At 40.0% G+C, this 140,920-nt stretch overlaps 4 protein-coding genes across 14 annotated transcripts; 3 read left to right on the top strand and 1 right to left on the bottom strand.

Annotated features, from left to right (window-relative positions):
* Positions 1-25,889: 25,889 nt before the first annotated feature.
* NIPA1 (NIPA magnesium transporter 1) lies at positions 25,890-40,893 on the top strand. 2 transcript variants are annotated; one of them, XM_051806928.1, is made up of 6 exons: positions 25,890-26,182; positions 29,286-29,333; positions 30,012-30,107; positions 33,202-33,292; positions 34,542-34,702; positions 35,803-40,893. In XM_051806928.1, the coding sequence occupies exons 1-6, from the start codon at positions 26,023-26,025 to the stop codon at positions 36,312-36,314; spliced, it is 1,068 nt and encodes a 355-aa protein (XP_051662888.1). In that variant the 5' UTR covers positions 25,890-26,022; the 3' UTR covers positions 36,315-40,893. The 2 variants fall into 2 exon arrangements, with proteins under 2 accessions (XP_051662888.1, XP_051662889.1); XM_051806929.1 differs by lacking the exon at positions 30,012-30,107 and having other exon boundaries at positions 25,919-26,182.
* Positions 40,894-44,715: 3,822 nt separating this feature from the next.
* NIPA2 (NIPA magnesium transporter 2) lies at positions 44,716-57,600 on the top strand. 9 transcript variants are annotated; one of them, XM_051806922.1, is made up of 8 exons: positions 44,721-44,737; positions 48,100-48,156; positions 51,890-51,950; positions 52,313-52,535; positions 54,190-54,246; positions 55,015-55,105; positions 55,641-55,801; positions 56,647-57,600. In XM_051806922.1, exons 4-8 carry the CDS (start codon positions 52,397-52,399, stop codon positions 57,282-57,284), a joined length of 1,086 nt encoding a protein of 361 aa, XP_051662882.1. In that variant the 5' UTR covers positions 44,721-44,737; positions 48,100-48,156; positions 51,890-51,950; positions 52,313-52,396; the 3' UTR covers positions 57,285-57,600. The 9 variants fall into 9 exon arrangements, with proteins under 9 accessions (XP_051662887.1, XP_051662882.1, XP_051662878.1 ...); XM_051806918.1 differs by lacking the exon at positions 44,721-44,737 and adding an exon at positions 44,845-45,097; XM_051806919.1 differs by lacking the exon at positions 44,721-44,737 and adding an exon at positions 45,203-45,283.
* A 2,784-nt stretch (positions 57,601-60,384) lies between these two features.
* On the bottom strand, positions 60,385-134,345 carry CYFIP1 (cytoplasmic FMR1 interacting protein 1). 2 transcript variants are annotated; one of them, XM_051806900.1, is made up of 31 exons: positions 134,179-134,345; positions 117,237-117,360; positions 116,607-116,696; positions 115,238-115,315; positions 114,158-114,259; positions 112,476-112,657; positions 111,270-111,366; positions 111,002-111,130; positions 109,678-109,782; positions 109,413-109,504; positions 108,043-108,160; positions 107,230-107,352; positions 104,604-104,729; positions 104,149-104,315; positions 103,058-103,205; positions 101,519-101,666; positions 99,685-99,841; positions 99,030-99,126; positions 98,610-98,686; positions 98,408-98,516; positions 97,712-97,831; positions 94,800-94,999; positions 87,974-88,061; positions 76,482-76,625; positions 74,951-75,041; positions 67,484-67,614; positions 65,123-65,195; positions 63,871-63,965; positions 62,507-62,745; positions 61,474-61,621; positions 60,385-61,003 (listed from the first exon to the last, which is right to left on the bottom strand). In XM_051806900.1, the coding sequence occupies exons 2-31, from the start codon at positions 117,351-117,353 to the stop codon at positions 60,839-60,841; spliced, it is 3,756 nt and encodes a 1,251-aa protein (XP_051662860.1). In that variant the 5' UTR covers positions 117,354-117,360; positions 134,179-134,345; the 3' UTR covers positions 60,385-60,838. The 2 variants fall into 2 exon arrangements, with proteins under 2 accessions (XP_051662860.1, XP_051662859.1); XM_051806899.1 differs by lacking the exon at positions 101,519-101,666 and adding an exon at positions 101,065-101,218.
* Positions 78,542-85,197, top strand: LOC127479671 (fibronectin type III domain-containing protein 9-like). The gene is made up of 2 exons (XM_051806930.1): positions 78,542-79,084; positions 81,359-85,197. Exon 2 carries the CDS (start codon positions 81,489-81,491, stop codon positions 82,158-82,160), a length of 672 nt encoding a protein of 223 aa, XP_051662890.1. The 5' UTR covers positions 78,542-79,084; positions 81,359-81,488; the 3' UTR covers positions 82,161-85,197.
* Positions 134,346-140,920: the final 6,575 nt, after the last annotated feature.

Below are 140,920 nucleotides of genomic sequence, written 5' to 3'. Positions count from 1 at the left end.
AAACAAGAATGTTGCATTTTTTTGATAAGTTAGTATGCAAAGCATAGGTCAAAATGGAAGTGATTCACCAAAATGAGAAAAAGCATTAAATTCATTAGATCTTAAAAATAAAAAATTCTCATGCCCTTTAGTTAGGGTAGGTGGATGCAGTAGGAGGAAACTTTACTAGATAGAGATGAGAACAGTATCCTTCAGCTAAGAATCAGAGCATAAGAAAAATCTCGTAATATATAAGAAGGAAGCATGATGCTAATTTTAATTCTTTCAAATTAAAACCTACTGAGTATTGAGTTTCTCCTAAAGCCTGAAAGGTGGCCAAAACCACTTTGGCTTTTTTACATTGCTTACTATATAGGGAAACCCTTTATGAATGTTGGTAGGAGCTTTTATTCATTTAAGCAGGAAAGGAAGCAGTACTTCTATAAAGGATTTGTTAACCTAGAGCCATATGGTATCCTTTCATACAAAAATGCTTCATGGGGAAAAAAACCCAAACTTACTTTAAAACTAAAAAAAAATTAGAACACGTTGAGCTTATGCCATGGTTTGTCCTGGCTGCAGGGTGTTGGGAGGGGCATTAGCAGCGGAATAGAAAGGTCAAGGGCAGGTTGATGAAAGCACAAGCCCAGGAAAAATGGCCCGGGTGGGGGGAGGAGGAAAGGGAATCAAGACAAATTGGTAGGTCTGTCATTTAATATTTTAAATGAATACTAGCCCAAAATATTATCAGGCTACTTGTCTAAATGAATCAGGCAACTGTTCACAGCTCCCTTTCCACAGAGGTGCAAAAACTGTTGTGGAGAATCCCTGCTGGGTTTCTCCAACGTGCCCATTTATAAAGGGATTTTTTTGCAGCTCTTCTGTCTTGCCAACTCCAACCCTATTTAATACAATTTCAAGAACTGTTTTATCATCAAGGGAGAATCGTGTGGTATTTCAGACATGATGATGTGTATTGCGCTCTTAAAGTTTGAGGAGGGGACACCAACAACATTAGTGATCTAAAATTAATGAGTTCAAACAGGAAGGAAAACAATTTACTGGGACAATGTGTGCTTTGGCTTGCTCCAGCACTAGATCTTCTTTTGATTTCGTGTTGTGTTGGCTGCAAGCAAAATAAACTGTTGCAACCAACAGCATTCACACCTGTTATCTTTTCCGCTTTCAGTACAAGAGTACTAACACCACTAAACACTGCAGAGGACTTGGACCCATCTTCTAATGCTTTCTTCAGAGCCATAGTTTTGCATCACCTCTCAATCAGATCACAGATGTGTCTCTATCCACATCATTTCAACATGCCAGTTATCATCATTTTTGAAAAATCAGACCTTCGGTATCCTTTTCACCATATTCATATTCTTTTGAAGAAAATCGGAGCCTGGGAAATTGCTGCTATTAATCTTCTCTTCCGTATGAATTTCAAATTACTGCTTTATTTGCAGACAGTGTAGAAGATTTTAACAAACATTTATGAAACCTTTGCTATAAGATTGACTCAGTACTCCTCTGTGATAGAAAGCTGTAATGTCTGTGCTATGATGGTAGGACTCCAGCTTTGTCACTAAGTTCAGGGTTCTTCTACAGGTTCCCCGCCTCTCACACAATGACCCGTAGTAATTGTGTGCACTTTTGGCTCTATATACACATGCATGTCAAAGCACCAAATACATATCTTCATTCCACCACCTGGAGAGTGATTTCTGCTTCTACTTCTTTTCCAGATGGACTCTAACTTTCAACATCATACATTTGAGACAATTATGATTTTTAGTTTTTAGTCTTTGTCACTCATATAATCAACCCTCTTAATTACTGATGGCATTTTAAGTTCTTTCCAGATGCTTGATTTTTCTCTTTTCTCTTTGATACTATTATTTATTAACATAGCCTCAAGAGAACCTGAGAAAATCAAAACTGGCTTTGAAGGTCATATACTACATTTGAAAGCAGAGCCAAAAGGTAAATCTAGTTTTACAGCCTGTCACACTTATAATGAAATAGTTCTGAGTCTGCCATTAATGATGTTTTATTGTTATATTAATGAACAATACTTTATAGGTAAAAGGATCCCTTTACTGTTACGAGTTACTCAAATTGTAAACAGCTTCCTTCCTGTTTTGAGGACAAACAGCTGAAATCCCATTTGAAATGTGCAGTTGTATTTACTTCTTGTCTGAGAAATACAATTGCAGATACAAAGTTTGATGTAGAGTAAATCAGATATAACTGATTGACAGTGGTATAAACTAGATGTAACTGGAGGTGTGTCACCAGGATTATATATATAAAATACAAAAATATCAGATATAATCCTCTAGAAACATACTATTTTTATTATAATCAGTGATCTTCAATTCTTCTCCCACTTATACTGTAGTAAAATATGGGTAGGATTGATTTTAGCTAGTATTATTCACTCGAAGTTAGTTATTTGGATTACTTCTAGTGTCAGTGACAAGGGATAGACACAAATGCAACTAGTTCTACCCCAAAGCAGGATGGAGGAATTGCACTCAGAAGTACATTGACCTCTCTACTGATTATACAAAAAAGAAAGACAGTGAAGTGAATTCTAAAGCAAGATAATAAGGCTGAAAAAATGGACACACACAGATGGTGCTGAGAGTAAAATCTTGTCTTGGCTCCTTCAATGATCTTTAAAAAAAATATGCAATACCTTTTTTTTTAATTAGAAGGAAGATCACAGGACTCCCACCTCATTTCTAAATTCAATTCTGATAATAAGTTAACTGCAGTCACCCCACTTATGTCAGTCCTGTTACATTACATTAGAGCTGGTTAGCAATTTATGTGTTGATGGTAAAATTCTCTGTTCAGAAAATGCTAGTTCAAAATTGTCACTACAGCTTCCCTGAAGTATCAGAATACTTTTGCAGCAGAGAATTATGCTGCCCAAGTTTAAACAAATTTATTAACCTTAGTCACCTCAACAAAAATATCACTACAAATGCAATGCATCTTGTCACATTAACTTGTCATTGTTGAATAATAAATAACAAGCTAGGATAATGTATTTCACATGTACATAAAAAAATTAGGAGAAGAGTTTAATTCCAAAATATAAGATGACAGTATATTTAACAAAAGAGTTACTGAATCCACTTGGGAACTTGCTAGGCAAAAAGCACATCCCTTAAGCCTATAGAACCATAGAATATCAAGATATTCCATGTTATTTTAAAGTTGGAATGGACCCATAATCAAATCCAACTCCCTTCTCGCAGGACTACCTAAAACTAAGCCATATGACTAAGAGCATTGTCGAGATACTTCCTGAACTCTGACAGGCTTGGTGCCATGACCACTTCCCTGGGGAACCAGGAGTTCCAGTAGACAACCAGCCTCTCTGTTGTAAACCTCTCTGTGAAGAACATTTTCTTAATGTCTAATCTAAACTTCCCCTGACAGTGCTTCATTCCATTTCCTTCTGTGCTGTCACTGGTCACCAGAGAGAGATCATCACCTGCCCGTCGGCTGCCCCCCCATCATCTCTTTTCTCAGACCTTCAAGCCAACACGAGTTTCACTAGGATATACCTTTTACCTAAGACTGTTCTACAGTGGGATTTTTCTCCAACACTCCAGCCCTGAGGAGAAACTCCAGGAACCTCTGTTTTACAAATTATTTTAGAACATTCTGACCTTTAACCCTGGCATGAAACCATGCTGGATTGAGGCATTAGAGCAGATTGTTCTCTGGAGTCTTCCTGCTTGCTTACTTCATTCAGTCTTTGAATACAAAGGAGGCTGCATTGTCTGCTTTCATTATTAATTATCTGGTTAATTAATAGTAATTTGCTTCTATCTCTCCTTTTGAGTAGCAGATATGGGAGTTATCCAGATCACAGTTCAAAAAAGTTCAAGGAGTTCCTCCACCATTTAATGCAGTGATGTCACAAGAATAAACACAGATTAGATGAGAAAAACTTGACTATCATAGGGTGAAGGCAAACTGAATTGGAAACAAAAGAGAGGAGATAAAAGGGCTTGCCCATGCAAATCTTACTGCATATCAATCAACTTGTGCCCTAATTTTTCGCTTTTTACCTATTGTCCAGAGTATTAGAGACAATGCTGAGGTAACATCCTCACCACTATGTCAATCCCTTGCCTATAAGTACAGTAAGGTAGGCGATGGTGCATGTACATGGTTTTATGTATTCTGGAAGATTTTTCACATACTCAGAAATTAGTGTAAGCTATAATTGTCTTCAAAGTTTTGCATAAACATATGTTACATCTGATTTTAGCACCTTTTGCTGTTCTGTGGAAGAGTTCCACACTGTCTTAGCTGCAAGTTGGCTCCCCTAACAGAGGCCAACGGAGGCAAAATTAGCCAATGCATTAACTCTTTATAAAATGAGCAACAAATGGACTTCCAACTACTTTACATAACTGTCATAAGTGGCTTCACGTATGATACTTTGAGTGCTCAAAACTACTTACAGACAGAAGTTTTGCATTTATACAAACAGCTATCATTTCAGTAGCTAACACAGCACTAATTCCTCTGCATGTAACAAAAGCTTGCTGACTGCTGACTCTAGTCAAGTGACATTTCACTAGCAATGAGGGCATCAATATAACTTTAATATTTCACTGTCTAATTCAAAAACTAAATCATTTTAGTCCCAGTTCTTTTACAGCTGCTTGGTAAATTGGATGCTATTAAATCTACATGGCAGTCTTGTTAGATTAGTTTAGCTGGAAAGGGCTGCTACTGGACTAAATTAAGTTAGAATTTGAACCTTAAAGCATTAATGACCATCAAATGGACAATAAAAACTAATTCTAGTATGTCTAAAATATTACTACAACAAAGTAAAGAATGATAATAATGGGAAAAGTACAAAACAAGTAACTCTACCAATGAAAATTACTTTGCATGTATTAATTCAGCTTTGCTGTTTAGCTTTTCAGAGTTTTGTTTCAGAACTGTGCTGGTGATACAGAGTAAATATGATTTTTGCACTCTAAGACATTTTTGCCTTTTATACAAATATTACATTAAAATTTAACTCTCAGCAGCATCCCATGTATTTCCTTGACACATCCACCCTGGACATGAGAAGAAATAACCAATGGTGTACAGTTAGTCTTCCTTAACAACCCAATTGGTAAAAAAAGAAACAATCAATTTTTTCAGTGATCGGTGCCTTTTGTAATGAAAGTATCCTGCAGAGCCATCTTTAGTACTTAACAGAATTCATCATCTAAGTTAAAGATTACAACTCTTGGGTCCTGATTTTCCTCAAGACTATTAGAAATCCATACAGACCTCACAGATTCTACTATTTTCATCACTTTAATGTATAGTAATTTGTTATGGACTTCAATAATAATATATCAACCAATTTTGCTTTATTTTTTTATTTCCCCTCTCTTCAAGTTGCAATTCTGAACTAATATTATATTCCCAGACTTCTCCAATGTGTTATGGACATTAATGTAAACATCTATTTTGAAACAGATTCAAAAGCCAATATATTACCAGAGAGCACCACAAGCCTAAGTAAAGTACAGAAAAGATTGTACAGAAGAGAAAGTGCTTAGATAAGATTTTATAGATTCTGCCTTCACAAGTCATATCATTCAAACTCTGCAAACATTTTCTGTCCTACTGTACTGCTATGTCATGGATAAGTCTGGAAAAATTTTATTTTTGCATCTTTTGATTAGAACCTCTCATAAATTACTTACTTTGCTAAAAATATTCACCAGGATTTACCGTATACTGCATCAGCAGATGAATGACCTCCAGAGTATTTTGTAAAAAAAAATTAAAATTTTCTGAGTTCCAGCAATCAAATGGCTGACATGGAGACCAATTCTGGACTACTAAAAGTTTTAAGCAAACCCTGTAATCTCAGTGTGTAAAAATATTACAAGAAAAATCTCAGATTATCTCAATGAACTTGAAAATCTCCTCTCCAGTTTTATAATAGGTTCATAGTAGTACAGGAACAAAGCCTGGGAGAAAAGCCAGAGATTTATGCAACCGTTGCATTTGAAACTGTACAACAATTAGGGTTAACAGTTTTGCATCTTTTGGAACTCATCCATTTTACAATGGTGACATTGTGGAGATCAAGGACAGGAGAGGGTGATTTTTATCCACCCTTTCTTCTGTAATTGGACAGAAGAAAGATTTTAGGAGCTGTGGCACTGGCTGTGTGCCTTACTGATAATCAGATTTTTATTGTCAGTACTCTATCCTTATATTTAGAGGTGGCATTACACTGCATCAGTTTTTTTAAAAAAATGCACTAAATAAATATACATTGCAAAAGACCTGTTAATTTCTAGGATACTTAGAGATATCTCATCATGATGAAACCAGGATATTTCCTCTATAATTACCAAAACATTCCTTAGCTTCAAGAAGGTAAGAGGTATGGTGACTAGAACCCCATTTAAGTGGTTAATTAAATGTCTTTTTTGTACAAGAGGTCTTCTGCCTCTCCATGCAAAAAGAGCAGCTGAAGTGTTCATCTTATGTATTTTTATTAGAAAATAAGTTTCCTGGAATTCAAGTACGGCCACTTTTGCCTCTCTATCCAAGGCATGTTTATACAATTTAAGGGATGCTGGACTAGCCTAAGCCCTGGCTCAGAGGCTGTATCACGTAATGCACCTGAGTCTGTCACGAGCAAATTCCCACTGGCCTGGAGTACAGCCAGTGGGGTGAATAAATGTCACCTGAGAGCAGCCTGGAAGACACACACTCTGGGGGCCTGAGTGTTCATTCACACCCTAGGAGAGGTTTGAGGGCCAGTGAGCTTCTCTGCAGCAGAGGACGAAGGGAGACACTTGCCAGCATTTCAGGGAAGCTGTGAAGTGGCCACAATGCTGGGAGTTGAGATGGAGTGACGCAGGTGCTTTAATCCATGAGAACAAAGCTACTGAAAACAGTGGAGCAGGAAGGAATAACATAAACTAAGAAATGGCAATGAACTAGAGGCCTTAGAACCGGAAAAGTTCTAAGCAGAAAAGCCTAACATTGCTGGTTCTAAAAGGATATGAATAAAATACTTTAGTGCAATTACGGATTAAAAGGAAACTGGCTGTAATTACTGTACTACCCACTTGCATAGGTGAACAACAAAAAGCTAGCCAGATACAAGAGTTCTTCTTCACTAAATGTTTTCTGATCAGCTTCCAGAGTGTTACATTATTACTTTCCACATCTTAAACAAATATAACTTCTACAAGTTGATCATGTAGACCTTAGACCCTAATTTCCAAATTATTACATCATCCAGTCTATTTTTTCAGTATAGCATAAGCTGTAAAAATCTGTGCTTTGATATGGCAGAGCAAAAAAGACTTATGGAAATAGGCAATGTAACAAGAACAGGATTTCAGTATGAGGTACTCTTTACAGCATACTGAAACAGGAAGTGCAGCTCATGTTAAACTTTTAACATGTTTTAAAAGAATGTTAAAAAGCTAGTGATGTAGAAAAGAGCTTGTAAATTATTCGAGAGATAAAAGAATATGTCTGAGAGGTGAACAACTTTAAGATCGTGCTTTACATCTCAACAGGCAATCAAAAGGTGATTTGATCAAAAGATGTAATCCCTTCCTCATGGCAAGGGGGCATTGATGTTCTTCAGTTCAATGGGAAAAGCATCAAGAATAAGTAGGTACTAGTTAGAAAGGGATGTATTTCTTTGATTTTGTTTAGCAGTGGTGATGACCTGCTGGAGCATATTCCCAAGAGAAGTAATGAAAGATCTGGTCCAACCATGATCTGCCCAGCAAAGGGAGAGAGTTGTGCCAACAGGTCAGGTAGAGGCAGTGACCTCACTGACAAAGGGTGCATTCCCATAGTAGGGTGAGTGTAACCAGGTTCATTCAACAGTCCTCTCTGAGGACCAGCTGGAATACAAGGGGGTTTAAATTCTGCTAAATTCCTGTATCCTTAACACAACAGTGTGTCATCTACCAGGTTCATTATCTTCGTGTTTGGAATAGTGCAGAGCCCCACTGGATCATGTCTATTCAGTGACACAATGACATCTATATTATTGTATGTTCATGATCTTGGTATCAGTTACACCCCAACTATTTTGTCTGTTATGTACTTGTCTAATGCTGTACAAAACTAATTTGCGGTCAAAACAAAGTCTAATGTCTTAAGAAAATTATGTCTATTAAATAGATACAATTACTCTTATCAAATTTGTCATCTCAGCAAAGATGAAGAACCAATTCTAAAGGAAGCTTTCCAAATCTCCTCCCATCAACCTCTTCTCTTTTAACTCTTTTGTCTTGTAATGCTATACCAGTTTTTCCCCTATTATTTTGCCTAGGATCAATGTCAGTCCAACAAACCTTGTTATCCAAAAAGGGTAGATGAGATGTCCTAAGGCCAGACCAACATTAATGCCCCATCTTTCTTTACTTTCCAAAGTATTCCCAGATGTATTTGTATAATCAGTGCAGAGATCATCTCAAATAACTCTGTGAGAAGTTACTTAGACCTGCTGAATCCGAAGTGCCCATGAAAAGTTGATTGTGAAGGCAGCCTAATTTCACATTCTTTGACTCCTGAAAGAGAAGAACAGGGATTTTAATGATAACATGAGGTCAGAGGAGCACTGGAAAGGGCAACAGCACAATGGGACACACACTGCTATTGGATGGAACTGCTCACACAGGCTCAACATAGTTAACAGACTGGAATTTAAGTGTTCAGCCCCAAAGTGCTGACCTTTATGAAGCCTGTAAGGCAATTGCTTCACATAATCATTATGCTCCTCTGTCTGCACCACTAACAGGCTGACACCATGGGGCTTGGGCACAAAGTCTTCAAAAGCTATAGGCAGAAGACTGCCAGAAAATGTGCTCCGTTTCCTACATACATTTTGAACTTATTATACAAAGATAAATAGTTTGTGTAGTATATAAAGAGATCTCAGGGTAGCTCATAAGAGTTTCTTCTTCTTTGTGCCAGAGAAGATGGAAATGGTGCTGCTGCACTAGCTCCTCATCCATGGCATAGCAGGAAAATACTTTACTTACTGGATAGATAGCCCCTATAGGGCTAACAGAATTATCCACACCTGTTGCCCAATAGGACTTTGATTTCAGCCTCAATCATAATAAAAAATAGGTTTAAATTTTTCTTCATAATATCAGAAGCTCAGACTATTTCCCCCACCTTCTGGATCTTTCCAGAATCCCTTTAACTTTATCAAAACACCCACACATTTATGCTTCAGACTGGTTTATTCCTTAATTTTTCTTTCAGCCTCTTTAAGCTGCATTTCTGGATCAAAGCCAGTATTAGCTGTCTCTCTAAGGAAATTAATTTAAGTCGCATCATATCCTGTCCTGCTGCTTTTATTTCTCTATCATGCTTTTGAAAAATATATATTTGTTTATGACTCTTTTGGGAGCTCAGTGCTCTCTGATTTTAAATCTAGCTATTGTTTATCTTACCCTGATCTTGTAACTGTAGCTGTTCCTGCAACAGCCTTTAAGAGTTAATCAAAAAAGAACAGCCATTTATAATTGCAAAATTCATGTTGAACATTATCCTAATGTTTGTTAGCCTCAGCCTAAAATCATGTTTTATATAGTTGAAGTATTCTTAATTACTGCCAAAATTATCTTGAGTCCCTGAACAGGTGAAGGGCTGGATCCACTTTTGGCATGAAAGGCAAAAAAATCAAAATCTTGCCTGCTGGTGCTCTGGTTATCTGGCTGTGTAAGATGACTCTAATAGTGGCAAACATTTGCCGCAAAACCACTCCGGAGCTGACTGGCCAACTTTTTTCCCAGAAGAAGCCTGAGAGAGGGAAGGTACCCAGTCCTCTGACTTGAGGAAGCTATTGTGCTTTATCCTCACCTTTCATGAAGGGGCAGAGCAGAGAGCAGCACATGGCCAGTGTTAATCTCAGCCAAGCCGCTGCTCTGGGCACCTCTCCTGCACAGTTCATGCTCCTTCACTCGATAGTTGTTACTGTTCTGCAGTGCATTTTCAGCTGCATCAGATATTACTCCTGCTTCATCACAGTAGAGATTGAGCCAAGAAATGTAATTAATATATAAGATACCACTGTGAGCAAGAAAACAAATGATTCAGTGCCTCTGTCAGCATTAGTCTTACTAAAATTGTTGGATGAGTTCATTTTTTACCTCCAGACCTCTCAGAGACAACCGGCTCCTTTTTCTAGTACAAAAAAAAAAAAAAAAAAAAAAAAAAAGAGAGATAATTATTCTAGTTGGAAAAAAAAATCAACTTCTGTTTGTACTTGAAATTTGAGATGGAAAAAGGGGGGAGGGGGGAAGGAATTATACAAATGGAAAGCATTTCTCCCTTTTTACCTACTGTTTTAGAGCCAACTAGGTCTCATTTCCATATCATCTACTCATACAATAATTTCACAGGAACTGTATTTTGGGGTGGAATAGGGAATAGGGAAAGGACTTTTGCCTGTGTTAATAGTAATTATCCTAAAGCTTTATTTTTCCAAGGGAGGAAGAGGCTATTAGAGACATGTGCTAACACCATCTACCAGTAAGAAGCTGCAAGTGCCGTAACTGGCTGCCCTTCTAGACACCATTGTTCTCCCACATTTTGCTCTCAGTGACTCACCTGCTTGTGCTGTTTTTAGCTTCTGCTATAGATAGCACTATCCACTCAAAGACACAACCGTTCTTCCCCAGCAGCATTCATTCACTTACTAAAAGCAAACCTCCTGCAAATCCTACTCCTCAATAGGCAAGTAAGTGCTCCAGAAGAAAATTCAACCATGGACAGCAGAATCCTTGAGCAGCAAGGGGATGATTAACTGTCATCTAACCCTGCCTGCCTTAAGCCTCTAGTCTCCTTCCTGCTGCCTGTGCTTTGCCCTTCAGGGAAGGGCCTGAAGGGAACCTGGACAAATGGAAATTCCCATTTGACACTTCCTTTCCTTAAAACTTTTCCCCTTAGGCACATAGGTTAATACTACAAGGAATCATATATATTTGATTCTGTCTCAGTGTTTGATGCATTACTTTTTTAAGCCTTAGCTTCATAACCACACAGATCTTCTGTAAAGCTTTCTTTAAGGCAGAAATAGCATAACATGAATTATACAGTTAAATCCTCAGTACAGGAATCTGAATCAAAAAAATAAGCCCCTCTAACTTTAACTTAGTGTTCCTTGGGTTGAGACGTCATTCAAAGTCACAAGAAAGTGAAAACAACTGTATGAAAAATTGCATAGCTGATTAATTTTTTTTAAGCACAGACTAGACCAGAAACATCTTGCACACTAGTGAGCACTTACACTCAATATCAAAAAGTACCACTTAAGAGAGACAGCCTACCCATCCTCTCCTTGAAACAGCAAAAGCCCCAAAGGCATCAGGCACTGTAAAGCCCTGAAGGTCTTTCAGTAGAGGAACAAGTAAGTCCTTTGTTCTCCTCCAGATCTTTTTCTTCACACAGATACAGCTAAAGGTTTATCCCACGTGAACTTCAACTATGTTTGCAATACTATAATTTCACCAGTGACAACTTACAGTGGAGCAATCCTGGAGTAAACGTACCAAACAGCTCCTGTGTGAATCTTGTGTGATCACCCAGCCTCAGATCTGCCAGGTGAACCACATTAAAAAGACTTGAAAACGTGTCCTTTGAACTGTGGGATCACCCCCACATCTCTGAAATCTAAAAGCATCTCACAGTCAAATTTTTTTCTAACCAAGTGCAGGGGGACCAGGGAAGAGTATATGGGAACTCACTTTCCCATGACCTCTGAAGCATGGTTATGGGACTACCTTTTGTGGAGACAGGCTCCCTGTTTCGACCAGAGTTTCTTGCCCCTCTCCATACTTCCTCCCCTCTTGTTGACTCCCTTTCTCCGCAGTTTGCCCATAAGTTCATTCTGCTGGTCCTTCCATAGGAACCATGGTCACTCCTGCCTCCCTGCCACAAGGACCAGCATGATTGAAACTCAGCAGCTGGGGAAGGGGTAAACAGGCAGCTTTTCTCCCTGCTGCCTACTGACATGACTTTCTCATAGGTATACAACATGCAATATCCCCACATTGAAGTACAGGCAAGTTAAAAATAATTCTGTCATGGGGATACTACTTCACACTCATTGTGGCGTTCTCCATTTTTGTAGTCACATAGCACAAAGTTAAAATACATCAAGATTTGTACGACAGTCAAAAATGTTTCAGACATCTTTTCCCTCTTTCACCATAAAGGAGGAGAAGAAACCTACACACTGGTGTAATCAGTCTATACAGGTACAATAAACCATGTAGTGCAAATACAGCTGCTGGCCTAAGGAAGCTATTCTGAAGTGGCTTTAAATTCAGTTTGTCAGGGTTTGGGGTCAGCTGTTGCCTTTATATGAGTTTTAAGTGAATTATCTCTCTGAAAGGAACATAAAGTGTTTCTTTGAGATATGCATATTTTTTGCATATATTCACAAGAGCTATCTGTGTATTTGAATTTTCAAATATCTTGACCTTGAGTGAGCCACAATTTATAAAAATTCAGATCTGTGCTAAGCAAGAAAGGGAAGGGAACCCAGAGAACCAAGGGTTGCAACCCTGAGCGCTGGAAGTATTTGGGTGACAATTTGCAACACATCACTTATTTTAAACAATAGATTTCCTTCACTAAGTGTATAGAAATTAATTTAAGGCATTAGAACAAGATGTTAAATATAGCACTGATGCTCTCTTCTTTAATAACCCTCTTTCCCTCTAAAATGATGGCCTACCATTCAAGAATTTAGCATAGTGCTGCTCTTCAGTGGAAGTTTAGGATTTATCAACCCATCCTCCCATTTCCCTTGTGAGAGAGCTCCACAGTGTGGGAGGAACATGCACAGTGAGCAACAAAAATAAAGGATGCTGAAAAGAGAAAGCATTACACAGAATTTACTCTGCTATTTCACCAATCAGTTTTTCATGGTAGGATTGTCAGACAAAAACTCTAATCTCTCTTTTTTTCCAAAGCGTATAGAGTTATTATAACAACATTGCTTTACCATAGTCTTCCCAAGCATGTTAAATGCAGCAGAGAAGTGGAGAGAGTCATCCCAGTTCAACCAGGTATTTAAATACATACCCAGCTAAGATGATGGTTAGTTTAGAAGTCTCAGATTCATAGCCATAGAGCAGCATACAGAAACAATTTGAAGCTAGTAAATGTTTTCATCTTGCTGAAGCGATGATTTATTTAGAAAGTGCACTAGAATTTTCTATGCTGTCATTTCATACCTATTTAGTTTCTTAATCCGTTTTAGACTTTAAAATCTAAACTGCATGCTTACCCCTATTATTTTTAAGAAAAGATAAAAAAGGAAGCACTATTAGTTACCTAAAATGGAGGTTATGAGAATCAGAATGCCATGACCTTTAAAAATGAAGTTGCTCAGTACCATACAATTTTTTTTGTATGCCATAATTGGGTGACATTTTGTTGTGCAAATTTTGTACCTGCCAAAAACTTTAATTAAAAAAAAAATAAACTCTTCCACCCTGGTAGTGACAGTGATCAGCCTATTCCTTGTAATAATTTTTTTCTCTTGAGGCCAAATAATGCAACCCCTGGGTGGTATGCAATTTTTAATGTCAGAATCACCCCCTCCCAGTGCTGACCTACACATTTTCTTTCTGGTTTTGAGTCTTGCTTCTTTGCAGTTGCCAATCTAATGACCTTTTTCCTGCTCACAGTATTTTCCTTCCTCTACCACTGACAGCCAGCCATTATCTTTTTCACTACCTTTTAGTCTTTTATGTTTATTCTCCATTGAAATTGAGAGCAAGTGATAACCCTCTCCCTCCTTCCTACTCTGACACTGCAGCTTGGGCCCATCTCCTTGTCCCTTCATAGCATGTTTAGGTGCTGAAAAACAGAAACTGAGGCAGCATCTTACAAATAAGATGAAGCTTTAACTGCAGAAAAAGTTTGTATGAGGAAGGTTTGCCTCTTAGGCTGCTTAAACCAGAAATTCAGTATAATATTATACTGAATTATACTGTGTTTTCTCCCAAAACTCTTAAAGGATGAGAGCTTTAAAACTATCCACAAATCAGTTGACTATCCCAGCTATTCAATTTAGCCTAGTACTATAGACGAGCAGCAATCTACACAGAGATGAAGACCCCATCCTTCCCACCCTTGCAATGGAGGGGTAGAGTTTCTACCAACACAGTGGCCTTTCTCACTCCTTCTTTCTGTGTGCATCCTGTCACTGGGATGAGGAGCGAAGTTGGGTGACACCTGCCTTTGTAGACTCCCTCTGTTGGGGATTAGCAAAGTAGGACATGGCAGAGGTCCTTCAGGGGTCCAAGTGCGTTCCTTTCTGGTGCAGCAACTGCCACTGTGAGCAGTGGTATCTGTTAAATGGGACCCTAGGCAGGCAGTAAAAATTAGCTGTATTTGACTAGTAAATTTCTGTATGCTTAGGTTTTGCACCAGGAGATGCCACTCCATGATGATATGAGTAAGAAAGTCACTCAGACTCTGGAAAGTGTCGTATAAAATCTAACTCTATAATAGAGAATGGTATAGATAATCTTATGCCCCTTTAGATGCTGGAAACTCCAAGTCATGCAGCATCAAATGGAACACTGATCCACACACAGCATACTGTGCAGCCCCTGTCCATGGAAAAGGTTACACCATTTTGATCATTCAAGTTACTATGGGATTTCTTGACAAGAAAATAACTCTATTCATCATTTCTACTGTCAAACAGAAAGAATGCTCACACGAGAACTTGTTACACTACTAGATAAGGACAAGGACAAACAGATGGTATAGTCACCAGTACCGAGTGGGAGCTGTTGCAGTGAGGTGGTTGAGATTGTCCAGCAGCCAAGGGGCCATGTGCCACATGGCACAAGCCTGAAGGCCAACCTGTACATGCAGCAAAGCACAGACCTGGTCCTGTTCAGATTCACTGTTACATGGATCACTAACTCCTTGCTCTACAATGGTCTACTGCTTAGTACCAGTACATCTTGGCCAACTCCAGCTGAAGGATTCAAGGAGCTGGGGGCAAAGGTGGCTCTAGGTGTAGGAGATGTGAAGGAAACCTGTTAGGTTACTGCTGTCTGCCTTTGCATGCTGACCACAGCTTCCTGCAGGCTTCAGAGGTCAGCCAGAAGCAGCAGGGGGAAACACAGGGGCAAGCCCCTGTGCGCAGCCTGGGAGCCAGTGGGCAAGCTGTTGGGGACAGAGAACCTGGGGGAACAGGCTCCATGGTACTCAGCTCCAGGCTCTGGAAGACCTGTGCTAACTGTCACGGAACAGCAGCAGCAGTAGCAGTAGCAGCAGCAGAGCTACTCTATAAGGGAAGGCAAGCTGAGGGTGACCACAGTGCAGGCAGTGACTTCACCAACAGGGTACAGTCCCTGAGCTGGGCAAGCAGGGCAGGGTGGTGACAAGCAAAGGCAATGTGACAAGTCAGGTCTGAGGTGAGTCTTGGAGATACAAACAACAGTTCAGGCATGTCAGGGAGCTGCCTGGGAGTACATGCTGCTATGACATAAATTATACCTGGGCCTGAGCTGCACAGGAGCTCCTGCATCAACGGGCAGAGAGTGTGGGTGGGGGTCTCAGACAGTGGAGGCCAGTCAGGGAAAGTCATACCTACAGGGACCTTCATGGCCCTGACACAACACAGTCCAGCCACCCACACGATATTCTGATGTTGAAGAAAATTACAGTCCCATCCATCTGGACCCCTAAGTCACATGACATCTTTCAGCTTCTCCAAGAAGCAGAGGACTTCTGCCTCATAGTCTCCTTCCTGACTCCTACTGTTCTTGTGCGAGTTCAGTGACTCATACCTTTATGATACAATATTGCTATATCAGCATATACTTTCACTAGAGGGCCATATTAAAATTGCATGGGAAGGCTGAATTTGGGCATTTCTTGTCTGAACCACCATTTTAAACATAATTTATGTTTAACCCACATGGGCCATCTGAACTATCCAGGCTGCCAAACTAACTGACTATAAAAATACACATGCTACGGTTAAGTTGCTGGTTCAGTTTGCAAGTATTTCTTATACTGAAGAAAAATAGTTTAACAGCAAGAACTTTGTTAATTAAATTCTAGCATATAGGTAGGGGGTCAAAGATAATGATTACTGCTAAATAAAAGTTCAATAAACTGTCTTCATCTCCCATTTTTCCTACATTTCAGTGTAGGAGACCTATTGCAATAATATTTAAATGTCTGACTAGAAAGGAAATAGAAAGCAGAAAGTTTCATCCCTTCAAAAATTGGAACAAAGGTAAGCAACCAGAAAATACTTAAAAGAGTAGAACAGGAGAAGAGTTTGAAGTCTGAAAAAGAATCCAAGAACAAAAATCCATTAAAAACAGCAGAGAGCGAGCTTTGCAAAAGGAGAGGGACTTTGTCAACACTTGAATAACAAGTGAAGATCAGCAGCCAAAATGACAGTTTTCCCAGCTGTTAGGTTTTGTATGAATGATGCAGATTGTAGTCCCTGTCATGTGATGACAGGAGATAAACCTAAGGCTCCCTCTGATAGTGGGAGCACCTCTGAGCACCACACCAAAGGACAGTGGGAGCTTATCAATAACAGTGCAGTGCAATTTTTACACCTAAGCCACTGCTAGGCAAGTCTGACAGGCTGGACAACCGCCTAGAAGAGACAGAGAAGGTGGGTGGATGATAGCTGTAATTTCTTCAGAATGAACATCTGTTCCCACAGATTCCCTAGCTTTTTCCCTGGGAGCCATACAGGTACTAGCATGACTTGGCCCCTACAGAGCTATTTCCTGTAACAAAGGAGAAACCCTTGTCATATATGTGCACAGTGACATTTGGGCATTCACATGTTGTCATGCTATTTTGGAACACAGAGAAGTGCCACTTCCTCCTCGGCAGTGTGGGAGAAGATGCACTGAGCCAACAGTCCTCAGATTGCTTTTCTACATCCCCCTCATCATAAGTATGTTCTGGATTTTGGGTGCTCTTCCCACATAGGAGTTGCTTTTGGTCTGGATGGGTGCAGGATGAGTGCTGGCTGCAGTGTAGCAGGGGAGATGGTAAGCAGAGGGGGAAGGGGACAAAGTAGCTCCTGACAGCCAGGCTGAGAAAGGACTCAGGAGAAGGCTGTAACTGCTGCAAGACACAGAGCCAAAACAGTATCCCTGAGCAGCGACACCAGAACTAGAGACAATAGAAGATTTTTCCCTGCAGCTCTCAAAATCTACAGGTTGCCTCAGACATGCTTTTTTGTGCTGCCTGTCTCCTCACACAGAGGGAATCTTTTAAGCACTCTGCTTCCAGGCCATTTTCTTGTTTTATTCCCTCCCCTGCTCACCTCCCAGCAGCTCCCTAGGGCCAGGCCACCTTCCCTCACCAGGAGATGTATTCCCTAGACCCCTAATGCAGCAACCATTATCAGTTTGACAATAGCTGTGCTAAAATGCCATGTCCTCTCCAAATATCATAAACAGTAGCTCACAGCCCAGTGTCAAATTAATTAATTAAGATGTGTGGCTTTACTGAAGAAAATTGTTGTCAGGCAGTGAGAGAGCTAGGCAAGGTAAGAAAAGCATACATAAAACAAACAAAAAAACCACTAAAAAAGAAAAGTGAAAGTGTTGACTCATATTCCTCATTAACTCAAGGCCTCAGGAGAAAAGAGCTAGAAAACTGAGGAAAAAACTCAGAAAGTGGGTAGAAGACAGCAGCTCAGCAAGACAGAGGATCATCCTGTTCCAAGGAGCAACAAAGACTGATGCTTTCTCACTTGACTGACAACTTTGTGGCCAAGAAGAACATGTTGCCCTGGGAGGCTGAGGTTTGCATGCCAGGCATCTTAGACCTATTTATCCCCATGAGCTAGATCTAGCTATCTTCTTTCACCAATGAACAGTCACTGTGTACTCAAAAACATGTATACTCCTGCTTGCAATCTTCTGTGCATGGAAAAGGATGGCCAACTAGTGAACCAGCGGAAAAGAAGGCTCACGGTCCAGACACTCAGGTGGCATTTACATGTGCCAATTTCTTCTTACCATGCTGCTGTTAGTAGATCCACTTGCCCAACCTTAAATACTGAGAAGAGCTCAGTACTGAATCTCAGAGCCTAAGTGTAATGCATTCATTTCACAGTTCAGATCAGCAAGTGTTCGCATGTATTTGCTTTAAACACTACCGCAAATAGCAGGCTGTTTTCTTACTCAATAGAAAAAAATTTTCCATCCACTTTATCTCAGCACCTCAGCATGGGGGTCATTTCCTCAAGCTACTGCATGGCTGTAGCCTACCTTCTAGCAGCAAAGCAAGCCATGGCTTTGTTTCTGCTACTATTGTTTTTCTCATTTAGATCTTCTTATTTGATAAGAGTTTGTGTTTTATGATATAGGTGCCCAGGCTCTAAAGGGAAGAGAACCTTTACATCCCTCTATGTTGTCAGCAACAACTTGGCCACACTCATCACAAAGGCAGAAGCCAGAATGGGCTAATACTTGGTGCCCGCTGCCCCCACCATGACTTGTGCAGGACAGCTTATATGCTCCTCAGCCATTCCCACAGCAGAAGAATTAGCATGAGTATAGGAACCTGCACAAAGAAGCTGCTCAAAATGTGTCTCCCTCCTAAACCAGGTAGAAGTCCTGGGTGCGGTGCAGGATTAGTGAAGCATGCTTCTGGTTCCTGAGCTAAGATCTCTGTTTGCCTACTTGAAACTGCTGCTGCCATATTTCCTTCTCCATACACATCTGACTAATGACCATCTCAAAATCCAGCTGGCTTTTTGCTTTTTCAGGAGAGGAAACTCTAACAACTGTGGTTGAATGCCTTCCATGCTATAACCTGGCAGGTGTTTCTGCACCTGTTATTGTCCCTGAGTTCAGAGTGGGGCAAAAGACATTAAAAGGGAAAAAAGAAAATAACAAAATAAACAGACAAACCCATGATTTATTTAAGGTCCCAAAGAGGGAAGTCTCCCAAATATTAATTTTGGGGGTTGGGAAAATTGAAGTCAGGCAAACAGAGTCCAAAAGAAACATTAAGGTAGAGAATTATTCTGTTTCAGCTACTGTCTAAATCACAGACAGGAAGGAGCTTCAGGCACTCCTGCTGTTCTATTGCTGAAGTAGCAAATATCTTATCTCCTTTTCACAGTGCTATTATGTGGCAGCCTCATTTGAAGGAAAGATGTCCTGAAACAAAAGATTTAAAAATACTCTTTTGTTCGCAGGTTCCTTTTAAAAAGTGTTGTTTTGTTCAGTTTCCTTTTTTAAGTGACATTTATTGGACAAAGGAACCTCATAATTTCATTGAAGATTAGATTATTATACCTGAAACACTATTATTTGTTACAGTCATCTATGACTCTCTACCACAAGATCTCACTTCAGCAGTTGATATCATTAAAATCATCATTAAAATACTCTTAATCAGTAAAACCAGAGATAGTATGATGTACATCAAAGACCACTTTATCTCTCTGCAGTCTATACATAGGAAGATTTGCCCTGAAGACTGATGCTACCTACAATATTTGCTGGACATCTCACAGTAAAATATTTTTAAGCACTTCACATTTAGTGACAGCTAAGCACAGGGATTCCAGTTCTCAGATCTCATTCTGACAGTTAAGCACCTAATGCCTTTTGTGCACAAGTCAGTTGCTGTCAGGGTGCCAGTAATCATGGTCTTCATATATCCAGGATAAACATAACACTGTGACAACTAGCAGTAGAACTGTGAGAGGGACCCAACCCTTTGGAGGAAGTATTTGAGGACAAAACAGTATCAAAGGAATCTTTAAGACAGATGTATGACAAAGAGACCCCCAAATACAAAAGTAGAATAGCTTATGAAATAAGAAGAAACTCAGTAATTTAGTCTAATAATTGTCCCGCATCCCCAGTACCTCATCTGCTAAGGACCAGAAACATGACTTCCAATTTCACCTAAGTTAGTTAGCATTCCTGTCAGCTGCTTTGCCTGAACTCAGACCAAATTCAACTCAAGCATTTTAGTTGTCACTAAATCCCCCTTTATGTTAGTGTCCATGATATACAACAGGGCATTAATATTGACGTAGCACCTAACAGGTCCTTTAACTATTCTGAAAAATGACTTTTCAGTGTAGACATTGCCAGCATTCAGAGAAGATAAATAAAATTCCCTAGAAGGTGACAATACCATTCTGACATTGCCTAAGATCTTAATGTCATATTTAATGCAAATATAGCCTTGTTTTATTAAAAGGTGCAGATCAGCATGTGCAATCATTGTGGTATAACACTGAACATCTGCTGAACAAAGTGAGACTAACCTCATGCCAACGAGTTTCCTTCCAGCAAAGATAAATAACTACCACCGATGCCTTTCATTGCAACTCTCAAAACAGCCGTTTGAAATATTAAACTCAGTTTTAAATATTAAATACTGTCCTGGTTTCAGCTGGGATAGAGTTAATTTTCTTCCTAGTAGCTGGTATAGTGTTGTGTTTTGGATTTAGTATAAGAATAATGTTGATAACACACAGGTTCTTTAGTTCTTGATAACTAATTTTTGACACTAACTCAAGGAATTTTCAGCTTCTCATGCACTGCAAGTGAGAAGGATGGAGGGGCACAAGAAGTTGGGTGGGGACATAGTTTGGGATAGCTGACCTAAACTGGCCAAAGAGATATCCCATACCATAAGGCATCATGCTCAGCATATAAATTGGTGGGGAAAGCTGGCCAGGGGTCACTGCTCAGGAACGTAGCTGGCTTTGCAGCTGCCCTGATCTGAAGCAGACAAACTTCATAGAAAGCCTCCTGTCATGCAGTGTCTGGTAGAATCTCCCTAGAAACAGTTTGCATCAGCCCATCACTTTTGCATCTGCCTACCATCATTTCTCCAGCTAGAACCCTGTATAAGCCCATTAGCTGGGAACCCCAGCATCTCAGCATTGTTCTCTCAGAGCAGATAGATTGCTTCTTTGTGCTCTCAGGAGCAATGGTGAGGGAGGTTGGAGATGTAGCTTTGCTGCAGAAAAGGCACATATTTAGTAAACAGAACATATTACTATGGTGGCTTATTGTAAACACCTCAAACTGAATACCTGGGTCCCAGGAGCTCAGTGGCTTACAGTTTACAAATGTATGGTCAGCTGAAAGTGAAGCTTTGAGAGGAAAGAAGTTAAATATAGGCCATTCTCATGATGAAACTGGTACCCTATTGTTTAGTTAGAAGACAAAAAATTCCAGTTCAGATACACAGCAATGCATTTGCAGCCTTCCAACAATATTGCCTTGAAACCCCATATCAAAATAAACTTTATCATGAAATTTGGAGCTTTGGAGTACAGGAGGCACTCGAGTGTACAAAGATTGATCTCTGAGCAGGCAGCTGACTGCTATATTCTCTGAGGTGTCTGCTAGAAAAGATGTTTTGCTGAGGAACAATGCAGTAGAAAATCCATATATATATATTGTTGGAACTACCCAGTGAGTCTTACAAGTGAGTTTACTGGATGAGTAGGAGTGCCTCCAATGTTCTTCACTTGAGAGAATTTTATTTGTCCAAGACTCCAAGGTATACCCTAAAACTTGGTCTTTTCTGATGGAATTCAGCAGCTGATCAGCTTCACAGGAAGAGACTTTCATCATAGGTGATGCAATGATTACTACACATTATTGTGATATGTAGCTTATGAAGTGATGTAGATCACCATGTCAAAGCTTACAATAGCATACAGATAACATCCATAAGTCTGAAACAAGGGCCAGAACTCCCTTTAGCTCAAACAGAACAGTAATGCCATTAACTAAGACAAGGTATGGGAAAGACAGGCAAACTCTTCTCATGCAAGATTGTGATAGAGGCCAGAGATTTTTTTTAAGATGATAGTGATGATCATACCTTGGAAGCCTAGTTCTAAAGGTTTGTGCTAAAACAGTTGCATGTGCTAGGCTTTTACCACACTCCTAATATAGGAGGACAGGGAGCTGAATATGTATGTACTATATTCGTCACATTAAGATTGTGTATTCAACTTCCAGAAATCAACGTAGAAAAATATGTCCTGGTCAGAGTTTGCAACTAATGTAGGTGGACTATAGCATCTGCTACAAGATTAACTGGGAAATCTGTGCTTTTTCCTGTGTTCCCTAGTAACAGAGGATTCTAGAAGTGATTTCTGCAGAGCAAATGTGAATAGGTATGATGTTAATTAACAAGGATTCTCCACACTGTGATCATGAACGTACATCAGAACTAGCTGTGTAGCTTCTGCCTGCTGTACGAGGGGCAGGTTCTCTCTGAAGAGATCTGTTTTCCTCACAGAAGAGCTGAAATGGTGTGGTCTGTCTGCAGTACACCTGCTATGCTTTCTATGTTAGTAACCTAACATCAGTCTTGCGCCATCTCTTCAGGAAGGATGCCAAAATTCTCCCAAAATCCCAGAAATACTGACAGTGGCCACTGTCATTTAACAGAGAATTTGTTTCCCATGTGCAAAAGTGGCAGCAAGCCTCTATTATTCATTTAGACTAGACTTTAGGAATTGCACATCAATAACAAGCTCCAAAGACTCTACACTGTCTTCTCTGGCCCAGTTCAACAAAGTCTTTATTAATGGAATAGAGAGCCAAAGAGCTTACAGAACCCATCAGTGCAGAGCAGTTCCTTTGAGGTTTCCATACATTCTCCCATCAACAGATACGGATGCCCATAGCAAATCAAGAGCTGGACTACAACCAAGATTCAAGTGACTTCCTTGACAAAGCAGGACCCACTCATACCAATGATGGCCCACTTATACCAAGGTCACTTTTTATACTCCAGGTATCTGATCAAGGCTCCTTAGAAAGGATTTTTAGGTCACCTTCAGGCCTAGGTTCAGTGGAACATTACAGAAGCCTTCATATAACTGCCCTTATTGTGGTCTTTGGTTCTCAAGAGCTGGAAAAAGTAGGATTGTCTCTGTCTTCTTGCTGTTTAGTTTACAGTCTCAGTTCATACTGCTTCAATTACTGCCACAGTGGATCTCTAGTTCATCTGCCAAGGAGATTTATTGCTCTTGCCTCAGGGTCTGATACAGCTGTTGGTAAACTTCCACCTTGTTCTCCCAGCTATTTTGTAAGGAGTTTCACATTATCTTCTTGTCCATTGCCCCTGGAAAAAATGGTGTAACCTCTACCAACTTTGCTCACTTGCTTCAAACAGATGTACCTCAATCACATCCCTTCCTCTGGGTAGGAGCCCTACAAATGTCTTATAAGTATGCTTCTACCTCTCAACTGATCCTGAACACCCATAGTCTATCAGGGCAGTGTTAGCTACTTGGCTAAAGCAACCTGTACACTCTTTATACCAGCTCTTACATATTGCTTGAATTAGCAAGAAGTGGCCAACAAGTGTGGAACTAAAAGTACTATGAGTGCTTAGACTGGAGTTGGATAAGACTGATGGAGGGGAGCAGAGTTTGTTGGAGGAAATGCCACATAAATACGAGGTTCCTGCTATGCAATTTGTATGTTCACGAGACATCAGACTGTTGTGACCTCAGTAATACTGCAACATTGGAATGCACAAGCCAAACTAACTCAAGGCATTTTGTTCTGCTATATTACAAACATAATGACACAACTTGGGCAGGAGGAATGCTATCACAATGAAACTCAGTCTCAGAAGACCAGATAGACCTCAGGAGCTTATACATATATACAGGATTATATATGTAATAGTTTAAGAAAGGCTATCTAATTTCCATTCAGCTAATGATAACAACTGTTTTCTTCAAGGTACCTTTATGGTTTGGTCCAAATTATTTGTAAGCTATATAATACAGATATTGTTAGTGAATTCAGGCTCTGTTTTTCAAGTTATTTTCAAATTTAATATTTACAGCACTGTGTTTATTATTTTAGCCTCTGGCTGATCCTTACAAACACTACACCTATTGTATGGCAAGTGTAATAGTAACTAATAGAATAAGGTAGATTAAGCATATTTAGAATAACCTATCCAAATATGTACTTTAGAAAGGCATATATAAATTTTACAAGTAGAATATTAAAATTACATGGCTAAAGAGAAATAAACTGTTTTCTTGGGATCTCTGGTACCGGTTTTTTCTTGGTTCAACCACACCAGAGAGACTTTTGAGTATAAAAACTGGTCAGTTTTGGGCTTTGTTTAGAAACTTGCCTGATAATTAGAAGCAAAGGTTGTTAAATATATATCATTTTTCCACTGTGCAAGCATAAATTATTTCCTGTAACAAATTTTCCTGTGCGTGTTACTAGGCTGTATATAGATCAGAAGCGGATATTTATAATTAGCCTGTATTTGTCTTCACCTCTATCTTTGTTTCCAAGGGTTGCTACGGATAACTGTTCTTCCACCTCCTGTGTTCTCATTTTGCAGGTCTTGTGCGTCTCACAAGGATGAATCCTTTGTTCCATAGCATGAAGTATAGATACAAAGACCTGATGAAGCAATCTAGGTGAAAATATGGGTACTACTGCAGTCAGTATTACTTATCTTGTCACTAAACCTTAACAAAAGCCCTCCTGTGCCTTCCTAGGAGAACTGCCTTGAACAGTGTAGGCAAACTGAGAAATATGCTGACAAGAGCAACATTTTCAGGAGTTTGCCTCTTCTCTAAACTCGTATTTCCTGGGAATGCTAAAATGCATGCTAAGAACCATGCACAATAGTTAAAAAAGACAAAAGTGTCCACTTTCACTTACATTAAGCCAAGATACCATAACCCATTTCCCTAAATGGATGTTGCCGCAGAAATCCATTATGGATTGATTTATTTCAACATATATCTGGAAATTATAAGAACTGCAATGAGATACCTGCTACAAAATATTTCTGCTGAACAAGGAAGATTGCTTTCAGCTCAGCACTTCATTTTTGAAAGACTAAGTTCTCTCAAAGAGAGATCTGTGGCCCCATGATGGCCCACCTGTATTGCTACCAGAGAGATCTCTGGCCTTTCTCCATTACAGCAGAATGGCTTATGTTCTGCCTTCCCAGAACCTGGAAGATACTGAATGATAGCTGAGAGGGGAGGTTCTTGATTTTGAGCATCTCACCTTGCCTGTGCCATTAGGAGAGAGTGAACTTTTTCCTGGAAATAAATGTAGATTCTGGGATTTACTGCTGGACAAAACTGGAGTGATTATGGATCCCATAGTTTTCAGGCAATGTGTATGACTCCTGCCAGTTGGCCGAGGTTTCTCAGTCCGTAGCCACACAGTCCCTCGCTGATCCCCCAGCTCTGCCCAGCACACCGACCTGGACGGCGGCAGAGCGGATCGAGCCGCAGCTCCGGCTCACAGCGGCGGCTGTAGCGGCGGCCTTGAGCCCCCGCCTGGCCCTCGGCTCGCTGCCGCTCTGCCGCCGCAACACCTCGTGCTTTGGCCGGACCGGGGACCAGACATGAATTTTAAAAAACCCGAAGGAAAGCGAGAGCGCTGGAAAGCAGCGCTGCTCCCATACCGGCGGGACTCCTCTGTCCTGCAGACCACATCCCTCTGCTCATCTCGCATCTCTTCGTCTCCCCGCATCCTTTCGCTCTGCTGCCATCCCCCTCTCCTCCCACATCCCTCTGCACATCTTCCCACATCCTTCTCGTCTCCCGCATCCCCCTGCATATCCTCCCACAGCCCTCTGTCCACGGACGCTCGCAGCTCCGAGCTTCTGCTCGGTCTGTCCCCACGCCGGCCCCCCGCACCGCCAGCAGCAGCAGCGGCGCCGGCCCGGCCCGGCGGCATCTCCCTGCCCCGCGGTGCCATCGCGGGGGGCGGCCGGAGCCGTGATGTCAGACCTGCCGTCGGGGCAGCACTGCCGAGGCCATGACGTCACCCTGTGCCGTCCCCGCTCGGGACGGGCGCCAGGAGCCGCCGCTCCCGCCCGGAGCCGCCCCCGGCGCAGCGCAGCGCAGGGCGGGTCCCGGCGCAGAGCCGCTGCCGGGAGCGCTGGGCCCGGGCAGCCGCCGCGCCTGCAGCTCTCGGCGGGGCGATGCGGATGGCGGTCGGTGCGGCAGCGGGCGAGGGGGCAGCGCAGAGCCCCGGCCCCGCCGCCGTGTCGCTGGGCTTGAGCGTAGCCGTGGTCTCCAGCTTGGTGAACGGCTCCACCTTCGTCCTGCAGAAGAAGGGGATCGTGCGGGCCCGCGGGAGAGGTAGGGGCCCGGCGACGCGGTGGCGGCGGGCGGGAGCGCCCCTTCCCGGGCTCTCCAGGCTTCCCTCGGCACCCCCGGTGACCCCCCGGTGCGCGGGACACCGCCCCCGGCCCCGTGCGGGACGGGTTCCCCCTCCCCGGGCAGCCCGGCCGCCCGCGGGGCCGCTCCCTCCCCTCGCCCCCGCGCAGCCCTTCCCGCGCTGCGGCGGCGGCCGGACCGGAGGGGAAGGGGGAGGATGCGGGAGGGCTACCGCGGGACACGGGCACCCCCGGGCCCTGACACGGCCTCTTCCGAGGGGGTGGCGGTGTCGCCTGGAGGGGGGGACATCTTTCTGGTGGCTGGACCGAAGGAGCCGGCCTCAGTTTGTCAACCTGAGCGTGTTTGACATCAGAGGTCCGTGACTGGATCGCGGCACTGGGGAGGTGATAAATGACCGGAGAGACGGCAGGTGGGGATCAGTCAGGATGTATTACGGGTGGAGAACAATGAGAGTGGGTGAAGGTGGGCACCAGCAACAGTTTTCTGATGTATGGTCAGCTCTCTGGTCTTATGTCTCGCTGTAACACAACAGTGAGGACTTCTGTATTGTATGCACGCGCGTGCATACATAGGTTCCTCTTTTTCATGTACTTGTGGGATTTTCCAACCAGTTTCTGTGGCTTTGCTACTTTCTTGCCATGAACAGCATCCGCACATCTTGTCACTTGTTTATTCTAGCCCTTCCAAGTTGCATCGTTGCATCAGTCGTAGTGGTTTTCTCTTGTTGAGAAGAAAGATGCACCAGTAACATGAAATAATTTATTTCTTTTATTTTTCATATTGAAATCCCATGCCTCATTATTGTTGTCTGAGGTGAACGTATTCAGGAACTGACTGTGCTGTCTAGACAGTCTGGCCAAAACAAAACTATATATTCAGAGTGTGAAGATCTTCTGTATTTTATTTTGAAATTGGAGCTCTCCAAAGCATGCAGCTGAACAGCACTTGCTAGTTGCATCATCATGCTTTGAATATAGGAGAATGCAATGTATTTGTTCTTAGTATCATGCTTTTATGTAAGGGGAAAGTTATAAACACAGGTTGCATGAGCCCTTTGGATTCTATTACTGTAGTCAATAGCCATTTGTTTTTGTAGGTGATGGTGTCTATGTATGAGCAGGTGTCCATAGGTACTGGGAACTCTTTCTTATGAAATATCTTTTTTAGTGACCAGGAGAGGCAAGTTATTTTCTTTGTATGCATCTGTGTACATAAATATATATATATTTGTACTTGAGATGGTTCATATTAGAGCAGCAGTTTATTTCCCGTGCCTGCTGCATTTAGCATGTTAATAGTGGATGCAGTGGAGTAAAGCAGGGTTTGGAACTATGTCACTACCAGCTGACAGCGTGATCTAAAAAGTTTGTTTTGCGTTTTCTGCAATGACCTTACAGTTAAAGGCCTCAGACAAACTTTGATTTTGCAAGTACAGTCTCCCTTTCTCTCCAAGATGGCTGTAATACATTTTTGTTGTCCACAGAGAGATCACGTTTGCATCATAAATACAAATTATTTCTTTTTTGTGAAGAAAACAGTGAGAAGATACAAGAGAAAGGAATAACTTTTCATCCCAAGGCAACTGGAGAAAGTTTCCATTTTGCAGTATAGTCGGGTCTAATTACTCCTGAAGAGCTTTCAGTGGAGCAGAGTTAAGTGTGATGGGCATGTGCCTACTTTCTCAGGGCTAGCAGCTGTAAAACATCCTGTTTTGAAGATACTAGTGATGTTTATTTGTGTATCTTGCTGAGCAGTTTGTAGTACTTTCTATTGCTGTGCTCAGTGTGGAGGCATACAGGAAAATACTTCAGGTTTCTCTCTATTTAATGTTATGAAGCAGTGGGGTTCTGCCTTGAATCTAGCAGTTGGAGCTGTGCGTCCGAGATCGTCCGTGTCAGATGATGTCTTTTTTCCACTGGCTTCAGCAGGTGTTATATAATTAACAAGGAGGCACCTCAAGTCTTTTCTGCCCTCTCTATTCAATCAATAATATAGTATCAATTCAATTAGTAATACTTGCCTGGTTAGAAACAGCAGTAAGTGACAAATATTTTTCAAAGTTACCTTACTTGAGTCAATATTTTCTATAATTTCTGCCTCCAACAGTGTTTTTATTTTATATGCAATAACAAAAGCCTAAAAACTTATTACACCCACTCAAAAGCTGGCCATTTCCATTAGTCATTTTTCATCTCATTTCAATTATATAGTTTGATTTCCAGAGTTATAGATTACTGTGTTTTTCTTTCATTTGGGATTTCAGGGTAGGTACAATATTGTCTACTGCTCCAGTGGCTTTTGAGAGAACACCTTCCCAAATAAATGCAGAGCTGTATTGCTAGAAAAAGGAGCAAAACGTAGAAGCATAACGTGATGTGAAGGTTGTGCTTGGAGGAGGCCATGCTTTAGTGTAGAAAGCCTTGATGTTCTACAGAAGCAGAACTTATAAAATGTGGTACACAGGCTCCACATGTGCATATCCCAAGGCCTATAATCTGACAGTGAAAAATAATCATCCTTAAACTTGGGACGTACTAAGGGACAATCCGGAGTTTTTACTCCTCTCTCTGAAACAGAGCAGGATATCAGGAATTCAGAGGCTTCAGTCATAATACTTCCCAGTGCTTAAATGCAGGAGGATTGGTCCACACTACAATCCTGCCAACCTGTGCACCAAAACAATTTCTCTGCTACAATTTTTCTGAAACAATTTCACTGAAGTTATATTAGCAAACTGATTGATCCAAATCATGTTCTGTTTCCACAGGTTTCCCATTCTCCTAGTAGAGGTTTTAATCTGTGTGTTTAAATGTCACCCTCAGAAGCATTTGGTGACATTTTGGATGCTTTTCTACACAATACTATGTTAGCATCAGATAGGTACTTCAAACTGGAAATCAGAACTTCTGACTAATACATTGTCTTAAGAAGGTCTCACTTGGACACATAAGCCAAATCTGAGAACCTTCTCTCTTTTTTTCCCCCCTCACGCTCAGTTGCCTTGAAGAATTGGGTTAAGATGAAGGTCCTTAATAACTATATTTTCCTGTACTTCCTCTTCCAGGTACTTCATACTTAACAGATATAGTATGGTGGTCTGGCACTATTGCAAGTAAGTATCTTAGAAGGTTTGAATTTTTTTTTTTAAGAGGACTTGGGCTTAGATGGTGATACAAGACATCAGGAAATCTGGGTTTTCATATTGAATCTCATACTCACTTGTCATGAAATTCCCATCACCAGAAATATCCCACCATTAGTAATCTCCCACTCTGGCTCCCATGCCTGCTGGTGTTTGAGAAAGCAACACAAGTCACACATCTTTCACACTTCCAAACCACTGAGTACTCGCAGCCCTTGGCAGCCACACACTGCTCTGACTCTGGGTTCCTGCATAGTTTTGTCTCTGGATTGTGGTGGCCTGCTCAGTTTTTAATAAAAGTCAAAGATGAATTAAAAGTTGTCACTCTGCACAAAAGGGCTCATTGAGAACATGTTATTTTTTTAGATCAGAAAGCACTTAACCAGCCTCAATTAAAAAAAAATCCTTTTTGAGTTCTAGTTCAACAGATATAGTTTCAGTTTTGCTTTTAATCTGCAAGATTAATACGAAGCCTTGTGTGGTGCTGATATGAGATCAGTGTAATTTTACCCTTAATTTCTTTTTAAACTCTGCTCACACCAAGTTCATTCTCTGATGTGAATGTGGAGCATGGGGAGCAGCTGGCTTTCTCCTCTTGCAGGTCAGCCCTAGTTCTACCCACAAGCTTAAAATTATACCCACTTTTAGACTCTAATCCAGCCTTTTGTGAATTATTTGGAAATGTTCTGATGCTGTTTCCAAGAAGTATGAGTCCAGTTGTGCCTCTGGTTTTGTGGCAGCAAGGTAAGTCTCTGGTTTTTGTTTTTGTTGTCTTAAAGCTATGCAAAAGGAACAAAAACTGATAGATTCCCTTTGAAGGACGAAGTTCACAAGTGTAAAAGCCAACAGAGCTTCAGAAGGAAGTCTTCAGCTAATTTAACTTGAGTTTAAGTAGTTCTTTGTCAGCTTCCTCCTCTGCCAAGATCACTACTGCCTAAGTAGAAATAAATCTATGTATCAGTCTCATTGTTTATCACTCATGAGGCTCCCATCTGCAGTCTCTGAGCAGAAGGAGTTAAAATAAGAGAGGTTTTATTACAGGACTTATCCTGGTGAATTGGAGAAAACAATTTCATGCTTAAAAGAGCTGACTGAATTGAATGAAGGCAAAACAGCTGAAGGGAATGGTATCAGTTGGCTTTTTTCCCAGCAGCTAGATGCAGGTATTTCAAAACAAAGCCTTAGTAGCTTTACAGAGGAACTGAGAAGAACTGTTATCAATATTATGGACTCAGAATGGCAACAGAGTCACAAACAGCAATAGCAAGGGCCAGGTAGGCACCTATGGGATGCAGAGAAGGGTGATATTTGGGGAATTAGCAATATCCCCAGTTATCTTGATGAAATTATAGCAGCTGATATAATTTTATCAAGCAGAGAATTTGGAGTTTGGATGACTAACAAAACCCACATAAACTCTGTCAACTTGTTTTCATGGTGTTTGTTCAGACGGTGAACAAGCATTTCTGTGTTGGCATACTGACTCAGCATAACGCTACCTAACTGTTTTGGGGCCCTGGGATCCACTGGATTACTGAGGACTTCAAAGGAAGGGCTGCAGATTCTGCTAAGGGACTTTTTCTTTCACTGTAGTCAAAAGAGTGATTGCAGCATGTGTACAGGTATTTCAATGAGCATTAAATTAATTAATTGGCTAATTAATTACACTGCAGGTTTTGATAGCAGCATAGAGGCAGCTGGTTCTTATAGTGGATATGTCTGTGTTAGTATTTTATTGCAGATGGGGAATACACTTGTGAAGCGAATCTCCTGTTTGTCACCATGGATTGGCCTTTATTTCACATTTCATAGCAGAGTTGGAGCTCCTGAACTTGATGTTAAAATGAAACTGCTGGAAGATGCACTCTAGGAACATGCTTAATGCATACAAGCTGCAAATAGATTTCCAGTTCATGGGAGCAGGCCGAAGTTAGCCTGAAATAAAGCCCCTGACATGCCTAGAGCAGATACCTTTTTCTGTACTCCCAGTCTGCTCCTGGTCTCCTTGCTAATGTAGACAGGTCAGTGTGCATCGAGTTTTATGTTGCAATAACTTTGGGGATACTGGTACTTCTTTACCAAGGTTAAACCTTGTTGTGCCTTCAAGAGCTGAAGTCATGTTTTGACTTACAGCATTGATGTGTCTGGAGAGGAATTTTTGTCCAGAGAGAACTGGATAGGTTGGCAGCAAAGGTCCTCATCATCAGGTAGATGGTAACAATGAGATTCTTTTTTTATTTGGTCTTAATTAGTCCTGGTCTGTTATTCATGGTGGTAAGGGACTGTTAATATTACCCATGGTGATACGGAAAACCTCCAGTAAGTTCAGCTGCCTTACAATATGTTTGGTTTGACTGAAACTTCAGAGACCTAATTTGTGGATTGTTGTTGATGCCGTCTGTTAGGAGTTCTTCCAACAGAATGTTAAGACACCTGACCTCCAAAAAAGCAACCTTTTGTCAGAGTTATTTGGAAATGTCTGTAATCTGCAGAAACGCAGCATGCCAACTGTGCTCCATCCCCCATCCAAGATCTGCCCCAGTGCCTTCAGATGCCTTGAAGATAATGCCAGAAGTTGCCACATATATCTGAAAACTAAGCCTGAGGCTGATAGCGGAGTTACTCTGTTCCCAGGGGCAGGGAGACCACCACTGTCTCTTCTGCTTTAGAAATGCTGCTCATCAACTTCTCTGGCTCACTCCTGCATGTAGAGAAAACCTCAGTGAATTTAATTAGTGTAATTTTGCCACACTCTGCAGTTTTGCAAGTTTGTTTGTCTCCTTCATGTTTCCTGTAGGTTACACAGGTCTTCAGCTCTACTGATAATGTGAGCTAAATTGGTAAATTAATTAATGTTTGCACAATGCTTTGCAGGTGTAAAAACCAGGATGATGGTAATAATATTTGATAGTTGAGGGCAGTGCCAGCCTGAGCATAAAGACATCTTGGATTCTTGAAATGTTTTTAAATGCTGATAATGGCTTTTAAGAGCAGCTGGAAATTTGAGCTGTATGTAATTTGTGCTCAGTCTCAAGCTTCTTTCCAGTTACCACAGACCCTGTAACTATGCAAGTACGTTGATCTATTATAAACTTGCCAGCACTTGCAAAACCACCCAGCTTTTATTTTTTAACTGAAAGCTTGAACACATGGACTGTTATCACAGCTGTGATATGCAATAGCGTGGTACATCTTGGAATTTACTTGAATTGGAGGAAAGAAAAATAAGGTTTGAGGCTGTTTCTATGACTTGTCAGGGATCTCTTTACAGTGGTCAGGAATGACTTTTGATGCTCTATAGTGTTATTTGATGTAGTGTATTGAGGAGTCCTTATGCTTGTGCTTAGGATTTCTTCAGAAGATTCCTCAGTACTGTCCTTTTTTTCTCCCAAAAAAGTAGCACTACTGTCAGGAACTATAATCAAGTGCATTTTTTTATGTATGTGCACGTTCTAAAGATGAAAACATGGGTCATATGTACTTTTAGCCTTCCTTATATAAATATTTAAGTTTAATACTGAGATATTTGAATGTCATCTATGAGTGCTTCTAGTTTATAGTCTTGTCTTATGTTCAACTAAGAGAAGTTACAAAAGAGATTATTTACTGTGCCCACTTGGATACTCTTGTGTGGCAAATATAAATCCTATATTAAGAAATAATAAAGAAATATAAAAAACCCCCAGCCATTTTGTTTAAGTGCAAAATTAACAGAGCTAAGCAAATCTGCAACATCTGTTTTCCAGTTAGCTCAGTCTTTCCCGAACAATATTGGGTAAGTTTTGATTACTTCTTTTTACAAAGGGGTTTAAAGGCTTATTTCTGGTTCTTTTCTCAGTGGCTCTGGGTCAAATAGGGAATTTCTTGGCCTACACTGCAGTCCCAACTGTGCTAGTGACGCCCTTGGGAGCTCTTGGCGTTCCATTTGGGTAAGAGTTTGCTTTTCTTGTTCTTATCTGGATGTTGTCACTACTTAATAAAATGTCAGATGGACTCAGTGCTCACTGGAGGACCATGACTGTTAATGATGTGTTATAATGTCACTTATTCCTGTTTTCCCTGGCAAAGCTGGGGCTAGGGGAAGACAGTGGTGAAGAAGGGTTTTCCTGAGTATCTTTTGCTTTATCTATCACTATGATTCAGAACAGATAAACATTTTTTTTCTCCCTTCACTGTGGTTATTCTGGACTCTTCTGCCTATTCTCTTATTCACAGTTCCCTTACTAAGTAGATCTTTCCTTTTGTCTCACAGTCTTTCTCTGCCCTGCTATGCACAGCCCACATGTATTTATTAATGCTGATTTTCATTTCATTAGATTTAACCCCTGTCCTGAAGCAAGGGAGTTCTTTGCATATGCATGCCCTCAGCTTCTTAAATGTTGTGTTTGTGGGCGGCACAGAACAGGCAGTGAGTTTAAGGACTTTAATACGCAACTAAATGTTTTGTGAATAAGTAAACTATAGTCGTGGAACTAATGCAGTGAAAAAGCACAACTCTTTAAAAACAAAGCTGTACATTGCCTCAAGATTTTTCTGCTGACTGCACTGGCCATCTCCTTCAGAGTGTAGATGGCTTTGCATCAGCTTCATGGCTGACTTTAGTTTTATACACAATGAAGCACACTGATGGTGCTCTACTTACCACCTGTTATTTTATCCTAGGCCACATAATTTTGTGTACTTTGGTCAGCTACTTCTCTGAGCTGAGCCCTGTGATCTTTGTAACCAAAGGTCACTTTTATCTCCTGACTACTTAGCACCTATAAAATGGGGCTTAGTCATAGCTCACCAATTTAGAAATGGGTAGATAACTGCCTTTGGGGGCCAGATGTCTGATTTGGGGGGGTTGGGTTTTTGGGGATTTTTTTTTGATGGGGTGATGTGGTGTTGTTTTTTGAGGTGTTGTGGTTAGGAGTTTTGTTGGAGTTTGGGTTTTGTTTTGTTGTGTTGGTTTTTTTCCTGAGATGAGATGTCAAGGATTGAGTAAAACTGTGAATGGATGAATCTTTCCTAAGATAAGTCAGAAATATACCTTCTGAGGATTCACCAACATTTGGTTGAAGATCCACTGACATTTGATAATAATCCTTTAAGAAGGAAATTCATGTGGCACAACACTGTTAGAACATTATTAACAGGATGTAGTCAAACTTTTATTTTTCTTCCTCTTTGTGAAAGGTCCATCTTAGCTTCTTACTTACTGAAAGAGAAACTGAACATTCTTGGCAAGCTGGGATGTTTGCTGAGCTGCGCCGGGTCTGTTGTTCTCATCATCCATTCCCCAAAGTCCGAGAGTGTGACGACTCAGGCTGAGCTTGAAGAGAAGCTTACAAATCCAGGTACTGTGGTTTCTTATGAACTCATAACAATTTTGTGACGTTGAGCAAGAGTACGCAGGAGGAAGAGGCTTAACACTTCTATCAGGTAGGAAAATTGACTTTTGAAGAAAACATGATGTGACAGAGAGAAACCAGTACAGGTTTTGTATAGGAAAACTATGCCTTACTGTACGTAGAACTTGTCATATTTATTGAGATATGTGTGCAGAAAGAAAACGTGGATACTTTTGAAAACACTGTCCTGCACAGCAAGCTCAGAACAATGACACAATAAAGCAAAAAATAGGCTGTTGTATAGAAATAGGCTGTTGAGACATATGTTGAAGTGCCTTTTCTTTCTCAATAGCTGCTGGAGGACACATACTGGTGCTAATATGTTCCAGGCCCAGTTTTATTTTTCTTGCTTAACAGCTAAACGAACAACTATTGTTTTTCCTTTATTTGCTTTAAGTGAAAGTCAACCCTAATAACATCAGCTATTCAAAAAATCTGCAAACAAAGAAAAGAAAACAAATACCCTGGTCTAAATTTACAGTTTAAGTCTGAACAAAATGAATTGGCAATATATTTCTTTAAAACTGTAAAGCATGAGATGTTTTTCACTGATCTAATCTGTGTACTGATGCTATAATGTTAGTGATATGGCTTCACGTTTCTTCCAACTGTCCCTACTCCACTTGCTCACCCTAATGGGATCTAACTTTATGTTTAAGCTCTTTGCTGGATCCACACACCATGCCCTATTGAACTGGTTATGAAGGAGATGTTGTCCCTGCTGTCTGTCATAGGAGGAGACTTTAAGGAGTATAGTCCTGATGGAAGAGAGAATAAAATAAAAATAGCAATCCAAAATCCATTTCAAATGCGCAACAGTGTCATTTACTACATGATGATTTGTTTTACCCAAAGAACATGACATCATCAGTTGCGGATGCCAACAACATCTCTAGAAGCTCAGTGGTTTGGATCTATATTGAATAGCAAATCTTAAGCATGATGTATACTGAAGTTCACTGGTATGACATGATTTGCCTGCTAAAATTTTTAGAAGACCAGGAGTTCTCACCTTGCTATTATCTTGTTTCCTTTTTGTTTTCCAGTTTTCGTGGGTTATCTCTGCATAGTGCTGCTAATGCTTCTCCTGCTTATCTTCTGGATAGCTCCAGCTCATGGACCTACTAATATCATGGTTTACATCAGTATTTGCTCTCTGTTGGGCAGTTTCACTGTTCCTAGTACAAAAGGCATTGGGCTGGCTGCTCAAGATATCTTTCACAATAATCCGTCGAGTCAAAGGGCTCTGTACCTCTGTCTGGTACTTCTGGCAGTATTAGGATGTAGCATTATCATTCAGTTCAGATACATCAATAAGGCACTGGAATGTTTTGACTCCTCTGTGTTTGGTGCCATCTACTACGTTGTGTTTACCACCCTAGTCTTGCTGGCTTCCGCCATCCTTTTCAGGGAATGGAGTAATGTAGGAGTGGTAGATTTTTTGGGAATGGCTTGCGGATTCACCACAGTATCTATTGGAATTGTTCTTATACAAGTCTTCAAGGAATTCAATTTCAATATTGGAGATCTAAATAAACCTAACATGAAAACAGATTAAAATATTTTTTGAGGGGAAACTGGATGGCTCAGGGAAGGATGCAGAGTCCTTAATTTCTAGGTCACTGATTCAAATAGGATTCAGGCAGGTAACTACCCTCTGATGATTTGGTGGCCTATATGAAATGAATTGGAAGCCTCCATCCAGTTTCAAAGGAACAGTTGTCCATGTACCCCAGCCGACACAATAAATGAACTTAATTGCAACCACTGATTGAGTCAGCATAGAGACTGATGTCTTTCTTTACTGTAAAGGGTAGTCCCTCAGAAAAGGTCTGTGGATATTCTGACAGACCTGCATGTGAAAGCTTGTGTTGTGACTTCTGAGGTACCGTTTCTGTGGGCAGAGAACATCAGTTTCTAACTCACTCAATCTGATACCTTCCATCATGAGTGATGTGCACCTTTAAAATAAGGGGGAATAAAAGTGGAACAATTTGTTCATTTCAGTATAGCAGTGTGTTCACTGTCAAGGCTCTGAATTCTGACATAAATGTTGGTTGAACCATGAACTGCAGATTTGTCCTTTTTAATGACTGTCTTGGCAACTTTGTCTGCCATGTGGTGAAGACACTGGGGAGTTTTAAATTGAATTCTTTATACAGAGCAGTGGACCCTTAAATTTCTTTCACTAATTACTTATCAGCTGATGGTTGTGTCCAGGTATGCATTTTTCTTTGTAACTTATGTGCATTAAGACATACTGCATTCATCTGAGAGTTTTTAATTGGGAGCAGACAAAAAGCCTGTGAAGGATATGGAAATGATGCACAGACTCATTGCCTACATGGTGGCTTATTTGTAAGCAGCTCAGAACTGTTTCAGTGCCTTTGCAATCCAAAAATACTGCATAGTTGTGAATGTATTTGTTTCAGCTGGCCTATACTGGTTTAATAATTCAATTTCACTGTCTACAATATTGGACTATATTCAGATTCTAAACACATAAAGCATCTAGAAGGACCCACGTATTTTTGGAAGAATTGACAAACCTGAACTGAAATCCCCAGATGCCTTGACAGCTTCTGAAAAACTCATAGGCCTAATGAGAAGAGGTAATCTACAGGAGTGTTGAAAACAGTCCAGCATACCTTTATTTTAGTTCAGTGACTAAATGCAGGAGACCATTTTGTGAAGCAGCTAATAAATAAAGACCACAAAAAATTTAAGAGAGGGAAGAGCATGAGATTTCTCCTAGCTCCAAAAGATGGTCTGATTTCTCTTGTAATGTGGGCAAATGAGGTTAAAGACTGAAAAAGCTTAGGCATTCAAAGAGCTGAGTTTTAGATAACTGACAGGGACACACATTCAGCTCCAGTAATTTATAGACCTGTGTGAATGGTTCAGCCATAATATGTTGACAAGTAGTACAGATAGCTTAAGCTATGATGGGGATGACTCTGAACAGTTCAGTTTAAACCATTTAGAGGATATTGATTTGTCAAAGAAAGAAACAGTTAATGTTCATGTTCTACTTATATTTGGTAGCTAACATCATGAGTCAAAAACTTAAAAGCTTGCAAAGCAGTGAATGTTTGTTTCCATGTAAGTACAAAACTAGAAGAGTACCATGGAACTCAACACCTCTAGATCAGGACATCTTCTGAGAAAAACAAGAAAACCCAACGTGGTTACAAGACAGTATTTGAGAAAGTTCATGACACTTTATCCAGAAATCATGAATGTAGCTTTGTGGCTGCCTGACAAGAACATGGACTGTGATTAGCAGGGTGTAATACTGTCTGCTCTCGTGATCGTTTTTGTTGACCTGAACTAATGTTTTCTTAAAACTCAGCCTCCACTTTAGTTTAAAATGAATGCTATAAGCCCTACTAATGGCAGCAATAATCGTGAAAGTGAATCCTAAAGATTTAGTATTCTGAAGGGACTGTTCTGAGGGAGTAAGAGTCCTACTGTGTTATTTTCAAGCTTGTTTTATAACTCCAAATTGCAGGGGAGTGACTCTGAGTTGGCAAAAATGTACGTCGCTATAGGCCAGCGTAGTAACTGGGTATCTTAATGAAACAGAGTAGCACTAGCAGAGAAAAGACCATCTACATGGATTTTCAAATATTGTGCAACAACTTGAAGCAGTCAAGTTGTTTTCTCAAAATTCAGATTCAGAGTTCCTGAGTTGCATGTTGGTTTTGTATTAGCCTTTAATCTCTGATGACTTTGGTTAAAAATCTTTAGGTCAGAATTGAAATTATTGTGGTCTTATCTTATTCCTCCTTTGGCCATCTTTGTTTGTCTTGGTTTGTTTTAAAATTAATTATTTATAAAGTGCCTGTCCTATTATGTTAGGTGCATATGCAAATTATTAGTTAATATTAGATTTAAAATAACTTGACTGCCCTGTCTAAACTTTGCCACTTTCTGCTCCACACAAAGTTTACTTGATAAGTGCTCACTATGCAGAGGAAGAATAAAGTAGCAGCCGTGTTCTGTGGTTCTCTGACTATCCTTACAACTGATAAATGTCTGCATAGTTCCCTTCTCCCCAGATGCTCCTCATCTGTGATGATCTTTCTAGAAATGTCTAGTTACCCTTGATGTTTAAAATAGAGATGTCAAAAGCCAGCACACAAGGTGAAAGAAATTCTTGTGGCCTTGCACATCACTTGTATCTGCAGCCTTTTACATCTTGAATGCTAAGTAATGGAAACCTTTGTTTTTGCTATTTTGTTCAGTGTGTAGCAGTTTTCCTTTGAGTTCTGCTGTACCTGGATCTGATTCAGTTCTAACTTTAGAAATGTATTAGCATTTCCTGTTGTCACTGTTGATAAGGTTCTCCCCCACTCCATCCCACACCCTCCTCTTTCTAGGTGTCCTACCTTTTTTAGTCCCATTGCTTTTCTGATTTAAAAGAAGGCAATGTTGAAGTTGAATTTTAGCTGTTCACTCTTTTTGTTTTTATTTCACCCCTTTAATAAGTAAGCACTTTGAATAAGACAGATATCTGAGTTTCATCATCTCAGGGAGCAAATGTGCATAGTTGTCTCCTGAGCTTTGGTGTCCCTTATAGGTCTGCCCTTTTCCCGTTCTCTTGTGTTATGTCTGTTGATAGCTGGGAGCCAGATGACTTCAGTTCTGATTCCAAAGTAGAAGTGGGAGAGGCTATGCATACAAAAAGTGGACTTGTTGCAGTAGTGGAATGCATTTGAATTCAATTCAAATCCATGTGAAAGGCGCTTCACTCTGTATGTCTGACTTCTGTTATACTTGTCAAACATATTTACTTGGTACTCACTTGAGGATAGCTCTTTGATCATTATCCCTTCAGTGTATGGAGGATTTGCATATGTCAGTCACAATCCTTATTAGGTGTCAAACACAAAAATCCCTCAAATGTCCAATAGGAGAATAGAAACCTTTTTGATACAACCAAAAAAAAAATTTGTTACACCTTAAGTACTTCTGTAAAAAAGAAAAATGTCTAAACAAGTTATCTGCTGTACTGACTTTCCAGGACTCTGTATGTGTAAATAGAGCCTATTTATTAGTGAGCTGCAACTAACATAAGAACCTGTCATATCACAGTTTGACAAGTGAAGCTTCCTATTAATAATACTGATTTATATTGGAACATATGTATTTTTCTGAAGTAATTAGCACTGAAAAATGGAAACACTGGATTAATTTTTTTAATCAGTAGAAAGTGAGGTTTACCTTTCCTCTTTATTTAAAAAATAGAGGGTTTGTATTTGAAGAAGTTTAGGGTTAATAAATAGGGGGTGCTTTAAATGGGCAGTTGTTTGCATGTTATACCCCTCTCACATTCTTGTTTCACAAATATAAAACATCAAGGATTCTACAGATCTTCCTTCATTGTCTTGAGATGGTGTAACTGCTGAAGTTTTACTGTTAAATCAAGCATTATCAAATGTTTATCTATTACCTGTTATCTTTGTAATAATTTTTGGTGCTAATATGGCTTAAAGAATGCAGAATTTTGGTCTGTGTTAGGCACCAGTGTGGTCAACAGTTATTATTACTAGTGCCCAAGTGTTTCAGACAGCAGTGTTGAAATGTTATGGATTAAGAAATCTTTTTTAAAAGCTGAAAATAATTTTTGGGTTTTTTTATTATTTGTTCTTGTGTTGGGTCCTCCCATGTCCCCCCCCTTCCTGATAAAGTTGCTCTACAGAGTGGAAAATATTACGCAAAGTGGTATTTTTAAGTTAAATCCTTTTTCAACTGTGGAACTTTCTCTTCTTTTTTTTTTCCCCCTACTTTTTTTTTTTTTTTCCGGAATGTAAAAAATAGTTCTATTGGGATATGGGGAAAAGGTGGATGGCAACAAACATACAGTGTCAGGTTTGGTTGCTTCAATGCTCTTGCAATATAGTTACTACAGATTACATAAAAATGGTTTATTTTATTAGCTTCCGAATAATGTATATATAGATTTGTTAACAGCTTACAAGTCAAGCTTACTCTCTTTGCTTTTTAAAAAATAGTTATAGGCATGTTGTATTTGCCTTGTGTAAATTATTAAAGGCTATTTATTAAGTTTTCTGATAACTAATCTATTTATTAACCTGTATTGTTTTAAAATAAATGATTTATTTCTAGCTCAATGTTTTGTTTTGTGATTCCTCTTTATCCCAGGGGGAGAAAAAAATCAAGTTTCCCACACACTTAGCTGCTTTACAGCCTAATCCCAATTCATAAGCCTAAACTATTTTCATTTACCTTTCATAAAACAGCCGTTTTGCGTTTACACAGAACAGCAGGTTCTTGTGTGGGTACAGATCTGTTGCCACACGAAGGGGTCAGTTGTCCTATACTGGAGTCTACCAGCAGGCTATAGTCTTAATGTCTTCCTTAGACTGAAGTTTGCTCACAGGTAGAATGAACACTTCTCTGGAGAAATGTTTGCTGAGGCCTGAGTCACTTTAAACTGTGTCTTTAGGGTTAACATGTGCTCTGTTCCTGCATTGCTGTACACTGGCTACTTGCTAGTGCTTTTATTTCAAGATCTACTGCTTCACAGTGGGTGTGCATGGAGTGGCAACAGCTGTAAGGAAGTCACCAGTCTTAATTTATTGTCTCTCACAAGAACTTCCTGTGGAATCACTTGGGAAATTACAGTGACTGCCCATCTAATTCTTCATCTGAAATTCCTAGCTACTTGTATCAGGTACTGGCAAATACATGGCTTACAATCTCTTTGTGTGTGTGTGTGTGTGTGTGTGTGTGTGTGTGTGTGTGTGTGTGTGTGTGTTAAGTTTTAGGTGGTTGGTTTTTTTTTAATGGGATTTATGATTAAGAATTGTTTCAGTCTGATTCAGGCATTTGTGGTTTAGGGGATGCATTAGTATTACTGCTGGTCAAAATTTAAAGTTATTTTTAAACAAATTATCTCCTCCAATATTAAACATATGCAGTGGAAAAGACTGGCATAGATTCTTTACTGTAATTTTATTTTTAGAGGTGCTGATGATATTAATGCAACGTACAAAGATAGTCCAAAAAGCTAGAGAGGCTTTTTCTTCTGCATGCAGCATATCTGATTTTTAAGTAGGTAGCATAGAGGAGTGTGTATTTTGAGAACGTTTTATCAGGAGAATTCAACTTTTTAGTTTCCTCTTGTTCATCTCTGGAGTTAGGCCTCTAAGGCAGCAGCACTGTGGTAAAGGCAAATATGCCATTTACACCACTGGTATTGTTGAAAGTCTGGGACTCAGTCAATCCTGAGCATATTTATCTCACCAACACAGTTCATATAGGAAGAGTGTTAGAGACCAAAATCTGATAGTGCCAAAAGAAAAAAACAGTTCCATTGATTTTTTTGTGAGGTTCGTTCTAAGAGTTTAAGTCTTAAGCCGAGTCCCTGAAGTTATTTGTATGTGACAGTGCACCTGTTGTATGAGTAGACTCACAGACATGACTTCATTGTTCTGCTCAGCTGTCTTCGTGAATGCAACATGATGTGGACATCAGAGACCCTGTTAGAGCTTCCTGATTGCCTAATCAGTTTTCTGTCAGGTACCTGACTAGATTCACCATCCTGGTGGGATGCTTTAAAACTCTGCCAGCTGGCACCATTCTGCCCAGGGACCATGTATCAGAAAGCAGCTGGGTGTGGATGGCACACAGTGCCGTTCATCGCAACCCCTTTGCTGTGTCTACACCATCAGAAATCACTGCACAAGAGTCAGTCGGTACACAACACAAACTAGACTATCTGCTAACTTGGTCATGCTCCCCAAGGTTGTATGGGTGGTATTTTTGCTCTCTGTCCTTTTAATACGAGTTGTTTATACACATAAGCCCTGAAAAACAATGTTCATAGCACCTATGGTAGCTCACCTCCTTTGTGAAATCCATGGGGCACAAAGATGGCTTGTGTGGCTGAGCTTCCCTACAAAAATGGGTCAAGTTAGGCAGGTTACCAGCATTCTCATGTTTGGAGTTCTTTCCAGATACTCAGCAGACATGCCTGAAGTACCATGCTGTTGTAAATTACTCAGAGATGGTCTGAGTATTTTCTGTTACTGAGCACAACCCCTGGCTTTGGGGTAAATATTTAAAGATTTGTGCCAAATTGAGAGCACTTGAATTCATATTTTGTGTGAACAGATGACAGTATGTTAAGCAGAACTAGCAGTTGAAGAAACATGAGGAAGAGGATTAACAGAGAATGACTGAAGTTTCATAAGGGTCTATAATGCTTAGAGGAGTCCAGTTAATATTTTCAGGTGTTCACTCATTGCTTTAGGTTGGTTGAGAGGTGTTTTTGAAAAGAGGAGAGCAGGAGAGGAGACTGGAAAGGGAAGTTTAAATTGACTAGCTTCAGACATGACTGTTGTTTAACTCAGGAATATGTATGTGTATGCTTTACCAACATTTGGCATGATCACAGGCACATTAATTTCTTTAGCTCTTTTAAACTTTGAACTTAGCTATCAGTACTTAGATGCTTCTGTTTATACTGTACCAGTTTAGGTGGTACAGGTGTTCATTTTTTTTAATCCATTCGAGAAACCGTTTTCACCAGCTGTTGAACTTTTTTTCAAAGACTTCATAGTTTTGGTATCTTTGGCATCTGTAAAACACAGAAAAGCTAGCCTCCTACTGTGTAATTATGTAGGTAATGACTGCAAATTGCTTAGCAGTTTTATATGTTAAAATATATTTTTATATATACACACATATATATAATTGCAAAGTTCATGTCAAGAATACTAGATTAGTTTTACATTGGGGAATGGAATGTTGCCTTAGAGAACAGAATAGGCCTAAAATTTATCCATATGCTTTGACTGCTGTAGAAATTTAATTTTTGTGACAGACTGAGGGACCATTCTTAATGAGAAAAAACACAGCAGGTAATGTGACACAGAGTGGCTTTGTTATAGTATCCTGTGAAAGAAAGCCAAGATTGGTTCTCTGGTTTTGTTTCCAGGTTTTTCCAGGTTTAGCAAAAATAAAGCAGCTGTTTGTGCAGACTAGGATAATGTCAACACAAATCCTGAGAAGCCTAAAAAAGTAGGAACTGCTGTCACTAAGGGCTGTGACAAAACTGTCTCGTGTTGGAGAGGCAGAGCTGCATCTTCCATGTGGAGCTACCACAGGTATTTTGGCAGTGTTGTTTGTCCAGACTTAATGTTACGAGGCAGCTGCGTAAAGCCTACTCAGGTAGTCCTGAAGAAACCCAACAGCCCTCTGAGCCTGAAGTCCAACTGTTTGAAAGACTCCATGCTGTAAGCCAAGGGCAAATATTTGTCTAACTATATTTACCAATTTATTTAGTATGAGATTAAAGCAGTTGGGGTTGTAAAGCATGCAGCGAGAGTGTGGGACCTGAATTAAATTGATTACTTAACCATGCCCTTTACCCAACCCTGTAAAATGCCTCTCTCACTTCCTGCATGTGGCTTCTAAGTGTTTATTTCAGCCTGGAAAAGAGAAGGCTTCGGGGTGACCTAACTGCCCCTTCCAGTACCCGAAGGGAATTTACAGGAAAGATGGGGCAAGACTATTTACAAGAGCATGTACTGACAGGACAAGGGGGAATGGGTTCAAAGTGAAAGAGAGTAAGTTTAGACTGGATATTAGGAAGAAATTCTTTGTTGCCAGGGTGGTGAGGCACTGGAACAGGTTGCCCAGAGAAGTTGTGGATGCCCCATCTCTGGAGCTGTTTAAGGCCAGCTTGGACGGGGCTCTGAGCAACCCGGTCTAGTGGAAGGTGCCCCTGCCCATGGCAGGGGAGTTGGAAGTGGATGATCTTCAAGGTCCCCTGCCAACCCAAACCTTTCAGTGATCCTGTCCTTTTCCGTGAGAGTGTAAAAGCTGGGTAGCGCGGGTGCTGGCCGGAGCACCCGGGGCTGGCGGCGGGAATGGCCGGTCGCGGCTGCAGGTGCACAGCGGCGCTGCGGGTCCGTCGCCGGGGGGTTCGCGGGCCGGAGCTGACGCTGGGTAAGGCACAGCTGTGCCCCCGAGCAGTCTATCGCCGCCTCGGGAGCGGGCGGCGCTGCAGGAGGAGGGCCGTGACCCGCGGCAGGCGGGGCCGGGGCCGGGGCCGCGCCCCTTCCGGCGGGCGCTGCCGGAACCCGTGGAGCGGAGCGGGCGGCCGGGGTTGGGACGCCGTTTCGCCCTCGCTGCTGTTGCCGCCCGCGCTCCCGCTGCCGGTCCCTCTTCCCTCCCGTCCCGTCCCCTCATGGCGGTGGAGCGCGCGGCCACCGGCCCCTCCCGCCGCCCGCTCCGGCCTCCCCCGCCCCCGTCTCCTCCTCTTCGTTCGCCGCTGCCTGCGGGGATGTGAGGGGGCCGTGACCGCAGGTACCGGCGGGGAGAGGCGTGCAGGGGGCCCGGCCGGCCCCGCGGGAGGCGGGGGGAGGCAGAGCTCCCTGCCCGCGGAGCGCTCGGCGCAAGGCCCTGGGCGCGGGCGCTGCGGGTGCGGAGCGGGCGGGCCGGGGGCGGCGGTTGCGGGGCTCCGGCTCTTGGACCTGCCTGTAGCAGCCCAGGGTGGGTTTCTCCGTAGTGGGAAGCTTGCTGTGGTTTGGGCGGCGAAGGCTGGAATTAAAAACCCTAAATCTGGGTGTTTGCGGGGCTCTCCCGCCGGGCAGAAGTGGCCGGGTACGGTGTGCTGGGTCTGCCAGAGCTCTGGAGCCGCTGTGCCTCGTACTGGAGCGTTGCTAACCAGGGAGCTAAACCGGTTCGTCTTCAGGGTTGAGTTACCCGAGGTTGAGGGTTGAGCAGAGCAGCTTCGGTAGAACTTCAGAGCCCTGACGGTGCTTTAGTTTAACATAGAAAACAGTAATCTTAACTTTGCATTGTAGTTCATTGTAGGCTTAAACAGCGCCAGGGGAGGTTTAGGCTGGACATGAGAAAAAATTTCTTCACAGAAAGGGTGACTAGACATTGGAATGGGCTGCCCAGGGAGGTGGTGGAGTCAGCATCCCTGGAAGTGTTCAAGGAAATAGAGGACGTTGCACTTAGTGCCATGATCTAGTTGACATGGTGGTCTTGGGCCATAGGTTGGACACTGATCTCGGAGGTCTTTTCCAACCTAATTGATTCTGTGATTGAGAATGATGATTTCTGTTTGTTCATACACTGTGAAGATGTTGCCTGGATCTGACTCTTTTGTCCCTGTTTTATTCCCCTGATCTTTTCTGTTTTAAGCAGTCAACTTTCTCCACTTCACCTCAATGTCTTTAATGTTGTTTTTAATTAAAACATAATAAATGTAAGTCATCATAGCTCTTTCTTAATGCTTTTGACGTGCCTTGTATAGAGTTAGGGTTTTTCCCTGGAAGATAACAGCTTCATCAATAGGAAATTATTGCATAGGTATTTGTCAGTATCGATGTATTTAGAATTCAGTGTCACACCAGTTCTGCTTTTGTTAAAGTGGTTGATTCTTAGGATAAAATCCTGGCAAAAAGAAGGCAGGTTGTAACAGGTTATATCAGTCATGTCAAAGGAGTAGCAGTGACTAATGTCTAGATTTGACTTTAACATCCTGAGTTATCTTAAATTTGAAACTGCCCATCTGAAATACTAAAGGTGGAAGTTCAGTGGCCCTGTGCTGGTGACTCTTCTCACTGAGAATAGAGGTAACGTGTCAGGTACAGCAAAAGTGAAGCAACTCTTATCTTGAGTCTATTTTGATAGATTTCCCAGAAAACAGTTAATACAACATCATCTGTCTGTAGCACTGTCTGTAGTTTGCATTCAGTTAATAAATAACACTCTTTTAGTGAAGGTATTTGTAGCTTTATGTGAAAATGCTTTAATTAAAGGTCATTCTTTTCATAGAAGTGAATAACTACAAATAGAATATACAAAGAAGAAGTTTTTAGTGTGGCAATTTTTTTTATTTCCTCCTGGTTTCATAAAATGGAATAGTTGTTGCTTTTGTTTTATTAATGGAAATCTGCTGTAAAAAATAAATTTCACCATCGTTTAACTGAACCTTTTAAAATAGGCAACTTTAGAATGGTTAAGGTATGTTTTGCTTTCTGAGCACGTGCTAGTATATATGCAGATATATAACAATATAAACAAATATCTTTTTAGCTTGCCTACGAAATATGTAAATAATTATATGTATAAGTTTGAGCAGTTGTTTAACTTTAACAGAGCTGGAAAACTGTATCTGTATTGGGGCAGATTTACAAAGTTGCAAAATTGAATAAAGTGTTTCCTAAACAGTGTATACAGAATCTTTGGGTACTGTGTGCATGCATCTTGGCCTTTTAAAGATGTACTCAGTTTTGAACTGGCAGCTCTTTTATCCTAATGCCCTGTTACATCTGTCCCTTCAATGTTCCCTCTATACCTGTGCTTAAAAGATACATTCATGAGTGGACAGAGCACAACTGAGGAGGACTTGGATTATAGAGTTAGGTATATTTGGGGGATTTTAGTAACTTTACTGAGACTATTTCTGTGTTCATAATCCCCACTGCTCCAGAGTTCTGTATATCCAAAGGAGAGCTACAAAGATGATGAAGGCCCTAGAGGGGAAGCCATACAAGGAGTAGCTGAGGTCACTTGCTTTGTTCAGCCTGGAGGAGACTGAGAGGAGACATCATTGCAATCTACAACTTGTTCACGAGGGGAAGCGGGGAAGCAGAGGGACAGACACTGATCTCTTCTCTCTGGTGACCAGTGACAGGACCCAAGGCATGAAGCTGTGTCAGGGGAGATTTAGGTTGAATGTTAGGAAAATGTTTTTCACCAAGAGAGTGGTTGGGCACTGGAACGAGCTCCCCAGGCAAGTGGTCAAAGCACCAAGCCTGACAGAGTTCAGTCCGGCGTGTGATTTTTTTGGGCTGTCCTGTGCAGGGCCAGGAGATAGACTTGGCCCTTGGGCATCCCTTCCAACTCACCATATTCTGTCGTTTTTGAGTTATATAAACATCCTCTGAAAGCTCACCATACTGAAGTCAGTAATTAAAACTATATTAGTTATTTTGTAAGAAAAGTGCCTTACAGAAAAAAAACGGAAAGGACTAGGGTAGTATTTCAGTTCAACTTTAACATGGTGCCTTCTAAAGAATAGCTTAGATCACAAGTTAGTTTCTTTGATTTGTGAAGTGAAAAGCAAAGGGATGAAATAATACTTGAGATAAGACATTCCTAAGGAAGATCAAATTTAAAATCACATTGCTTTGTGTTTTTAAACAAAAATCCTGTCCCTTTTTAAAGCATAGATGAGACATTGTAAAGTCTTGTGTGTCATGCATGAAAATGAAATCACCTTGAAATTATGGACAGTTTTTTTGCTGAATTCTTAAAATGCCACTTAATACTATTTAAAACTTCTGTTTTAGAAGCCCAACCTCGAAATATTTAAGAAGTGAATGCCTCTGGATTTTGGAACAAAATTGGTATGTATAATGAGCCTTCTAAAGGCTCATCACCGAACATTTGGATTTTTATTTTGTTAGGGAGTGTTTCTTTCTGTTTCCTGTAGTTTTATGCCTGTGGAAAGGAAGAAGTGAACACATAATAGCCAGTGTGACACATAATAGTCAATGTTTATTTATTAAAGCAACTTGTTGATTCAACCCCTTTTTCTTCCATGGAAAGCTTTATGACTAAAGGGCATTAAGTAGGTGCTTTATTCCAATGTTAGAAACATAAAACTTTTCATGGAGCTCTTGTAAAAGAGCAGAATTTACAATAAAATACCACAGAACAGCTCAAAAGATGCCGAATGGCTGTACCTGGAGTAACTATTGTTTTGCCTGAACGGGCCTTTGTTTTAAAATCTTCTGTGTGAGTCATGTTTGAATGACTTACATTCAGGCAGGAATAATTTGCTGTACAAGTGCAGGAGGTTATACTAATAGAGAAGCTGAATATGAGTCAACAGTAAGTGACTTTCTCAGTAAGCCCTTTCTCAGTAGAAAGGGCTAGGAAAACCACCTGTTTTGAGTGTATAAGAAGAAATATAGTTTTCCACTGATTTGTGGAAGTAATAACTCAAGCTAAAGTACTGTATGCAGCTTTGGGAGTTGCATTTAAAAAAAACTATTCAGAAGGAACCCAGAGGTTGACACAGCAGGAGGTGCCAAGCACCTAACTTACAGAGTAATCTTAATATGTGGGTGCAAAGATAAAGGGACTTGTGTCTTTTCCAAATCCAGAATGGCTTTAGTAGTGAAAGTGAAGATCTAGGTGAAGATCATTAGATAGTGAGAATTCCTAATGGCATCAAAGCATGACTGCCGTGTTTGTGAAGTTTCTTTTTCAAGTATTTCTTGGGAGAAGCTTGGCTGACTTATTTGTGATGAGAAGCAGCAGTGAATGATGCAGTACGTGGCAAAAGGTTGAAGTAAATGACCTGCTAAGGTCATTTTTTGCTTACTTACATCATCCTGTTCACAGTTTAAAAGATCAGGTTTTGATAAGAAAAATGTGAATTCTGGTATTTAAATAATTTAGCATATATTTAGATTACTTCCTGTAAGTCTTGTAAGACTGTCTACTGAACTCTAGAGGGACTATGGCCAAGTAAGTAAAGTTGGAACAATCTACTATGTCTGCCTTTCCCAAGTCTAATTCTTGCTTCTGTACAATGTACAGCTTGTGGAATTGATACTAATTTTCTTTGGCTGATATCTCCCACATACTTACTTAAGCTGACTTGATTTTGAATGTAAACTATTATTTCATCTCATTACACCTCTTTTAGTGTTTCTGCATATTTAGAGAACTTACTTGCTACAATAAATGTAACATCTTTAAGTGCTCTGTTTGTGCTGCTTTTTTGAGGCAAAGAAACATTACCTTGTATTTTAGACGAGAGAGTCTGTATCTTGCCAGCGTTTGTCATGCTTTTTGGTTACACCTTGAAAACAAGCAAACAAGCTTTGTGGCTAATCTGGACTTGCTTATGTTCCGCAGTTTCTTTTTTACATTCAAAGTTTCTCCGTCTCTCCCTGTCTGTTAACCTTCCAACCCTGTGTAATCTGCCATTGCCCTGTTGCATGCTGAGAGTTATGACTCAGGATACCGGCAGATCCACAGGTAGTTCATTAACGAGTGGGTTTTGGAGGCATTGTAAATGTTGTAGCTTCTGTGGATAGGAGAGTCTCATCCCCTCGTTACTCCTCTGAGATTAGAGCAGTCAACTAGTATTCCTCCATGACACTGCTGGTCTTGAGTGGATGAAATGTTCTTTGTGTTAAAATCAGCTGTGAACTTGATTACAGAACCTTTGCAGAACTCCACTACTGCTGGTTTTATTTAACTCCTACATTTTCTGGTTTCTCTCCTGTTTATAACCCAGTAGTGGCCCTGGCTGTTGAGATGCAGTGGCTTTGCATGTCCCAAAGCAGAAACATGAGAGGCATATTTCAGAAACTGCTTGTTTCATGGCATTTTCTTTTCTTATTTCCAAAGATAACTTTTCTTGATAATATTTTTGAGGACGCATTAGTTCTTCTTCTTTACTGAGTCTTAGGGTTAGAATTAAACTACTGATTTCCTGAAGTGGAAAGCTTCCAATGCCTGGTATTGCTTTGACCTTGCAGCTGTACGTATCAGTTCTACCTGTGCAAATTATATCTGTACTGTATGCAAAGGGAACCAAATCTCTTCAGAGAGAACTTGGGTTCACCATGACTATGTGACATTTGACTGCAATTGTAGACATCTGTATAAACAGGGGAAAAGTATGGCAGTCCAGCCCAAGCAGAAATGGGACTGGCCACGTCTGTGAGGACAAATAAACTTGATGAGAAGAGTTAGCAGTAATTTACCTGAATTTATGTAATTTAAGTGATGAAGACGTGAGTTGTTTACAAGTTTAACAAAGTGGCTGACAGGGCATCAAAAACTCTTTAGTGTATTTGGGACATGGGGTAAAGTAGAATTACTAGTTTTGAAGTGTAGCATCCTTTTAAAGTATAAATTCATAAAATTACCTGTTAGCTCATAAGTTTCCTCATTCTTCTGCAATTAGATTCTTTTGCTGCTGCAAAGAAAAGCCGCCTGTGCTTCTCCCTTGTCTCTGAAATGCAGTGGGTGGAAGATGTCAGGATGGGACTAACTGATGCTCTTTCCCTCTGTTAGTGTAGGTGAAGATATACAAGCCAGGGAGAGAAGAAAAAGGAAAAAAAGTGGAGAATTCTCTTTTAGTAAAAAGCTATACTAGTAAAAATATTCCCTTTAGTAATATAACTAAAGTAGCAACTGTTGAAAAAAGTGGTAGAGTATAAAAGCTTACCAAAAGCAGCCCCTCCTCCCCCAGGTGATGCTATACCAGTGTCACATTTTGCACCAGCTGGAGCTGGAAGAACATTCATAGCTCGATTACCTGAACAGTGTGCCTTACACCTGCTAGAAAAGATGGCAGAGAGAACAGTTACAAAAGCCTGTTGATGTCTTTTCCTTGCATTAAAAAGTCCCTTTATTCTTCAGGGGACTGAAAGTCTTGTTGGAATTCAAAACCAGGGGAATGTTTTATGTGGTAGGTGAGGCTGCTGGGTCTGGTCTATCTCATGCATTGTGATTTGTTTTTCTTGGTTTTGTTCCATAGGCGATTTTGTATCATGCAAGAATCTAGTTTAGTTTTAAAAGTTGCTAGAAAATGAAAGCACTCTCATGTAGATCATTTACTTCATTTCTTCTACAAAATAAAATATTAAAAATTACTATGCAAGGATTAAGGGAAGAGGATTTGAGAATTTTCAACTGTGGCTCTTGCAGCATTTTGAATAGTGCCACGTTGAGTGCTTATTAAATGAGACTCTTTTCCTCTACTTCTTCACAGCCTCACTGGATGCAGGTAGGAGGATCTGTGTTCAGTTTTAACATTAACCTACTTGTAACTCTCTGCTAGGTTTTTCCTAGGGGTATAGAAAATTAATCAAAATTGGAAGCACAAAAATACAGGGAAAAGTAGTACTGAAAGAAGGCAGGTTTTGAAGAAACAGGTGCTTCATACAGGTATGGGAAACTGTAATATAAATCAACAAACAAATGCCTTATTTCTTGCCAGATTTCCCTGCTTGTTAAAGAATAATTGCATGTGCATGCATGTCAGGCTTGTTTGTGTTATGGAGATGACTATATGATTAAACACCCTTCTAATATTCTCTTTCATTTTTCTAGGGAGTTTATGTGGAAGAAATGCTGTGACTGTTCTCAAACTCTCTTACAGACTGATTTTAACGTAAGTAATTGTTTGGTCAGTATCATCAGTTACATGGTGTGCCAGCCACAGATCTGTGTACTCAATGAAAAGAAAAATAAATCCCATATTTGTAAGCTTTGCTTAACGTTTCTCAAAGAACTTTTATTTGTTTGGGTATCAGTTTTTATATGCCAGGTATAACCATTCCTTTGCTGTGTTCAGACTTGTTAGTTAGTCATCCATGGTGCAAGCTCTCACATGCTTCAAAGATTGCCTTTTTTTTTTTTAAACACTGTTAGTAGAGACCATTTGTAGGAGAACCAGTCACATGAGCTGTTGAGGATTTTCCTGTGCAGCAGCTATTTCTACCAGTTTAATTCTGATGTGTTTATTTTGCTCAGGTTTCGGTGTTGCATCATTTTGTGTTGAGTAACAGAAGTTCTACTCCTCATTGATCAATGTGACAGCGTTTAGTAGTTTACGAAATGAGCCAAACTCGTGGGAGATATGACTTCTGTATTGGTCTGGTGTTGGCTATGAGTTCCAGCATTTTCATTGGAGGAAGTTTCATCCTGAAAAAGAAAGGTCTCCTCCGGTTAGCCAGGAAAGGCTCCATGAGAGCAGGTAAATAAATACATCTTGTAATAAATTGCTGATGTTTAGATTTTGCTGTTTAACAGATTACTAAACCAATGATCTTGGTTTGACTTTGAGGTTTTTTTGTTTGTTAAATGTATATGAAAACTAAAACATAGGGCTGATGTGTTTTTCCTCTGGTGTCAGATACCCCTAACTCTGTGTGTGATACGTGCTATTTGATTTGTATGTAATACCCTGTGGGGACACTTGTCAAAGGATTCCTTTACATGTCAGTTAAGTCTAAATTGTACTTGCAAATTGAACTTGGAAGCAGCACTCTTAACTACATCTGTGCTCCTGAATGAGTGAATTTAGGAGACTTAACAATGTTTGAGCGTCAGGAGATTGTTTTCTAAAGCTAAAAATCACATGTGGTAATTGAGTGTAACCAGCAGTGTCCCTTGAGGATTCATACTGAAAGAAATACTATTAAATATCTTCATCAGTGATATAGACAGTGGGATTGAGTGCTCTGCCACTGAGTTTGTGGATGACACCAAGCTGAGTGGGGCAGCTGATGCACTAGAGGGAAAGGATGGCATCCAGAGGGACCTGGATGGGCTTGAGGAGTGAGTCTGTGCAAACCTCATGAGGTTTAACAAGAACAAGCTCAAGGCGCTATGCTTGGGTTAGGGCAACCCACAGTATCAATAGCAGCTGGAGATGAACAGATGGAAAGCAGCCCTGCTGAGAAGGACTTGGGGGTGCTGCTGGATGAACAGCTGACAATGACCTGGCAATTTGTGCACTCGAAGCCAATCATATCCAAATGAGGTGTGGCCAGCGGGTGGAGGGAGGTGATTCTGCTCCTCTGCTCTGCTCTGCTCTGATAAGACCCCACCCGGAGTCCTGCATCCAGCTCTGGGGTCCTCAGCACAGGAAGGACATGGACCTGTTGGAGCAAGTCCAGAGAAGGGCCATGAAAATGATCAGAGGGATAGAACACTTTCCTATGCAGACAGGCTAACAGAGTTGTTCAAAGAGAAGGCTCTGGGGAGAACTTTCAGCACCTTCCAGTACCTAAAGGGGGCTTATAAGAAAGACAGAGAGAATTTTTTTTTTTACCAGGGCCTGTAGTGACAGGACAAGGGGCAATGGTTTTAAACTGAAGAGGATAGATTTAAATAGAATAGTTGCAGCATCCTCAGATCATTCAGAAGGCTGACTCTGAATATTTTTGATTCAGTACCTGTTATCTTTGCTTCTAAAAGATGGTTGATCTTGATATACCATAGTTCATGCTCCCTGGTTTGGAACAAGAAAGTGTGATGTTTTCACATGTAATCAACCACATAAACCATGTATGATTTCCACAGAGTAGCACTCGTAGTAAGAGACACATAACTTGGCTTTTCATGTCATTACAGTGAATTGAAAGAACTGTTTCTCACAGTAATGCATATATGGTCATCAGCCATTTCTAACACAAAAGAAACAAGTGGTTTTCAAAGTAGGCTGTAGGAGGCAGATGCATGTCAGAAATTGAAGATGCTCTACCTAGAAAGCCTAAGTATCAAAAGGTTGCCCATGTTTTTAAAGGCAGGGGCTACAAAAATTATTTTATGTCATGGCAGCGTTACTAGTGATGGAGTGTTGATGTATGTTTTTAGTGGAGCAGCAAACATTCTTTCAATTTTAGGTCAAGGTGGTCATGCATACCTTAAGGAGTGGCTGTGGTGGGCTGGACTTCTTTCAAGTAAGTATCAAAAATATATTCATCTAAGTGTCGCAAATACAATCTGCATGATATACTTTTAATAAATAACTCTGCCACAGATGGCAGCAATGATTTCAAAAAAAGGAACGAGATTGGGATTCTACAATGTATGGTAATGCTATCTGGAGATTGATGGGTGCAGCTCTAAGGATTTTAATATAACTTCTCTCATACCAGAAGTTCTTCCTTTAATTTAACTGCCCTCTTTGTGCAATGGAGCTAGACAGGCATTGGTCTTCTTGTGTGTCTTTGCTACCATATGCATTCTGGTTTTTGTCTTAGCAGAGAAGTGCTTAGATATATTGGATTCCTTAGAGGGAAGCATATTTTGCAATTATGTCTATTTTCTGAACTTTTTTCATTGCTTAAGCTCTCAAATTACTGGCTGTATTCAGGTAACTGGCTTATTGTATGTGCTGTGCTGTATCCTGCTATTGCAGATTTCTCCATGGAGAAGTTCATGAGTCAAGTAGGCAGGCTGAGCAGCTAGAACACAGACGCTAGAGGAAAACACCTTGTGATTTGGTAGAATTAATTCTAATACCTGTTGCAGTTCCACAGCCTGTTTTTAAAATAGTGGGGCAGAGGGGCAAGGGTGTGCTCTGCTCGTACTGCTGGCTGAATGCTGTAATTAGAATTTCCATTGTTCCTTACTGCATGTCTGTGGCTACACAAACACTTGCACTGAATCTCAGGTTTGTTGTGTGACAGTCTAACTCCTGGTTTTTAATTACTGTTCCTCTGCAGTGGGAGCTGGTGAAGTAGCTAACTTTGCTGCCTATGCTTTTGCACCAGCTACGTTAGTGACTCCTTTAGGAGCTCTCAGTGTTCTTGTAAGGTAAGAAACACTAACAGAAATCAGTGTGATTTGAGAGAGAGAAGTAAAACATTTCTTTAGAAATTTGTCACTGAACTATGCTGTAATAAATGGGGTTTGTTTTTAACAATAAAGAGTGCTTATAAACATCAGGAGTAACTTCTAAGTTTCTCCAAATACCCAGTGACTGTGATATGAAAGGGCTCTAGCAATGCATCTACACTTCCATGTCTGAAGAGTATTGTCTTCTGCATTTCAAGAACCTGGTATATACAACAGAGCAGTATTTTCATTCCTAGGTAAAGATTTTTGTCTTTCTAAAATTATTTTTGCAAGTTCTTAGAGCATTTTTTTGCTGACAGCATAAAAAGGGGGTTCTGGGGAGAGATGCCAAATATTAACAGGTAGTTGTGTCCATAGCAAGTATCTTGAGCTAGCTATTTTTAAGCTGCACTCTGTGTATGCAAGTGACCTTTACAGTCAAAGCAACCTGTAAGTTGATGAGAAAATGAATATTACTAATTCCATGTTTGTTGGTGCATTTTTTTCTTCTTAGTGCCATTCTGTCATCCTTCTTTTTAAATGAAAAACTTAATTTACATGGAAAAATAGGGTGTTTGCTAAGTATACTGGGATCAACTGTGATGGTAATTCATGCTCCACAAGAGGAGGAAGTAGAAACTTTGGATGAAATGTCCCACAAACTAGGTGATCCAGGTAAGAAAAATGCTGGCTTGATATGTACACAGCCCATCATTTCTTTATTATAGTTTTATTACTGCTGCTCTCAAGTTTAGGGAAGATAGCCTGTGTCTGCTTCATTTTGTCTGAATGAATTAGAGATTTGAATTCTGTAACATTTGTCTGGCCTTGAACAGAGTCTTGCTGTGAAGCACTGAGATGACTGTTTATATAAATGCAGCAGCACGGGCGGATAAACAAAACTTCTATAAATGTTGATTGAAGTGTGTCAGTCTCCAAGCCCAACTTTGAGCCATGCTTTGAAATGAAAAAGTAGGTGTCATAAGTGTCTGCTGAGAAGTGAAATTCTGAAGATGAGCTGTTGTGCTTACATGGAAGATGAGGCACTCACAAATGCATATCTGCAAAATACTAATTATACAAAGGCAATCCCCATTTTAAACATGAGGGAATGGACAGCACAGATTAAAAAGCTGTTCTTAAAGAATGACTTGATTTTTGGAAATGTGCAATGAATGCAGCCGCCTGCCAAAACCTAACCTCCTAAAGAGTCAGTCCAGACTCAAGCCTGTATCCAGTGGCAACTACACCTCAGTGAGTCTGTGGGTAAGGCAATTTAGCAATCTAATCCTGGAGACGTCTTGCCAATAGACTGGTAAAGGTAATACAACATGCCTGGGGTTCATTGTTTTGGCTAGCTCGCTCTAAAATAATTTTAACTGTGACGTTGGAGGGCTAATGAGAAACATCCTGAACTCTTCTGTTTAAGCTGAGTCGGTCAAATTGTTAATGAGTATTTTCTCATTAAGATGCTTTTGGTAGTGTCCACAACTAACACGATTTTTTCCCCCCAACCACAGGTTTTGTGGTCTTCGCAACACTTGTTGTCATTGTGTCTTTAATTTTGATATGTGTGGTGGGACCTCGCCATGGACAGACCAACATTCTCGTGTACATAACAATTTGCTCTGTAATTGGAGCCTTATCAGTCTCCTGTGTAAAAGGTTTGGGCATCGCTATAAAGGAACTTTTTGCAGGAAAACCAGTGCTGAAACATCCCTTGTCTTGGATTCTGCTGCTAAGCCTTACTGTCTGTGTGAGCACGCAGATCAACTATTTAAACAGGGCTCTGGATATATTCAACACTTCGATAGTGACTCCGATATATTATGTAATCTTTACAACATCTGTTTTAACTTGTTCTGCCATCCTTTTCAAGGAATGGCAACACATGGCGGCCGATGACATTATTGGCACCTTCAGTGGCTTCCTGACTATTATTGTGGGGATCTTTTTATTGCATGCCTTCAAAGATGTTAATTTCACCCTAGCAAACCTGCCCCTCTCTTTGCGGAAGGATGATAGAGCAGCAAATGGCACTTTGCTGAGCACATACGACAGCTTTCATGATGATGAAGAAAGTTCTGCCTGTCTAGGTGAAATGCAGTCCACTGAGAGTCTCTCAGCCAGGAGAAATGGAAGTCTGTCAGCCTTCTGAAAATAGCTACGTGTTACTTAAGAAAAGAACAATTCTGTAACTCTGGAAATTTTTTTTCTGCTGTGAAATGTCTGATCTTGTCTGGAAATTCATGTACTTTTTAACAGTATGTGTAGACAATCGTTGATTTTTAAGTTTGATTAGTTTGGATAAGAACACTGAAACTGTTTTTATTTGCCTTATTTTTACTTTAAAAAATACTAAAATGACCTCAGACCAGAACTGGTTTTGTTGCTTAAGTTATGTGTAAATACTTTCATTTCATTCTTCTGTTTTTAAGATGTATTGCACTAATGACAATTTTATCAAAAATAAATGGCTTTATTTCTGCATTGGTGGTAAAAAGGTTGCAGTGAACCTGGATCCTTTGTACTTGTGCCTTGAGACCACAGACTGACTGTAACCATAATGAAACAGGAGCTGCAGCAACTACTTCCATCCTAGTTTGTGAAAGAGGAAAGGGAAAGCTACAACCAAGCACAACTGATCCTTTGAACGTACTGCTGTATGCTAAATTTGCTGCATTTGCATCAAAACCCCCCAACTTTACCAAATCAGATTAACTGGCAGCAACACGAAGGCAGGAGCTTCTACTTTGCTTGGATAGGGAGGCCATGCCATTTTATGCAGGAAGAAGGATTTGAGTCATTAATAGTAGCCAAGAAAAGCAATTCCCCCTTCTGTAAAAGCAGGTTCTGTCTGTGCTGCACCATGCTGCCCTGGCTCTGCAGAGCTGCTCTGTGTTCTTGGTGTTGCAGCTTGAACTAGAATTGCTTGAATAGAATTACTGTTTTGTTTGCAGTAACACAGTTACTGGCTGTAACACTGAGTTTTTCAAAAAGGGCCAGAAAAATTGGAACACAATGTCACTGCTTAAAAAAGGGTTAAGGCAGGTAGGTGGTATTTTAAGTTTGCAAAGGCAGAAAATAAAAATTAGTGATAGAGGTTTTATAAAAACATTTCTACCATGCATATGAAGGTTGGAAATACTTGGAACGGAGACTGCTAGTTACTGCTGGTTGTTGTCAGTTTAAGTGCTACTGTTTAAGAGTATTTAAGATTTTTCCCAGAACAGGAAAAAACCCTCAGTAGTCCCCACCTGTGAAACAAATTCTGCTGCCTTCCTTTGGTGCATGTCTTAACATACAGGAACAGCGACCGTGTCAAACAAGAAAAAGGTTCTTTCAATTCTGGCTGAAGAACAGGATTTGAACTTGCACCTCAGTGTAAGGAACATCACGTCAGCAGCGCTCAGTCAGGGGGAAAAAGTCCCTCCAGTGCTGACACAAGGAAGAGCACAGAAACAGGGAGGGGCAGGGAGGACATGAAACACCAAGGAATTGCTGAACTTGGTTGCCACTTCTAGTATCAAAGCACCAGCCTACCTACAGCAAGAGCAGGTTATTTCACACAGTAGAGTCTGTTACTTTTGTGGTGATGGGCACTTTGGCCTCCACACCCACTGGTTTTGATGAGAACTAATGAAAAATGAAAAAGTTACACAAGTTACACCTTTTATGCACCTTCCTCCATTTTTCCTTTTAGGTAGGAGAAGAAGTTATACCAGGTGAAGAGGATTGAGTTGCTATCAAGTCTAATGCTGCTGAAAATTCCTAGGACTAATGTCTGAATTCTCTTGAACTTTTTAGTGATCAGAAAGTATGTAAAAAGTAGTTTTAAGATGTTAGAGACCAGTCCTCTTACTGCTGAAAGTTAGTTGGTGAGAATTAGAACTTATTTTACTAATATCATGACTAGTTATTTTTATTTTAAAAAGTTCTTAAACATACAGGCTTTATTAATTAACCATCTCTTCACCACAGTGCCAAGCCAAAGCCTCATGTGTGCAAGACATCCCTAAACCAATTATTATCTCAACAAATTAGGAAAGTTGTTTATATACATACATAATTAAAGCCTGAAGCACATGGAAGAATCTGGTTGACCAGAATTCTTCTGAGAACTAAAAATGTTTCTTAAAGCAAACTGTCTGTTCAACACCTTGTACAAGAAATCCTGCAACAAGCTGGTGTAACAAAGCACAAGTGCTTCTTACTTGTGTCTCCCACGCAGTGGGCAGCCTTGTGTGTGCTCTCAAAACAGACACCGCTCCAGAATGGCAGCTCTCAAGCACAGATGTCCTGTGACCGTGGAAACTTGCTTATAGATTGCTTGGCAAATCTCCATCCTCTGTTTAGCTGAGGAAATCTAAGTTAATTTCATTCCTCAGAATCCAATTCCCTGCCACCCCAGTACCTACACACTGCTCACCTCCTGCATACTTCCTCTGTCAGAGGCTCATTTCTACCCATTACTGGACTCAATCCCAGGGCTGTGAAGCATCTGGAAAGAGCTGAGCAGGAGAAAAGATGTGCTGTAACCTAATCATGAACTGGTAAGAGGGAAGGGGGAAGAACAGGTTCTCAAAGGGATGCATTCTTGGTCTCACACTATGGGTAAGAAACACTAACCAAGTAACATCTCCAGATATCCATATCCTGGGTAAAACATGTAATTATCTGTCTGTGTCTGTTCTGGCCATCCTTTACTCATGTTTGGTTTGGGCTGATCCCAACAGCCAGCTGAGGAACTCTGCTAGGACCCTGGAGTAAGCAAGCAGGAGTTACTACTTTTGGCTGAATGAGTTGCTTTAAAATTCAACTTTTACAGTTGTAAAGTTTTACAAACAATTTTACTGATGCAGTGTTTGCATAATACGGCAAGTGTAATTAAACAAATATTTTCCATAAGTAAATCATGATTAACATCATTAGAATTTATGTACTGGGAAAGATTACACCTGATTGCTGTAGTCAGCAATTCCTTATCACTTGTAAAGGTGTCTGAGTACACACTTATGTATCCAACCAAAATATAAACTCTGTTAGAAGCTCTCCTTAGGAAAAAGTAAACAGTCCCCATTCTAATCAATCAAACTACTGCCTTTTGGAAAGATCAGAATACTCTCGGTCACCCCCATGTCAAATAACTTTGAAACAAACACTTTAATTAGTCCATAATAACCTCAGAGAATAGTTTTGCCAACAGGAAAAATAATCAGTAACTGACTACAAAAATTATTCACAAAGCACCAGCAGAGTTTGTTTCGTTGTTTTTTAATTTTTTTTTAATAAAGGCAAATTAAGCAGTTAAGGCTCTAATACAAACAATTATGCATTGATTTCTAAAAATTTTTTTCTACAGAACCCAGTTTTTTATCCTCCACAGACATTATTTTGATAACTTCAGGGAAAAATTATGCCAGTCCAGTCTAAAATGGCCACCTCAGGACAGGAATGCAAAGAGATTTCAAAAATCTTACAGGCTTTTAATCAAAGCGTATAAAATTTTAGTCTAGAAAAATAAGTATGGATTGTATACAGTTACTGTGCTTGGAGACTGGAGAGGACAGTGCACCACTCAGATGGCACAGACATACTGAAAAATGCAGATGAGAGTATTCCTTACAACTGTTGGTGTGGGTTTTGTTTCTTGGGTTTTTTTCTTAAACTTTTAGCCTAAATAGGTGCAAAAAGTATCATCAGGTGGGAAGTCTAGTTGCTGGCAAGGGACTGATGGATAGGTGGCTGGAAGCAGCGCACGTGTTCCACAGGAGTGCTCTCTCCATCGCCGGACTTCAAATACTTATCCAAAATAGCAATTATTTCATCATTTAGAATCTGGAACTTGCGAATTCTCTCAACCATTTTCTTCAAAGGCTGCACACATCAAAAAACCAGACACACAGGAATTAGCTTTGGAGATAAAAAGCCTTAGACAGAAAAGCAGCAAATGCTGTTACCTCACTTCTCTGAGCAATGTTACCAATGTTTCCCTTTCACTGCTAAGCCAATGGAAATCCAAGGCTTGTTTTGGTTTTTGACAGTGCTGCTTTTGGTACAAAGAAGTTCAGTTTACAGCAGCCTTATCATTATCTGAGTGCACACAGATGAGATGGAAGGCATTAAGAAAATCTCACATATGCGGGACATCAGAATTCTACTTGATCAGTCTTCACGCTCCAGTATTGATGCCTTAATCTTTTGTTTTGAAAGTTCTGGTGCCCTCATTTTCAGCAATTCATTCTAAAAGCGATTGCTACATCTACACTGCATTTGACCACAAACAGCTCTGAGTTGTTGCTGTCTTTCTTACTGCAACGAATACAGAACAGATGTTTTCAACTCACCACATTCTTTATAACCTCATCTTTGCCATCGTGCTTTTGGACTTTCAACAGGTGGTAGCAGAAATCCAACACATCGAAGCGACGCTGCTGCCCCAAAAGCACGATGATCATACAGCCAGCCCAGTGTAGGCCATCTCCAAAGCACTGCCTGAAAGAAGAAACACATCACACAGAGCAGGTTTCACCTAAATCTATTTACAGTAAACACTTGGTAATCAGCCATTACGCTGAATAATAAATATGCTAGACATTAATCTAGAAAGCAAAAGCTCTGGTATATTAATTTTCTTTGCAGATATCACAAGTGATTCAAATGGATGCTTAAAAAAAATACCAGAAGCCCCCCTCCACAAATTTTACATAATGTAGAATTACTCCAAAAACTTCTACTCCCCATTAGACTCCTGTGTCATTACATTTCATTTTCAATGGAAACAATGCCTTCCAAGAAAACAAAGTGGGAATTCAACACCACTCTGTTCCTTTAGGCTGGAGGCATGAAAGGAAGCAAATGTCCTATGCTGTTTTCTAATTGCTCAGTGAAAAGTACGTTACAGCTCAACAGTTTTTCAAAATAAGGATATTCTCAAATTCAACAAAACTAAGAACAAACAACAGTTCCTGGTTAACTCATGTTAATCATGTTAAATTCCAAGTGCTCATTCTTGCTTTTAATTCAGAGAATACTTGTTAGAAATAGATGCACAAATGTTCTGCTATTTTATTTAAGCTGAGCATCCATAGGGCTATGAGCCCTATTGAAAGACACGTGCTAGGGCCTGTTTGTCGTGGGATCACTCATTGTACACTGGCAATACTTAAAATAGAGGGCTATTTTCATTAAAGATACAATAGTATCTGTGTTCATGGATTATGAGCCCCTCCCAGTGATGGCCGCACTTTTCCCTGTTTTTGTGCTAAGCTCTTGCAGGCAGGCAGACAAACGCCTCTGTCCAGCCCCACTGCCGCTGACAGGGCGGACAAGCTAAGCACTGTTGCCGCAGGTGAACCGCGGGCAGCTGGCAGTACATACTCCACAGTGAACTCGTGGGTTCCCACAGGGATGCAGTAGACGAACTGCATCGCGCTCCAGAGCCGATGGAATTCCACGCACTCATCCACGTGCATCACCCCATTGCTGGGCAGGGGCCCGCGCCAGATGGGATCATCCAGGAAGGAGCGGATCCTTGTCAGGATAACCTCAAACATGGACAGGCCGCAGCAGAGGCGTTCTTTGGTCAGGAGGTCCCCTTCCCTTGCAATGGCTATTTGCTAAGGTGGAGAGAAACAAAGAGCAAAATCCTTGTAAAAGCCACTTGACCACAAGATCTTAGTTTAAAAAATAAATACATTTTCCATTTTCACTTGGTTTATTCTAGGAGAAATATCTCCTGATCCGAGTGAAGTCAGCGACTGCTAACCTGGGGCTTAGATGAGTGGAAAAAACATTTCACAGAAAATTGTAAAAGCAGACAGGCTTGAAAGTAAGTGACACTAACTGCAGTAATACTAGTCCTGGACTTGTCTCGGGGAAGTTTAAAGAATCTGTGTCTGAATGGAAAGCAAAACCAAAGACTTCTGTGCTCTCCTGCTAGTATGAGCAGTACCTCTTGCCTGTGCTCTCCTACACATCTCCTTTACTGCTGCTGTTCAAGATGGGAAAGCTCAGAAGAGAGCACGAACAGGCTCAGACAAAATCCATAGGGAGGCAATGCTGTTTAGGGCTTGTCCCATCTTGTGCCATCGCACCAAGAACTCTCCTACTGCAACGGCACCTACTGAACTGCAGCACCTATGATGACCAAAGCAGTCTGAAGTTCGCTTCAGACCACTATGTGCTTAGTTTCTACTATTCACATCTCACCCACTTGGAAATTTCTACAGGGAATTAATGCAGCCCTCACACTGAGAGAAAGGGAAATAGCGCTGAAGCTGCAAAGGCACTTAAAAAATGTTCTCTTTGGTCATTGTTTCCAGGAGCACTCAACTCAAATGACAGCTCATTTTCCAAGAGTTTCTAAATGAGTGGCTGAAAGGGTAAAAGAATGTTTTAAAAATATATATACAGGTGCACAAGAAAATGGATTGTTTTTACTGAAATTTGCACAAGTAGCTCCCAGGTTGGACTTTACACTGGGAGGGTATCACATAGCAACATACATGCCAATTAGCATTTTCCCCCAAACGTGTCACCTTCACCCCCATCTCAAATGTTTTAAACTTCTGAGTTTTATATCTGAGTTTTAACAGATTTACTAAATTCATGGATCTAAAAAAAAATCCTATTGTATGAACAAGCTGGATGTGCAGGCTGAAGTTCTGACAGAGCTATCAGGACAGGTTTTCTGGTGCTCAGAGATTTCTTGAATTGCCTCTGACACAAATGAGAGAGATTACCTGGGGTGTGCCAAGTCTTTCAATGAGAGGAACCAAATGTAGTGAAGCATATTTTGATTCCAGTCTCTTCATTTTAGCATCAAGTCTTTCACCCTCTGAAAGAAAATTAAAAAAAAAAAAGAGCACTAATAAATTGCAGTTAATCAAGAAAATTCTTATTTTCACCCAATCTTTATTCAGTGAGGAAGAAAACTCTGTGTGTCATTTTTATAGGTAATTTCAGTTCTAAAGAGTGTGTTAATCTTCAACATGCTTTTAGAAAAATATACATTTATATTTTAAAATGTTACATTACTTGTGCATACAGAAAGGATTTGTAGTAAAATATATTTAATTAACTAAATTCAAGGAAGAATAGGAGGCTCTATTATGCTGCTGCTGACATATTTGACCCCTACTTGTACTAAGACAACTAAATTGTCCTTATGCATAAAATGCTTGTCTCTAGAAGGTAAAGTATAATGAGGATGGAATCTTGTGTATAGCAAGGCTGAAAAAGCAGCTGGCACCCCAACACTGGCAAATAGGAAATGTTCTCTGGCAAATGGGAAAATACCATTTACAATGGTCTGGTTAGTTTTATGCAGAAATGCAAGTAGCTGCTGTGAGCCTGGAAACATTCTCATAGATTTCTAGCTGATGGGATTTCTCCAAGCAGAACAAATCAGCTGCTCTGGCAGCAAGAAATGGAGAAGAAAGGAGACAGAGGAGCAACACAGAAAGAAGAAAAGGGGGGGGGCAGGGGGGGACAACTCACTTTCTGTTTGTGAAAGAGGAGAACAGATACCAAAGGAAGTAATATTGCAAATATTCACTACTGCATACTCAGTTTAGTAAAAAGGATGTGAAAAATCTACTGGGACCAGGAACCATTGATATTTACTTACTTGCTGACAGATTTCCGACACCCCGTGTGATCAAATCTACTCCATCTGACTGACAATCCTATAATCTGAACTGCAGCTTCAGAAAAGCCTCTCACCATATCCACAAAGCAGGATAATACTGCCCTGGGCATCCATCCTGCTTTTCCATATCATGGCATTCCTCTTCTTCCTCTTGTAATTTGCACAGAGCCTTGCCAAAAACCACTTGTTTTTTCAGCCAGGCAAACAGACCTCAATCTGTTACCTTTGTCCTGCAACTATCAGTGGTGTTGTAAAGGGTGTCTGGGGACAGTTACCAAAACTGCAGCAGCAGCAAGGGAAGTGGAAAACATTACCCAAAGAAAGTATTTTCACTTAACCCTTACCTTTGACGTGAACCCTGGGCAGGATATTTTGGAATGGTGCCGCGTGCAACAGGTCGCACACTTCCTCTAGGGACTGGAACAAATAGAAAATGAGAAGCAATTAGGACCAAAGAATCAATCCCCAAACCACACCAGACCCCACAATAGAATTCCAAATGCAGGCCGATGCCATTGTAGAAACACAAGAGGGCAGCCGGCCTCCGTCACCACCGCAGGGAGCCCACTCCCTCCTCATGGATCACTCCAAAAGACGATTTGATTTCATCAGGTTACCCTGAATTCCCAAACAAACTCCAGCAACTCTCCTCCCACCCTCAGCTACCAGTTCATAAAGGGCAGGGTAATTATTAAATAAACTGATGCAGAATAAGTAATTTCATTGGGAAAGTGGCAGACGACTCCTGCGCAGACAAAGAGGGGAAGAAGATGACTCACTGCTTGGTTATTTTTACCAAAGCCACAACCCATTATCCTAGTGGGAGCTTATCGTTGTGGGAGCATCTCCCTGCCAGGCAGGCTGAGACACATAGCAGCAGTGAACCATGTCTTAGGAAGTATTTTACATCTTTAGGGACAGAGAAAAAGGGAAGCAGATGTCTCCTGTTTCTTGGTTGCTGTATGTACGTGCAGAGAAAATGCAGAGATGACCAGAAGCAGATGCATGACTTTGCTAAGACACTCTCCTCATTTTTGAAGCAGAGGCCCTACTAATTTGTAATCCCTCAACACTGATATTAGAAGAGTTGTTCATCAGCTATACTCTCGGCAAGGCCAGGGTACTGGGGCTCATGTGCCTTTTCCAGGTCTAATTCCTTGATGTCAATATCAGGAAAATGCACGTGTTAGGCAGTCAAGATGAACAAGACCCACCCACTAGCAGAGATGTACTCAGAATTACACTTTGCACTGTGGTAAAGTCTAGATTAGTTATGATGGATGACCAGAATGGAAAAAATATAGAATTTCATGACAGGACATTGGGGCATGACTGAGGGCAAAATCAAGAGGAGAGGCAGTGAATACAGGTGTATGACTAGCAAGTGTAACCTAGGCAGTGTCCCAAAGAAGGCACCTCCACGCTGGTGTCACTTTGGTACACCATCAAGCAATCCTCTCAGGAGGGAGTTAGGGCCCTCACCTGCCGGGCCTTTTACCACATACCCACTCAGACTGAATCCAAAGTAATACAGTTTCTCATTCTGTTTCAGTCATGCCATTACTGAATAGAGGTTTGCTGCTTGTCACCTAGCCCTCAAATTACTCTCCCCCATGAGGGAGGGATCCTTCTAACATCACGAGCTGGACTCTGAGGAACAGCATGTCTCCATTACATTATCTAACATCAACAGCTTTAACAGACCCTAGAGAAGTCATCTTCCATGAGGATCTATTTTTGTACAACACCAGGCCCCCATCCAGCCTGCTGAGGAAATGATGTGGCTGGTTGGCAGACAGCAAAGATCTCTTGTGTGATGTCCAACCTCGGCAGCACTGTGAGCCTGCACAGCCTGGGCAGGGTGCCTGTATGCACAGCAGGAGGAGACTCCTCACCCAAGTCTCAACAGCACAAGGTAGATTAAGAAAGGGAAGGTAGCACACCTGTTGCCATTCTGGTCCATTATCAATGCCCACCTTTCTCTCTGTAAGCACCCAAAAGCATTGAAGACAAAGAAATTACAGGGGTGGCCATTTTGTTTGAACAGTAAAAAATAATAATGTGGAAGAAGAGTGGGAAAAGAAAACTAGAGGTAGGAATAAACAGCAACTGTAGCACTGTGCCTTCAGCAGTGGGCAGGTTTGCACAGTGTGAGGTAGAATCAAGATATATCGGAACCAGCTGAAAGACTGGACACATTTCACAGCTTCATTCGCACTGGCACAGATGAAAGTCTGCCAGAGCGGGCACCACTGTCAGCCATCAAAGCAACAAGGGGGATGTCCAAGGATGTCCACATTAACTTTGTGATGACAACAGGAATGGCATGCAGGAAAGGAATATAACAGTACCAGACGCACAACTCACTGACATAAAGAGAGTGTGACTCTCTCTGTTGTGACTGAATGCAGCAGTACTATATGTGATTATAATTTATGGTGAAGATCACAATATTAGATCCTCAGGTACTATACAAGAGGCAATGTCTCTCACCCAGCAAGGTCAGGCATCCCTGCTGTCTCACAGATATGAAAGCCCCTGCAAGATTGTAAGAGATTAGCACAGGGAACTGTTTCTACCCATCTGCACATCAGTAATAGCAAACTCGCAGATTTCAACCTTGTTATTGATGACGTCAGTAACAAAAATATGAGAGTACATTTCGAGAGACAGATGGATTTTAAACTAGCACAGCAGGCACCTACCAGACTCTGTTCAATGAGGAGGCAAAACAGGACAGCATTTCCCACTTCCCGCAAATTCTGGAAGCAAACAGTCTTCAGTTCTGCATATTCAACAATGTCCTTCAATTGATGGTGAAAAAACTCTAAGATACCTGAAATCAAAAGAGAAGCAAAAAAATAAATAAATCTCAGGAACTAGAATGAAATCTAGTGACAGACACACTTGTTACCTCAGGAAAGCAGACAAAGGATACCGGGCAGGTGGATAAGTCACAGGGACCAGGACTAATTTTTCTTTCTGCTTCAAAACCACACTGATTTTCTAACCAATTTGCCTATTCAAAGGTTGCACAAATGTGTGTACATATACTGTATAGAGCAAATCTAACCAAGGGTGCAGGTTTAGAGTTCTATCTCCATGTATCAGCACATGAGATTTTATCTCCAGATGTGCAACCTAGAGGAAACTGAAAGAAGCAGCACTTAAATGCATTAAAAATCAGAGGTTATGAAGTGTTAAGCCAGTAGTGCACTGACCTTTTTAACTGCATACATCATGCAAAATGGAGCCAGTGTAAGAGGTAAGAAAAAAATACCCGGGAGCAGGAAGAGAGACTAGGCTCTTGTCTGCTATTAGTCCTGTTCTAGCCTCTGTTCCCCAACCTGCTGCACCACCTGACATGCTCAATTCACAGCTGCTATTTTCATGGATGACAGGGTCAGCAAGGAGCAGAGAGTTAAAGATACAGGGAATAGGAGTAGTGTCAGGGTATGACTGACAGTGCCACAGGGCCAGAGGTGATCTGCAACCTCACAAAGCAATTAAATACAGAGATCACAAGTAAAGCTCTGCTGGCTTAGATCCTACTGACAAGCATAATCAGAACAATTTCTGTCAAAGTTTTGCCAAAAGCTGATAAAAACCAACTAAAATTATGATTTTCAAAACCACGTAATTTCCACAAACATATATCTTTTCCACCAAACCTCTCCCAAACAACAGTGATACCTAACACACTGGTGGACTTCCAGCTCCTTACCCTCCAGCCCCAGAAAGGCCGTGCAGTCCCTTGGTTAGAGATAAGCCCAGGAAACCATGGGCTCAGCAGCTTCTGCAGAGACCCGACCTAGTTAGCACCACAGAGATTAAAGTGATGTGCAGGATGGGAGAGGAAGAGCAGAGAACTACAGTAGGTCAGACAGCTCTTCAGTTTTTTACAAGTTAATTTTTATCAGCATTTGTCCATCTGTCTGCACAAGCCTGCCCCTTTCAAAAAGCCACCAAAACCCCTCAGCTGATAACAGAAGAAAATGCATCATACAAAGCTTTCCAGTTGAATGCTGCATATGGTAGTTCATTTCCATTACACTGAATTAAGTCAGATAAATCTCCACCCAATTGCATCTAAAGCAATTGAAAGACAAGGAAAGAGAACACAGATGCCCTTCACCACCTTCCCATGTGCTTCTTCAACACAAATGATGAACACTTCTCATGCAGGAGATTAGACTTTGATATCTACCCAGTAAGGCAACAGCTGAGCAGAGCACACAAATATAAAATACAGCCTGCATCCTATCTATTCCAAGGAAATCCCTCAAATTCAGCAGAGGAAATTGAAAACATACAGTGAGGGAGAGAACCATGTAGCTAACTCCCACACTTCTACAGAAAGTCTTATGTGATCAAAATTAGTAACACGAAACATCAGTAAAGTACATGACGAGGTGATGCAGGGCTGGCTCTGTTACATCTCAAAGAAGTGTTTGTCAATAGAAAATTAGCAGTAAATGAGTGTTCCCACATATATTCAGTGAAGATAAATTTCAGACCTAACTTTAGTACTCTGGTGACTTGACAGAAAAACAGATCTGAAAAACTAATGGAGAAAGGTCAGATGTAGCAAGTGCTTGATGAACTTAATTTATTCAAAAAAACCACATTTACATCTAGCTAAAAAGCAAACAAGTCATGCCAGCACATCACCAACTCTCTCCTCCCCATAACACAGGGAGGGACTGTGTAATGAAAAAGCTCTGGAAAAGGTTGTCAGTGTTCTTTCAACGCTGCGGAATACAGGCCAGTCACAATTGCCGGGTGTATGAGGAGCAGTGAACACTTGTGTTTGTCATTTAAATACACCTGCCCACCATGGCAATGGGATGCTAGAGTACTGAGTACTGGGACTCCTGTTTTAAAGATGAAGTTGAAAAGGCAGGAAACTTCTCACAAAAAATTTTTCGATGCCAGGAAAACCATGCAAAGTTAGGGAAGCTATACCAAAAGTGTACAGCGTGTTCTAGTTACACTAGTATTTCCTTTGTATTTGCTCATGAAAGGGTTTCCACAATTAGAAAGAAAGATCTTCTGAGGATCAACTGCAGAAGTCAAGTCAAATACTATCCTTATACCAAGATGTTTTGGAAACAAAAGTCTATTGTGTTATCCTGAACTTACGTCTGTGCCACAAAGAAAATCAAACTAGAACACCTACCAATGCTTCTGGTCTTAGTATTTGCGTCACGTACACAGAGATTGATGATGGATGAACAGAAGTGCTGGAAGACTCCCTGAAACACAGTGAGTAGACTTCTCCACAGGGTTACCATGGCAAGAAAGCACTATCTCAGCAAACAGGACATTGGTGACATGGACAGTCATGGAGATGTTTTTCCTTTTAGCTTGTATGGTGAGTGGAGAGCAACTTGGTGAGAAACAGAAGCTGAGCAGAACAGCGAGGACAATTCTGCTACCACAACATGGAAACAATCATTGGTCATGACAAGGATGGAAAAGGGTAGGGTTTTCAGATTCCACTCAATTCCCTGTCCAGCCTGTGGATTTTGTGGGGAGTTTCAGAAAAAGATTGATGTCTGGAAAGACGATGAGAAATTTTTTTCATGGGCAGTGAAATTCTGAGAATAACCTGTGTCACCTACAGCAAATATAAAGAAGCAGGATGGCACAGAGAGAAACCAGGAACAGCAAAAAGAAACTCATATTGAAAGTGTGACTGACACCAAAGTGAGCCATTAAGTCCACCCAAAAGCAGCAAGATAGTAGAAGTCAGAGAGGCTTGAGGTTCATACCATAAAAATTACATATTCTCTTTTACAGCCAGTCCAGGTGGCAGAGCTCCTCTCAAAATCCTTAGCAAAGTTCCTTATTTCTTCACCCAAAGCCCTAGTCTCTATATACAGATATACAAATATGCACACCCACACAGATGCATTCATGAACAAATTGTGACATTATTTTGAAAAGCTGACAGCCAGTATTTAGCATGCATTTAGCATTGTTTCAAATGCTGCCATTATCTGTGTACTACTTCCCTTTAGATCAAGGGCTTGATTTACCAGCAAGACAGAAAAAAGTTTACAGAGCTACATAGGCTATTTTTGATGAAAGCACAATCTGCTCCCCAGTGGAGTCCTGTGGCAGAAATACGTCATCATGTCTTCATTAATGTTCAAGCAATGGCATTCCCAATTACACTTCTGTGTACAGTACACAGAATTGTATTTTTATGAAATACTATGCATGCCTACAGAAGCCCTGGAAAAAGAACAAGTGTCTTAGGAAAGTTAATTTCACTTAACTGCATGTAACCTTCCTCCTTCCCCTAAGGTGCAATCATAAGTTACTGAGTTATTTATATAGACACCGAATTTTGCAAAGCAAATGAATCAAGGTTTTTGCTTCTCCTCTCCAAGAAAGCAATTTTAATTAAATCCCTCTATTCCTACAGATGGGGTGACATTAGGTGTCATAATAATTGATCTTATAATCCCAGTTTCTGATTTACACAGATCTCAACAGAAGCAAAGACTGCTGATATAAAATAGATCCAGTAAAGTACAGAAGATTAGTAAAGGATTAGCTTCCTTCTCTGCTTCCAAAATCCTATCCAAACAGCACTCAAACTGCAGATGCCAAGTTTCAGCTGTGCTGTCTGTACACTAATTCATTTAGGAAGTTTGAGCAAATCAACACATGCAACACAAAGCTGGTTGGAGTCCTTCACTTTGGTCACCTTTAATTTCTCAGTTCACACCTACAGACTGAAATCAAACATGTTCCAGAGCTTGAACAATTCTGGTACCTAAAAGATTAGGACAAAAATGAGCTGCTAATTTCTGACTAATGACAAGTGAACTGAATTTCTGACTAAAAACAAACCGGATCTTTAATATAATTGTTGGTCTAGTGTGTTTTGGGTTATTTTCTGCAAAGAACTGACTTGACTATTATGAAATAAAATCTAATAATCTGCAATAGCAAAACTGCTCCCAAGAAATCAGGTGCTATAATGACCCTTAGTCTATGTTCACTTTCATACATTTCAATACACTCATACTTTTCAATACTAGCTCCAAATACTTCTTTGGTTCACAAGAGACATCATTAACTCTGCATATCACTGGTCCTGCCATTCCTTGGCATAGAAATATTCATAAGGTTTAAGCACTTCCATGTATCCAGGAATTGTGACCATGGAGCCTGTGCACTGTGTTTATTTTGCTAGAAAGAAATACCCCATTGTTCTGCATATTTAACCAGTCCTTACTGCCCTTTTGCAATCAACCAGGTGATTTAGGTCTTTCAAATAGTTTGTGATGGTCTCACAAATCCTTCTCCAATGGACAGATTTCAGAAAGACCTATAAATACATTCCCTTCATCCAGTGAGCACTTAAGCCATTGTGCCTCAACTTATTCTCCTACTTGTCTGAGTTTGATCAAAAACCTGGGATAACAGGAAGCATTACTTAACCCTTCTGCTACGCCCCAAGTGATGCTTCCCCAGCAGCCTTCAGCCACTACTGGTCTCCCCCATGCTTCCCAGTGCAGGCTTGCTCCAGTTCCTATTACAGTCTGACCTGAAATATTCTAGAAAAAGAAGCCATGGAAGACTGCTTTTTTGCCAGACTGCTGTGCTGAAGCAGCTCACAAGGTGTTGCCAGCTGTACAATCAGCCCAGGCGAGATGGGAACACAGCAGCCAGCAGCACAGGGCATTGGGAGACTTCCCCAAATTGTGGTGTTAACACATGGGATTTCAAGAGATCATGGTCTGGGGTAACAAGTGTTTTGTCCTGCACCAGCTTGAGTGTTTTGTTTCTTTGGTCTGGTTTTGTGTGGTTTTTTGGTTTGGTTTTGTTGGGGCTTTTTTGAAGAATACGGAAATACTATACTTACGAAAAAATACACAATTAGGCTACTTTCTCTTCAAGTTTATGTCTTGCTAAACTCATCAGTTTTTAAAAAAACTTTCTTTTGGAGGGGTAGTATACCAGTGACAAAAGCCTCATCTCACAGCAGAGATGACAAATTACTTTCCTCATGGTATTCAACAACACTTCAGAGCGGCACGATACTCATTCATCAAAAGCAGGAATGCCATATTCAAATACTCAAAAATAGCAGAAGAAAATGTTACCTCCAAGATGAAATTTCAAGTTTAAACTCTTATAAGGCAAATACTCCTTTAAGAGCTTCAGCAACTTTAAAAGGTCCCTTTAAAAATCTTTATGCTTAATGTATTTTTAGACAAATATTTTTATGACTACAAGATGAGCAAGTTCCCCACTGCTTTAGACTGTTCCTATGGAAACAAACCCATTGGCAAAGAGGAGTCCTGAACAACTCTGATGCCACTGTCTGTACTCTGCTCCTTTTAGCAGGAATAAACCATCATTTAGAAATCCACAAGTCTAGAAGGCTGATTATGTATGGCTCAAGGAACTGCAATCAGCAGAGACCAAACAAAGCTCTCCAAATAAAAAGTCCAAAGTGTATGAAAGAGCCAGAGGTTTATTTACTGAGCATACTTAAATCGCTTTGCTTGTGGAGAATGGACTCAGGAAATTAATCTGAATTGATAAATGCATGTTATATCAAGAGAGATGAGAATCTACATATTTAATCTAGGGATTGGAATCACAGTTCTGGTCTGTGTATGTAGGTAGTGCCAGTTAAGTGATTGAATGATTTGTTATAAAAAAACAGAAGCAGCACACAGATATATCCCATAGCACTCAGGCTTACTACTACAACCAGTAATTTCTGAGAAAGCTTCTGGAGGCAGAGGAGAGAACAGTCAACAGTTGGCATGTATTGGCTTGCATTTTCTGTGGCAAAACACATCAACAAGGTGTGGCAAAGACTGCTACAGAGGAGAATTTAGCACAGAAAGGTGAGGACAGTGACTGAAATCAAGCACACTTTGAGCCCCCCCTTCTACAATCTGGCAGTTCCTCTCCAGATATCAGATGAGGGCTAAAATTTACAGCACATCCTCATCACAGAGAACATTTTGCTTTATGAGTCAGAGCTGTTCCAAGGACAGACAGCTCCATGATGGGTAGGTGTCAGAGAGCACAATGAATGCAATGCTCCCGTGATGTGAGAGAGGGATAGAGGGGCCCTGAGCTTCCACAAGTCTTTTCTGTCTGGTGTCTTTGAGAGGAAAGGGAGAATTGGCAAGACAGTGTGATAAAGGTTTCTTTGAGGTAAGACTTTAATGAATGGATAAAAGCCTCAGATACATTATTTTTATATTGCTAACTACCATGATTCATCCATTTCTATGCTCTAGGGAGAAAAATAGGAAGGAAACACTTAGTAAGGCCTCAGTTTCATTTAATATTGGTAATGAACGTCAAGAAAACTGTGGGAAGCAGAAAAAAACCAACCTCATTCCAGTTGGAGTGGCATTTAATAAAACTAAGCAACTCTGGAAAAATAAACTCAGGAGGTGGGTGGCACATGGAAGGACTAATTTGTGTTAATTAGAAGTTGTGGAGGAGGAATATTTTGAAGGGGGGAAGCAGATTCAAAATTTCAGTGAACAATGTGATAAATACTAATTAGCCAATTATTTCTCCGTAGTGGCAAGCGGCTTTCAAAGCCATTTCTTCTCCTGCAACTGTCACTCCTCCTGTTGAGCAGCTAAGATGCACCCCACACAAGCCTCAGACATAACTATTCTGGCAGGACCAGTTTGCCTCTCAGCAGTATCACTCCTTTTATCTGACATTTGATAAGGGCAAAGGAAGAGGGAATAGAGGCTGTTCCAGAGAATCAAGGTTATCTAAATCAGACATTTAAAAAGAAAAAATGTGAGAGGCTAACTTGCAGAGGAGAAGCTCAACACACTTATGAGAAAGACTAGAAATACAAACTATTGTGAACATCCCAGCTCAAGATCAATTATATCTTAAGACTGTCTATATACAGATTGCCATCCTTCTGCCCTATGCACAGAAGACTTTAAACTTTATTATGTAATTTCAGAAAGCCCAGCATTCAATGATTCATGTTGCGGGAATAAACAAAATAAAACAAAACACCAAAGCCTAACACAGACTAACTGCTGATTGTCAGGAGACAAAAGAGGAAGGGAAAGACAGATATATACAAGATCTAGAAGACAGTGGTTAGTATCATCTTATTAAGGCTGCTGTGATAACACCAAACATGAACTAACCTGGAGAGCCGTACTCATGTCTTGGTAACCTACAGATCTTAGGCATCACTTCCATTAGGGTCTTGACATACTGAAGAATTGTCCCTTGTAACTAAGAGAAAACAAATGTATGCAAACATGTCAGTGTTATTGAACGAAGAAACTTTACAAGGAATTGCATTCAAACTACACATGAATTAAAGCAGTTTTAAAAATCTTGCATTTAATTCCACCAGTCATCATATTCAAAAAGGCAAGATGAAAACATGCTCTTGTCTTGCACACTGTCTCTACTGTCCAACTAACTTTTAGGTTTTTGGTAAAAAGGTTACATTTGAATACTTTCAAAACTATTCAAAAAGCATTTGAATATTTTCAAAAGCAACAAGAGAGAAAAGCTGATGATCAGATATGACTGTAACTGCCCAAACTGGCTCTTCTGAGTTCCCAGCCTACAGTCAAGTCTGTCTTCCTCCCACTAGATACCTATCTCTTATCTATCTCCCTACATCTGAGCATCTGCATCAGGCATTGGCAGGATACCTTCCCCCAGGCCTTTTAACTTTCTTAGTAAATGACTAAGTGTTCAATGCCACCTTTAATGAATTGAGAAGATTTACCACTACGTTATTAAAAAAAAAATCCCCCACAAAACACAACAAACCAACACTCAACACCCAAACCCTAAAAAATATATGTGATTTCCTCTTTCCTTGAAGATTAGACTACAGCACTTCTTCAAGCATCCTACAGCCTTTCTAGAACACCAAAAATGTAATTAGAACATTTTGGGAATTACTGTAAACAAACTGCCAAATGTGTCAAGTGCCTGAAGTGTGATTATGAATGCCACAGTTTTCCCCAGCCGGATTTTTTGGCAGGAAGCTTCTTACAAGCAACAGGGACAGGGCAGAAAAGACAATTTCTTTGGCTTAAATTAACTGCAGTACATTATGGCTGTATATATAGATACTAATAATATAGCAAACAGTCAGTCCCTCAACCTCCTCCTAGTTACAGAAAAGGTCCTTTCCAATACAGGGTACCCAGGCTGTATGGGTAACATCTTCAACATCTGGTCCAAGCACCACTGCTAGGTCAAACATGGAGATCAAACCTGGCTTGTTATTAAGGAGTCATCTACTAATGATGTCCTTAGTGACAGCCCTGAAGTTAGGCTCAAGGCAGAAAGCACACTCCAGCTGTTGTCAAAAACATATCAAGAAAGAAAATTTACAGTATGGTCTTTAAGTTGAAATCAACTAATTTGAAACATTCACACTTTTCCAGAGTCCACTTAGGCCCTAACATCATAGGTCTCCACAAATTAAATTAATGTCTAATGAAGAATCTCAGGTTTTCAAAACACTGCTCAGGGTACCAAGGTATATCTATTGCTTGCACAAGACTGTCAAGTCCAGTTTATATTGAACCTCAATGGAAGTTATTTTAATTATTTTTATCCAAGATCTTATTTTCACTTTGTTTTCCCTGAGACATTTCCTACCAGAAACCCTTTGGAATAGCAGAAAATTAAAGACAATTAGCATACCAGGCTCTTGACAACTTTCAGCAATTCCTCCATCACCACAGCAATGCCCTGATATCCAAGAAGTCTACAGATGACTTTAAAGTGAGGGGGGCCAACAAAATTCCTGTAGTTGCTGTAGATGCTGGAATATGCCAGATTCAATGCCTAAAATGAGAGAACACATATGATTAATGGAAACTTTGTCTGCTTGTATCTTTATACTAATATAATTTAAACAGTGTTTTAAAGTATAATAAAACTAAAATAACATTGTATCCCACTGTCACTCTGGAAAGTTTAATTACAGAGTTTCCCTTTTATAAGGCAGGAACTTCAACCAAAATCTCTGTATTAGCAAGACAAAGTTGTAAACACTTTTTTTTCCCCACCAGATATCTTCCATTTACCATTTATAAAGCCATGAACATCTCCTCTTTTGTATTTTTTTATTTACATGAGTATAAAAGGTTTAAGAGTAGTCAAAGTCAACGTTCAGATCCCTGAATTTAAAGTACAGCTTTTATTCCTATATCATCCATTTTATGCACAAAACATCTTGAAAGAAGTCACTTCAATTTTCTGTTTTAAGTCACTGAGTACTCACCTCCAAGAAAAAGCCTTCTGCAGTTACTGCTCTCTGCAACTAATTAATAAGGATCTTTCTTCTTCAAACCCCTTAGCTGTACACAAGATCAAAGCAAATCTAAGTTTGGGATGTAACCTCATGGAAATTCTTCAAGAGCTGTATAAATAGGACAAGGTGCTTTGCCATATTATCATTTATTTCTATGAAAGTGAACACAACTGTACAGACTGGTGCTGTATGGGGATTTAAGAACTGTTTGCTGAAGCCACAGATCAGATAACTTGACATCTTCCATTTCTGCAACTGAGTTGTTCTCCTAATATCCTGAAATTCAATTTTAAGAGGGAATTCTGCTCTTTCTTTCTCCTTTCTTACAGAAGGCACTGTCATGTTTCCTTTTATTTTCTGCAGTTTCATTCTCTCTAATACATACATGGAAAACAGCATACTATTAGACTTTTAACTTCACACACAGCTGTTACAGAAAATTTTCCAGGGAGAACATTCCCTTCAATACAGATCCTGCCCTAATTACCTATGCAAGTCAACACCAGATACTGGAATTCAAGTAATGAAATTCTACCAAGCTCCTGAAGGATTTTAGTCTCATAACAGAAAAAGACTTAAAAACCATCTTTAGAAGCAATCAGGATCGAAAATGCGTATTTTTATTTTTGTTATAAATCTCTATATAAACACTAGTTTCCAACTGTGGTCTTAGAAATTTAAAAATTGCATTCTAGATGCAAACTAAAACAGACACTTGAATAAGTATTAGAATCCTAATACATAGCAGAGTCCTGCTATTACATCAAAGCTGGCTAAAAGGCCAAACTCCAAACATGTCCCACCAGGGGGACAGTCTAAAGCAGTATCCCTCTAGTGCAACCTGTGCATTCCCAGAGCTTTCCGCAAATGGAAAAGGGCTCCGGGGCAAAGACAGTGGAGAGAACTGGGAAAACTTTAAGAACAGATGTGCAGATCAACGTCCTGGTACACTAAGCATTTACACAACTGCCCCTAAAAGATGAGATTTCCCCTTTTGCTTTTGATGTTTCCAATCAGGTAGGTCTCTACAACAAACACGTCCAAACTATCTATTTTGACTATAGCACAAGGAGAATTTTACTTCAGTAGGTTACTTCAGTCTTTTACTGCTGTGAGGTTAAGGGGAGGGAACTTCTCTTCAGACAGCAAAAATTTGTCATAGACAAGCAAGCCCTAAACCCATGATTTCAGTATTTAAAAAACTTCACAATAAGAAGCCAGTCAATCTAAAAATACATCTTTCTTTAATGTAAACCTCATAGGAGAGTACCTATGAGGTAAACCTCATAGGAGAGTCCACTGTAAATGCTGGATTTATTGAAGCTTTATGAACTGTGAGAAGGGATTTAGAAAACACCATTACACACCATCACCACTTCCCCCCCATGATGCACAAAAGCATAAAATCCTCAGAGAAGAAGCCACTAACAAAAGGGGAGTGGGGGTGGAGAGGGAGGGAAGACAAGTTGTTGTTCATTATTTTTTAATCTATACTTGCTCCCTCCCCTACTTAAATTAAAAAAAAAAAAAAGAGTTGTTAGTTGCTGATGTCATCTAAGTGCTAACATTAATCACTCACAGCATCACTGGTCCACGCACAAGAGCATATAACAGGGATGCTCAAGCAGTACACTGTCCAAGGGGAGGCAAGCAAGAGAGGGGGGAAAAGACATTATTTTTTTTCTCCTCTATAGTCTTTGAAAAGCCAGGCAACAGCATCTTTAGACAAGATGTGCTCTTGCATGAATTTAAGTGGAAGAGACAAAGAAACCATGCTACTAGCAGCATCGGAGAAAAAAACTGAAATCACCAAGCAATGAGAATTCAATCCAGGGAATCTGAGGGGAAGAAAAAGCAAACTGGCAAACAGGGGATCAGTCAGGAAATAATTCGTGTGGAAAGGGATACAGAAAACTTGGTATCTAAATCATTTTCACAGCAGCATCATCATATGAAAATTCTGTTCTGAAATTTCCATCAGGAAGTGACGGTAAGTACTGACTTTACAATCCATAAAACATCAAATGGTTTTTCCAAACATTTACATGTCAGTAACTATGTGTCTTCTAATAACTGATGTTTTGTAACGTTAGAAACGTATCACTGTTTTTTAATTACAGTCCAAACATTCTACTTACAAAATGCTGTGAGGATTAAATTGGTGAAACTATTGTTTCTAGGCTGTGTTAGGAAGAAAAAAAGAAATTATAATTTTAAGTGCTAGGGATATACCAGCTAAAGAGAAGACAGTCGAGAAAGTAAAAGCTCTGATCTTACTAATGCACCCAATTTCAGTATCTGCAGTAGCTGGGTAGATGCCAAAATGTGTCTGTCTGATAAGTTTATTTGATAGCAAACTCAGTTCCTTTATATTGTTTCTGTATTAAAAGGGTGCACTTACCACATAATTAGAACAGTGGCATCTACTCGGATCATTCATATCCATGGTTTTACATCATAATGAAAATAAACATACATATTTTTCTTCTCACTTCCCAATAAGTATAATCCAAAAGCCTTGAGCAACAATTTTCATACATAAATAGGCATAGAATTCTTACTATTAATGTAATGTCACTATCAAAATCCCACTAAAATAATATATACTTTTCCAGTCTTCTATATAGTATAAAATAAGTATTACAGAATAATTTCAGAACATGTTATGAGCAAATCTTACAAGATTTCTTCCTCAGAGAATTTTCAATACTTAATTGCTATTTAGCCAGGAGATGTAACATTTTAAATCTGATCATAACAAATTCATTTTTATAATTAAGTCATAAACAATTAAATAAGGTGTTATTGTCATGGCCATTTATCTTAATTAAAAAAATAAGAAACTTTCCAAGTGGAAGAAAAACTTTCACATGAGTGCCACTGGAAACAGACAATTAAACGAAGAGATAAGCTCTTTTTCAAAAGTTACACTCACAACAGTAAAAGCAAAACCAAATGAAAATACCCACTGGCTGTTATTATATATTCTTTCATAGATGTGTTTAGAAAATTGCACAAAATAGATGCTTTCCTTTCACTATTTACAGTGGTAACATATACTGAGAATCTCAAAATACTGGCAGGTTTTCTATTTTGAATTTTATTATGAGGAGGAGAAGTTCAGGGCAGACAGACTATGGGATTACATGAAATCATTTAGAACAGAAAAGACTATTAGTAATTTTAAAAAAAACCCCACTACTTTTCCAAGAGGTATGCTACAGTGAAAGCTGTATTTCACTAAGCTTAACTTGAGAAAGCTTTTCCAAGAGGCTGACTAGCATCAAGACTAGATATTGTGATACTGATACCACCAATGTACAGTCATCACAGCCACTGCCGCAGTGGAGCCGCAGTAGCTACAGATGTGCTAATCCACCAGCAAAAAATGGAGTGTATCACAGAACCACAGAATGGTTTGGGCTGGAATGGACCTTAAAGATCATCTAGTTCTAACACCCCCGTGATGGGCATAGACACCTTCCACAGCTTCTCTGGGCAACCTGTTTCAGTGCCTCACTGCCCTCACAGTAAAGAATTTCTTCTTAATATCTAATTTAAATCTATCTTCTTTCAGCTTAAAGGCATTTCTCCTTGTCATAACACTATCTGCCCATGTAAAAAGTCTCTCTCCAGCTGTTCTGTCAGCCCCCCTTAGGTACTGGAAAGTGCTGTAAGGTCTCCCTGGAGCCTTCTCCTCTCCAGGCTGAACAGTACCAACTCTCTCACATGGTCTTTATAGGAGAGGTGCTCATATTCATATTCGTGAATAAGAAACTAATGTAAAATACTGGAGACAAAATAATATCTGGTGATGTTTCCAAATACTATTTTGTTCTTCAATTGAATGTGACTGGCAAAAATGAAGACTTGTGGATGGTAGAGGCATTTATCCCTCAATATCCACTCCTGTCAACACTCTTTTTCCACTTAACATAAAATGCAAGATACTCAGACTTGAGAAAAAACAACTGCTGCATTTTTCCATTATCACCTGGAAAAAAAAAACGTAAAAGGAAGTTATTCCCTGATTGCAAATTCTGCAAAAATTCACCGTCTCTCATGGAGAAAAGGTAAAACTGGTCCCTTGTACAGGCAGCAACTCTGATTGAATTTCTCTAAGTTTATGTTTATCCTTTCACTTGGAAGAGAAATACACATTTTAAAATACCCCAAACTCTATGAACTTTAATCTCACAGTTTTACATTGCAGTACCAAAGATGAGAGCATACTTTCCTAATAAACTCCATTCCTAAATTACAGAGCACTACGATTAAGATCCACACAACATCCTCAGTGCCACAGATTCTCAGTTACCTCCAAAGAAGGTCTTCCCTTTCCACAGAAGAGATCAGCATCAAGAGAGAAAAAAAAACACACAAGCAACATACTGATGGGAATAACCATCCAAAACATCACAGGAAACACGGCAGTGGTAATTTGGCCAAAAATGGCCGGCTGTGTTGACAGCTTTTACAGCATCATGTACCACCCTAACTGGAACAACATGCTATCCAGCTACTCGAGAAAAAGCTTTCAGAAGGAAGAGAGGGTGCCCACCAGTCGCTCCTCCTTTGTTGTTGAAAACCTAACTCCACTAACCACGTACATCATGTGCGTGACCTGCCAGTCCGCAAACCCCTCCAGTGACCAGTGCAGAGTGTTTAACACACTGGAACGAGACCCGGCATCTGCGAGCAACACCAAGAAAGAGCTGGCACTGGGCATCTGGCTCACCAGCAGCATCCTGCTCCTCATCATTGCTGCAATCCTCCTCTATGGCTGCCTGCATCTCCTGTGCCGCAGGAGACACGAGCGCTTGCAAGAACAAAACAGGACCTCCAAACAAGACCACGAGGAGGCATGGACCAAAAGCGTGGCTTACACCTCAGAGGAGTTCAGCAGACAGAGACAACAGATGCAGGACACTGAAGAAAAGCATCCAGGTGGCATCCAGCTGGCCACAATCATAGAGAATCCCTCTGTGTGCAACGAGCCTGTCAAGTCGACTTCTCGAAGTCGGGAACAAGTCCCAATAACGGGACAGTGCTCTGCTATAAATTAGAAACCCTTTGTCAGGGAGAAGATTTTTACTACGTATGAGATCCCAACTGCTTCCAACACATCACATGCATTGCCAGCGCTCACAACAGGGAGCTCTGACTTCTCACCCCAGCACTCTCAGTTGTACCTCTGGTGTCATATCCCTTTCCAACAATCTATACGCATCCAGAAGTACTCAGAAGCAAAGGTTCACATTCCCAAGAAGTGAGCACTTCAGTTACACTCCATTGTTTTAAAATGAAGCATGTAGCAAATAATTGGTTTACATTTCAAGGGGATTTTTTGGTTGCTTTTCTTTAGTCTAAAACAGCAAGCAAATAGAAAAATTAATCAAAAGTGACCATAAGAATTTTTGTAGGTTTTTGGGTTTTTGTGTGGTTTTTTTTTTAACTAGAGTGAATAAGACTGAGTTCAAGTTTTCAGATGGCAAACCAGACTGCTACACTAGAGGCAACTGGAACATACACACAGAGTGCAGTGGTTTGACAGTGTGAGTTTTACTCATACAAATTTAACTGCTTCCCAAACCACACACTGCAAACTACTACATTCAGATCATATACTTCACTGTCCACGGTGCTCTCCATAGCTCCCATGTGCATTGAGGTCAGTCTCAGTATGTAAGCTAAACTCATCAGGATTTTTGTGGTATCCTTTCATCTGTCTTTGAAATTTTCCCTTGGTCTAAATACATGCAGCACAGTGACTTTGTAAGGACACTTCTAATTAAGGAAACATCCTGAGTTATCATATTTTGCACTCTTCTGCTCCCACCACAAGCTACCTTCTGCTCCACGGGCCAGTGACTCCCTGTAGAGGAAATGGAATTCAGAGAAGCAGCTCCCGGCCCTTCCTTATCTCTTTCCCTTTCAGTTTCAATGATAAAACTCACTAATCAGCTGCAAATTTCCTTCTGATTGCACAGTACATTTTGAGTAATGAAGGAGAGCAAGATAGTAAAAATACATTTTATTTTTGTAAGAAGAAAACCTGCCAACTATCTTACTCTGCCTCGAGCTTCATGGCAAAGTGCCAAGGTCCTTTAGACAGAAACCTGTTCACCCTCACAACATTACAACTCTTGTCTGACTTGCATGCATAAGTCACCCTGTTTTAAATCTCTTAAGTGCATTTGTGTTCCATAAAAACATAATAAATCTTAGTATTGCTATATAGTACATATAAAATACAGGATATTTTGCCTAGAAAACAAAGGTACACTGTGACTGCAGGCATTTTAAATTGTTATTGGTATGAATGTATGTGTGAATTCAGCTCTCACCGACACAGCTCAGTTGTACCAGTAAAGGCTGGAGAACTGTTAGCTGGGCAGATGCCATCCCTTTCCACCGTGCCCTGGAAGTTAGGGAAGCGTACAATTTTGGCAAGAGAGTGCCCAATTTCACAGCAGGTAGCAGATCTCTTCAGCTACTCTATTTTGACAACAATTCCCACGACTTGTGAAAGGCATCAACTCTCACAGTGGTAGGAAGACACAAGTTGGCATAAGTTTGATGCATCTTCTTTTTTTTTTTACTAGGATAAGCATGGCACACAGAAATGTATGCTGATGGGGGCAAGTATTACTTTTAGAAATCAGTTCAAAAGGCATCTGTATTGTGTGAAGTTAGCCATAACGTTTTGTCCACCTGCTACAGAGCATTTCCTCCAGCTGACATGTTTTTCTTTGTCTTGCACATCAGTCTCAAATAAACTTGAGAACGATAACAGTGTACCACTGTTTCAAATGATGGTCTTTCATGAAGTAGATGCTGAAAAACCCTCTTCAGACAATGAAGCCAACACTACAGGTTAACTTCCGAAAAGGGGTGGCTGGGTACTGGGGACAGAAAAAATGCTTTAATATCTTTCTGTAATCAAATTAACGGTAACACTCCTGTGATCGAGTTTTCATCAAGGAAAAGATGATTTTAATGCTAAAGGGATGGAGCCAAGACACATATTCTTATCTCTGCCAACATCTTGGGCCCTTGAAAACCTGTTTACTTCTCTGCATCTCTGTTTCTTTACGTAGGTTTTAAGGCAGTCCAATACACATATTTCCATACATTTATGTCACATACACATGTATATATCCTACTGATAACAAGAAGCAGTTCAGTCTTAAAGCAGTTAAGAGGCAATTCACCTACTGAATTTTGTTATTTGTATATAAACACATATACCCAAAAAGACACGTCTGCATCAGACTGAGACAACAAAGTGGTACCATAGAAGCGCTCCCAAAGGGATTTACCTCATCTAAGTATAACACCATTCCACCCACAGAGTTTACTGTGCACTACTTAGATAAACATTTATATTATCTTACAATCAATGAACCATCTCACACCCACTGCAAATGAGCCATGTATACAGAGTGTCATCTGTGTTCTCCACTAGCTTTGAACAACTCGTCATCACACGCTCATAAAACTACATGATTCTTCCTCTCTTGCTGTATTTTTTTTAGTTTTATTACAGATTCATTCAGGTTCATTCTAGTAGTTCTGTGTTTTGGTAGTTCACTGTCCAGTTTTAACCGTCATCTAGTAAGGGGCAAACATTCTAAGTGATTACCAAACTCATAACAAGTTACAACATAGTGCAGATTGATGTTAATTACCAGCAGTAGATAAAAACCATTATATTCACATTGAAAAGTACCTTCCAAAAGGGGTGTTTTTCAGAAAACAAATGAGTTAGCACCTACAAAATGCAGGAGACATGCAAACATGAAACTCTTTGGAAAATACTGAAAAAGAAAGCAAGTTCTTAAATGCTGGTCTACACAACCTCTATAAAACCAGGCATTTCATCAACATGCCAAGTTAGTTCAAATCCCCAGAGGAGACTCTTTCTTATATGTACATTATTAAATATTTTATGCATTCACTCCTTGTTGCCAAATTCCAACCTGCTAACATTAATTTCATTAATCCTACACTCACCTTACCTGAGTAAAGGAATTTCAGTGACCATGCTCAACAATCTTTTAAAACATTCCAGCTCACTTAAAAGCCTGAGGAGCTTTTGCAGGTCAGCCCCTTCCCACCTGACAGCTCTGCTTCCGTCTCAGCCAGGAGAAATAAGTTTTATCTGCGGGGTTTTGTTTTGCTAATTGGATGAAGATACCACTCAGGAAAGTTTAGATGCAAAAGAGAATGTTGCTACAACTGTCTGTGCTAAGCATCAATACACATTAGCATAGACCAAATGCTTTGATTAATTTAGAAATATATGAGAATATGTGAACACTTGGAGATCCAAACTAAAACCTTCTTTAATTACACTTATACAAGCATATTGCTCATGCAAAGCTTCTGCACAGAAAGTGTTCAGCCATTACAGTGCAATACATGCATGTATGAGTGTACATAAGCACAAGAAATCAAAATACTCTTGACTTGACCTAAATAGACACATGCATTGCTAAAGAAACCTAAAAACTCCAAAATGCCAAAAAACTCCAAACCAACCAGCAACAAAAAAATCCAATATGGAAAAGACATTTCTTCACTATGAAGGCAAAATGATCAATGTGAAGCGCTCACCTGAATATCTTAAACAGTTCAAGAACTCAAAAAAGAGAAAATTAAAAAAAAAAAAAAAAAAAAACCACAGCTACTCCGTATTTCATTATTATCCAGTCAGGAGGCAATTGAACAACGTAATAGTTAAAGGACCCAAACAATGATGTGCTCTGTAACAAGCCTGGTATATACTACACAGAATAATATCATGCAGTCATATTCCACACTAGAACGTGCAGCCTCCATCCTGTAAGAATTCCTATCTGTTACTGGCTATATACAGTAGAAGTGTAAAAAATTCCATTCAGATATCCTCAATTTCAAACCACACTAGATTCAAGAATAAAAACATACCCCTGTAAAAATTTAAAATTACAGAGAGTCAGGAATATTTGCTAATATAGGCATATTTAGTTATGAAATTTGTTCCAGAAATGCAAGTAAGACCCTCCTCAATTGCTTCCGTTCATAGATAAAAATAATCAAGATTTCTGAAAATGTAGAGCTCTCAGAGTAAAGATTACTAAACTCATTTTAATAATGTAACCTGACTGATAAAAAAGTGTTCCTCAGTTAATCCTCTGTCACTCACCCCACTGTATCATCACTCAAATAAATTGAGTTAGCAATCTCTATGAAATTCAGTGGGTTTTTTGCTCTACGCTGCATCTGGTCAGCTCCCAAAATAGTAAGGAACACAATAACTCTAATGTAAGAAAATCCCACTTTCCTATAATTTACTGTTCCCTGTTGGTAAATAATTATATAAAACACTATCTACAGGACCAAACAATCAGCTGTTACATTCCACATTAAGACATGTGAATAATTTTCTACTTCCTTTACATTTTAAAAGCACGAAAGTTTTACAAATACAACAGATATTTTAGGACTGAAGTCTGTAACTTCTGAGCTATCTCTTCAGCTCTCAAAAACTAGATTGCTGGGCAGAGATTGCACCACGTAACTAGGATATGATGTACAGAAAATAACAGTAATACACAGACTAATTATGTTCATGTTTAAGCAGGAGGTAGATAATGAAAGTAGTCTGACATGACACTTAGAGCACACCTGTATAAATTAAAAGTATAACTGAGTACATATTTTTAAATAATGTTAAATAATAATAAATAATTTTAAATCTTTTTTATTGTCAATTCTCTAATTTGATCCTTATATTTTCATTTATCTTTTCCATACTTAAAATTTGCCTCCCTGGTATTCAGAAAAACAATGCAAAATACAGAACAACAGCTCGTTAAATATTCTCAAATGATTTGTTGAAGATATCACTGCTGGTTTTTACTGCTGTTGGAAGTAGGTTAATATTTCTGACTGGATATTAAAAATGCAGATATCTGTTAATGCATTATGCCTTTAATGGTCATTAAGACTCAGGTAATAATTCTGAAGCATAAGAAAATAGATCTGCAGTGATTAGGGAGAACAAACCTCTTACACATGAGCATAGCATTGGTCCTCTGAACACAGGTTAACTTTCCTCACTCGGGTAGCCTCATGAAAACCCACAACTATTCTCTTGTGTCAAGTGCTCTTTCAACTTGTCACCCACATAAGCTCCTTTCCAACCTTAGTGTCAGGGATGGCCTTAAGGCAGAGAGCACGTGAGTGCATATCATGTACACTTCTACTGAAAACTTGCATAAATCTTCCAGGCACTCCTAATCTGCAAAGCAAGAAACATGATGCTAATGCAGGAGATGAGATGACCTGAATTCCAATTTCATCCCAGTGACTTTGAGGTCCTTGGTTGGAATGCTACATTTAAAAAAAATAATTTAAGCAGTTTGGTATCTGACAGTTTATGATGGTCAGAATCTATATTCCTTTTAAGTCAGATAACATCTGAAGCAATTTTTCCTATATTTTCCCTTTACTTCAGTCTTGCTCACTGTAACAAGGGAGCAGCAGCACCCAAGATGGGCTCTCATTCTCACTTCACCAGATGAGTAATTAATCTTTTCTTTAAGTCTGCTCTGCCACGATAAGCAACTGTGCAATGCAAGGTGGTTGAGAGAAGGAATTATTTTTAGCTATGTCAAATAAGACTAACCATCAGACTAATCACTTGCACTTTGGCTGAAACATATGGTGAGCTTCACAGCAAAGTCTGAAAAAAAGTGTACGTTCAATTTAAAATACACACAGAATGTATTTCAGGCTATTTAATAACTTTCATATACCACACTTTCTATAATTAAAAAGAGATACCTTTAAACATTAGCAAACCATAAATGTAACAGGAATTAAATCCAACCTTTGATCCATAGAGATACTGTGGCTGTGCATTAGGCTGCTTATCTCGCTGAAACTCCTGAGAAAATGGTAGCACGGTCCGAACAAATCTATAAAAAAAAGTAAAGAATTAATTAATTATACTTAGGTTAGTCAGTGTGCACCTGATTCACCTTCCCTGTATAATACTGCTTTCGTCTGCATATAAAATCAAAGCCGAACTGGTAGCCTTTCAGCCCTAGTAAAATGTGGGGAAGTACATAGCCTGCATTGCCCAAAAGCATGGACACAAATCATAATGCAGTTCAACTGTTCCTGTTCTTCCAGTGGTGTGCAGAGTCCCAAAACAGTCCTCACCTTTATTCTAGCCCAGCCCAGCAAATAAGGAAGCAATTAACAAAGTAGCAATAACCTCTCATGGGGAGTAAGGAAGCTCCTTGTGCTCACAAAATTCAACCCTTGAGAAAGAAGTACACCTTCAAAGAAGAACACGACATTTCTATTTAATGTTTTGGAGCTTTATTCCCCCCAAACTCACAGCAGGAGAAGTATGTTAGATTGTTACCTTTAAAAAAAGTCATGAGGAAGGGTATAATCCTTGTAGCAAAATTAATGCTTCCAAAGTTTGATCAGACTTTAGTGTGAGCAAATACCAATAACAAACCACGTTTAGCTTTATCTTTGTATACTGTTAAGAGGACTGCAAGAGAACTACAGAGATATGGAGCAGTGCAAATGATAGGATCAAACAGTCAACTGAGTGCCCAACTGAGGGCACCAAAGTCAGAAGGATTACTGACAAGTCCTCTTGTGAACAAGCAGCACAGACTTTCCCCCCTATGTTCCCTGTTAATAGTGTAATGAACATTTGGTAGCACTACAGTTTTAGTGCAGAAAGAAGCTAATCAATATCCACAGCAATTCTGATTCTGCTTAACTTCACTAAACAGAGGAAAATTATTGGGGGGGTTGTTTATGAGTTGGATGGTCACTTTATTTTTTAACTTGATTAAAAAGGATTTCTTGTTAAGTGGTGCAAAGCTGTATATGCACGGTGAAAAGCGAAAACAGCTATTTAAGGAGTGTACATCAAATGATTGTATCAAATCAGGCTGATCTGAGTGATAACCAAGCAAAATAAATGCATCTAGGACAAGGTTTCAGGAAAGGAAGTTTGCAATATGCTACAATATCATAAGGTAGAATTTTATCTTGATCTGGTTTTGTTTAAAATGTATTTTAATTTAAACCAGCATACAAAATCAATTTTTCATTAATAATTTTTCCTAGAAATAACAGACATTCTATTTTTAATACACCCATTTTCTAGCTGAAAACAAAAACAGCTATGCTAACCCAAAACTGTTTCATCCAGGCAAGTATAAATTGCACCATGTTGCTTTCAATTATTTCCACTACGTTTTATTTCTGAGAAATCTGAATCATTTTTGTGAGACTGTAACTTCAGGACAATGTTTTCTAATTTTTTTATCCTGATCAAAAATAGGTACAGCTACTTGTTCAGACATAGTTTATCCCATCTTCCCAAAAATACTTGTATTTGCTGCAGTCCAGAAAGTGTTTGCATTTAGAACTTTTGAGGAAAAATACATCCTTTATGTGTATTATTTTTGATACTATATATATTATTGAAATCTCTTTATATTTATATTTCCTCAGTTTACAAGTTTCCCCCCTTCTCTCTCACTTATATAGAAATTGAAAACTCTCCTTTGAGATCACTGTTTTCTGCAGATACTTCACTAATGAGTTTATCAGAGATGATATAAACATTTGATGGAATTCAAAGTAATCTGCAACATACGACAGTCCTGGAGATTATTCCCCTTTATCTCTCCAAATCCCATTCCTTTTGAAATTGACACAACTTTGAAGCCCTAAGAAAATTTCTAAAATGAAAGAAATCATAAGAGATATGTCATTTGATAAAAGACTGGGTTTCAGTGTGTGGGCACATTGGGCAAGAGCTGATTTCTTATCACTAAACTCACAAGGAAAAGAGTATTTCAAAATATAAGTGGGGGCACCCCATAACTTCTGAAGTTGCAACTGTAATTCTTAAACTTTTCAAAAGGTTTTGTGAATATATCTCAATGACAACGTCATTAAGAGTCTGGGAGCAAACCAGTTACTACAAGCACAAGTAACTCTTGTGTGTTTCCCAGTGTTCCTCTGCATTCTTGGGGGTTTCTCCAACTCTAATGCTTCAGAGCAGTAGCAAAACAGTCTTAAAGCTGTCTTGAAGACTTGAAGCAAGCACTCATTTTATACTTTCTTGGGTGAAAGAGGTCAAGAGAGGAAGAAAAAGAGTAAGGAAGTAGCAGTAAGAGATACAGTCACATGTAATGGAGAGGCAATGTCTAAGGCTAAGGATACAACAGACTAAAGAGACTGCATCATTCTAGGAGGCATGTGACTAATCCCAGTATATCATTCAGATAAGTATTAGAAATTTCTTCCCTCAAAACTAAGGGCTACATAGAAACCTTTACAGTTCAGCATCATCTACTGTTCCTCAAACTTTTTCTCTGTGTGTGTATGTGTTTTCTTTCTGACGTTCTGCTGGTTGGCTTCCTCCTGCTCCTCCTCAAACACCTCTTTGAAGGACTGAAACTCTTTGAGTGTCAATTCTAAAGCTAAGTAAATTTTTACTTCCCCTTGGATACTTTCCCTTGGATACTGACTGGATGCAGGTTTCAGCATACTCCAAGCATACTTTCATTTTTAATCAGTGTTGATGATCTCATAGCAATTTATCCATTTTAATCAGTACAGGCTGTAAGCAGTCCAAGTAGATCAAGCAGATGAAAAGCCTTCTGGCTTACCAAAGCTTTGCAACAGTGATTGCTAAAGGAAAACATAAGCCTCTAAAGTAAGTATTTTAGGGATCACATCATTTAATATTGGTGTTTGTGTGATACCTGCCAGGAAGCAGTTCATAGTGAGCACTTCACAAACTAATCTAAATGATTCTATGATTCTAATTACCATAATATATTTAAGGAGATATCTGAAAGAGAGCACTTTTGGTCAATGAACCTGCTGCCTTGCTACTGCAGGCACCAGGTCAGACAATCTTATTCACAAAATTCCTGAGCTTCATCTCAGAAGTAGTAAGATATCACTATCCTCCCTCCCTGCTTCTACAGAAACTGTCCCTTTGCACTCCCCTGTCTAATTGGTATGAACACTTTTAACTTCCAGCCTTCTCAAGTTAGTTTGTCCCATCTACCAGATCTAAGAGTAGCCCTACACCTTCTCTCTAAGTGAATGTTAGATCCAACTCATCCTTCTTGAACATAGATGTCAAGATGGAGACAACAGAGGAAACAGCAGGCAAAACACCACGTGAAAGAGTAATAGATATCAACCAATCCATTGCTATCACTTTTCCTTTTGGTAGAAACACTTTTTGTTTGCTTGGTTGCTTTCTTAGGTTGGGAAAGGTAGTTGACTACAGTCACCTCAACTTTGCATGAGTCTGTATCTCTGCACCATTTGGCTCTTCGTAGCAGAAACTAGGTAATTTTCACTGTCAGTGCTTCTTTTCAGGTTTGCCCCAGCAGTGTCTGAAAGGGCTGAACATTTTTCTGAAGAGTGACTGTCAGAGTATATGCAACACAAGAAGACACAGCTGTTCTCTTGTGAATGCTAGTCTCAAAAGTAGCATGAGAGACAGAGAGCTTGCAAAAGGAACAGGGAGAGGCAGGCAGGCAGGAAGAGTGAAAAATAAAAAGCTGGTCTTTTTGTTCATTCTGTGACAAATCTGTATCCTTGGAAGAAACACGTCACACTGCATTTGGAAGACTGCTATACAAGTGAATTTATACCAGAGAACACAGATTTGGGTAATGTGTTGAGAGGAGATGGAGCTACTAGTCTGACTACTGTGTCCAAAAGCTTATATCATTTGTGTCAAGAAAGCACAGAAAATCTTCTATTTAAATAAATATAAGACTGTCTCACACTTGCTCCTCTGTTAGTCCTTAACACAAAACAAGCTGTCATGGAAGGAAAAGACAAGCTTAGAATTAGTAAAGAACATAAGGCAAGAAAAGGGACACTACAGATAGTGGAAAAGGAACAAAGAACAAAAATGTGTATGTTGTCTTTGTGTCATTTGAATCTGCTAGACCTCCTAATTGCACAAAGGGAGCTACAGGGGAATGAAAAAGTACAAATGCAGACATAAGCATGACAAAGATTCCTGGTGTGGAAAGACCTCTGGCTTGGGAAGACATGTGACTGAGGGTCATGAGAGCAAACAAGAAGAGAGATTTGCAGCACACAGCTTCACTGCAGCACATCATGAGTGCCAAAATCTCACGTAGCTTTATAAAAAGGACAGGACAAAGCAATGGGGGGAAAAAATTATACCTGTAAAGGGCCAGAAATACACTAACATCCCAACATTTTTATTTTACAGAAACACCTAATCATTGCTAGAGGCTGGCATGTTTCCTGGGAAGAAAAATCACCTTAAGCCTCCCTTGTTTTCACACTTGGCCCCTTTGTGGCTGCTAACAGCAGCAGGACACTGGACTAGACACAGTTTTGACCTCACCTGCCTTTGACCATGGCACTGAACCTGCAATTCATATGTTTGTGCATTATCCCAAGGTTTGTTATCTTTCTTTCATGATCATCAACTGCTGGATTGAAAAAACCCTTGAATTTTACCGCTAAGGCCCATCCACAGAGGCCCCCTCACTCATCTCCCCACTGCTTCTCCACAAACTGCTGTCCCTGAATCTGGCCACAGCTGTACAGCTGGCCAGTATTAATAAGACTAAATTTCAGATAAATGGCAACTGCAATTACTAAATTATTAAATCTTTTAATAGCAGCCTCACTGCTTAATCTCAGTACGTTATCAGATATAAAAGAATTCCTAAGTCCCAAATAATTAAACATGCAACATGTTTCAGCACTTCCGCATGAAAAGCCTTAGCTTTTAACTAATATGCAGGTTTCTAAATGCTTGAACTCTTCTACAGATATCTGAAATTGTAACATTCCAGCATTCTTGGGAAAAGAGCTTCAAAAGGTACTGGATACAAAAAACCACCAACTTTAAAAGAAGGACCCTTACACTGAAGCTGCAGACAAATTAATATAAGGCAAGCCATAGGTATTACACATTTCCTGGGAACTCTGTCTCCAACCCCTCACACCACCCAATAACCTCTCTGCTTTTCATCATGATTATTTCTCTTTCTTCCAACCTTTCATTATTACTTTTCTTCCCTTGTTTACATGTAGCCCTCATAAAAGACATTACGTATCAGGAGTCAAGAATTAGACCAGCAGCTCTCACACAGCTCCTCACTGTATCCTCCTGTATTTACACACAATAACCTGTACAGTTCAATGCAGAGAGCTCACCAATTGAAAATTCATACTAACAGTAAGGCAGCAACAGACATCATGAACGTGCTTAAGAACTATAAAACCACTAAAAACTTTCTGTTCCCTCTCTCACCAAAAATATCAAAGGGCACCGTATAGCACGTGCAACACACACATTAATTCTCTCCACACTGCTGCTTTTGACCGAAATCAAAGCAATTTTGCGATGAAATCAGACAACACAGTACACAGATTGCCTAAGATCTGGCTCCCTTTATCATCTCTTAAATTAATTACCCTGAATTAATTACCCAACAAGCTTGAGGATCAGCTTAACTCAATTCTTGTGTAGAGTTTTTAAACAGACAAGCAACTACAAGACTCTGCTGGTGTCCTTTGGCACTTCACTTTGGCTTTCCAAGCGCTGTGGTCTGCAGTACGTCAGTCCTTACAGCCAGGATGAACACAGACTAAACCTAGGACACAGACTAAACACATAGGACCTATCAAATATCTTTCAATGAATCTGACAGGTAAAGCAGCAGCATTTCATCAGCATTTTCTTTTAATATTACCCTTATATGATTCTTAATGCAGCGCACTGAATATTCCAATATTGATCTCCAGATACATCAACTGCACAGCAGCTCCCTCGGAAATATATTCAACTTCCCTATGCAAACAGATTCACTTAACAGAAGTTAGCCACAAAAAAAACACTCCTCTTTTTTTTTTCTTTGCAGACAGAATCTTGGATCTAAAATACAACATAACCATCACAGAACATGTCAGACAGGAAAAGCTTTTGAAGGAGACAGTGAAAGATGAGAACAGGCTTCCTCCTCTTCCTACATCTCAATATTCAATATCACTTTACTGTCACTTCACGAGGCTTTAACTAAAACCTGAGTAAAGACTAAAAGCAACACAGATCCTAAAAACAGCACACAAGCAGGAAGCCCATAAATGAAAAAATCTTTAACATTGCACCTTCCCCCTCATTCAAACCTTAGATCCCACCTTCCTCTTCCTATTTCCATTACTCACTCAAGGCTGCAACTGTAGTTGCAGTGAACACTGAACTCTTCCGTTCTCCAGTAAGCAATCCTTTTCTTCACATTAACACAGAACCAGGAATATAATTTTATTTCCATTGTCTCACAGTTGAAGATCACGTTTACCAAAATATCTTCCTGATACGCACTTCGCAGTGGTTTTGGACATACTTTAGTTTTCAGCATATCATAACTAAGTCATTAAAATGATGAATTTGGATGCTGTGGTTACATTTGACTTCTACTGTGGACAAATAAGAGGCTGTCATACATTTAACAGTAATGAGTAAAATGACTCATGTCACTTCATTTGAAATGGAAAATACTAAATGAATGGAGATGGACTTGTCAGCACTTGCTAAGAAGGACGTTGCAGGAGGATGGTAGAATAACAGCTGCAAACAAAAAAGCTGCCTTGCTAACCTGTTAGTGGATCCATTGTAGCAGTAGTTTGGCAGGAAATCATAATTGAGTTCCCAAAAGACATGAAGAGTGATTCTCCCATAAGGGGCTGAAACATTGTGATTGGCTTCTCTGAACATGGCATCAAAGCTGTCCAAGGTCATATATCTACTCAGAAGCTTGTGAGTCATTTTGTTTATCTCTATCAATCCATCCAGCTCCTACAAAAAAACAGGAGGACAGAGAGTGACGCATTTAGTAAAGTGGAGAAACTGCACAAAGTATATCAATAACCTTGACCAAACAGAAGATTAGAAAGAAGTCAAAACGAACAACTCTTTCCTAGTCTCTTACTTTAACAATAACAGCTGGAAAGAAACAATGCTCTTAGGACTGTTTCGTAACCAAAAAACACCAAAGCCCTCAGAGAACTTCAGATTATTCAACAAAATCATCCACGCTGCAGATGTGTCTCATATACAGATCTGTGCCAACTCTTCCTCCACTGAGCAAAAGTTAAAACTCCAACATTTAAATGGGGTCAGACACAAGCCAAAAGCATTTTTGTGATACCTTATGAAGTAGGAAATACAGAAAGTAATTTCTGCTAAGTAGGGTAACTGGTAAATTAGCTGTTGTAGTGCTACTGGTAGGAATAACATCACATTTACCACAAATCCTTCTCATCGTTTACTCCAGTGAAGGAGGTTACTAAGATGCAATGAAAGACCAGATCAGATATTTACAAATGGTGTGAAGATATCCACAGAATCACTAGCTGCAGGCTACATAACTATGTATAAGCACTGCCTTTCATAATGCTTTCCCTCTTGATAAGAAATTCCTAGTATAATTTCTGACACTTTCTTTAAATTAAACTAACCCCATATCTGACATCAGACACTGCAAACACCAAACAGAAAGAACACCACCTCTTCTTCCAAAAAATCCAAGCACTGTTTTTAAAGATTGTTGTACAATGACCTATTGAAGAAATGTCCAGTGGTTTTGTTTAGCTGTGTATCAAACTACTGGTCATCTTCCCATACATTGTTCTCTCATTTAAGTGCTCCATATTTCAAAGGATTTTTAAACATGTGAATAACAGCTACTTCAAGGAAAAAAAACCATTATGATTGTTATTACAGTATTAAGTCCAATTTGAGGGGAAAAAATAACTCAGTCTTGTAAATACCTTAAATCAATTTATTTAATTTGAAAAACAGTAGAAATTATAGATTACTTAAGTTAATAGTATCAGTTTCTCACTGAGGAAACCAAGCAGTTTTCAGTGGAAATTATTTTGCATCAAACAAACAAATAAAAAAAACAAAACACATTTCCCCCCCAAAAAAAAAGAAAGAAAGAAAAAAAAAAAGAAAAACAAAAGAGGAGCATGGTGAAGGGACAACACCTTAGTTTTGTCACTTTCTAACTCAAAGAATGAGAACCTGTGACCTAAGAAACACATCATCAACAGTTTCTGTTCACCTAGCCACTAAGAAAATTCTGCACATAAAGAAGAAAAACTACATTTCAATAATTCAAAGGTTATAAAACCAAGCACTGAAAAGTCAAGAAGCTCTATGGCCTCACTATTTGATTTCTCTTCAGTAAAGAATGAAATTAAATCAAGGTAGTTAACTCCATGACAAGATGTCACTGGTAAAAAACTTATTACAGAATGACCAACTGTAAACTTCCTTGTGTAACTTCTAACTTATTTTTCATTGCAGCAGAACTGAATGTGCCTGATACATTTCTTGCTGACTGCATATTTACTTGTCAAATTCATGCCGTCTGGAAATAAAATTTGTTTTTTAGCATTTTAATCAGGAAACTAACTCAAAAAGACACCTTAATATTGCACAGATGCTCTTCTTCCCCAGGCACAAGTCAGATCTCGTTCTTCCACAAAGAAATTATTTTTGTCATGCTACAAAACCAAGCTGCCTGGATAAATAAACTAATTTTGATTCTACCAGGCACAAGGCTGTTCTGTTTTGATTTGCAATTTATCTACAAGCATGAACAGAAGTGAGTGTTTACAGAAGTTTAAATCAGAAGAACGCTGTTTTCTTTGTTTCCTCATGGTTCCTAGTATACTTCTCCTCTATACTTTACTGCTAGGGTCCTCAGTTGCAGTAGGTTTGGTTTTTTTTCTGGGCAAGGAAAGAACAAAATTCTCTATCTCAACAGGACTGAGACTTGCACAGTCCCATGTACAGCAGCACGCTTCAGAGGACTGCATCAGCTCAGGCCAAAGCACTGTTTGAACACAGATGCAGGGTAAGGCATGGTGAGATAAAAATCATGGCACATCAGAATTAATGAAGTCCACAATACACATACTACAATGGTAACAGAGTGTTTGCCAGTATAATTTATGACATAGATGGAGGTAACTAAGAAAATGCCTTTTGTATGACCAAGCTGCTTCTCTGGCAAGAGGTTTTGTTGACCTAGACTTAGTAAACCAGACAAACCTCAACCATTGCATTGTATGATCTCACACTTATAGGACAATGAAAACAAAACATCAGAATGAAGAGTTTTGTTATTCTTCTAATGACACTGCTTAAATTATTTCCCATTTATATATATGTAATTAAGGTTTAGGATAAACAAATTTGCCTGTTTGTCATTCAGCCTCTTCTTATTTCAGGAGCGACTGTCCAGCTATTTGCTTAGTGTACACTTAGAGGATTTCCAGCAAAAGCCAGAAGTCCTAATGCTTCTGCCATTAAAATACAAATACCAATCCATAATGAAGAAAAAAATATTTTAAAAAGCACTCAATATTTATGATTCTCAATGCAAATAAAAGAAATAAACATTTAATTAAAATCAATTACATTAAAACAAAACAAAACTAGCACCTAGACCACAACTGACGTGTCAGTGAGCTGGCAAAACTGCAACACGACACTTACCACTATAGAAGTCAAATCCTCACTTTCAAATCTGCCAATTGCCAGTTCCATTGACCTGTACATGGCTGCTGAAATGCGCTGAGTGATCAGTCGATTCAGGTCGATCGATCTACCAAGAAGCTAAAGAAAAACATGCTGTGAAGTTTTCAACTGAAAGTCAGACTATGAGACAAACTCTGCAAGGACTGTGAGACTCTACAGATTAACAGACTCTCATGTTGTGAACTTGCATTACAAAACACATTGAAACAAAGCAGATGGACAAAATTTATAAACTCGTGAACAAATGAAGTACTAAAATTTACATCCCAACTCTCACAAAAGGCAGCAAAATTACATGTGCATTTACACTTAAGTATTTATATCCGCATTTTATGCTTCCATGACATTGTGCCAACAACATATTGAAAACCGGTGAAAGACATTACTAGGAAGACAATGTTACCACCTGTGACATTCCTATTTGGCTTGTGTTTGCTTAACTGCAACGGACATCTGCATTAAAACAGGATCTTTTAAGGTTTTTTTTTTCTTAACTTACTCCTTCATATGACAAAAAAGCAGATCTCAAATGTTCAGTTATGCCACTCAGATGACAGAACATAAAGCACATAATGAATTTGGTTTACCTACATAAATCAACACCATTGGAAAAGTGCCAAGCAACTCCAGTACAAATAGTAGGAGTTAACTCACTTGAACATGTCTCTGTTTCAGCAGTGTCTCGTAGCGGTTGGACTGCAGCAGCTGAATGGTTGCTCCCTGACTCTTGCATTCTGAACGCAATCGCTTATCCAGAAGCAGGCTATTGAGAAAGGAAGAAAATGCTTAAAGTACATTAAACAGCAAAGCAGAGCCGAAACATGTGAAGAAAAGTTCTCATTACTGGAATAGCTACCTGCCAGCCATTGCCTTGTAGTATGCAAATATCTGGTCTGCCAGCTTGTAGACGAACTGGTCAAAACATAGGTTTACCTTGAGGGGAAAAAAATGTGCATTTAGAGGTACTTAAAATTAAAAGAAGGGAGCTTATCCAAGACCTCCCACTGTTTATCAAACAGAATCGAGAAAGTTAATACATCCAAATTTCCCAGTACAAGAGAATATGACATTCAGCTTTCGGCATTAACGCGAGGCACTTTGCACAGGTCTGCAGGTTTTCTCACAACATATCATCCAACCAGTTACCCATCTTCTGGTCGGTTTTCTCAGGTTTTTTGTTATCTCCAACTGAATCTCTTATATAGGTCTCCGCATTTACCATCATTTTCACATTCAGGTACAGGTTACTTTTGTCTAGTAGGTAAGGTTACTTTACCTCTGCCTCAATTTCATCATAGAGGAACTGCTTCTTAAATTTAGTAAGTGCATAATGAGCACTGTCATTATAAAGGTCCAAAGAATACAGAACATACCTGAATGAAAAAGAATAAAAAAACCAGAGTTACACATGTATAAAAGTTATGATTCCTTAGGATGGAGTAGTCAAGATGTTGCAAGCCAGTCAATACTGTAATCTACATGTGGTTCATGCAAACAGGATATTTTTCTTTTTTAGTTCATATAAAAAAAGTATCACAATTTTTCCTTTAAGAAAGTATTCAAGAAAAGGTAAGTTTTTGCTGTCTAAAACTTGTTTTCTAGATGTAGCTTTCCATCAAAATGGAACTAGGCTTTTACCACTATACATTATATTTGATATCTTTGAAGGGTAAGTAAGGAGAACTCACTCAGGGAACAAAATGTGTGGCTAGTGCAATGATACTTATATGAAAGGTTCAGCATTTCAATTACTTCAAGAAGAAAACTTAAGAGAATCTGGAAATGGGAAAACGTAAGTGGAAAATTTTACAAACGTGTAGAATACCTTCTCAATGGCCACTTGTTAAAACCACTGAAAGTAGTAACATTATAATAAGGAATGGCAATTGTTAAGAATAAACATTCAGTGGAAGAGCACAAGTGGGTCTTACTCCATCATCGATGCCTCTTTTGTCTCCAAAATATGATCTGTCAAAATCCAAGGCATGGACATCTCAATGGGAAACTGGATTCTTCTGCCCATGGTCAGCTCTAAGAAGAATTCCCTGAACCACAGCTGGGACAGATCACAGCATTGCTGCAGGGTTTCTTTCAGAGTAAATAAGGGAGAATTACACTTCTTATAAAAATACATCAGGCACAATACAACTGCGATTCTGATGATGCAATGTGAAACAAAAAAAGCAGGTGTGAGTCACTAGAGCTATACAGAGGCCAAATATGTAAACCAAATTCAGAACATAAAGCCTATGACTTTTTAAAAGAGTTTTGAGCTCCACATTGGCCCCCAAAATGGTGCTTTATTACAGAAAAAAAAGAGTGGAAGTGGACCAGACTATCAGTTAAACAGAAAAAACTATGTACACCAGTAAAGGGGGATTTCTAGTTCAATTTCTCAGCTGGGGGTTGAGAAAGCCATACACTGAACTTGGGAAGCAGCAGGCGAAGGAGACAAAATTGCACTGGACCCGCCAGTACCATCTCTGCCTATGGAGGACTGAATCACTCCACATGTTCCTGTTGATTAGATGGGCAGGAAGTGACAGATAGACACATGAAGGAGGGATTAAACCAACAGGTTCCTAAGGACACTGTCAAGGGCAAAAAGGGGTGCTTCCCATCTCTGCAGCAAATACTTGACACAATCCTTCTTTTGCAGAAGGCTTGAAAACTAAAACAGGAATGAAGTTTTTACACTAAGACCTTCTGAAGACCTTTTGCAGTGCTGTTCCCCAGTAGCATTATGACTGACATTAACAGGCTCCCCCTTCTCTGAAGGTAAAGGAGACCAGTAGCAAAACAAAAATAAAAGACAACACAGCATGGTGATGACAAAGACTAGATACACTCAATGTCAGTAGGTGAATTCTTTAGGACAGCATGTTTCCGATTACAATTAACTGAATAGTAAGAGTAGTGAAATGACATCAAATTTACCACAACAGAGAATTTTTCCCTCTGTACTTGAAACAAAAACAAAAACCTTCCGAAACACAAAAACTACTTCCTTTTAAAAATTTCCATGTGTATAGGCTTATCTGTCCCTTGTTTAAATAAATACATACATAAAGAAAATAGAAAAAGGAGTAACAATACAAAATTTGACACATTATAAACAAACGTATAACAAGTCAAAAATAAAAACCCCACCACAATACTAAATACCATGTCTCAGAAAAAGTTTGGACAGACCAAGGCTTTTGATAAACAACCCAAAGGTAAGTTGACTTAGGCAATCGGAAACATTTTCCAGGTCGTGTTAGAGGTGTTAGGACATGCTAAGCTGGACACTGATCATCTACGTATCTTACCACTGAAATTTATCAAATGAGTGTAGAAGAAAGACTCGCGATGGAATTTTTCTATGTCCAATATGGTGGGCCCCTCAAGGCTACTTCTCAAGGTTTTCTTGGAACCACTTTTGTCAGCAATGAGGGACTCTAACATAGTTCTCACCATGTAAAGCTGTATCATTAAAGGAAACAATTATGGTGGAAAGGGGGGGAAAAAAGGAAAATACACATGGTACATTAGTTGAGCAACACTGAGAATTACTATCAGTAAGCGACTGCTCCACTTCAAATTGAAAACTGACACAGTGTGGATAAAAGCCTTTCAGGCAAGAGGAACTGATGCAACACTAGCCTAATGCACCAGCACAAATGCCTACCCATGCGAAGGGGACCTCCACTGACACTCAGCAGCAGGACCATTTGCAGTGGAACAGTTCACCACAAAAAGTAAAAGTAATAAGTAATGTCTTACCACCAAAGTTTAAAAGAGGCGGATAGATGTAGGACTGCCTCAGAAACTTGTGTGTCACATGCAATAGCTTTTCCAATCCCAGAGACTTGAGCTGCTTCAACAGCTCAGCAGAGTTTAAGGACTCTGTCATAGTGCGAACCATGAAGAGCTAAAAACCAACAGAGGGCAGGCAGGGGAAAGAGAATCCGTTAATAAAAACACATGGGTAAATAAGGAAGGGGAAACAGAAGCAGAGAAAACCTGTTAGTTTGTTAATAATGAAAAACAGCACAGTAAGCATGCAGAGGAGGTCATACAGAAAGGTTGTTCAGAATAATCACTGCAATATGGTGCTCCCTCGAGCAAAGGGAAAAATTCCCGTTCACTTCAGAGGACGCTCAGAGAGCCATCATCTTATCAAATGATTTCACAAAGATTTCCAGTTATTACCAATTACCAATTCATACACAGCCATTTTAGAACTGCATGAAAAAGAGAAAAAAACCTATCTAAAAATCAATATATTTGACCTCTCTTCCTCCTGTCAGCCAAAACAGACAAGTGTGCCAGCCCAAGAGCAGAAAAAGCAGATAGAACCACACACTCTAAGCAGTCTATTGCAGCAGGTGAAGCAAAGCCCTTAAAGCACCAGAAAGCACACTGGTGGTAATATTTAACTCTTTTTTTCCCCAGGAAATTAGAAATCAAAACAATTTTTTCCAATTATCAAAACAAAATCTTCATTAAACCCATCTTATCACAAATTAAGCAACTTTTTATTACCCAAGATTATTCTCCATACATGCTCTCCTTCCCACAGATTTTAGGTATTAAAAGATTGTCTGCACAAACCACAGTTGCCTTTAATTTGTCACCCAAAGTGCTCACTTTCTCAGATGAGCTCTGAATATCAGACCATACACTTTCCAAACAAATCCATAAATAAACCAAAAAAGAGAATTATATAGAGGTAACAAGAACAAGCATCTAGTATGGGATTTCAATGACTACCATAGATAACACTTGAAATACCTCTTGTTTTAGCGGCAGCAGCAGACTAGATAGATTTTAGGGACCAGTTTTATCATTCATTACTGAACACTAAGAGAGATCTTGTCAGAAGTCGAATACTCTCCCATATTTTCGAGGCATTCATTTATATTTTAAACATATTTTAAAACTACTAGACATCTACTGAATAATAGGATTTAAAGAAAAAAAGTTCATCAGCCATAGCAGAGATGGCAGTCAGTCAATAAATAATTCCAGTAGTTAAAAAATATTATTTAAAAAACACTAGGAGCTCAATGAGAAAATATTTTTTCCCAGGAAATCAAATCAAAGAAATTGAACACTTGGAAAAATCATGCATCAGAGCAGAAAATTACAGTAAACCAGAGGATCAAGGATATATAATTTTGTAAATATAAATCAGAGTAGATTTTTAGCATTTATAAAAAACACAGTAAAACCTGTAATTTTAAAATAGTTCAGGACAGAGAGAAAACATCTCATGCAATAATTGTTGACGGATATCACAACCACCAGACAGGAAAATACCTGAGTGCTGGAGGGTCCCACTGCACGTCTCGGGACTTTGATGTCAAAACCACTTTTGGGGTCCTTCTCTCCCCTAAGAGCTGGGTCATTGAATGGCTCATGACCCGCTTCCCAGTCACAGACTGTCTTCCTTATGGCCTGCAAAACACTGAACACAATTCACACGACTTTAGACCAGTGTGCATCCAAGTGCGCTGATGGGAACACTTTACTTTTTTTAATCACTCTTCCACAAGCACAGAAAGTTTGCAACAAGTTTAGGAGCTCAAGGTAACTCAAAGCAATAACAAACGATTTCACTAACAACTTCAAGAATGACACATCCACAAAATAATCCCTCCATGCTGTTTATCAAAAAAGGGATAGTCCAGAGCCCTTAAAGACCATCTAATTCCAACCTCCATGCCATGGGCAGAGACACCTTCCACTAGATCAGGTTGCTCAGACACCCATCCAACCTGGCCTTGAACACTTCCTGGGATGGGCCATCCACAACTTCACTGGACAACTTGTTCCAGTGTCTCACCACTCTCAGAGGAAACAATTAGGGACAAAAAAATAAGACTGGGAAATGTCACCAATCAGTGTTGGCAGATGGAGCACTGGAAGAGAGGTGTAAGGCAAAAGCAGCAGAAGCTGAGAAACGAGGCAGAATGCTAAGAGAGGCAGGGAATAGATCGAGTGGGATAAACATGAGACACAAGGAGAGGAAACACCGCAATTATAAAGTGGACAGTGAAACCTTTCTTCAAAATAAAAACACTAATCTTGCTTTCAGAATCACTATATTCATATTTTAAAATAAAAAGAAACAACAGGGAACACGAGACTTTCAGAAGTAGTCCTAAGAGGCTCAAGACAGCCTGGATGCTTATTTTAGCCATGCTGGCAGCCATTCATTTTTAACTTCAGGCTTCTTCAACTTTCAATATGTATCCAACCGAGCTAATTACAAATGCCAAACAGACTAGTAGGGGGATACAGATTAAACAGGTAGAATTTAACAGCTGTGCAATTCTGCAACAAATTTACTAAGGCCTGGGGGAAAGAATATAGAAGGAGAATATAGGAGATGAAAACAAGAATGCTACCTCTGAATGACATTTTTCTTCTTTTTAATGGCTTGTCTTAACGGCTCCCTAAGTGTGACCTGGGCAAAGTCCTGAAGAGCTGCATAAATAGTATGACGAATGGCATGATTGAAAACACTTTCCATCCGTCCCATCAGCACCTGAAGACCTTTGATCATGGCAATCACCTGCAAAAAAAAAACCCCAAACAACTGTATTTTTCTTATTTTTTTTAAATTGTTCAAAAATCCCTTTTTTAAATACAGAAAATTAGAAAAAAGGAATTAAGTTACAAAAGATAAAGGATAGTTTTGCTGTGCTCGTATATATTGAATGGAGGAACACATGGTGTTTCAGAGTCAGCACAGGGCAGGCTGTCTTTTTGCACTGGGTAAAGAAAATGCTTAGAGAGAATGTTCTCCTTTGTATAGAATTAATCTTTGGAAAATCCCTAAAAAAAAAGACATTTATCTTACCTCAACCAAAGCAAACTTCTCCTCACTAGTATAATTGTATCTTGTTGCTCTTTCATACTCTTCTGCATTGTCAGGACAATCTTTATTAGAGTATTTGTCAGTTGGGTGTACCAGCTTCCATGAATACTGCAGTTTGCAGAGCAGAAGGGGGAGAAAAAAAAGATGGTGGAACAAAAAATTTTTAAAAATGCCTGAGAAATACAAAAAAGGCAGCTGGACACAAATAACATGCTTTGAGAAATACTGTAATGTTTTCATGAATATCTGAAAAACAGTATCAAACTCTGCATAAATTCTGAAACTACTATCTAGCAGAAGTACAAAACAATAATTTCCCTAAACAATTTTCCTGAAAACCAGTGATTCTATATTAGCTTAAAAAATGCAATTCAAACTCATCAGGTAATGCACTTCAGGGTATTTTTTTCTGAGCAAATGTTGGCATAGGCAGAAGTTTCTTTTCTGTTTCAAGCACAAGAAACACAGAAACACCTCAGAGCATAAGAAAAAAAAGAAATCCATCACACCTACACACAGAGTAGCTTCCTACTTGGCCAAATAGTCACATTTAGATTTCAAGAAACAACTGGAAAACTACAGGGGGTTTTTTTTGGGGGGGGGGGGGGAGTTTTAAGTTTAATAGACTGAAATGTGTGGAAATACCTGTATTATCTGGGACAATATGATCTGCACAGCATGCATTTCTCTTAAATACTGCCTTTTCAGTTACTGCAAACACAGTTCAAAATATCCCTGAGCATTGTTAGGCTGGTCTAATGTCCATTGGGGTACATGAAGTGTAAAATCCTAGTCACGTTTAAATACAATTTTTCACAGTTTGAGTTCAGGGAAGAGTAAGATCTGGTTGACATCATCTTTGCATAAGTGTTAGATTACGCAGCAATATAAATTTGCCTACTATAAAGGATTAATAGTAGCAATTTACCTATGGCAAAAGAGAGCATCACACCCTGCAACCTAAGTGCTGAAAAGAGGACACTGAGGAAATGATTAAACAAAGATGAAGTATTTTGGGAAGCATTAAGTTAAGATGGACAACAAACATAAGCTGAAACTTTTTATCTGAACATGATGCATGTAACTAGGTTCATGGATACTGAGTGAATGTGAAGACAGATAAATAATTAGGATACTCTATATCAGAATGAATTCTCAGTAGGAGGATAGGGAGAAGGTGAACACGAATTTGAACTTACATAAGAAGTGCTTATGGGAATCCATACAAATTAGAAAGACAAAGAAAAGCAGTAAGAATACTCAAAAAAACCCTCCTGTGATGCTCAGAGAAAGTTTGTTCTGGAATGAGGGGAATAAAAACAGAGCTAAGAATGAGAGACTTTCTTCAGTGATAAAATAGGAAGATTGTCACTTTGAAGAGACCCTGGATGCAGCAATTTTTGATGACAGAAATAAAGGGAGCAAGTCTGGGAGTTGCAGAGGCCAGGAATAGGTGACAGCAACCTCTCTTAAGAGGAGAAAAGGAGAACAAGATTTTCAACATAAAATACACTGTTGATTTAAATAGCAATAGAATAATACAGGAAAAAGCATGAGTCCTACTATCTTTTAAAAGAGGCAGTTAAAAATACAGAAGAGAAAGAAAACTGGGTCTCTAGCTATGCCCACTGTGACTGCACTGCATAAATTCACATAGTGCAAATTACTTGATGCCCCCTGAGACATCAGAGGTAGAAGTGGAGCAAGTCTGGCTTCTCTCATATTGTAAATCATGTTTCAACCCTTCCTAGCACATATTTTGGGGCAGCTAAGGCATGCAACTTTTATCTAAGTCTGCAGCATAAAAAGGACTCCTGCATCTTCCTCTTCAATTTCTGCCTTAAGCAGTTTCTTATTGGAAAAAAAAAAAAACAAAAAAACCAGTCACTTTTCTAACTGGTATCTGTTTTTAAAATAAACTATTACAATATAGAGAAATAACTCTGCAGGTTCTTTATTTCCCCTCCTTCATCTCCTCTCAAATTTTCCTTTCCCTGCATTTACTTTCCTTCTGACTAAAAGCCTAATCTAAAGCCAATGGGAGCCTTTCCATCCATTTTTGTGTTTTAAGACTGTACATGCTTCAATTTACTAAGTGGTGATGTCTAAACATAGCCAGTTGGAGCCATTCTACCACCTCCTGGGTGACTGCCTGTCAGTGTGGATAGTTCTCACAATATAATTTTAAACAATGTTTAGAAGAAAATGATGAAGTCTTAGTCTACAAAATGTACATATCAAGAGCAACATTAAAACGCCTGCTGAAGGTTCACAGGTGACAGCCTATCCTTTGAATATAACAAGTTGAATGTACTATATGAGATTGTACAAGCTACTGGATCTTCCAAGTAGCAATATTACTCCTAAACTCTGAGAACTTCATGTGCCTTCCTCTAAGAGTGGAGTTTGGAGCAGAAGGAGAAAAGTAGTGAAGGAAGAGGGGAATTAAGGGAACAAGATTCTTGTGGGTCCTTACCACTCAGAATATTATGTGATTCTGTAAAAACACAACATGGATTTTTCATTCCAATAAAGAAAAGCTGTTTTATTCTGTCTAACCTCACCAAGTCACCTCTTTTTCATCTGGTTATATTTCCAGATAACATACCACTTCCATGACATGTGCACTCCACTGAGAGAGAAGCTGCAGGCCTTGGAGAGAGAGATCAAAGAGTTTCCGATACTCCGCATCCGTTTTTTGAGCTTCCTGCCGACCAGACCCAGTCACCACCTAGAATGTTATTAAACAGAAAAAAGCCCAACAAACCCACATCAGAACATGCTGTATCCAATATCAACAGCCAAATTTCCACCTAGGTTTCTTTTAAGCATTAAAATAACATCACATATACCAACATCTGCATTAATATCAGCTTTTGCTTCCAGAGATTTACGTAGCTAAACTTCACAGATTTTGGTCAAGAGATGGAAATCACTGGTATCCCCAGTGACCAAAATACTACTGCAGATGAACTCAAGACATCAATTATATACAATACACATAGTTATATGTTCTATATAGATTATATATACAAGTATGTGTATACATGTGGACTTCAGTTTTCCTTTACTAATCCCTAAACTTTTAGTTTCATTTAAATTGTTACAAGCACCTGTTTGGAGTAAGGGCTAGACAGTATATTCTAAAAAAGACATAGCAAAAGTTTTAGGGTATTTATCCTAGAACTATAGAGGGAAAGAGACAGAAGGAGATTGCACTTGGTATGATGTGTCATTATCACTTTAAATTTAAATAGTGCAAATTTAATGTAGAGAATGGATATTAGCCCTGCAGCCAGCTCCTGGTTCAGGTGATCAAGTTTTGTCATTTTCCTAGCATGTTTTCCTGCTCTTCAGATATTCAACAATAACTTCCAGTGAGTGATGTGAAATATGCACACGTAGCTGTAAACCCACACACCTCACTGTTGCTGTAACGAGCCAGTTCTGATATAAAACGCATGTGGTCTTCTCTGATCTGGATCATCTGCTCACATATATTGTACTGGGGACTGCTGCTGGAAGAAGTGCATGTCCATCTGTTTCAGAAGACAAAAAAACCACCACATAAATCAGTTTTGGCAACAAACAGCACAACTGATACCGCAAAGAAAGATCCACAATGCATTACTTTTTGGTTTGTTTTTTTTTACATCTTCCTTCTCTGCTATTTGAGGCCTTTGCTCTCTTCACACCTCTACCTCTAACCCTGCACAATCCACCAGTGATGAACGGCCCTGCTGAGTTCAAATAGCATTTCTTCCAAGTCTGAAAAAAAAGACCCCAAAATTTTTCTTTTCTGTTTTGGGGGTTTTTCTTTTTGTTCTTTAAAGGCTGTTGCTATGAAATACAAACCAGCATCTCTCTTCAGGTGCATACACTTAGGAACAAGACCTAAAAGGTTTGAAAGATCGGGCAGAAGTATAGGTATAGGCTGTAAGACATATCTAGCTACCTTTGGATGTTTTTTCTTGTTTAACTATGAAGAGAGTACAGTATGCTCCCAACTATAAAAAAGGTATTATTAAATACTATTAACATGTTATCAAGAGGTAAGAAAACATGCTACCAAGAACATCATGTTAAGTAGCCTCATATTTTTAGTAGCTCAGTAGGCCCATTGCTGTTGATTTTCTCTTAGCAATTACATGCAGGTTATATATTTTTTTTCTGCAGGAATTAAAATGCAAAGCACAACATTCTGAATTCATGTAACTGCATGGAGGAAAGGTCTTGGAGAAGCATAGAAACGTTCACTAAAACAAAGCAATAACCATAAACCATGGAACCATTTATGCAAAAACTGGCTGCATTTTCCAAACATTTTGCTGTGCTGCACACCTAGCCAAAAAAAAAAATAAATCAAAAAGAGTGGGGAGACAAGCTAAGTTGCTGCTCCATGTACAATGTACACATGCCTATTTACCCATGCACTACTACTGCTCACCTTGCTTAGTAAAATCCTTCATTTCTTTTAAAGAAAGTTTCATATTTAAGGAAAAAATAGAAATTAAATTAGTACAAGATAAAATTAATTTCTTCCAACTCAGGCGATAAGAAATGTCACAGATACAAGAATAAGCTCAGCAGCAGAGAAATGTTTTTAAACAATCTGTTTCTTCAGTTGTATCTATTACATGAATTACATTAATAGCGAAATACCCACACCAAAAAAATGACCAGGTGAAAATCCCATTAATTACTACAGACTACAAGGTGATTATGGAAATAATCAAGGGTTATGACTTTCCCCAGCCCAGATGCTCCACTCTGCCTCCTTCTCCCTCTTACCTGGATTTATTTTCCTCATAATGGGCACTGGTCTTAATGTATCTTGCAAGTTCAATCTGCATGTCACCAAACAGCGGGACAACCTGCAACTGCTGTACACAGGGAATAAATCAGATTAGATAAATTATTAACACAAATCTGAGTGAAAGGAAACCATTATTTACCCATAGTATAATCCAAAGTGATCTTTATTCTATTTAATTATATTTAAAATGCAAGCAGAATTACCTTTAAAATCACATACTAAGATCACATCTTAACCAACCTTAAAGTACTTGTCTATCTTGGCTAAATTTATCCTTTTCTTTGCATCCAATTTATAGATGTTACTGACACTTCCATCCATCAGGTATAATCCAAAACCCATCACCTGAAAAAGAAAAAAATCAATCCTTTTTACAAAAGGACTTCCAGAGGTAAAAACCTGCTGGTAACATTTTAAAAACAATCTTGAAACACCCAACCTCCTTCAAACAGAATATATTTTCAAAGACATACATTTATAAGTATTCTTTTATTATATGTATATTAGTAGTTTTTACATTAACATTAGCCTGATCAGTTATCCTTAGAAGTTGCTATTCATTTGTATAAAGGTTTAGCATACAAAAAACCCCACCTCACTGAAATAATTTCAGATAATTTCAAATAATTTCACTGGATAATTTCAGACAGTTTTGTTTTTTTCATTTGTATTTACTATAACTCTGTATGTGCAAACTGATCTGTAACAGAAATTTAGATCTAACATCTCTGAGTGATTGCTTTTTCTGGCTTTCAGCACAACTCTGAAGTATACACATAAGAGCTCCAATGCATCTAAAAAAGATCTAATTACATTTCATCCAAGTTATTCATTAACACAGAGTTATAATCTGGTATTTACAGGAGCCAAGCATAGCCACTTACTGTTTTCTAAGCAAGCATTTACCAGACAAAAGGCCTAAATATGAAAGTCACACTGGACATTCCTGCAGACAGAAAGCAAATGCTCTAGAGTTTGTGTACGGTTTCAGGATGCTTTCATTTGGTCCTAACAAACAGAGCTCTTCAGAAGTTAAATGCTGAAGTGACTCAAATATTTGAGGCATATTTTACGTTCTTACTCTCTATCTTTTCTTCCACAGTCAGACATGGAGCTAAGATCAACCACACTTCATATTGCTTACCACCCTCTTACTCATGTACATATTCAAGCTAACAAAATTTACTTATTAATCCTAATTTTAAACTACTTGTTCCCTGAAACATTTCATATGCAGCCTCACTTCCAAAAGCTTTTTATACAAACTTGCCACATATCTAAACTAAAATGTAGCAGTTCCTTCATAGAAACACAATTCCATAGAACTGGATGTAGGTTCAATTGGGTCAACTTCAATTTATGAAAAAGAAAAATGGATTAGAAGCTTTATAAATACATTTAACATGTAATATAATAAAGACAGTGTGTGGGGGAAAGGAGTAATTTGAGTTATTTGGTTAATCTGGTTTCTTAAAAAAAACCCAAAACACAAACAATCGGGAATTCAAACATCTGTGTCCTGTCTCAACATTCCTTTTTAATTTTGTACCAAAAAGAAACCTACTTTCAAAAGCATATGTTTCTCACTGGGTGTTAGATACATTTTGTTTTCATAGTAGTCCACACACAAATTCACAATATCTGCAAGCAGCTCTTCATAGCCAACAATCACCTCCAACTGCTGCTGCAAAGACTGGAAAAAAAAGAAGAAAGGATATTAGTCAACTAGTTATACTTCTTGGTGAACAATAATTACTACCAAACTGGAAGAGTTTTATTTTAATAGTTTGGTAAAGCACTAGGTAATTTGCAAAAAGACAGTAAAAGCTTACTTGTGTTATCTTGTTGTGGTTGGCAAGGAACATGGAGAGATTCTGGGATTCTTGAATGGACTGAGGATCTGCCATTTTCCGCAAGAACTGAGCAGCTCTTTGAAACAGAAGAAAAACAGTATTTCCCCTAGCCAGGACTGTTTGTAAGCAAATCCATCCCCACTCAACAGAAACACATCCATTCCCAAATACGTCAGTGTAAGTCATCAGCACACCTTTAAGTGCCAGTACAATAGCGTTATCATTCACTGATCCTAAAGGATTGTCAACCTCAGTGTATCTTCCACCTCCAAACTCCTGAATGAAGCAGAAAGAAAACTGGACAGACACAACCAGTACTTCTTTTGCCACGGCTTTATAACAGTGAGTTATTCAAACACAGGCTACGGACTCAAAACTGTCAAGACCCTATTTCATAAAGGAGAAGGTTTTTTAAGAAAATGGTAAAAAAAAAAAAAGGACTTAATTTATCCAAAATATACTGGTTTGCCATCCCAAATCCCCCACTACACCCTAGTTAAAAGGTCCAATAAAACCCAAACCAAAAAACATTGGGTATATCCTTCAACTGATGCATGCAGCTGTGGCTCTATAGATCCAAGCCACACAACAACCCAGGAAAAGTCAGCCTTCCAGAAAACAAGAGTTTGGCCTCTAGAAGCACACCTCTAAACAAAAAGAAAGGCAAACCAGGTAAGTTTAGGAGCTCTCCAGGCACAGCAACAACTACAACAGGTGGAGGTAGAAACTAAGTCTCATGTAAGTAGAAGCAGCATAGGCAAAATTGGCTAGTCATTGCCTGAATAGTTTTCTTTATGAAAGGCCACAGATGCTACAGCTGGCATAAAGGCTGTCTTCCCCTACTGCTCTGACCACTGTGCTCAACAGAAAATATCTGATACCATCTGGTAGCTCAAGTACAAAACTTGGCTACTGATATCCACACCCTACCCTCCCTGCTACACCCATGCTCACAATGCTCTTAAACAGCAAAGCTGAAATGTCTTAAGAACAAGTGTAACAACTCTCAGCTACAAATGTCAAAAGTGGATGCCAAGAATAAAATAGAACAGAATAAGAGTAGCACAAGTGACCAGAAAAAAAGTTGAAGAAAAAACTGTCAGAAAAAGAGCAACTGCTGCCATCTCGTGGGAGGCCTGTATCCTGACAGCAGAAACCCAGGTCCTGCTGCTCCTTTCCACTTACCGCTTGTAGGCTGAATGGTCGTTCTTCACACTGCACTTCATATTCTTCAACTCATCCAATACCGCAAACATATTGATGAATTTGCCCAGTGTGATCAGATATGCTTCGGACACAAAGTCCTTCCTTCTCTCCGCATGGCACAAGCGCCTCACCTCCCCACAAAATCTTTCAATTGCGTTTCTCTATTGGGGGGAAAAGAGAGAAGAAACGGAGAGTAAAAGTCATGACGTTTCCAGGGAAAAAGTTTCATCATGTACCTAGAGCTGGTCCAGTGAAAAGCTCCACTGAAGCGGAAAAATGTTTAAAGCATGCAGAACCAGCAAGGCATCAGCACAGGCCTTCCAACTCCATCTGTGAACTTGATGTGTGCTACAAGTGGCACCAGTAAGTAATTTTTGCCACAGAGTTTGCTTGACACAAGAGTCAAGGTTCTTCTTTGCAGATAAAGGTAATAAAAGTATAAATAAAAAATAGGACAAGGGACAATGGTTTAAAATTGAAAGAGGGTCAATTTAGATTGGGTATAAGGACGAAATTTTTTACAATGCGAGTGGTGAGGCACTGGTTGATCAGAGGTCATGCATATCCCATCCCTGGAATTGTTCAAGACAAGGTTAGATGATGCTCTGAGCAACCTGGTCTGGTTAAAAATACCCCTAATCACTGTAGGGAGGTTGGACTAAATGATCTTTCAAGATTCCTTCCAACCCAAACTGTTCTGCAATTCTACAAAGTACAAAATCCCTTCGAGACAAGTAATTTGATGCTCTTTAGTGAGGAAGTGTATATACATTACAAGGCAGATTATAGGTATGTTCCCTTCAAACAAACAAACAAAAAAATCCACAGCACACCGTACATGCTAACTCTCAAAGTCATCCTGGCACATGTTTATTTGAGAGCTTATTTCCAAGCACACAGCAGAGCCATTTCAGATGAAAATTACAAATACAAAAGAGACAACAACTTCAAATGTAAAGAAGAATCTGTTCTGACTTTAGAGTACTAATCTGCTTGAATGAAAGGAGATTGATTGTACTCAGTAAGACCCCTCTGGCTGGGGAAGACGACAGGAAATATTACATTTTATTCAGTCTCCTCTTCCTGTGTGCTCTGACCCTCACAGGCTCTAGCTGCTCCAGCTCTGAATAATGCCTGGAAACATCCTCAGTCCATTGAAATAAATGGCAAGCTGCCAGGAGGGAGGAGAAAGCAAGACAGACTGCTATTCTCCAGCTCGGGTGGCTGGCAGGTCACAGCAACTGGGTTCGCTTGCCCCAATTATAAATTGCCATAGCCAAGTTGCACCTGCTGCTCTGTTGTCCAGTCTTGTGGATCCCTCATTCTCCAGCAAATGGTTTCTGTGCTGAGATGTTTTTATGTGTACATGTGAAATGCATTATATTTCTATTTCCTTTCTTCCTAAAGTGCCAGATCTCTGTCCTCATGTGCTGCACAGGGACTATACACAATTACCTTTGATTTTATGTTGAAAGTCTTACAGGAGATTGCCTAGTGTTTAGGATAGGCACTAGAAATTCTCCCCTTCTGGGAGAGTATATGGTGGGTTTTTTCTGAAGTATAATGACTAGGTTCAGTGTCTGGGCACACAATATCAAGTATACAAAATATGAATATAGAATTACAAGCCTACTGACAAATTTTGTTTCCATTTCTTTTACCTGAAAATACATAAAATTCATCAGTTTTGTGACTTCTGGCTCCAGAACTTCCACAGTTTTCTCATAAATTTCTACTCTGTTAGGCTGCTCATTGCACTTGACCTGAGGATAATTAAAGACATCATTACACTTGGAACTTTCCATGCACTATCATCCTAAAGAGACAAACTTAAGACAAAAATTTCCAGGTTTGGTAATCTTATGCTTAAGCCTTCTAAGCTTAATTGTGTTTAAAAAAACCCAAAATTTTAAGATTTTTCTATTACTTCACAGCAAGTAATTTAGTTGTCAAACACCTCTGCATGGTTAGAACAACATTCTTTCCACATTAAGCCACTTGCTCAAAATCATGCACTAAAATAGGGTCAGCACTAGAAATTAAAACAGATTACCTGACTTCCGCTTTAAATTTTTAAACTACAGGATATGTCTTCCTTGTATTTCATAACAAAAATGATTGCATTACAAGCTCCTTGTAAAGGAAGGAGTCAGCTCATGAATAATTTTGTTTAGTTTTCTAATATATCTTAATATTCTTCCTACCCCCTGCCCATACAACCATTCCCAGACACTTCAAGTTGATTTATCACCTATTCTCAGTGTTTTATTTTTGTATACAGATCAAGAAAACACTACATAGCTCTGACATTTAGAAAGTGACTATCTAAGTTGTCTAGAAACTTTAATGTTTAATCTGAATGTTAACTGTTACATGCTATGCTAGTTGTTAAACCTAAGTATTAAGATGGGGAGTGGGAAGGGTCCATTCTCTTGAACGAAATTTTGACCCCAAACAGATCCCACAATCAAAATTTCCCTTCTAAAGCATATTACCCCTATACTACTCTTGAACAAAGATTGACACAAAACCCATGAGGCATTACTATAGGCATCTTATTAAAAAAAAAAATAAAAATCCAACTGGTCCCCAGGTGCTAAAAGACTCCATGCTATAGCATGCCCAGTTTCATGATTCAGGAATCAAAGTAGACTCCATTTTGGAGCTCATTGACAAAGCTCTATCTGTGCAGCTCCATGCTAAAACAAGACATCCATGACAGTACAATTTTCATCCCTTACCTGAGGAATGGCTCTTGAGCAGCTTCTCCATGTGTATAACATGACTGCATATTCCTGACCTTCTTCTAGCATTTCATTCTGTAGGAAAGAATATAATTAGGGATTGTAATAAAAAAGGGTCAAATCCACATGTCTTCCGTCATTCCAAATCCTTGTCCAAACAAACCTATTTCTCTTGTCAGACTGTTTATGTACAAACACACATATATTGTAAGCAGAATGATACATCATAATGTCTGTATGTAAAACAGTATTACCATAATTCATAGGCTCATCTGACATATTACATGTATAAGAGCTGATCCACTATGGATGTGCAGCTTGCCTATAATCCAGCAGCTAAAAAAATTCCATTTATTCTCAGTCATCTGTTTTAACATCCACCTAATTCTGAGAGAATTCACATCATCATCATCATCATCCCACTTAAACAACAAGTATTTATCAGATCACTAATCAACAACTGCAACAATTGTGCTTATCTAATGACAAAAATTATCATCTCCCCAGATGAGATTGGTTTTTGTGTTGTTCCTTCTTCCCAAAAATAAAGACACTGTGGTCTATAAGTATAAACAAAAAGGCCAATCTGAGGGGAGAGGGTGATGGGATGGTGTTTATTTTTCTTTTTAAATTTAGGGACTCCAGATGGAATGGTCAAGGATAAAAGAGTCCATGCATGCAGAGCAATATCCTTTATTACATGGCAAAGGAGAGATACAATATCCATGCAATCAAAACAGGCTAAGGAGTCACCAAATAATTTTATAAGTAGGTTGGTGTAAACACACATAATTTGCAGTAGCATGTAACCAGATGCTTTATCTGTCCACTTCACCGTTTGTAAACTGGCCTCTAGAATCACAAGACATATTATTCCTCATTTTCCAAGAATGCCATGAAAAGAGAACAAGTTCAGTACAGACCAGCAGTGGTAGCCTGTAAGTTTTTTTGTATCCCAAAAAAGTTACACCGTCAGCAGAGATGGAATTACTAGCATGAATTCTTACTGTCTATTGTGGAACTGTTAAAACCACAGAACACCTTACACAAAAGAATGCCAATAAACCACTAACATACATAATACTCCTCAGTGAGGAAGCCAACAAAAACCTTTCAACACCATTAAACTGACAGAAATAGTGGAAATTTGGGTGGATGGAAGGTAATTTTTCACTCAAGTTACAGCAGCTAGCTGTCAATAGAACTAACTAACCTCAGAATACTGGGAAAATGCACAATGAAAGCAGGGAACCTTTGAACACCATTGGTTGATTAAGAAGAAAGGTAATTTAAAAAAATTTTAAATACATTGGGGAAAAAAAAGAAAAGCTGCACACTTCTTCATCTTACCAGAACATCTACTCACCATGCTAGAATGGACTGTAGCTTGCTCAATGTATCTTGCAATGCCCGTGACAAATGCATTTCTGTCTTCAAAATTAGTGTTGAAGTTTGGCTGCAGCAAAAGGAAAATACAGAATTAAATCTTTGGTAGCAGCATCATTCCTGTGAAGAAAACCTGAGAGACCCGGCATTGTTGAGCCTGGAGAAGAGGAGGCTCCGGGACACCTTATAGCACCTTCCTGAACCTAAAGGGGGCCTGCAAGAGAGTTGGAGAGGGACTTTTTACAAGGATATGTAGTAATAGAACAAGGGGGAATGGATTCAAACTCAAAGAGAGCAGGTTTAGATTAGATATTAGCAAGAAATTCTTTACTGTGAGGGTGGTGAGGCACTGGAACAGGTTTCCCAGAAAGGTTGTGCAAGTCCCATCCCTAGAATTGTTCAAGGTCAGGCTGGACGGGGCTTTGAGCAACCTGGTCTAGTCGAAGGTGTCTCTGCCCATTCTATGATTCTATGAAAAGAATTTATATATATATATATATATATATTCAATATTAAGATACTTTGGGTTTGGGCAGTTGTTTTTTTTTTTTTGAAAAGCAGGTACTCTTTCCTAACAATGGAGAAACTTTTTCCTGCAGTGACAATATACCTGGTAAAGAAGAGATGATGGTGGGGGTTCAATACACGGTTGCTGATCTGGCAATGGTAATTCTTCCAAGAGATCCACATTGGACAAGGCATCCTCCAGTGTTACTTGAGCAGTCATTTTGCACCTGGTTAGAAAATACATGCATACATACAGATATGTATATGCACATACATATAACTTTGTGTGTGTTACTACATACACAGTAAACATATGAGTAATATGAATAGCAGGGAACCACTTATACTGTGGGAAATGGGAAGTTTCCCTTCAACCACAATGGCAGAGAAATAGTCAAACAGAAACTCAGTCAGTTTTAGTATACAAGTTTAAAAAAGACTTTTGGAACTAACAGTCTCATCCTTACTTTTAGGAGTTGAGAAATGTTTCTCTTCCCCCACTGCTGCACACCAGAAACACACCAAAAATAGAGGAAAGGATGACCTCTAACACTCAGTTTGAGCCAATGTGCTATCAAAATCTTATGCACAACTACTACATCCAGACCATCTTCAGGAGACTAGCCTGTCAAAAGGTGCCAGCAGTCTCCAGTGTTTCATTTCCTAGGACATCTGGATCTGCTTTGGGTAGTTAGTGATAGAGAAGTCCAAAACCCCTCAGGGTCATGGCAATCTCCATACACCTTCAACTGCTGTCACTGCATGGGGTTTTGAACCAAGAACAGCAATGGGAAGAAATCTGGGCAATCTGTGACCAGTGACCATGCACCGGAACAGACTGCCCAGAGAGGCTGTGGAGTTGCCTTCAACGGAGATGTTCAAGAACCATCTGGATGCAATCCTGTGCAATGTGCTCTAGGATGACCCGCTTGAGCAAGGAGGTTGGATCAGATGACCCACTGTGGTCCCTTCCAACCTTATCCACTCTGTGATTCTGTGAAATTCTAGGAAGAAAGTGTGGGGTGGAACAATTTAATCACCCACTTTTGTATAATGATCTACCCATTCTCCTCAGTGGAGTAAAAAAGTTTAAGGTAACACCTCTAATCAAGCTGTTTCTCTTTTTCTGTAGGGCTTTGCAAGTTATTTTCCTTCACTTACCACAGCAAAACCAAGCACTTTGGGTAAAAGGATCAGCTGAGCACTGCCCCTGGCTCTAACCAGGAGGGAAGGAACACTGAAGCACCCATATCCCAGAGGAGCAGGACCCTGCTTGGCATATGTCACCCCCGTGGAACCATGACGTCCCCACATACAGGGAGGGTGCAAGCAGATCCCAGCGCAGATTTAACAAAAGCTCACTGCAAGACAGTTAGCATGGGCTGGCAATGCCACCACTCACTGCACTTTTATTGGCCTGGTAGAAATATCTCCTCACTTCCTCTTGCCTAATTTTAGATTCCTGGGGGAAGGTTCCACTGAAACACCATCTTTACCTTCAAAGAAGGGCTCAGCTGACAAAAAACCAGAACCAAAACCCAAACCAAAGGAAAGGAAACAACCAGAAGTGATTACCTACCTACCTCCAGGGACCAATCCTGTGTCCCAAGCGACTGCTGCAAAGCTAATGTACTCCAGATGGAGAGAGCTCACCAACAGCTTTACAAACAATGAACAGAAAGATCCAGGGGCCTGTTTCTTGAAGCCCTGGCCCAAACCTTGCTTCCAGCCTGAGCATATGAGTTTTTGTTAAAATAACTAAACAAACACCCATATTGTGCAATTCGTGATCCTTGCCAAAAAAAGGATGAAGAACTGGACTGACAGGAGTGCTGGCTGGCATTCCAGCACTAGGATGCTTGCACAACACCTGCCTACACTCAGATCGAGCTCCAATACAGGAGCCACAATTATTCTCAAATTAGAGACCAGCAAAAAACATGGCATCCTCCCTTCCATAAATGAGCACGTGCCAAAAAAAATTCCATGGCTGGGCAAAAGTTCAGTGAGGAGGTCAGACTGAATAGTTTTACCCCAGAGGAAACAGGGAGAAGAAGTCAGAACATCTACAGAAGAGTCTGAGTACCTATACCTACTCTATATATGAGTCTGAGTATCCATAAATTCAAACTTTCGCTAAAAAAAGAAAAGAGCACAACACTTTACATAGGTTACTTTAACTGAGAGGCTCCTTCCAACTTGAAACTTTTCCTCCTCTTAGCCTCTCTGTCAAAGCAGAAACACCCAATTGTGCAGCTGCTCCGGGATGTGCTGGTGGTGGGACCAATAGGCACATAGCCCTCTCTCCCACTGGACAGGCAAATGGCCACAAAGCATTGGTTCCAAGAAAGCACAACATGCTCCAAAACCCATAGCAAAAAATGTCTGGCCATTCTACACCAAAAATTACTGCACTTATCTGTGTACAGGGGAACTGCCATTGAAACCAAGGAAAGTATCAACACCCTTTCCTCAATCCACACATCTTCCTTCTCCTAAAACGTGGTCCATCAATGACTCAGGCCCCTGCTGCAGAACAGCGTCAGGCATTCACAAATGTTTCCTCAGCACTACAAGCAAATATTCTGAAGATGTGGCCCTTAATCCCCATACATCCTATTTCAGAAAGCATACCTGCACACTTTTGGTCTCAATATTTACAATTGTGATCCTCCAGCATCAGCTTTCTATGTTCAGACTACCTGTGGAATTTTTTTTAAATACTTGAAAAATAATTTAAAAATGGAAATCAAAGTCCCAGCTGACTTACACTGCCATGTAATTAATAGCACAACTCTGGGAATGACTCACTATCAGACCAGAGGCCCAACCAAGAAACAAAAGCTTCCTGCTGTCCTCTGGGTTGTGAAAAGAAATACGGGAAGGTACATTTTTCCAAGCCCTTCAGCATGATTTCCCAAAGACAGATCAGCATTTTTCAAACCAGGAACACATAAACCATTGGACACAAATGTTACAATGCAGTTACAAACATCTTCTTGTTTTGAGGTTGCTTGCTGACAGCTCCACTTTGCAATTTTGCCAAAGGTATCCACACATCTGGTGTTTCCTTGGCCAAGTGCAATGCTCCTGTTCTTCTAGCCCTTGTACTCTGTACCTAGCAAGACATGAAAGAGGAAGCAGCTCCTTCCCACCCATCTTTGACACTTTTGCAAACTTTTGGTATCTTTGTACTATGACCCATCATTACAACAATAAAGTCAGAATGCACTCCAAGAACACAATTTCTTGGTCGTACACAACTTAATTAAAAAACATTCAATATCTGAAATCCTCCCTTCAGGAGAGAGAATCACACAGATCAGCAACCTGTCTTGCTAAATTTTGGTGTTAGATGAGCAGAGTCAGCTTTCTAAGCAGGAGAGAGCAACATCTGTGCTTTTTCTCAGTTCCTTTTTTTGGATTTCAAAGCAAAAAAATCCCTGTTCTGAATAAGCTTCAGCCTTACAGTGCCAAGTCCCACCATGTCTAAGGATCAGAGGTATCAGTCTCAGGGTTTTTGGGAAAACTTTAAGTATGTTAGTGGAAGTATGCTAAATTCAGATATCCTTCTTTTTCTTCAGTTCTGAAGGAGATAAGCACCAGGTGGGCCTGACCTGCTCAGAAGACCTTGTGAAGAAGCTCACTGAGCTGCCTCTGTCACACTTTGAGAAAAATCCAGCCAAAAAAAGGCAACTGATCTTCAAGCTGGAGAAAAATCCAGCCAAAAAAAGGCAACTGATCTTGAAGCTCCTCCAGCATTATTTACATTTTAATTTAACTTTCAGAACTGGATTATTATTGAAACATATTCACAAAAAAAGAGTTGCCAATCTTTTTTAAATGTCCTAATTCTGTACTGTTGCTCTCAGCCATGCAACTGTGTGGTAAGCAGCGCCCTGCTCACAACATTGCTTTGGTATTTAGAGGAGATGATTGTCAGTAGAGACACCATTTCCACATCTCCATCCTTACAGAATGTCAAAGCCTTTGCAGAAGATCTATATTCTTAATTCCAAGTATATCAGAAAACAGACAGCATGCATCTCCCAGCCCTGCTCTTTTGGGTTTCTTGAAGTTTCAGATTATCTGGAAGAAAATATGAACAGGAACAAATTAAGGAGAAAAGTGTTTTGGACCAAAAAAAATACAGAACTAACCAGAAGAAATAATAAAAAATGCAGAAGGTAAGGACTGACAAAGGAGAGAATAGAGAAGAGAGCATTAAATTCAAAATCACTGGGAGAGAGAGGACTACTGTAACACTATTCTGCTCTCGAGCTTAAAGGTAAAAAAAAATCCCCCGAATTCTAGAGAGTTAGGTAGCTATATGAAGAAGGTTTTAAGTTTTCTTTCAGTGAAAGAGTTAAGCAGGACAGATTATTTACTAAAGAAATGATCAAAACACAAGTCAGGCACTCAGTCTATAAATAGCTAAAACAGGAAAAAATACGCTTATGATACGAGATAGTTCTTACACATGTTCAGCAACGGTGCACACAGTCCAACAGATGTAACTTGTAGCCAGCAACCAAATTAAAAAATAAATAAATATGGGTAAAGCAAATGAACTTAAGTAACTGTAGCCTTATTGAGACCTTGTTATAAGTGCAGAAATCACCACACAGTTGTGTGTAAAGTTCCTCTTTAGCCTTTGGCCAAGACTTCTCCAGAAATGTCCTCTAATCATCTTAAGAATCTATCCAGCTGAGCTTTAAAAGGACACTGATTCCCAGTATAAAAGTTCAACGTCAGATAACTGGGTTTGATGATATCTACTTACTGGTGAAAAATAAAGCCCTTCACCACAAAAATTATCAGAAGCAACTTTATGGCTGTGTTAGACAAGATCGGGAGATGATGAGGATGCTATAATGTTATCACAAAACATTTTAAAGAAAGCAAAAGATATAAAGCAATAGGTATATTGAGTATCTTGAAAACATACAGGGAAAGAATGGGAAATAAGTCCTTGGAGAGTACACATACATGTGTATTAAGATTGTCAAGTGAACATTCCCACAGAAATCAGAAAAACAGTATAATTCAGTCCTTTAGTTATAAAAAAAAAAGGTAGAGAATATCATACTACAGTGAAAGCAACTTTTCTTCAGAAGATAAAGACACAGCAAGCAGAGGCATTTACTTCATAGCAATCCTTGCTTTACTTTTTGGAAATAGGACTAATAAAGTTAAACTTCCCTCAAATAAACAAAAATAATTAAAATCTAAATCCCATTGCTGACAGGCATTCTTTTCCTTTGCATCACTCACTCAACGGTTTGACACCCCGAGATCACCTAAGCACCCTCACCCTGAAATCTTTTAAGGATTTATCCTCACATGACCATCAGAGTGGTAAGACAGTAGTCTTCCCACTTGAAACATGGTGGATTGCAGCAGGGAACAATCTGGAGACAGATTTCCAGGTGGTTTTTGCTGTCAGCTTCTTACAGCACATCTTTTGCCATACTGCTGCATACTGGAAAGATCTAGAGATGGACGCAACTGCATCTATTCCTATCACATGCTCATCTGATGCTCTGAAAGTTGAACTTCCCTGGGAAATGAAAGAAGGGTTTTGCTGATTCAAGATCTGAGGAGTGAGCAGTCAATGCTATGGATGATACCTCTCCCCAACACCAATATCACACACGGATGTGCAGCACCCAGGGCTGATAAGGTTCATCTCATTTAGGTAACAGCTCAGCTGTTCAGGGACAATGATTTTCTTCTATCATTAACCTCCAACAAAAATAAAAGTATAAAAGAGACAATGTCATAGAGCAGTACACTTTCTTCAGCTTAACTTCAGCTGAATTACCAGAATGTCCCTAACAGTCTGAGAGCAAAATAAGCATCTTTGTTCAGCTGAGTCCTTTCGCTGCCCTGGCATGAAGTGCTGCAGCAAGCTAGTAGGGAGAGATGAAAAAAGCAATGGATGAAATAACTTTCCTTGAATCATTCATCCCAATTTTCTCATTGACTGAAAAAGGGTGTTGAAAACCGAGGCATGTCCCATCTGCTCCTGAATGAATATCCCCACGGCAGTGAGAGCACAGCACACACCTCAGAAAAAAGAAAAACAACAAACCAAAACAAAAATAAAAACAAAAATAAGAAATTCTCCAAAGCTTTTTCTTTCCGTCATTTAACCACAAGCTCCAAGAAAACTCAGACTTTAAATGAAGCATGAATCCATTCAAAATGCAGATAGTTACACTTCAAACAGCTTGAAACAGTTCAGGAAAAACACATCATATCACCATCACAACTGTAGGGCAAGTTCCCACCACTCGAGAGGAGAGTTTGGGGCCTCCAGTCCCAAAGGGCTGAATCAGCAGTTCTGGGCCACAGCTGGCAGCCAGGGGCCACACACCACACTCTGAGCTGGGATCAGCAAAGCCTGGCCTGCTCCAGCACAGTCTCTCTCTCTTTCCCCATTGTGGAAGAAGTTACCACAGCACGTTCAGCCACGTGTTCCTGCAATTGCCCAAGTGGGGCAAGCAAATGTGCTGCAGCACACCCCACCTCCCACTGCACCCAGTAAAATGTGAGCTCTAGAAACCAGCCTACATCCAAACACCAATATAACACATGTAAATATTAGCTTGAGAACACAGCCCAAGAAAGCAGAGGGTCTGGGGACATTCGAGGAATTGGTTTTGGTAGGAGTATGCTCTACGTAATCCAAAAGGATCTCGAATGCTGAAATTTTAAGTGGAAAAAATTATTTCATATAAAAAAATGGGGAAGGATCATGCCAAAGAGTGAGATAATTAAGGTGGAGTTTCAATGATTAACAAAAAATTGCTGGATTACAGAAATTTTAGAATATTTTCTGACTTTGCAGATGAGAACAGTGTTTCATTTGACTGAAAAATTATGTTGGGAAGGGATGCCCTATACCTATTTGCAAACCACTGGTCACATTTTGCTTTTAAACAGACACATTTTATCTACAACTGCTTGTACATGTTCCCAGGTTCAAAATAAGACAAAGGGGAAGCATGTCTGCACTTCAAACAGCACTTCCTTCGACATTGCCTCTCTTCTTTCCTAAGTCTGAGAAAGCATCTTTGAATTTTAAATTAAAACACAGTCTCAAGACTGGCATGGATACTGAAGAGTGCAATTGTTGTGCAATCCATTAACTGAAATATGTATCCATATGATTTGTTCTGCCTTTTAAAAACAGGCATAAATAAATAAATAAATAAATAAACAAATAAATAAATCTTACCCTACTTAAGAGGACAGAATTCTATGAAGAAAATCAGGAAAATTTTATGCACAGCAGTTAAAGAGGAAGAAGAGAAGAATATAATTTTAAAAAGGAGAAACAAAGGTATTCCACAGTCCATGCATTGAAGGAAAGAAATTCAAATGGAGATATATTTAAAAAGATGATTGAATGGTCTGCTGAATTGGGGTTTATGAGACCAACCCCAGTAAACTCCATGGAAACTAATGACAACATTCCCACAAGAATAGAATTGGTTTGCATGGCAGCACAATTTAAGTTTTATCCCTATAGCAACACAACATTTTCAGGTTTCTTCTGTCCCATTATCTCATTCTCCTATGCTACTGGCTTGCAGAAAACCAATTAAATCATTTTTCTATTAAGAAAATTTGATTCAATATTCTGTGTAATGTTTCTGCTCAAGTTAAACCATGAGACTCCAGTCACAAAGGGCCCTTGTAAAGGGAAGAACTAACAAAAGGATCAGATTTCTTCTTCCAAGAACAGCATAGTAATTACTCTAATATTAAATTTTATTTCAAACCTCCAAGATGTCCCTCAAAAATTCCCTTTTAGTTCTATTTTAATTAAATTTCAAACACCTTGGCTGTTCAACTGCTTACCTATCAATTCAGAGTGAGTAGAAAACATTTTAACAGCATGATAACTGAAGTGCTTCAGAGAACACCAACACACTGGACCTCTGTTTAAATGCTCTTTTTCTGTGCTCTGGACAGCACAATCTGCCTTTTTGCCAAATGGATCGGCCTAAGATGTTCCTTTTGGGACTGGAGCTCCTTTTCGTTCCTAAGCAACAGATTTGCATAAGCTGAAGGAGCAAAGAAAAATGCTTTCCACATCATTTATTGGCCTGCCTGATTAAAGTAAAAGACAGAAGAAAGCAAACAGCAGCTGACAGTCCTTTGTGCAACAGCTTTGACATACTGTTAAGCTTTCAGAAACACGTCTGTGATTGGAATAAAAAAAAAAAAAGGCTCAATAGGTGAAAAAGGGAAAACAAAAATTCCAGCACTGAATTATCACAACTCAACATCACAGTCCCAGAAGAACGGCCACATAATGGAATCAATTAATTTAGTATTAGACTCCTACAGGGTGGTGTGGCTCACGTCAACTGTTTTGCCTTGCCATTGGATGGGTGCAGGGAAGAAAGTAGGCTTCCAAAAGCGGGCACAGACTGGAGGGAAAGCATGAGGCTAATACTGAGGAAGTTTTCCTTTTTTTTTTTTGTAGAAAATCTCAACTTCCCAAAAAGCTGTTTGTGTTCAGTCATGTGTGAATTTTTCATGTGACCCACATTACTACCTGTCCAGCTTCTGTCCCCTGCAGGGAAAGATCACAACAAGCAATCCCATCTCTTTGCACAAGCAATACCTTCACTATGACTGTGCAAACAAAGTCCAAGCACTCAGTGATACACCAGTCTTGTCACCTGGAAAAGTGAATTCTGAGCAGTGTCAGTGACCAACAGCAGCACCATTTATGCAACCTAAAAGCCATGCTTTAATGAGTCAGTACTGTTCCTCCCTCCCACCCACATGATAACCAAGGTCAGGAGGACACTGCTGTAACAATGCTGTCACATAGCTGAAAGGGCTTGCAGACACACTGACCACCAGGACTCAGATGACAATCGGTTACGCTTGTCAAGTAACTACAGCCATTCCCTTCTAACGTCCTGGATGAATCCAAGCACCTTTCCAATAACAGGAAGGTCTGACACTCTACTATCATCTCAATAGGTTATGAATGGGGAGCCTCAGGCTCTTCAGACAAAGCCTGTATCAAGACTAGTGAGTCATGTAAGGACAGAATTGCCTTTTCTGATGCTTATCACCAGGTGTAGGTCTGCTAGCTTCTCCTTTTTACAGCATCAATAAGACAACTCTCCCACAAGCAGAGAAAATAATGCAACCCTAGCACTCCCGTATCATAGCACAAGGCTGGAGTCACTGTGTCTTTGCTAGCAAGTCATCACAAGGCTGAGTTTATTTTTCCCTGCTGTTTTAGCAGCCAGCAGGAGCACACAGATGAGCATATATTAATTCTACAGCAGCAGCATCTGCACAATGCAGCAAGTAATGACCAGGTATGTTGAAGGGCAGCCAGGCCAGTACTGTGCACCTGCAGCATCATTCCACATCCTGAAGCTTTGGAGGAAAGATGAAACTTGCTGATGTTAAAATATAGGGTCAAATGCTATCCCTATGTAGGAATCTCAAACACAAAATGTACACACCAAAAATGAGAACCTACTCGAGAATCCATTATGATGGTATGGGAGAGGTCCAAGTCTCTAAAATTTGCTCCAAAGGTATCCCACTCACATGAATAAGGAGGCAGGGCCTGTCACTGCAGCTTACTCTGCAGCATGCAACCCCCTCTGCAGCAGCACTTGTGCTACAAGAATTCAGAGGTGTTTTGCTTGGTTTGCTTTATCTGTGTACCTAAGTCTGACGTTTAAGATAAAAGTCACAAATAAAAAAATAAAATTCTAATGTTGGTGGGGCTAGACGGATGAGGGGATTTCTGCTGATTTACTAATTAATTCTTACAGAGCTGAGTTAGTTCTGAGTGAACTAATTAAACTTATGGACAAAATGAACCTCCTTCTGCAATATTTGGTCTCTCTTCAGGCTGAAATGAAGTTAAAGATTTAAGCACTGTCATTATAGATTAGGTGTGCTGAGATCCATTTTGCTACACTTACTTGCTTCACCCTCTTAATATTGATATTAAATCTTTGAGTTGCACCATTTCATCTTATTTCTTCTTGACTAACTCACTCTCCTTCTCTTTTTTGTGTTCTTTTCCTCTCACCCAGTTCACTCCTCCCCTCCCCTGTTTAATCTCTTCTCTTGGCTTCCAGTTTTGCTGTGCTGCTATCTCCTGCAGCTGTCCTCAATGAGCATTTCTTCCATACTTCTGTTCCTGGTTGTTCCTGCTGCTGCATGGGTGTGTTAGGAAGCAATGCTGCACAGCAGTGCTTTGGGGAAGGCTGAAGTTTAGCACAGAAGCCAAGCACTGAAGCACAGCCCTTACAGCATGTTCAGCAGTTGTGAAAAGCTCTCTCATTTCTTAGCAAAGATAACACTGCCCATGTAAACAGCCTGCAAAGAACGAGAAAGGAAGTGACAAGAGCAATAACCACCCCATAAAAGAGAGAAGAAGCACGTGCACATGGAATTAGGCTGGCATGGCTCAGACACAGCACCTTTCATCCTGCAGGAAGACTTCTGTCACAGATTGTGGGTTTGGTTGGTTGCTCTTTGTATGTTGTGTAAAGGGAGTGCTGTTACTTTAATCAAAAAGGGCACAGCTGTGAATGGTGGCTGTCATGTTAGGTAAGAGAGATGAGCCACAAAGATAGGAAGGCAAAGGTCTGCAGTCTTTAGATTTCAATCTAAGCAACATCACAGCCCCTCAGCCTTAGACAAACTGTTTATTTAAAATCATAGAATGGCTTCAGTTGGAAGAGACTCTCTTCCTTAGCTCAGTTACAGAGAGGGTTGTAAGTTAGTCTTACAGCTTCTCAGACGAGTCTGTTTGGCAACACCCCCACCTTTGGGAAGGACACCCACTGCATCACTGCTGAGGGCAGCTGTCCATGCAGGGGCAGCTCCGTAAGTCTCCCATTCCACAGTGCCTCCACATTATGCATCCAGCTCCGTCTTACAGCACGTGCCCCCCAATGACACAGCAGGCGTTAATTATATCCAGTGGGGTTTTTTTTTAAATGCAAGCCTACAGCTGAAGCTCTGGCTTCAGCATTGCCTTATTTTGACTTTAAAAAGTGAACAAAGGCCGAAATAAAAATTACTGTTTAAAACATGGGCTGTCTGCTGTCATTCTCACTCCTTTCCTCTGCCTGTAAGTACTTGGTAAATACAACTCTCTCCACTTTCAGTTAAAAAAAATTACATGGCTTTATCTGAAAAATAAGCTGGAAGATATTTTAGGTGAATTTGTATTCTCTATGCTTAAAAGTAGCTTTTCTTTAACATCCAAATCACTAAAAGTATAATGTAGAATTTTCCAAAAGTGTAGTATTAAAAAAAAAGAAAAAAAAAAGAAAAACACAACAGGCTTCAGAAACTGTTTTAAAAAATGTATCACTGTGTGCATTTCTGTGAGGTGAGTTTGAATCAGACAAGAAGCAAATAATGATTTAATAATTTCCTTAAAAAAATAAAGGAAATATTGCAGGAGAGGGTAGAAGGAAAAACAGAAATAAGTAAATAGCTTTTAGTTCTTAAGCTCTCTTTTTTCTCCAAAAGAGCATATAATCTGTAACATTTTATACAAGAAAATAAGCTGTTTCAGTGAAAATTAATCCAAAGCTTTACTTCTGATATCACCTGATAGGCATCCACATCTATCTTGAGCTATGTGTCATGACAGTTTGCCTGAACTTCACATTCAGAACGTATAATTCAGTGTACTCCCCTTATTGATTTTATGTCACTGAACCCACTCAAAACAGTTAGAGTTATACTGAAAGAAGACTATAAATAAGTTCAGGTCAACAGCATTTTTAGTTCCTGCCAATACTGTCCACATCTGTATCAGAATTAAAGTTTTTTAAAGTGATGTACAGCACTACTGTATTTTTATCTAAATCCCAGAAATCTCTTCTACACCTGCAGTACATAAAGCAAGCATCTCCAAAAATATCTTGTACCATTTGCACACCTGGAATCACTACTTAGCATGTCAGTTCTTAAGATTTGTGCCCTAACATAAACCCACAGTACTAGTTTTTAAATCTGATTATTTGTTTCTAAGACTAAAAACACCATTTCATTTTTTTCTTTTACTTAGTAATATATTCTATATTAATTCATAAGAATATTACTGAGACTCAACTCTGTTAATCATTTGTAGAGAGTGTCATCTAGTAAGCAGAAGTCTATAAACTGCCTGAATACTAAGATGCTTTTCAGTGCAAAGGAAGGGGAATGGCATTTGTTTTCTCTAAATGAGCAACTATTGTCTCTAAAAAGTTTCTTGGTCATCCTACTACCTCCTAACCAACATTCCTTGAAAGCAGACCTGCAGAAACCAGCCATGTGAGAGGCTTGGTGAGACTCGCCCTGTTAAACTGAGAAAATCTCCCAACATCTGGTTCAAGCAAGGAGAAATCATACAACTTTACTCCATGAGTAACTGCTTGGTAAACCAGGAGCACTCACGAACCAGGGAAAGGACAGCACCACAGACTGTTGCCCTGGCATTTACCTCTAGTGAAAGCAAGAACAGCAGTGCCAATTCCTCACATGTTACCCGATTATTTGAAATAAGAAAAGCTTTATTAAAGTCAACAGGTAGAATGTTCCCTCTTGTGGAGAACACTCACTTTCAGTTGTGCCTATGCCAGAGCAGCTGTCCCAGCAACGCACACACACAGAATCACAGACCAACCACACAACTGAAGGACCTCCACATTCGCCTTTACTTCTCTCTCGTCATTGAGTTTCATGGGAACCTCACAGCATAACTCAGAGGGTTGCAAATCCACATTTGGCAGACCACAGCTGGATATGTCCCACACAGGAGGTGCCCAGAAAGCAGGTCATTTAGCTGTGAAGGGATTCCCAGCCCAAGAGCCCTCTCTGAGCTCATCATGCCATTAGATTGATGCCCTGCTGCGGTCCCTGCCAGCAGGAGCAGAGGTCTGGCAGAATGAAACAGCTACAGAAGATGTGGAGAAGCGATATGGCACAGGGACCACCACCATCTATCAGCTAGGAAGGACTGGAGAGATGGGCTCTGTTTCCAACACGCCCAGCCAGATCTGCTCTCAACCTTAAATCACCTCTCCCACCATGGTCTTTATGTAGAAAGGCTACATAGCTATAAATTCATGTGCCATCTTGCTGACAGTCAGCTTGAGGGAAGGGGCATTTCTGCTGAAATGGCAAATGCCTGACAATTATTTGTGCCATACTTTACCACAAGTCTGCTTTTTACAGTTAAAAGTCTAAGACTGTCACTTTTCTCACAAAACTGAACTGTGTGAAGACAGGAATTTCCCCCCAAATGCACACATTTATGAGTGCACATATATTTATAGACATAACAGAGGTAAAGATGAAACAGTGCATATTGAAAGAGAAAATCTTCTAAGTCTTATGAAGAAAACAAGCTTCAGGATTTTTGCCAGTGTGTTTACAAAAGATAAGGAGCTACCCAAAAGATCTTACATTTTTGGTGCCAAGAGCTAGAAAGATTATCTGCTATTTTGCACCCTCTGTATTACTATAGCAAGTCTCATCAATGCATCATACATTAATTTTATCACTAGAAAGGCAGTGATGTGGATTAATGGAATTACACTTAAACAAAGCAGATCAATACGCACTCTGTTATCAGTATTACACAGCAAAGCGTGCCCCCAAGCCCTACAAACACAAGCTTCTAAGGGCAGATGTGCAGTAGAGAATCCTGATGTCTGTAGCTTAAAACATAAAGCACTAAGTTCCCAGGTTTTGTAGGTATAAAGTCATATTTCACAATGTTGAAATGTCCTTCTTTCATGTTACTGTCTCAGTTCTGCCCACATGCACAAGACTGACAAATACAGGGGGCTTTGATTTGTTGTGTATTCAAATAACAATGTAGTCAAAAAGTAACAAAACGTCCTTTAAGAATAAGGTCTGTCAGAGGCCACTCGTAACATGTTCTAAATATCAATTGTTTCCAAATCTGTTACATTTACTACTCTCTGTCTTCATCCCTGAGAACATGTTCACAGGGAAGCCCTGTTTAAATGAATTACATTCCCAGGCACAGGGATGGATCCACCCGAACCACTTCACTGGTCATTCACGCTTGGGTTGTGCCAAGCTCCCGAAGCATCCCTAGGTAAACAAGCACTTAATTTGGTTCAAGCATAATTGCTTATTAAGTTGGGGCTTGCCATAGTAACTGCAGCTATTTAAAAATATATAAACAATAGAAATTTAGAAACTCACAGAGTCACTGTTTCAAGAGCAGCAAAGTCAATCACACAGATGACTTCCAATTCACCAGGGTAAAACCTGCTGCCCAACATTCAAGTTTACTTTACAGCAAAGGAACCACTTCAAGGACTTGCCCTGAGAACACAGAGTAACAACTGTAAAATGAAACCCTCTTGATGTGCACATAAATAGGTGTGGAAATTATACTAAAATTAAATTTCTCTTCTATAGCATTGCAAGAAATGCAAGCAGCTTTCAGACCAGAGGATGAATAAAATCAAATCCACAAAAAAGAACTTTGTGGGGATTTTTTGTTCCATCTTTTTGTTACAACCTTGCAGCTCAATTCCAACCACCCTGAATTTTCCACGTCACCTCGAATATCTTGGAAATCTTTGAGAAACAAAATTAAAAATAAAACAATCAGATGATTCTGACAAGAGTTATGATAAAATTTTAAAATCTACTCATGGGAACAAGCCACCTTCCAAGACAACTCTCTCACATCATGAATAAACAAGGTACTAGCCAAAACTTAAGGAGTATATCAGACAACATCTAACGTAAAACATGTAGCTGGAACAGATATCTCTTAATTATTTAATTACACTATAAAGTCTGTATAACCAATCAAGAGAATTTGTTGGTTTAAGCACAATGGACAATTTCCATCTACGGCAAGCTGAAGAAACAAGAGTTTTGTTAATGAATGTGTTGGATATTACAGGTACATCACTAAGGGTCTACCAGCTTTTTTTGCAAGTCACACATTCAGGAGTTAAGAACTGAAAAGTCTGGATTGTTTGGGGAACACTCCCTTTCTTGTAACAGAGATTTTTTTTTTTTTTAAACAACTTTGGTAATTCAGCTCCAGTTTAAATATTGTGGCACCTATTAAGATAGAAATTTTAAGCTAACAGAGCTGACCACATTCCAAACACCACTCCGCTCTCCCCATCAGAACCCTCAAGAGAAACTGATAAACCCAAGACCTGTAAGGAAAACAAAGCCTTACCCATCTTCAGCAGGGCAGTTGGGGGGGAGGGCAGAGCTGGAAGTATTTGGGTATTTTTCTAAGACTCTGAGAGGTTTATTCTCAAAATAAATAAATTAGGTGTGACAATCTGAAAACCAAAACATATTAGAGATATTTCACCAACTGCATAGTCCCTATTAAAAAAACCCATAAAATTCTAAACTGCTGCAAAGAAAAACTGCTGTACATTTTCTAGAGAGCAAGCTTAGATGATATTGGGACTAAGTCTTCCTGCTATACCCCAATGCTGTACAGACTGCTTCCTCCTCCTCCTTCCTGGCTGCTACAGAGACAACTGGCTGCCTGCACCAGCCAGACTTCACAGACCCGGTTGCCTGGGAAAGCTTAAAGAGCCTTTTACACTAGATCAAGAGAAACTGTGTGTTTACAAATGTAAAAAAAAAAAAAAGATTTTTCAAGGTAAAAAGTGGAATTTAAATGAAGTCAAGAATCAGAACTTTAGTAAGGACTAGCAAAACATTTTCTAGCATATAGCTCAGATATTCTCTGTCTGAGCAAAAAACAGTTTAAGTACAAGTAATATAAACATAATTCAGAGATTGCAGAATTGCAGTATAGTATTATTAGAAATTCCACTTTGAAAAACACACTAACCAACAACACTGCATGTGTATGTGTTCAGTAAGCTTATTAAAATAAAGTTATGCCAAATAAGTAACTGGAATGTAATAAGGACTGGAGTCACTCATTAGCCTAGGCTTTCCATTTCCCACAGTTTACAGCAAAGCCTGGCATGACCTTCTAATTAAGAAGAAATTCCTCCAGCTAGCTTTCCTTCCCCTTCAATAACGCGCACTCTCCAGCCAGCACTTCAGGCAGACTGGCTACATCCCACAAACACTACTTCCTCCCAACAGCCTTCCCGGCACAAACACCTATTTACATGTCTGAATGCTACTCCAACCTGTCATCAAACGGCGCGGGAATAAAAATCAAGGCAATAAGAGCCTACTGAAAGGCAAGAACTATTAGCAGAGATGTTGATGAACTACAGGAATGCTCACGCAGATGAAGTGCGTGTCTGTCTTTGCTCATCAGAGGGGAGAGATGAAGTACCAGACCATCCATCTGGGGATTTTCCAGCTTACATTGCTGCTTTCACTACAGCATAGTTACTTTAACTCGATAAATTTCAACTTCCTCACGAGGAAGTTATTCCATGTCCTTAGACAGGCACTATAGATCACCTCCTTCCTCTGAAGAGCGGGATGAACTCGCACAGGGCTTTCTACTTTTATTTCCCCCCCCCCCCAACCCGCTCCAGGACAGCCTAGGAAGCACAACTCCGACCATCTTTGTGTTACAGACAGAAGGGCTACGCGTGAGAGAGAACAAGACAAACCTTACACCCAAAAAACAAACCCAGAAATGGCTTTTAGGCGAGCACCCGCGAGGGTCCCCTCCTGAGGAGGGCTCTGCCCGCTGCCCTCAGTGCCGGCCGAGCCTCCGCACGACCCTCCCCGCCGCGCCCCCGAAGCGCCGCCCGGCCCCGCCCGAGCAGCGGGATCGCCCGCGGCGGCACCGGCACCTCCCGGCCGGCGGGGAGCACCGAATACCGAGCGGGGGGGGATAAATAACCCGAAATACACGCAAGGGACTCGCGGCCACCAGCGAGAGGGGGCGCGGCGCCGCCCGGCCCCGCAGGCGAATCGCCCATGCTCGGGGAGGGGGTGAAGCCGTCCCGGTCCCGCGGCGGCAGAGGAGCGACACCCCCAGCTCGGCGGGCGGGCCGCTCCCGGCCCCGGCAAGCGCTGCTCACCCGCTCGCCGCCGGCTCCCGGGAACGGCGCTGCCCGGCGGCGGGAGGGGCCCGTCTGTCCGCCCGCCCGGGGGCTCCGCTCGGCCCAGCCGCCGCCGAGGGTCGCGCCGGCCCGGCGGCTCCGCTCCTGGGCCGCGCCCAGCAGGGAGTTTCCTGTCTGAGTCACTTCAACCGGGAGTTGCGCAGGGAAACACCCTTCCTGCCGCTCCAGCTCCTCCTCCTCCCGCCTCATCCCAAACCTGCCGCCCCTTCCCGCCCCCGGCAGGCTCCGGCTTCGGCTCCTCCTCCTCCTCCTGCCGGGAAGCCGGGAGTAATCCCAGGAATGCCGCAGGCGGCAGAGCTGCGTCCTGGACTGCCCCTTTGCTTTTCATGAAAGCGACGTTTTCTGTGCCCTACGCACCGGGAAATCTGTCACTAAGAACACAAAACCACGCCCAGGAGGACAGCGACCCCTCGTACTCGTAAACAAACCCGCCCCCAGCACCGCCCTGGCACCACCGTAGGGAAACCAGCGCCCCGAGGGCACCGGGGGCGGCAGGACAGGGCACTGGGTCTTTTTTCCCCGCTTCATAATTTTGGCAGTGTGGCGAAGAAAAGAGACCAGCAGTAAGGATGAAAGACCTAACCTTAAAGAACCAAAGTGGATCCCGTGGGAAACCCCTTTAAATGTCCTGCAAAGGGTGCTCATACCTGTGGGTTTTATATCCAAAATAACCACACTTTGTTAAGATCAAAACCATAAAAAACTAGGCTGTTTGCTACTGTCTGTTGACAACCTCCCACTTTTCATCATCATGGCTGGGCTTTGCGAATGAACATTTGGGAAGGGCTCTACCCACATTTGCTACAAGCTCGCTGGTGGCTAAAAAGGCCAATGCGAGATAGACAAGTCTGGTTGCAAAAGGCACAGCAGAAAGACTCCTTAGGTGGTATGGGCAAGACACGATTCTTTCTGCATTGTCTTTTCTCCTCAAGAGTGATCCTGCGTGCTTTCTCAAAAGCATCAGCAGCGTTATAGATGGTGTGTCTCCAGACCACCCAGTTGGAGGCCAGAGTAGACCAGTTATGTTAATCAATATGGCCAAGGCTGAGATGTTGTTTCAGGGAGTCCTTGTATCTCCTCTTCAGGGCTCCTCTCTTGTGGCAGACGGTGGCAAGTTCACCATACAGCACGATCTTAGGGAGGCGGTGGTCCTTCATCCTGGAGATGTGCTCTGCCCAACCCAGCTGTATTCTCAGCAACATGGCCTCGATACTCATAACTGCTGCCTGTTCTAGAACAGACGTGTTAGTCACATAATCTGACCAGTAAACCACAACAAGCATACGTACTTTCTCATTTTAAAGTTTTCTTACCTTTTCTATGTAGTGTTGTCCCTTTAAAGTTCAGTTTTTTCATTTCTTCAGGATTCCATCTAAGAAACTGGATGCTGCACCACAAAAACAAACTGCCAGCTCTTCTTCACTAAAGTTTGTCAAGATTGTTCTCTCCATCCACTATTTTATAGCAGACAGAATCCACAAACTATTCTATGTAGGGGATACATTCACCTGAGAGCATGGAGACTTCCAATTTTTCCTCAAAGTCTATTTGCTCGTATTTGTTTGCTAAACTTGCACCCAACATTTTATTTACTCTTGAAAAACCTCTCTAATCATCATTAAATTACACAGTATTGCTGTTGCAAGCAATTTTAGATCTCTGTTTTCAACAGCTCTTTGTGGGACACTGTGCTGTTAATGATCTTTGTGCTGACAACAGAATAATTAGTCCTTTACTTCAACTATAGTTTGTTGGGGTTTTTTTCCAACAAGTTTGCACCGTATTAAGTTTCTTTAAATAATCTTTCTGAATAGCACCAACAAGAAAGCCTTTGAAGACTGGGGATAAGGTTTTAAACACCCCAGTTTTCATTATATCAAGTGTGCTCTAATCCAATTATTCCACCCTTTCCTACCATCAAGAATTTCCACAGCTTGTGGAGAAGTTACACATTGTTGCAAGATGTTAGTGTTACCAGTTCATCTTATCAAAGGCACACCTTCACAGTCATGTTTTTCCCCAGTACAGCAATAGTCATTTTATGAAACAATTAATTTTCTAGGATGTGGCTGCTATTCCTCTCTGTGTATTTTTGTAATCATTTTGAGTGCTTATATGAAATGAATTAATTTCAACCATCACAGTTCCTTAGCAGCCTAACTTCTTAAGCCAGCTCAGGCAAAACTGTAAAATACAACTACAGCTGGATGCTTGTTTCTAAAATGACAGCTGATTCTCTCCAGTGCAATCCATCCTGTGCCCTATTCCACAAACTCAGCTTGGGACAATGAGCTTACTATCAGAAAGAATAACTCACCTTCATAACATGGGATTGGTTTTGTTTCCTTGTCCTGAGCAAGTGCAAATTCAAAACAGCCTTGTCTTGATGAAACCACTTGGTCTACATCTGTTATCAGGCAACGAGACATCTTATCAGGCCACAATGGGGCAGCAAGGACAGCAGTTGAACACTCCCAGTGAGATCCATCAACAGCAGCTTGCCCCCAGATGGGCAACGCTTCAGTCTGCCAGTCTCTTCCATGCAAGACTGCCCCTGCGGCTCCTGTACCTGCCGAAAGCCATCTGGTGCCAGAAGCAGCTGCTTTGCATGAAAGCAAGACGCTGCCAACCGGCATCATACTGTTGAGGCAGTAAAAGCTTGTCCTGAGGTCTGGCTGATGCCCCAAGTCTTGCTATTTCCATCTAAAGTAACTGACTGGGCGAAGGAGCTGCTTCCCCACTGCTGGAGCAATCTGCTTTTCATCAGCATTCCATACTCCAGTTTATAACAACCCATAAGGTCATATAGAAAAGCACTGATGATGATATGCAGTTACTCAAGATTTGTGTTGCTTTTCCTAATATTTGATATAGGAATTAGAGCACAATCACATTTTACCATCTGGATGTCTGTTCTCATGTAACACGTGGCACACCTATCATTCCAAATGAGCCCAACTAGCATCATTCCAGATGCCTGATTTAATTCTGTAATGCCCTCACGACCCTCTGCTCTTTCCACTTTAGTGGAACTTAAGTGCTGTGATAACAGTACTTGATTAACAATCATGGAATCACAGAATGAGCCAGGTTGGAAAAGACCTCTGAGAACATCAAGTCCAACCCCTGATCCACTACCACCGTGGTTACTAGACCATGGCACTAAGTGCCACATCCAGTCTCATCTTAAAAACCTCCACGGATGGAGAATCCACCACTTCCCTGGGTAGCCCATTCCAATGCCTGATTACCCTCTTGTAAAGAATTTCTTTCTAATATCTAACCTAAACCTCCCCTGGCAGAGGTTAAGACCATGCCCTCTTGTCTTCCTGATAGCTGCCTGAGAGAAGAGACCAGCCCCCACCTGGCTACAACCTCCTTTGAGGGAGTTGTAGAGTGATGAGGTCTCTCCTGAGCCTCCTCTTCTCCAGGCTGAACAACCCCAGCTCCCTCAGCCTCTCCTCATAGGACTTGTGTTCAAGTCCCTTCACCAGCCTCGTTGCTCTTCTCTGGACCTGCTCCAGCACCTCAATATCCTTCCTGAACTGAGGGGCCCAGAACTGGACACAGTACTCCAGGTGTGGCCTCACCAGCCCTGAGTACAGGGGAAGAATCACCTCCCTGGTCCTGCTGGCCACACTGTTCCTGATACAGGCCAGGATGCCATTGGCCTTCTTGGCCACGTGGGCACACTGCTGGCTCATGTTCAGAAGGACACTCAGCAAGTCTCCATGACCTGCTTCTCCCTCTACTGCATTCACCCATCTCAATTATCCTTGCTATACTGAACACAGGTCTTCTAGGTCTAGCTAAAGATATAATATCTACATATTCCCAGTCAAGCCATTAACTGATATCCTACCCACTGGAAGTTACGTGTGGTTTTTATGAGGTCAGTGGCTAGACTTAGGATCTCAAGCTGCCCTTTCTTGGGTGGAATTTATTTTAACCTGATTTTAACCCATGCCTGTCAACAATCTTTACCAAGATCTGTAACACTAATGTATCATGCTCCTGGCAATTATGTACCCTACACCTAATCACATGAGTATCAGATAATACAGCAGTTACAAGCTTAATGCAATTGTCTGAAGACCAGATAAAGCCTTTGTTCAAGGCACTATGCCAGCCACAGTCAGATGCTGAATTCCTGAATTCCAGCTATTTTTACTTTATTTTTAATTTCCTTCTTTCGGCTCTTAAGTATTTACCCAAAGGCAATGAAAATAAATCTTTTCCAGGAGCCCACAGGAATACACGGAAGAGTTTCATTCCACAGCAGCCCAAGGGCTTCAACAGGAATCTTGTGTTTCTGCCACTGGGTGTCTTCTATAACTGTGTTGCTCTCTGGGTTTGCAGATATTTTGGTATTTAACAGCACATCTAGATATTCATTTATTTTTTTTTACCTGCTGAGTTCACAGATTTTTCATCCTCAGAAAGGAGGTAAGGTAACACAGGAAACTGTCATGACCTGACACACAGAAAGATATTTATTTACGAAATCATGACAGGTAATGGTCACAATGACCCCAAGAATAGGACACCATGCAAAACTACAAGGAAAGAAAATAGGTAATTATCTATAAGCCAGTTTAAAAATTAAATCCAACCTCTGGCAACCACCTGTCCATGCTGTAAAGAACTGGACAAGATTTTTCACACAAGGCGGCAGCACGGACTTCACATTATACATGGCAAAAAGGTTTAAAGTATAGCAAAGCTACAAAACATCACATGTTACATATATGTAACATCCATGTTACATATAGCAAACCCATTTTTTCTCAGGAAATAGGCACCTATGCAAAGGGCACAGCACTTGGGAGAGCTTAAGCAGAAGAGACCAAGTATAAAGCAGCAAAGAGGTCTCAATGAGCAGCCAGCTCAGAAAGTGAGAACCTGCCCGCAGCAGGAAGCTTGGCCAGCTACCTAAACACAGAACTCCTACCCGGAGCCCCCCACTTCGCCAGGCCTTACACAAAAGCAGTGATCTGGTCACCCATACCTACCTTTAACTCCAGGAAAAGCCAGATCCCTGAGAGCACATGTGCTGCCAGGAGCACAGCTGACAACAGCAGGTGTGCTGCATATTCATAAATACTAATTAGCACATGATGACATGTGCAGTGCGCAGCTCTCTGGCTCCAGTTTCCCTCCTAGTGCTGAATGACACCATCTGAAGTGGATCTGAGCAAGCAGGGTTTCCTAGTTCTGCTTTCCAGCTCCCCGAAACACTCCACAAGAGTTCTGTTGCTAAGTCTGTGGGATTTAACTCTTTATGTGTACAATGGGCCCATGTCCCCCACTCTGCTTTCCAAGCCTGCTGCACACTGTGCTGCCAAACCACACCAGAGTCCACCCACCAACTCCCAGACAGACATTAACATGCATTCCATCATTTCTTGATTCTTTTGTAAATAACATTCATTTTCCTCATGTAGGACATCAGTACAGGAATAAGGGCATGTGTGTTAGGCAATTCAGCCCCCTCACTCTTCATCCCAGCCTCGCCCCTCTAACTCAGGTAACCTGTGACCCCGTGCAGCCTTTCTGGCAATAAAGGTACAATGCAGCAATAAGCCACTACACTGTCCAGTAAATACCAACTGAAGCAATGAGGAAAGGTTTTTCTTTAAGTGTGCAAAGGAGTACAGGAGGAAAGCTGAAGGATTTGCAAATCTTTATAATTAGTACGATTAAAAAGCACGTCAGAGGGATTTTCTTATATTTTTAATCAGCCTGCAATTTAGAGTTGCTATCTTTAATCTGTGCTACCACAGAAACCATGCAATCAACAACTGGTTGCTAACTTTTTTGATATCAAGAGCTTGACATAAGCAAAGGTCCTCAAGGACCTAGTAGTTAATTAGGGGTTATTAAAACTAAACAGCAAAGAAAGCATAGAATTTACTAAATCTGCTAAAACATGAGCTAGAGATTACAGAAGCCCGCAGGAAAAAAAAGGAGAAGGAAGAAAAGTAGCAAGTCAGATAGATAAGGGCTTCTATGCTGCAACTTTGATAAGACGGCATCCAAAAGTTAAAGAGAACAAATAAAGGTGGAAATGAAGAACAGATGTGACAGCATCCAATAATGCAGTGTGTTCTTTTCCAAAGAATTTGATACCTCCTTAGAAGCTTAGAAAGTTCCCTGCTTTGCCTGGTGTTATATATGTTTTCCTTTAGCTAGACTTGGCAATTTACAAAACAATAGATGATGACAGAACTCCTTTAAATCTATACACATATGCAATAGATTAAACCTTTCCTAACATCTCTGAAGTTGCTTACTTGAAATTCCACATGTGCAAGTAAAGCCTACTCAAATGCTATGTCTCCTCCAACAAAGAGGAAAAGTGTCCAAAAGATAAGATTCAAATCAATTCAGAAATAACTGATGAAAACAGGAATTTGAAAACAAGGTAAAAAAATGTCCAGAAAGAATGGATTCAGGTCAGAATACAAGTAACAAAACTGCTCTGTAAAGAAAGCAGAAAATGCTACAAGGAAATTTGAGTAAATAAACAGCTAAAATAACCCCAATCTCACAGAAACCCCTTATGTTTTTCCAAACAGGTAAACAGCCATTTTAACTACTGCCAGGGGACTGATGAAAAGGTCCTGGTGGCATCACAGGACATGCACACTAAAAAACAGGACTCATTTTTCTATGGTTCTAAAGAAAAAGGAATGCCATT

Source organism: Manacus candei, unplaced genomic scaffold (genome assembly GCF_025592945.1).
Source record: "Manacus candei isolate 608988 ecotype Guabito, Panama unplaced genomic scaffold, ASM2559294v1 h1tg000069l, whole genome shotgun sequence".
Taxonomy (NCBI): Eukaryota; Metazoa; Chordata; class Aves; order Passeriformes; family Pipridae; genus Manacus; species Manacus candei.
This window is presented reverse-complemented; position numbering and strand designations above follow the sequence as displayed.

Coding starts and splice junctions, on each gene's coding strand:
- LOC127479671 (XM_051806930.1), top strand. CDS start 81,489: ATGGGAATAACCATCCAAAACATCACAGGAAACACGGCAGTGGTAATT.
- NIPA1 (XM_051806928.1), top strand. CDS start 26,023: ATGCGGATGGCGGTCGGTGCGGCAGCGGGCGAGGGGGCAGCGCAGAGC. Junction 26,183..29,285: donor CGTGCGGGCCCGCGGGAGAG/GTAGGGGCCCGG, acceptor TTCCTCTTCCAG/GTACTTCATACTTAACAGAT. Junction 30,108..33,201: donor TCTGGTTTTGTGGCAGCAAG/GTAAGTCTCTGG, acceptor TTCTTTTCTCAG/TGGCTCTGGGTCAAATAGGG.
- NIPA2 (XM_051806927.1), top strand. CDS start 52,397: ATGAGCCAAACTCGTGGGAGATATGACTTCTGTATTGGTCTGGTGTTG. Junction 52,536..54,189: donor GAAAGGCTCCATGAGAGCAG/GTAAATAAATAC, acceptor TTTCAATTTTAG/GTCAAGGTGGTCATGCATAC. Junction 54,247..55,014: donor GTGGGCTGGACTTCTTTCAA/GTAAGTATCAAA, acceptor GTTCCTCTGCAG/TGGGAGCTGGTGAAGTAGCT.
- CYFIP1 (XM_051806899.1), bottom strand. CDS start 117,353: ATGACTGCTCAAGTAACACTGGAGGATGCCTTGTCCAATGTGGATCTC. Junction 116,697..117,236: donor CATCATCTCTTCTTTACCAG/GTATATTGTCAC, acceptor CTTTTGCTGCAG/CCAAACTTCAACACTAATTT. Junction 99,127..99,684: donor AAAGAGGCATCGATGATGGA/GTAAGACCCACT, acceptor TTTTTCATTCAG/GTATGTTCTGTATTCTTTGG.